Source organism: Falco rusticolus, chromosome 1, assembly GCF_015220075.1.
Source record: "Falco rusticolus isolate bFalRus1 chromosome 1, bFalRus1.pri, whole genome shotgun sequence".
NCBI classification, from domain to species: Eukaryota; Metazoa; Chordata; class Aves; order Falconiformes; family Falconidae; genus Falco; species Falco rusticolus.
Window position 1 is genome coordinate 91025122 of NC_051187.1, and position 118330 is coordinate 91143451.

General features: G+C 41.6%; 2 protein-coding genes across 4 annotated transcripts; one reads left to right on the plus strand and one right to left on the minus strand.

The window, feature by feature from the left end:
• The first annotated feature begins 17208 nt into the window (after positions 1-17208).
• On the plus strand, positions 17209-92542 carry GALNT7 (polypeptide N-acetylgalactosaminyltransferase 7). 2 transcript variants are annotated; one of them, XM_037389769.1, is made up of 12 exons: positions 17209-17399; positions 48958-49415; positions 66767-66933; positions 72946-73076; positions 73324-73403; positions 75637-75819; positions 78929-79046; positions 81575-81697; positions 83742-83960; positions 86132-86230; positions 87563-87691; positions 90323-92542. In XM_037389769.1, the coding sequence occupies exons 1-12, from the start codon at positions 17274-17276 to the stop codon at positions 90458-90460; spliced, it is 1971 nt and encodes a 656-aa protein (XP_037245666.1). In that variant the 5' UTR covers positions 17209-17273; the 3' UTR covers positions 90461-92542. The 2 variants fall into 2 exon arrangements, with proteins under 2 accessions (XP_037245666.1, XP_037245658.1); XM_037389761.1 differs by lacking the exon at positions 75637-75819 and adding an exon at positions 75289-75471 and having other exon boundaries at positions 17210-17399.
• A 10610-nt stretch (positions 92543-103152) lies between these two features.
• HMGB2 (high mobility group box 2) lies at positions 103153-105548 on the minus strand. Of its 2 annotated transcripts, none has more exons than XM_037389779.1 (5): positions 105417-105548; positions 104775-104945; positions 104454-104599; positions 104195-104369; positions 103153-103714 (listed from the first exon to the last, which is right to left on the minus strand). In XM_037389779.1, the coding sequence occupies exons 2-5, from the start codon at positions 104922-104924 to the stop codon at positions 103559-103561; spliced, it is 627 nt and encodes a 208-aa protein (XP_037245676.1). In that variant the 5' UTR covers positions 104925-104945; positions 105417-105548; the 3' UTR covers positions 103153-103558. The 2 variants fall into 2 exon arrangements, with proteins under 2 accessions (XP_037245676.1, XP_037245682.1); XM_037389785.1 differs by having other exon boundaries at positions 105504-105530.
• Between the last annotated feature and the right edge of the window lie 12782 nt (positions 105549-118330).

The window sequence follows — 118330 nt, forward strand, 5'->3', positions numbered from 1 at the left end:
ACAGGATGTGTTTATCACAAAATATTTACCCAAAAGAGCAGAATTAACAGACAATTTAACAGCCGTTTAAGACCTTCTTTTTTTTTTTGGTCAGTATGTGTCTAACTATAAAGCTTACAGCTTTGTTTTTGACTAAAGTTTTCATTTGTTGCTAAGTAATTTTCTTGAAGTAAAAGGATTAGATTTTGACTGGCTAGTATCTTTGAATTTATATTCTTCCAAAAGCAGTGGCAATTTAGATCTGAGTCTTTATAGCATGTAGCATGTAAGTTGTGTTTAGCTTCTTGTGGAGCTTTTTAGATTATTATTTTTTTTTAATAGAACATATTCTTTAGTTGTTTTTCTGGAGAAGGTTAACATAAGCTCAAAAATGTTCTCCTTTTAGGCAAGGCAGAAAACCTAACCTTTATTGGTTTAATGGTCTTAGACCATTCACCAAACAGGAACATTTTCACTGAGAATGCATCTTAGTCCTTCTCTTTCTCTCTGTCTCAAAAAGAAGAAGAAATAAAAAAACCAGCAAAATCTAAACAATGATCTTATGGATCAGCCTGAGGAAAAAACCTTCCCATAGCATCTATTTTCCCAAAGTTCATGTAGAGGTAATGACAACTGAGGGGAGGAAGTGGCAGGGAGTAAGAAAGGATAGTATGAGCCCAGCCAACGCATAGCCCTTGGGCAGACTCTTGCAGGCTCTTGGTCTGGCTGTGTCATGTGAGCAGAGTGAACCGGCACAAGGGAGTTTTGTTCTGCCATCATTAGAGCACGTCTGGTCCCAAAACTGTATTGCAGACCTCCAAGTTTTATTGATTGCAATGGCAACAGCTGTTTGCAAGAGCCAAATATGAGCTTGGTTGCACGGAGATGTTCCCATCAGCAAAGCTAAACCCCAGCAAAGGCGCTTGGGTTCCGTAGTGCCAGACGGTTTGTGAATCTGACTGTGAACCGCAGGTGGTGGGGGCAAGGAGTCCACTAGTTCTTAATGAAATACAGTTTACAAAGACAATACCTATTGGCACTTGCCTTATCTCCAACAAGATGGAGCTCATGGAGCTGCCGTAAATCCCCTTGCAGGGTACACCACCACCCACCATGCTGAAGCACAGGCTCTTAGGCCACAGTGAAAGTAATTAAGTAGAGAAGAGCTTCCAAAACGGACCTTTTGTTACCAAATTCACAAAAAAAGTAATTTGCTCCATAAATCACATAGCTACCTATCTGGAGCAAAGAATGCCATGTCAGATAACCCAGGCAGCATATAATATATATACATCTCCTTGCGATACTTGAACGCTTCCCCTAATTGCTGTCTGTCTTGTGGCAGCAATGCCTCAAAAGAAAGTCCCCAAATCTTTTGACTGGAGCAGGGGCCCTGGCTCCCACTGCATAGCAACAGGAGTGCTCCCTGCTGACAAAGCCATCCAAGTCCAGAAAAGGCCACCAGAGACCTTTAGAAACCCCAGGAAACTTTATCCTGAAAGAAAGAGGAAGGCACAGAAGTCTGAAGCTGGAAAGACAGAATGGTTTGCCAATGGCAAGCATCCAAGATTCACCAGTTTACTTCACAGAATATATTTTTAATGCATTTGTATTGACTTTAGAGCTTTTTGAGCTCTCAGCAGGTTTGGGGGGGAGTGAAGGATGATAGGTCTCGGGGAGCAAGGATGGGAAGATTGTATTTTTCTTAAGTAGTCATGGCTAGAAGTTATTCATAAAACTGCAGAGGCTGAGGCCTTATGGAAAAAGCCCTAGAATTGCAAGAGCTGGCATCAAAAATGAGAAAGATACCTTTCCTTTGACTTTTCTGCACTCTCATGCTCCAGTGCTTGGCAGAGCAGGTGTAAAATGCAGCACACTGCTTTTGGGAATGCTGGTTACAGTACCAGATCTGGCATCATCAGAGACACCTTAGTCCTACCGCTTATGACAGGCTGAATTTGTTGGAACTGTTGCATCCACTTACTGGATCCAGGCAGGATCACCCTCTGATTGCAAAGCTTTTTAAAGAATTAAAATACTTCATGCACTCAGTCATGCTTAAGGCTGTATACGATTGTAGGAGTTCACTCTTGCATGCTTAAAGCACTTGTGTAACACTTCCTTAAACTTCTATAAACTGTATCTGATGATAACTGTTTTGAGAAAAAAAAAGCATTCCCCCCCCCCAAAGGTGTATTAAGGCTGCTGGGGTTAATACAGGGAAGAGGATGAATGCACAGCAGCAAATGCAGCCTGGCTTACTGACCTGAAACGCTGCACTAGCCAAGGAACAAAAGCCTGACTCTGGTCTCCTTTTCTTCACCTCTCCTGAAGCGGCTATTCCAAGTAACATCACTGGGCAGCAAAATGAAGCAAAAAAAGACACCCTCCACCCCTCCATCCCCATCCATCTGTATTTAAAGAGGATAAACTACAAGGTGCTGAATGGGAACGTGTACTGAGGACTCAGCCATATCCTTGGTGCTGCAGCCTCCTCTACTCCCAGTGCATGCTAAGCAAGTAGGTGATTTTGACTGCAGGAAACCTTTTCTTCAAAACAAAACCAATTTAAAATACCTACAGACCACGCCTGATGTTAAAGTTGTATTACTAAGAAGTTAAGGTTTTAAAAAATAATTACAAAAGCATAGTCTTCACCAGGAAGAAATAGAGCATAGACAAGAATGAAGCCTTCTAAACACCTTAACGTGTGGAAATACTCAACAGTCTTCATTATTCTTTATTTATATATATATATATATCTCTTCATTATGCTTTATTTTTCTACTTGTTTAGCTTTTCATGCCTATCTGTAGTGCATGTTATTCCTGTAACCCTAACATTTTCTAGGGTCTGTAAGAAGTCTGCAGCTAACAGTTTATTGTTTTTTCTTCAGAGAACAGTTAAATCCAGTCAGTGGGTATCGCCTTCTTAATTATGGAAAAGCCAATGCAGTTACACAGCTTCAGGCAGCACGAAGAACAGAGCCAGCACAAGCCTAAGTACCTTGGTTATCAAACAAGGACGTAGGCATGTGTTACTTCATGATATGAGGGTCATCATAAAGTCACTATCCCATAATCCCTGAGGAAGGAGAGGGCAAGTGAAGCCCTGTGTGAAAACCTAGACATGTACTAAATAGCTTTGCTTTTTTTTAATCTTCCCTCCCTCCTCTCCCTCCCTTAGCATTCTTATTCTGCAATTACTTGTAATTATGTTTCACGGAGCTCATCATTAATGGAATCAGTCAGTTAACCAAAAAGCTGCCAAATGAGGCAAAAGTTTGGAACTCAAAATGTGGTATATGGAGGAAGCAGTAGAATAATATGGTTTTGGGGGATGCAAAGTACCTCAGCACATGCTTTGATTAGCTCTGAAGAAAAGCAAGATTAGAGGCGGTTTAGTTGTGTCGGGGGAGGCATGTGAAGGAGGCAAAAAAGCAACAATACATGACTGTGCCCTGGTTCACATCAGGGAGTGCTAACCTTGGGTTTCAGATTGATGGCTGTCCTGCAGCACCCGTGGAGAGCATACCCAGCAGCAGGTGTGGATGGAGGAGTGCCAGGCTTACCTCACACAATGCAAATACTCCGGGACCAAGCAGTGCAATCATTGAAGCCAACCTGTTTCTTTGGCACTGCTAGCCTGCCACATGGCACACACATACCTGTGTCACAGCATCAGTGCCCAAGTGAACGACGGCATCCAAGCTTAGGCGCAGCAAACCCAACCAAAATTGCCAGGTCAGCCTTACTGCAGAAATCATTAGATCCTAGGTAGGCTTACTTGGCATTAAACTTGATGTGAAATAATAATACAAAGTATAACAGATTATGAAATGTCAAGAATAATTGCAGCAACCAAGCCAGCCTGCAAAACCCAGCCATTTCAGATTAATGTTTTAGGCATTGCTAACCTGAAAAATGTGGCATGTGTCTACCGTTTTGGATTGGACTGAAACTTTACATAAGGTATCTACAAGTTGCTGCTGCTGATCAGTGGAAATGTTAGTCAGGCAAAGACAATGAGTTGCCTGTTAAAGGAATGCGTAGTGCAAATATTTTATGCATACAAATGCTAAGTGCAGACTGGAAGCAAATGGGACAAAAACTGCAGAGCGTATCAGCTGCTGCTAAGTTTGACACACTCTTAGGTTATAGTTGTATGTTAAGGGTAGATGTTCACAAGCTCCTCAAGCACAATGAGTAACTTGGAAGAGAAAAGGGTAACTGCACTTTAAAGGATGCATGCTCTGAGCACAGTGTTTACAAGCCAGCAGCACAAAGAAACTGATTTTTTTGAAAATCTTTTAACTCTAAAGAGCAAATCTTTAAAGCAGCGCAAGGGCGTCATGCACACAAATCTCATTATTCTGAAAGCTGCTTAGAAACTTTAGCCCTTAGAGTCAACATACCACGATGCATTCAGAAGTGCAATTTCAAACAGTTACAAATGCTTCTAACAATTATCTAATTTAAAGAAAAAAATGAAGAAGAAAAAAATAGGATTTAAAAGGATTTAGAAAGAAAGAATTATGGAGGGTATATATGTTAAGAAGGAGGTAATTGAAAGGGATTGAGAGGGGTACAGTAGGAAGTGGATGTGGTTAAGGCATTTGCAAGATTAGTTGAAGAAAAGTCTGGTAAAACTGGAAGTAGGAAGCCAAATCTTAGGACAAATGAATACAGTTTCTTTGATGTATTTGGAGCTGCACAGTTTTTACATACTCAGCATCTTGCCTGTGGGCCTTAACAATGATTGGGTAAAAATACTGAAGAAAGGCTATCATAATATAACCAGACAAAGTAGTGTATATACTACTTGATGCACAAAAAGTACTTATATTTTCAGAGATTAAATATGCAGTCAATGGTACTGAACAGCTGCAGGTATTTCAGCCTCAGGTGTCTTCGGGAATTAAGCAACTTAACAGAAATGGAATCTGTGACTTGCTATGCAAGCTGGTTTATTGAAAACAAAAATTGTAACAGGATTTATTACTGCTTTAGAGATGGAGTATGAGTTTGAAACTCATTTTCAAATGTGTCCTCAAAGGAACAGGAGAATATGACTGGTAAAATGGGGGGAGGGGGGTGGGGTGGAGGGAAGCGGGACAGTTGGAGGGGATGAGGAAAACTCTGGCATGCAAATGACACTGTCTCCAATTAGTACAGATACACCTCTGGAAATTCCTGCAAGTGTTTTATCTCTCTAGAAAATGTATTGAAACCCCCGGGCATGTAGGTTGTGTTTGTGCATGCTTGAGGTCTCAACTTCTTCCAGGATTAAAAGACTGTAAGTACATGCACCATTCTGTTGGTGCTGTAGTAACAGACTGCACTAGTCTGTGCTAGGCACTGAGCAAACACAGGACAAAGATACACAACAGGCAGTGTATGGAAGCAAAAAAGACAGCAGAGAAAGATAAATAAAGAGCTGAACCAGGTCAGGATGACAGTACCCAAGTTTTGTATTCCCTTGCTGAGCCTGCAGAACTCCTAGGATATTTCTGCATTTCGCATTCTAAAACTTCAAAATTTATCAAAATCCCAGAAAGTAAGGGACTCTCCATCCTGATGTTAAGCAGGCTCATTTCTAAGATGACTCTTACTTCATTTTCATTGTTTCAATGAGCCAGTCCATGTTCAGAGCACTGTCAGTGCTGAGGAAGAATAGACAAGCACTGGGAGTTCCATGGCCATAAAAATAAACACTGTCAGCAGGATACATAAAGTAATGTATTGAATTTGAAACACAACATCACAGGAGCATGAAGAAAACCAGATGCATCTGCTAAGCATTTCTGGACAGATTGATTTACACAATGCTGTTCTTTAATTATGTGACTTTATTTAAGAAGTCGGACAGGACAGTGCTTCAGATCTGGGACAACCAGCAATGGACACCAGATCTTTATTATGTCAGAAGAAACAAAAAAAGCACCATCTTTTTTACCTTGGTACAAAAATTATCAGGATGATCACCCCCAGAACCCCTAAGCTTATACTTGGTGGTTCAGATAACTGTGTCAAAATTTGTCTGCTTGATTTCAGCCACTTCTTCAGAGTCCAGGTGTCTGCACATCTAATGCAAGGACTGTTATAACACAAGCATGTGCTGCTGGGCGGAGGTGAGGAACCCCAAAGTCAGAAACTTGGGCAGCATGCGGGTGTTTGTTCGGGGCTTTGCCTGTCAGAAGTTCTTGAATGGTTAGAGCCATTTACTGAATGCATCTGCCTATTCTTTGCCTTCTATACCAGGTCTCAGGATTCATCTGAATGGTATTACCCTAAGGTGCTGGAGGCATGTTTGATCACTGTAAGAAGCTTCTCCCATGGCTGCAAGTAGCAAGGAGAAGGCTGCCACACCAGAAGCTTTAAAAAGGTCTGGGGTTTTCTTCATCTATGTAGTAAGTGTAGATGCTGATGTTATTGTTGGTCCTCTCCATGCACTGTGGGACAGGGTGAAACACTTGGCTTCATAATGGAGATTATTGTGGATAAGTGAACAGAGAGAATCATTTAACTGCACCCAGATAATTAACCAGGAAACTGGAAATCCTTGTATCAAGGTTGGAGCCTGATCAGGAATTTATACTGTATAAAACAATCTTTTTCTTTCTCTGTTCTCTCTCTCTCTCTTTTTTTTTTTTTTTTTTTTTTTTTTTTGGAAAGAATGACAGACTAACAAAAGGGTAGTAGCAAGAAAGGAAGGATTTGGTGAAAGCTTTGAATCATCAGAGAGGACACCATTATCAGATGAAGCAGTTTCTGGGAGGCATACAATAAACTATTCTATTTTTTCAACAACAATTCAAGTTGTGCAGCCACTCAAAAATTTAAAAGCCCTTTTTAAGATAATTGTATGCATTTTACATGTACTGTATGCACTTACTCTTTCAGGGAGCGCATGTTATTGATCACTCCTGCCTAAATTAATAGTGCATCTCTGTCTGGATTGCAAAGCAATAATGAGTTGTTTAATTAACTTCTGTAGGTATTACAAGGAAAATTATGCCTAACACAGTCTAAAATCCAGATTCTTGAATGTAGGGGATTTTTAAGTTAACCTGACTCATACACTTTTTGCATAACAACTTTGTGGGTTTTCTGCTGTGTACAGGGCAATAACACTCCAAGTTTACAGCCTGTATAATCCACACGAATTATACTCTCTAGTGCCCATCTATCTCTGTCTTATGAAGCTGATATCATGAAGACACAGATAACACCAAAGACTGTAACTTTTACTAATAGTCTACAACCTGCTTAGCTACTTGAGGCTGATGAATTTGAGGAGCTGGTCAGAAAAACATGAAAATTTAGTAGCTTAGTGGGCATTGTACATGATGGGGAATGACGAGGTTAGAGAGCATTTTGGTGTCTTCATGTTGCTACCACCACCAAACCTCAGTCTGTACAGTGTTTGAACTGAATGATGAAGCACAAGAAGGGGTAACAACCCTAAAGCAAAAGGACAAATATGCTGTAATCTCTCCGTAACTGTACTCTGTCCCCACACCATCAAGATTATTTGGGTATCTTACTTAACACAGAGTGTCAATGGGAAGCCCATCAATGTTAGAAATACTTGCACAAATCTAGTTCATCCATCAGCTTTGAATTGAACTGCATGCCCAAAATCCAGGCAGAGCCTACCTGCCTTAATGCACCGTTGCTGCATGTGCTTATAGGACTCTCAGGTACAGCCACAAACACGGGCCACGATGAAAGAGTCCTTCCCCCATGGTCAAGTCCAGTATCATGGGAGGGAACCTGGTGGAAGAGCAATGTAAATTGTGAGGGCTCACAGTAACTTGGGAGTATTATTAATATCACATCACCAGCCTGTGTGCATTTTTTACATGTCACAATGAAATTATTTTATTACCTGTCTGTGAGTTCATCCTAAAACATTAAGTGCAAGACAGTGGGATTTGGCACTTCCACAGCATTGGCTATGGCATACAGTACATCTACATACACTTTTGCTGCAGGTGCACTCATCCCACATCTAAGAAAATCTGTTTTCAAACACAAGATGACTTAAACACAGTGTTTAGATGTGAGGCATGTTAATGCAGGTATCAGCTGACCCACAACTGCACATTTGAAGGGCAGGTAAATCTTAACTCAGGCAAAACTCATGGTTGATACTGACTTGACTGTTTCTCAAATGAAATTTTAAAAGGAAGTTTCTCAATATGGGGTTTTTTAATGTGCTGGTATCAAGCATTTATGAATAGCATTTCCTACTCTAGTAATCAACTCACCCAGGAAAACAAGTGTGTGAAAAATCTGCATCTTATTTACATTTGTAATATTACATAATTTTGAAGGTATCAGCAGAAGCATTTAAATGAGAGTTTTGACAACAGTGCCATTCCAAATGCAGTGAAAATCCTTTTGATGTTTAATTAGAGGAGACTGCAAGGACATAATTTGAAAAGCTGAAGGTGGAGTTAAAAAACATACCTCGCCCACTACAAAAATGTCTCTGCTGTCTTGGCCTGTGTTTTAAGTGCATACTAACAGATCTCCAATAACTGGTATTTCTTGCTCTATGGGTAGTAAGTTATCTTGTCATCTAGTACTTTATCATCAAGTATAAAAAAAAAAAATCATCTGGCTTTGTGCGCAGTAGATGAACGCATGTTTATAGAGCACTGATTTTAAAAGTCACAATACTTTGCCCTCAGGATGCAAACGTCGTACTGCTTGAGACACCCAGCACCTTGCATAACTGCATATAAATTTAGCATTGCTAATTAATGCTCTATTTTTAGTACCAGGATTCTGTGCATCACTATTGTGATACACAGAACATGGATGCAGTGGATCCTTAGTTCAGAAAGTGTGCTGGGTTGTTTTTTTGTGGTCACAAGTTGCGTATCCACTGCTCCACAGTGGCAGCTGATCTTGATTTAAGCACCTCCCCAAGCTGACGAGTGTCTTTGCAAACTGTTTATGTAATTCTAGTAATGACCATGGAAGACTGTAGGCTGCAGTTTAAAGTGCACAGATACAATTTAGCCCCTTCACTTCTCCAGATCTGCAACAGGCTTTTAGGTGGAGTTCTTGTTTTATTTTTCAGATCTCCTTGTATTTTCTGATCTTGGCTTGATTAAACACCTTGTATTCACATCTGGCTTAGAAAAAGAAAAAAAATGTGACTCTTTGGAATAGTAGGATTGAATTTAGAGTTGAGAAGGCCATAGCTGGTAAATTTTATCCTAAAAAGAATCAAGGGTGAAATCTTGGCTCTATTTAAATCAGTGGCAATGTTTCACTAATTTCAGGTGAAGGTATTCACCCCTACTAAATACTTTATATCCTAAGGGCTCTATAAATTGTTGCATAAACATTACATAGTTAGATGATGGGAAAAAAACCACTCCCATTTTCCTCACCTAAGGTAAAAATCTTTGCTGCCAGGTTTCCATGGAAGAAGCTGACAGAGGTAATCCAGCAGTGATGGAATATTCAGGGATTAATTAGACGTGGCCTAGATACATGCCAGAGAGTATCAGAGCTGACCTAAATGTTGGGAGGAATAGTGCCTGTGTCTCCTCCTCTCTGTTAATCAGCCCTGACACCAAAGGCTTAGCAGGGCAAGTTTGAAGAGAGCATTTGGATGTAAGCCTGAAAGAGGCAAATTGTTAGGTTATTTTTTATTCATATGATGAGTCTGCTTATTTAAATTTAAAATGTACTGAAAACATAGCTTCTTGTATCTTGTAGATTGGTAGGAAGTCAACCAGGTTTTTCAAACAGTGAGCCAAGAGTCTACAGAAGCCTGGCTGTGGATCACCATGCTTTGACAGAGTATGAAGTCTTCCTGTCTCTTCTACTTTGTTCTAAAGCACCATTCCAGGGGGAAAAAATCAATTAACTACACAGATGCTATGTTAATTTTTAAATATATACAAATATGTCAGAGTTGTTTACAGTAAATGAGCAATGGAATAAACCTCACTTTGGCCTAAGGTTTACAGGAGCAGCTTTCATCACTCAAAGGGTCAATGAATGGGAATAAGAATAAATCAGTGTTTCTTCAGTTTAATTTGAAATAATGTTAATTGGAATAGCCTTCTGCTCTACAAGCATGCTTTTCAAGTTGCAGCCAGCAAAATAAATTGTGGGGTTTTTAAGGACAAAAATCTAAACTAAACTTTTTCCACTTACTCTGTAAACTCCAACTTCTAAAGGATGTCCCTGAGTTGATCAAACTACTCAGGACAAAGATCTATTTAAGCCAGTATTAAAATAAAAGTACAGTCCAGAGACCTGCTTCCTGCTAATTGCATGCATCTGGGAATTTTAGAAAAATTTTGGCTTAATTGGAATACTCAGCCATCAAGTTTTCATGTCATTGCAGTTATATTTCAAGAAAAGGGGTTGAATGGCAGTGAACTGAGAGATCTGGAAACCCGCAGTATTTGAAGATGTATGAGATCCTGCCATTGTCACTATTACTTGTCACAGGTGACTAAAAAGCAGTGGAGTTCAGCTTGCCAAGATGATGACTTTATTACAGTTCTTCACCTTTATTTCAAAGTATTTTTGAGAGGTCTAGGAATTTTTTATCTTAACTTGGGGGGAGGCAGGGGGCAGGGCGGGGGGTGTTTAGCTTCCAGTTTGGGAAAATGATGGAAAGCATACTAAAAAAAAAAAAATAGTAATTGAAAGAAGTGTCTATATTGATATCTGAGCTAAAACTGTACAAGTTGAAAATCAGTTAATTCATATCAAGTAGGGATATTTGTCTGTAACTTTGGACCTGAGAAAAGGGAGAAACTTCCACAAAATTATGCATCTGCATGTTGTACTGAAGCCCTTATGAAATCTATTTCATTGTGATTATACTCAGTAAAAGACTTGATGTGTGCAGTGTTATGATCCAACAGCTGCTATTGCCTGCAATTCCACAAGCAATTCCCACAAAACATGCCTTTTATAACAGAATAATTTCATTGAATTACTAATCAATACAACCAGGTGTCAGGTATAGACATATAGTCATAACAGAAATAATCTACTGTTTAAGCATTTGTCTCCAAATGGCAGCTCGGTAAGAAAAGAGGCTGCTCAACACCCTGGCGCTGGTTCCCAACCACTGGAAGTATCACACTTACAGCTTACGAAATCTGCAAAGAAGTAAGAAAGCTCGGAGCTGCCTAGCAATGCTTTTATCAGTCATTGCTACCAAGAGTCTCAGCTTCCCCTTAGCGCTTTGTGGTGGAGGTCTGTACCACAAACTCTAAATGACTAATGGCAATAGTCTTGCTGTCGTTTTGTGTTGCAGACACCTTCCCCATTCCCTGGGCATCCAGGGACCCCAGTTCGAAAATCAGAGTCCAGCTGATCTCTTGTTATTCAGCTTCTATTATTTCATTGTTAATGTATAAACCTATCTACTGGACTGAACTTTTCCAGTAATTATTAATTGACCTTTTTGTATTTAGGTAAATTGAGACAGATGACACTTTTTGAAATAGTACTTTGCTCACTTACCCTATGACTTAAGTTAAGGAGCAACAAAAGATACTCATTTTAGGGACTAGTAACTGTTTCACATCCACACTTTTCTATATAGCAACTTTAGAGTGTTTTTTTTTCATTTTTCTGTAAAGCTTCATAGGACTTTATCTTGTTCAGATTTGACACATTGGCTTTATTGAATTTATCCAATGCTTTACAAATGTCTGTTATCTCCAGTAGTTAGATTTTGTTTAATTTTGAACAGCATAACAGAATATATCCTGAAGAAAAAGCTGTCAAACTTATTGAAGATTTATAGCTGATACAGCAGTTATGATAGTGAATCGATAATAACCAAGTTACCAGTTATTTGTTAGACTATCAACAGTTTATCACTAAAGAGTAAAATCCACAGAAATATTAACATTCATTTATAATTGCAAAATGGTCCATTTTGTACTTCAAATGCACTGTGGATCTTGTTCAGACTGACAATTTCATTCAATTCACTCCACCAATTTACAGTATTTTAACATTTTTTTGGAAAAGTAAACCAGCATCTGATATGTGGGCCTTTACACTATTCATTTTTTCAGCATAACAGAAATTGCAGCAACCTATTTCAGTTTTCTCTGCCCTAGATTCAGGAAATGATGCAAGCTAATTTCTATTCAAAGTGCTCAGAAATACACCACCTTGGAAAAGGATATTTTTGGGACCTGAGATATATGACTATTTATGTCTGGCTCAAAATACAGGTAAGAGTTCCTAAAAAAGTCATTTAAAGTATATTTTTTACTTTTAAAACGGCAAAACCATGCTTAGAATCAATTCTCTTCAAACTTAAATGAAACACCCACATATCAGACTATCCCATCCACTATCTCAATAAGATCTAAATCTGTCAAGGATTGTTAACACCCATCACAGTGTGGATATTTTGAGGACTTGTAAATCCAGAAGAATTTAAATTTCTTTAGTCAAAAGCAGTATTAACAATACAACATCATTCATAAACATTGATTAGTACTCAACACCAGAAAGGGCAACTGGGAAAAAAAAATACAGATTTTTTTTTTTTTTAATATTCCAGTATTCAGGACATAGGCAGAATCCAGACGAGTAAAAAATAATAAGCTCACTTACTGTTGTTGTGTGGGGAAAAAAGGAGAGGAGCTAGAGGTGATATTGCAGGAGGAAAGCCGACTAAGTAGGCATGACAGGAGCATGGGGGCTAAATGTAATGACAGGAACTTCATAGCATGTTCTTCATAAAAGTGACAGGAAAAGCAAAGGAGGCAAACTGCACTCTGCCAAAAGCATCCATTCAAATCCTGAAATACTGAAGGATAATTTTTGGTAGGGCACGCATTGCTAAACCCCTGGCTTGAAAAAAAGAAGGATAAATGAGAATTACAGGAAGAATGGTACTAAAGACTAGAGATCGTGACCAGAAAACAATGAAGATGAAGCACATTACAGTCTAATTTGCAAAAGCATGTATTAAATATTACAGAGAGCCACTTTTTTGATTGCTTTTCAAACGATCACAGAACTTAAGAATAATTTAAAATCCTGTGCTTTCGTTCCTTTTTATCAACCCTGAGGTTAAATATATACACATTCCAAATATTTAGGGCACAGCTATATCTCCATCATAATATATGCCAAACTCTTCCTTTCTGAATTATTCCAAGCAGCAACCACCTCATTATTCCAGAATCTCACTGCAAGTCCTTCAATGCTGGGGACCGTCAGAAGGGAGTATAAGCCTGTTTTAACATCTGTTAAGGTAGATCTGGCCAGGCTTCTCCAGCCACACATTGAGTTTCTACCTTCTCAGATGCAAACTAGGGAAGGAATGTCTTGGATTCCACCTGGACACCCCAGGACCTCAATATGCAGTGCTAATAGATCTGACATAGTGCTAATACACTGCACAAGTTTTCTGTAAGTGTCAATGGCCAGCTTGCCTTACAACCGAAGTAGCGATATGGAAAACTGCATAAGCAGAAACAAGGAATTTCATTCAGCACTTCCCGTGGGCAGGCAAGTGCTCAGCCATCTCCAGTAAAGCAGGACTCCATCACATGTAACGGTTACTTGGGAAGACAAATGCCATCACCTTGAATGTCCCCTATTCCTTCTCCTTCCCTCAGCTTTATATGCTGAGTGTGATGCCACATGGTCTGGAACATCCCTTGGGTCAGCTGGGGCCAGCTGTCCCGGCTGTGTCCCCCCCCAGCTCCTTGTGCCCCCCAGCCTGCTCGCTGCTGGGTGGGTGAGAGGCAGGAGAGGCCTCGGCTCTGTGCCAGCGCTGCTCAGCAGCTACTGAAACATCCCTGTGTTACCAGCACTGGTTCCAGCACAAATCCAAAGCATAGCTCCATGCTCGCTATTATGAAAAAAATTAACTCTATCCCAGCCAAAACCAGTACACCATTGCTGATTTCAAAGAACTTATTTACATTTAAAAAACCACTCATTTTTTGTGCCTACTGCTCTCAGTAGAAAGAGAAGTTTGTCTCTGACTTGCAGATTTTGCAAAGGAGACCTGTGTGTTGCCAGAAAATATCCCACAGATGAGCAAAATTGGGTGGGAGGAAGCCGTGGGGTTGGGTACAGCCAGCCCTCTACAGCATGTTGTATTACAGAACTTTGTACTATATGACTTTCATCTTGTCAGGTACAAAAGTCTATAGGAATTTCCTTTCAAACATTGCATTAATGAACAAACAGAGTGCTTTATTGTGGCCAAATATTCAGGACAAGAATTAAGAAGCATATCCAGATCCTGATGCTTCTCCAGTGCAAGCAACTGCATGAGATTTTGACATTTGCTAGTGACCCTGCTCCAGACACCATCCCCCAAATCCCCAGCAATAAGGCAACTGCCTGGCTTAGGGGATTGGTAATCGGATACTTCACCTCCAGGTCACCGTAGGTCTCTGGTTCAAGAGCAGCAAGGCTTTGTAATGACTTAAACACCAACAGATATTTATTTAGAGGCATATGGAGAAGGGAACATATGATTTCCATGCAGCAAGCAGTAGACACGTCCACATATAGGCACAAACATTATGACAGTTGCCAGTCTGTTAGAAACATTTGAATGACAGAATACCAGTCTAGCAGAGGTTGATTAACTCCCTAAGTCAGGATTATGTCTTGTTTTAGTGCTGGCTGGGTAGTAAAAGCATCATGGTTTATACAGTATTTTACAACTGAGAGAGGCAAAAATTCATGTTTAACTCTCTCTCCCTCTTCAAAGTCAAAGACTTTGAAAAGTGGTTTTGAATGTTACTGGAGGTAATCCAAAGCCAACTTTAATTTGAATTTTCTGTCTTAGCCGGTACAAATTCAGCAAGAGCAAAAATGTGTTCTGCAGGTCTTTTTAGGCACTTTACTACATAGGAAAAACTTTGAGTGCAAAATTTGGAAATTCAGTGCATCCTTAATGAGGATAAAACTGAAAAAAAACCTACTTCCAAGGTCAGTATTACCCTGATACTTCTGAATCAGACTGTATGGCCGGTGTGTGAGAAAAAAGGTAGGTGATGCTCCCTGTTGTGGAGGGACCACGGCAGGCAGGTGTAATAGTAAAACAGAAACGTGATGTCTTCAACCTCCAGTCAGTGGCAGTTCCAGAAGTCAGAGGGGCTGGCTGGCATCAACACCCTGTCCATTGGCCCGTACTGCCTCCCAGTGGGCATCAACTGCTCTTTTGGGGGAAAAGACGGGTTTTTAAAATGCCCAGTACAGAAACCAGTCCTCAGACAATTCATGGGGGAATTCATTGATGGTGAGATTTGTGGTATCTAAAACCAAAACCCAACAAAAGTCTTGGTCACCTTCCAGTGTGCGGCTCTCTGTGTTAATCACGGCTGCATGGTTCACCCACGGGTTTCTGCAGAATGTAAGCCTCCATTTAAATTTTTTAAAAAAAAAAAGCTTTGGCGGGCAGCCTTACGAATGTGAATGCACTTAGTATCAACTGGCACACAGAGGGCTCTGTCCCTGTCACTCTCAGCTTTGACAAGCAGCAGCAGAGCAGTATCACATCACATGGCTGTGACCAGTTTTACAGCATCCCTCCGTGCAGTGCTAACAGTAACTTACTTTTTTTCTTTTCACTCTTCTTGAGTGTGCTCAGAGCACCAGCACGGGATAGTAAGAAGGGATCCCAAAACTGCAGAATAAAACAACAGGAGGAAAAAGCACCTTTTGCTGCGGTAAGGTCTCCAGAAAGCTGTGAAAGAAGAGCTGGGGGGAATATTTTCATACCTCTTTGACAACCTACAGAGCTTCACTTTGTAGCCCCAACCTGCTTTTTCCTACCGGGCTCAGCGAGCCAAGGATCTGTTCAGAGCCGGACAACTCAACTCTATGCCTTTCCCACAAAAAAAAACAAGACCTCCCAGCCCTGTGCTGTTACTGACCTGGGAACAGTCACAGCAACCTTCATGTTGGGACATTTGTGTGGTTACTGCAACCACCAACAGTGAGGGGGCTTTGGGGAAAACACCTCTGGGGACCTGTGGAAGTCACAGGGCTGTGCAAGCTCTTGCAAGGGTTAGAGCTGTTGCCCGTGCTTGAAACATTGCATTTGTCTATATCTTGTACCGTGATCTTATGGAATGGGGAGGAAAAAAATCACACAGTGGTATATCACAAGTTGTGTGAATAAACAAAAGACTTCTGTGTCTAGGTGTGTCCAGCTACAAAGGTCACTTAGGTGTGGGATGTTTATTTTTTTCCTCCAAAGCGATCCTGTTCAGGTTGCAATATCCTGTTTTATTTCTACGGTGCTTATCATTGAAAGTTAATGTTCAGGATCCTTGGATCTGATATCCTCCCAGCGCACACAAGAAATAGAACTGAAAAACATCAAAGCAAGCAGTACTGAACACAGAGAAAAGGCAGAAGTGCTGCATTGGAAGTGCTCTTCTTGCATCACGCTGCTTTGTGGAGAGCTCACATCATCAGGTTTGCATGTGTGCATGCACGTGTGAGACTCCTTCAAAGGAGGAAATAGGATGCCTAACTTTTAGTGCAGAAAATTAGTAACAAAATACACGCTAGCTGAGGGCCGATAACATCGCTGTAATCTCGTACTTAATCTGCTATCCTCAAGAAAAATCTGTTGGCTTTTCCGTGCTAACTGCCCAGGCTGCGCACGCTAACTAATGGCCCGGCGCTGCCCTGCTCCTGCAGCAGTGACTGAGGTCACGCGTGTGCACCTTCATTTCTGCGCGTCGGTGCCCCCGGCGGAGCTGCCCCCCCCCCCCCCCCGCTGACAAACGCCGCAGCCCCGCCGGGCGCTCGCCCCTCTCCCTGGCGGGCCGCGGTCGGGCTGCAGCAGGTGCAGCGGGAGCACGCGCGCGGCGGGGCGGGGGCGGCGGCGGCCGGGGCCGAGCGGCCGCGCGGTGCGAGGCGCCCCCGCCCCGGTGCGGGGCGGCCACGTGGAACCGCGGCTCCCGCGGCGGCGACTTCCTGCTCCGCATCGCCCGGCCGCTGCGCGCAGCGGGGAGGCAGGCGCGGCAGCCCGCAGCGGGGACGTCGACCGGGCGGGGGGGACAAGGGGTAAAGGGGGGAGGAAGGAAAAAAAAAAAAAGAGAGAAACTTTGTACGTGCGGCGGCGGCGGGAGGAACGCGTCCGCAGGCGGGCGGCGGCTGGGGGAGGAGGGGGAGAGGCGGCGGCGGCGGGGCCGTGCCGTGCCGTGCCGTGCCGGGCGGGGGGCGGAAGCCCGCCGGTGCGCGGGGCCGGGCGCTGCGTGCGCGGCGGCAGGAGGGAGAGGGCGGGCGGGAGGGAGGATGCGGCTGAAGCTGGGCTTCCTGCTGCGCGCCGTGCTGCTGGCGGGCAGCTTCTTGGGGCTGCTGCTGCTCTGGTCCTCGCTGTCGCCCCGCACCGAGGAGCCGGCTCCCCCGGGACGGACGCGGGTGAGTGTGCGGCCGCGCCGGGCGGCAGGGCGGCCGGGACGGAGCGGGTGGTGGAGCCGCTGCCCGGGATGTGACCGGCGGCGGCTGTGGGCGGGCGGGGGGCGGCTGCCCGGGCTGCGGCCTGCGGCGCCTGCAGGCCCGAGAGGGGAGAGCGGAGCGGCGGGGCCGGCCCCAACCGGCCCCCGGATCCGGCGTCCCTGCCCGGGCGGCGCCGCGCCTTGGCCCGCCGCCGCCGCGGGACGGGCCGCGCCGAGGCCCGGGGGCGCCGCGCTCCGATGGGCCCCGGCGGCCGCGCCCGGCGGGTGTAGGGTCCGGTCCGCGCCGCCCCGCCCGGCGTGGGGCCGCCGCAGCCCCCCCAGCCCGCCGGGGGCCGCCGCTGGCGGGGCGGGGCGGGCAGTGCCCCGACGGGGCCCTTCCCCGAGACCTGCCCGCCGGCGATGCCCCGGGCACCCAAAAGGCGTGGGTCCGTGGATGCCTCCTCCAGGGGCTTTGCCATCCCTGGAGCAGCGGCGCCGGTGCAGACTGCCGGAGCGTCCCGCAGAGGTGTCCCCCGGGGGTTCGACAAAGGGCGCAGGTGCTCCCGCACACACTCCGCTGCGGGTCAGCTTCCCCGGCCGTCAGCGACCCCAGGGCAGGCCCCGCCGAGGACAGGCGGCCGGCTGGGGGCCGGGGAACAGCGCAGGAGAGCCAGCAGGCCTTGGGCTGGTGGCGCTGGCAGTGCGCGTCCCGCACCCCGAAACGGCGGGGCGGCCCGTGGGGCGGGCAGCGCCTCAGCGGAGGGGCAGGGACCCCGGCAGGGCTGCGGGAGCCGCGCGGGGAGCCCTGGCCTGGCCTTGTGTCAGGCGGGAATAAGCCGTGCCCTCAACGCCAGGGTCTGGGAAGGCGTCAAGGTGCTTTTTCCATTTTCGCCACAGGTTTTAGAGCTGTCAAACATAGCTGGACTTAAGGAGATCTGCTTGAAGTAAGATTAGTCAAGATTATTTTAATCTTGGTGAAGTCATAAAATTTTGCAGTGATTATCTTAAAAAGTGATCTGTTGTGATATGTTCGCTAATGATCTTGGGCCTCACTTGCTAGTGGGCTGCTTTGAATAATTGCGGAAGGCAAGCGAGCTGACAGGTTTCGTGCTTTTGAAACCTGGCAATGACTTTGGACTCCTTCAGCAGATGCTCTGTCTTCTGAAGCTGTTACAGTTTTCTGTGTCTTGGCAGTTACTGCTGAGATAATAGGCCACAGCGGTTCTCTTGGAGATACACAGTTTATTAAGTGGTAAAGTTTCTGTAATCTGTTCTTCGGGATACAGCATAGGCTTTTCTGTGTACAGAAAAATCTTCAGGAATTTTATTTGCGTGCCTCCCAAGAAAATGTCAGGCAGTAAACGTTTTACGTCAAAACCAGTTGAATTACTTTTCCTGTTTAGGGAAGGGTAACAGACCTGTCAAGTGAAATCTTCTTAAAAAAAAAACAACATATATATATGGTTATGGTTGCAATGCTGTGTAGGGCAGTGACCGTCATCAGATGACTATTCTGGGGTGAGAACTGAAATACTGCAGTCCTACAGTGTGCATGCTGTATCAGCCTATTCAGGTGCTGTAATGAATCACGCTGTCTTCTCTGACAAGCCTGAAGGCTTTTTCTCGGAGGCTTTTGAGCTGAACCTTTGTATCCACCTCCATTCGCACGTGAGGTCTGATTCGGAAATCTGTTCTAGCTGGTGCACATGGCAATATTGGAGTGGGAAGAGTCCTTACAGTCTAGCCCTTGATAAAACAGCATTCTGTCTTGATCACCCCTGCCTTGACTGGAGGAAATACTCATGACAGCCACCTCAGGAAATAATTCAGTCTTTGTTGGGAACAAATATAATGGTATTAAGTAAACACTGTCAAAGATGACATCTAAACAGAATATCTGGTTCATTAGCGAGATCAGCTGTTTACTTGTCATTGTGATATATATGAGAGAGGGTAACACGTGCTTCTTCATTTTCTGGGAAACAGTATCGTTGTTACTAAATTTGTGTTTTGGTTTGGACTGCTTTCCTCCTCAGAAGCTGCTCAGGTGAAGAATGCTAGTGAAACAGTAGTGAGCGGGCTCACTCCTAGCAGTGCTCCATCGTATTTCTGGGGGGTTGGCAGAGCCCAGGAGTATGTCCTGAGGTTAGGGTCTGTGCATCCTGCATCCTGCTAGGTGAGGCGACACTGACCCCATGAGGTGGGCGTGTACCTCAGGGTATGCTTCCCGCAACACCTGGAGACAGACTGCGTTGGTGCAGTTTCAGCATGCTGGAACTAGGAGTTTAATCATAACTGCTGCTCTGGGTGTGCACACTTTGTTCAGTCATACAAATGTATGTGTTTGCTCTGTTGTTAGTTGCCGGAAAGTTTGTTAAGCTAAAGATAACAGAATAATTATTCTTCTTCCCGTACAACGCCCTCCTCCTTTTGCTCGTGCTGAAAACTCTGGCCAACAAATGTAAAATTCCTGATCAGAGAGTACCAGCTTAAAATAGAATTAAACTTTTTATAGCTAACCTCAGGCAGTAACCTTTCCCTCTCTGCGCTGTAACCCTGGGCGCTTCTTAATAACACCGACACATTAAAGAAGCAAAGATGAAAAGTTCTGCTTTGTTGTTCTCTTTATGTTTATAACCTTGAATATTTTCCTGCTTACAGCAGCAAAGGATACTGAAGATCTTGTAGTAATGTTGTAACTATGGACCTTAAAATGAAAAAAAAGTATATTCTCCCTTCAAATATTGTGTTATGTTTTTTCTACTCATTTTAAAAGATTTCAGAGATCTTTTGGAGAGGCAAGGTGATTAAGCTATGGAGAGTTTTCAAAGAAAAAGTGAAAGTGGAGAAGTAGCTTGTTTAGGAAGGAAATGAGAGAACACAGAGGTAGTAACAGAAACACAGACAGCTGGGAGACAAGACCTTTGTTTCTGGTAGAATTCTGACTACCACAGGGAGTGTATGTTCACTGAAAGCATATCAGCCGATCTCCAGGCAACCCAACAGTGAAACTTTGTTTCTGCAAGACATCATTTAAGGAAAAAGTGCTTGGAGTAATCAGAGAAAGAGGTTAAGTATTTCTTTCTTTGCATTATCGGAAATATCCAAACAGAATAAAATATCCTCATCCTAAAGAGCTTTTAGTTTTCAATGTAAACCAAATTAAAATAATGAAAATATATTAAGGTCTGTCCTCAGAGTCTTTAAAAGCGTGTCTGCCCTTTGTGTATGTAAGGACATCTACTATCTGATAGTAAGGATTACAAGAGTACCAAAGATTTAGGCAGGGATGTGCTTGTTTATGACTGTGAGAAAAGATCAGGTAGAATCACTGATTCCATTATTATTTGCATGTTGTGGGTTCTTTTGGATGTTTTCCGATACCTTCTGCTCTTCTGGGTCAAGGGATCATGGTTTTGGGGCTATCAGGAAACGACTGAGGCTATTCATTGTACGAAGATTGCTGTAGGCATCCCAGTTGTTGGGGATATAGTACTTGTTGGTCTCCAGCGAGATGTGGCTAATCGGCCACAGAGGTACAGCCTTAAAAGCTGGTGTCATCAAGAAGTGGGTAATACTGCAGGCAGAACCAATGGACTGAAACGGTAAAGAAAGATTCATTACTGAAAAGCTGAAAACAGTGTATTGGGGGAGTAAATGTAATATAGGTCAACTTTAACTCTCCAAATCTGACCAACTACAAAGTGTTAAAGTGACCAAATTAGTATTCAGAAGCATGAAAAGTTATGTAAAATTGAGATTGGTGGGTTTGGGTTGTGTGTTTTGGGGGTTTTTTTTTGAAAGATCAGTTTAGCCTACCTGAGACAAAGCTTGAAGTACAATTTTGCAGGCTCATAGTCTGTGTGGTAGTAGTATGATCAGTGGTTTCATACTTCCTCTAATCTTCACTGGAGTACTCCAAGAAGCTGGTAGAAATGACCCTATTCATTTTTCCTTGTGAAGAACAGTAAGAAGGTGTCCGCTGTGTTACTAATCCCCTTCTGGAGCCTAGGAAAGTAGTAAAAGATTTGCTGGCCACGTGTGGCTGACCTTGCACAAGTCAGAAATGTGGTGAGATTGCAAACCCCACAAAATTCCCTGTTCTGCCCTTTTCTCGTGTGCAGTGAGAACTTCCCAAAATCTTGGCATGGGCTGCCTGGCCTCGTATCTGGGAACCTGCTGCTTCAGATTTGAAGCATTACAATACTTGTGGGATTTCCCAACTTGAGCTAGCCCGTAGCCACTGCACCTGAGCCACCAGTGGGCTGCCATTAACTTGCCTTGCTGTGTGTTGAAGGCATTTAATTTTCTGTGTCTGTAAGTGACATGTTCTTAAGGGGCTTTTGGGAGTATTTGTTTATCAACAGTTCCCAGACTTTCCAGGCTGGCTTTTTTGTGTAAGTAATTGGGCAGCTGTCCCCTTCCTCCTGCCATCCCTGAAAGCATGCACGTCTCCTACTCCAGGTGTGCTCTCAGTGCTCTATAACTTAGCAGGAGCTTTTGAGGTCACAGTCTCCCACCCTTAGACATGTATACCCTCATCTCCCTGCCAGGACATTAGCTGTCCTTATTGCCAGACATCACAGCAGCTGTGCCATAGCCAGGGAAGAGCGGTTGCCCGTGGATCAGGAAGCAGGGCTCTGCCGAGGGTCCTGGTGCAGATGGTGATCTGGCATGTCCCTCTGGTTCAGGAGCCTGGATGATGGGCCTGTAGCTAGGGCTGTGGGCCCTCACCAGCCACCAAGTTTAAACAGTACGATTCCCGTGCAGCCACTAGAAGGTAGAGAATTTATGAAGTGGAGGTGGAGGAGCTGGAAAAAAAGAAAAGCTGAATGGACATTTTCTGAGCTTTCTGGTGACACGCCCCCTTCTCTCCCACTTTAAGGACCGCTAATATCCTGTATGTCTTGGCTGGGTTGTCACTGGGAACTTAATGAAAAGTTGCAGACTGAAGTTGAAATGTTATTGTGGTTTAAATTAGATTCTTGGCAGTGGAAGTCCCAGCGGAAATTCTCCACTTTCCCTTAAGGAGTAACGGCACATGTGCTTAGAGAAACTGAGATGCAGGAATTTTAAGTTTATATCATTACTGGAGGAAAGGGCAGGAATCAGAGTAAAATAATAAATCTGATGTCACAGGGAGAGTGGTGTTCTGTAGTGCAGGGATTCAGGTTCGAGTTTGGTAAAAACGTGATGCATTGTGGCACACGGGTGATCTAGTTGCAAAACAGTATCTCTCTCTCCAATTGCTGTGTATAGTTATCTATACATTGATCACTGTTGGTTTTTTTTACTGGTTTGCCTTTCTGTAATTGGGTGAGACCTAACACAAGGAGCACCACATCAGGTCTGCCACTCCAGCATTATCTGAAAACTCAACACCATCATTCATCATCTGGGTGTGACAAGGTCCCTGCAGGTGCAGGGCTAGGCATTGGCACACCGCCTTCTACAATCAAAGCCTTAATCAGTCACTACTTCTGGTGTGACACTCGGCAGAAATGAACACCTTGGCAGATATTTTGTGTTCAACAAGTTTAGTTTGAGATTTGTGCGCAGGGAGGCAGTGAGCTTGCCATAGCCAAAGTATCACTGTTGTAGGAAGTAAACATCACTTTCTTTTTCCCCTCTGTCTATTACAGTAATCTTTAGTGTTGCTGGTGACAGTAATAGGCAAAATGTTTTGAGATATTAAATGCTAATTTTTTTTTAATTTGTGCTTTCATCTAAATTGGCTTTGAAAAAGCTTGTAAAAATCTGTCACCCTTGGGAGAGTGTAAAAACCCCAATCACTATCATATTAAAAGTGAAATCTTTCTACAAACGTTTCCAGTTATGTTGCAGAATCAATGACCACAAAGCAAATAAAGTGAAGAAATGGGGGGGAAAAAAGCCTTCATAATTCCTACAGTTCATGTATACATACATAGATTGTATTAAAACTTTCTTGAACTCTTTTTATCTATAAGATCCCTTGTAATAAGTTGGAGAAAGAACTCATTATTATCTTCAGACTATTATTTATGTAAATGTCTGCTCCTCTAGAGTAGTTTTGCACCATTTTATGTGTGTGACAAGTTTCCTTTTATTGTGTTCTAGCACACACCCCCACCCCCCATTACCATTCATGAGTAATGTAAAAGAACTGAACAGTCAAAAAAACCAATCAAAGATCTTAAGGCCAGCATTTGCTTTTCAAGAATCCCACTGTAGGAGAAGAGGATCTAGAGCATCCAGGGCACCTTTGGCAGGATCCTTAGCATAGGATGAAAGGTGGCTGTGCACTCTTAGGTAAGATTGTGCAACAAAAAACTTAGTAATTGTGTCTGATTTGGGGATCACACAGGTAAAACTATTCCTGTCTTTAAGTACCTCACAGAGAAACTCTGGAGTAAGACCACAGAAGTCAGGAATCATCAACACAATGGGTTACGTAGGTTGTCATTTGTTTTAAAAAAAATGAATAAGTAAATAACAGAAGTGGTAACTTGTGCTCCTTAGTGACCAAGTAATGGGGCATTAAAAATAGCATGTAATAAAGTCCTTTTTAAAATAAAAATCTAGGTGATAGTTAAGTCTTTATTTTAAAGATGATGAATTAGGATATGATAGCCAAGCTGAAGTAGTAGAAATTCTGGAGCTAGTAAATTTAGATACTGGAAAAGGCCCAGTGGGTCATCAGAATGCCAGCTTTGAGAGAAGGCCTGTCATATCTAGGAGTGTATACATGGGGTTTTCATCACATGGCCAAATAGCGTGTACCTTCCTTCACCCGAGCTCAGCAGAGTTAAAATTGCTTGTATTGAGCTGATGCTCCCTAATGAAAAATGACAGTGCCTTTGTCCTATTTTTTTCAGATATTAAATCAGCATTATGGGAGACAGCCAAGTGGAAATAAGGCAGGATAAGCTGTTACATTAATAGGTTTGACTTCTACCTTGGGGGGGCAGGGGGGGGGGGTGTTTTTACAGAAAGTAGGCCATATAATCTGAGAGAAGGATTCCAAGTCTGGTAACAGTTACATTTAATTACTAAATCTGTTCTGTAAGTATGGAAAACAAACGTCTACTGTGAACGATTAGTTTAAAAATAGCAACACGCTGCTTAAAAGGCTGCCTCCTCCATCAGTTTGCTTTCATCTTTTTGTGAATTAAAGGGAATTTATTCGCTTGATTGTGCCTTTAGCAGTCCACCTCTGCCCCACAGTGCTCTAGATTTAGACACTGTTTTGGTGAGTGAGGTGTGTCCTGTCCCATCCTGCGTGCCCCCCCCCCAAGTAGTAGCAGTGCCAAGGTAATGTGTTCAGTAAGGAAAGTGTTGCCAGAATGGCCCAGCAAAGGGGAGCAGTAAGCAGCCAGCAGCATGCACGTCTTTGCAATCTCTGATACTTGTAGGCATGGATTTGGGGGTATTCTGGCCTTTCACAAAATGCAGATTTGAAGAGGGGAAAATTTTAAACTTGGTAGATTTCTGTAAACTTAAACCAAAGGTTAAGTTTGTGCTTTATAGCAGATTTCAGGACTGGGATTTATCAGTTTAATTGTAGCCTCTTTCTTGAAGGGGCTTGCTGGGAAGGTATGTGGTTTTGTGGAAAAGGGGTGTTTTGTTGTTAACAATCATAAAAAGATATAGAGGAGAAGGCTAATACTTGATTTCTACCTTTGTTTTTCAAATAAACATCCTTATTGTGTTCTCCCTGCTTGGGACCGAGCAGTTTTGAAACATTTGCGTACTCATTGGAATATTATTTGAACTGGTAGGTCTGAAATTTGAAAAAACAAGTTTTTTCTTAGTGCAAACTGTTTTTGAAATAGGTTGCTGCTTTCCTAGTGATGCATTTTATAGCACAGAATTCCTATTTTCTGAAGACCCATTAACTTCCCATTTGGGAATAAAAATGCTACTCTTACCAGGCTACATACATACATTATGACTAAAACAAAAAATGGCTACTTTTAGTAATGAAGAGATGATGCTTAAAAAAAGGATTGTTTTAAGCAGGAATTAAGTGTGCTTCTCCATGCATAAGCATGCTTTCTTGCAGCTCACAGATACTTATTTTTTTTTCTCCCCTCTCTGTTACAGTAAACTAATTGTTTGCTGCTCTGTGGTGGTCTGTATTTCTTTTACGTTTCTGTCTTACCATGTCCTCTTGAATCCTTCATTCTAATTGCCGGCTCCAGTAACATTTTTTTAGTATTGCTCTGGCTTTCTGAAGCTACAACTTACTTTCCTTTGATTTCCTTGTGGAGTGTTCAGTTGCAAATAGCAGCAGTCGGCACTGATGTGTGGTAAACCCCTGAGCAGCAGGAGAGAACTGCAGGAAGGTATAATGTAAAAAGAGTATACTGGTTTATATGCTGTTTACATTTGGAAAACTTTCTTTACAGTTGAAAGTCTCAAAATATAACTGTTAATGAAATTAAAGCATAAGCAGATGGTGCTCAGCCCACAAAGTTTCTTACTTATTTTGTTGTCTTAAAAAATTGGCAATGAAAATGGCTCAGCAGGAACTGTTCTGACTTTGAATACAGTTGATTATTTTTTTTAATAAGGCAGAAAGTATTATGTTAAATAGTGTGCTTTAGAAAAAAAATATCTTTAATGAAATTGAATATAGTGGTTTTATTCATATTTGAACATTTTTGTCACAACTTGGGGATTAAAATTTGCTTTGGTTTTAACCTGTAGTAAAAGATTTCCTTTTTAAGTAGGACTATAAAAGGAATAGCATTTCAGTAGGGCTGAAGCCTAGCAGCACCCCATTTTATTTCTCAATTCCTATCTTTATGGATTTGAGATATTTAAGCAATGTCTTTATTTTGAGCTAGTAGAATTCTAGGTATGTCAAAGAAAAAGGTATTTATTTTTTTTAAATTGGCTGTAGAAAATGCCTCATCTGTAATAACATCTTGATCCAAAACCAAAAAGAGTAACCAAGCTACCTCTTAAAAGCATCTGGGATGGTAATGTCATGAGTTTTCTATCCTTCCTATTGAGGAAGGAAGATCAAGAAAGACAATATTGACATAATGTGTTCTTCAGAGAAAATAAATTGTTCTCTACATGCTCTAGTCTTGAAATAAGATTTGCTACACTTTCACTTAAATGAGGCCTTGAAGTCAGCTCTTCAAGGCTCATAATATATGTCTTTTATAAGCCATGCATGTGTCAATGATGCATTTATCATGCACCTTAGACTGCTTCACCTGCTCTGGCTTGGATAATCCATCTCCCACAGTGATTCTAACACGCCAAAGCCTCTGATAAGCTTTAAACAGCAGCTATGAAATATCTTGGGTTTTTCTCACCTCTTCTGCGTTTTACACCCTTATTTCCCTTCCCTCTATGAAGTATGTTCCTCCTGCACAGAACCGAGACCTTCACTAGTGATTAGCTTAAAAATGGTATCTGTAATCTGCAGAGGTGGAAAAGGGTGGGAGGTGGAGGGGTTTTGTTATTTACTTCTTTTGATGGAATATGAGCTTTTAGTGATTATGTCTAAGTATACCACCTGCCTCTGATCAGAGAGTTCTTAGCCAGCAGCTCTCAAGTCCAGAAGGATGGTGTGTGGGTTTCCTGTGCCTCAGCTCCTGCTGGTGAGGGAGAAGAATCTCCTGTTGCCTCTTGTGTCACTTTTTGAAGATTCTCAGCTCCAAATGCTAATATTTCACTCAATATAAGATACTTACATGGCATGAGACTCACTTTGTAAAGTGGTCTTGAGTACTCTCTGTGGAGGTATTCCAGCCCTGGATATGTGAAGTAAGACTGCAGATTAGTTTCTGGGATACATTTGTGTGATCTCGGCATCTAAGTCCTTGTGTCTTCTATCCCTCTCTGTTTTCCAATACCGATCTAAAATATTGGCCTTGAACACTTGCTTATTTTTATGTGAATAGTAGAAGAAGTGTTGACTTGACAGGGAGGCTGTGGAGCTCTTTGGGCAGGTCCAGGTGTGAGCTTCTCCTTCAGGCATCCTCAAGGGGAGCAGCTGTCCATGGCACTGGAATCCAGACTGGGGCAAACAGTTACTCTGGTCCAGCTTTGGCAATGTATGTGTTCATACACAGGGCAGTGAGTAGGTGTCCTAAGCGTCAATACCGTTCCCATTATTTCATGTAGAGAAACGGAGGTGGGGGAATCTCTCTAAGACAGGGTCCCCATATTAGAAAGCAGACTTACCTTTTCTATGAATAGTCAAGTCAGTCACTTCTGGGGGAGTTAACAAGTTTTGCTCCTGTTATTATCTTCTACTAAGCCTGGTGATGACAGGGGAGTTGTCAAGCTCTTGTGATAAAAGGGAGCAGACTGCCAGGATAGTTCATGTAGCCTTTAATCTTTGTGTATGCCTGAGGGGCCCTGGGAAAAGAGGATGGCAGGGAGCAGGCTGGATTAATTTTTCTGGATGAAATGGATATGTCCTGGGGGGTGGCCTACTTTAAAAATAATTAAAATTCTTTGAAATCTGCTGTCCTTGAGCACGCTTCATCTGTCCTACGTCCCCTTTCTCCGATTCGCATATAGATCTTGTGGTTGAGAGAGGCCTTGTGCCTCTTTGGGAGGTGTTTGTTTTGGCGATATTTCCCAGGGGCACGTAATTTCTAAACCCAGGCTGACTTGCGTGCCTGTGTGTGGCGAAATGCACACAGGGGCTGCCGGTAATCAGAGGTACCTAGTTATGTTTTTGCTGTTAAGCTGAGAACAGAGAGGCTGCTGGGCTTACAGTAAGGCATGCAAGACACTGATTTTCAGATCAGATCTTAACATAGTTTTATATTTACTCAAAACAGTAAGGTATATTTTTTAATAAAACTAACTTTTTCTAAACAGTCCTTATGTTTGCATGGGGTGATGAAGGTATGATTGGATCCTTACAAGGAAGCTTGATGGTGATTATTGATTGACTGCAGCCAGCCCAAGTCCATGTTACTGTAATGAGGTTCATTGATCTTTGTTTTTCCAGGTTCTTATTCTATGTCTCACCCTCAGCTGAAGTATGAATACTTACATTTGTTTCTTTTTTTTTCCCCGGTCAGTTTTTTTTTCCTTGTTTGTTCTTTGTGGGAATTTGGGGAGTTCATTAGGCTTATTCTCACAACCCACTGTTCAATAGCTTAAGAGTTTTCTTGCACTGCAGTAAGATATTAAGTGATACAGATAATCTGGAAGTAAGGAAGAACAATAAATGATCAGACTACTTGTCTTGACTTTATCCTTTGTAATAGCTTGGGCAATCTATCTTCTAACAAGTTTGTCACAGGCTATAAAATGCTAAGACCTGTTTCATTTTAAACTCTACAATTCATGTCTACAATTAAAGAAGTCTTCGCAGCCTTAAATGCTAAGCACCAATTTTTTTACTGACTTAAAGCCTGTTAGCGTCGCTGCAGAGGAGAGGCAGCTTGAGCAGGTTTTTGAGCTGGTTTTATCTTGCACGGTATTTGCAAGAATTTAGTATGTACTGATATCTTGTCAAAATACAGTCTACTGTCTAATCCCAGCAATCCTAATTTTCAGGAATGGTTCACAGCTGTTAATTTCTAAGAAACAAGCAGAACTTATATCTGTTAATTTGGTTTATCTAACAACCATAATGTACTACTTAATGTTGCCAACGTCATAATGTTGCAAGCAGAATTTGTTATACTTTTTAGGTTGATGCTTTAAAAATACATTTTAATAGCTTAACTGAATAATCTTGACTCTGATGCCTTAAAATGTACGTCAGTGAGAATGTTTTCACATATGAGAAATAATTGTATTTTATCATCTTTTTTCATTCTCAAACTTGAGATTTTCTAAGTCTGGAGCTATGTATTTTTTACATATTTACTAAAATGCATGGGAATTTATATTTAAGCTCAGTTTTACTGATAAGGAAGTTGAGATTTCAGATACAGTATCAGTGTCTTAGAGCTGAACCCATAAAATATTCTTGTATGTAAGTAACTGCATGTAGCTGATTTTCTGTATATCACTTTGGCTTTACAAATGGAAACCTTCCAGCAGAGTGTATTTAGGAGATCTATTAATAGCCTAACACCAAACCCCAACTTTCCTGTACAAAGTCCATTTTGTCCCCCACATACATTTGTTAATTTTGTCAGACCTTGATGTTGCTTAAGTGGTTTTACACTGTATTGGCTATAGGACTCAAAGAAACTTTAAACTGTATTAAAAAGACCAGTTATGGCAACTGTAATGTTTTATAACCAGTGCTGGTTTTATCCCAATGCATGTTAAGCTCTGCAGCGTTCCTTTCTCTTCATACATTTTTGCTTTTAAAGTTTTGGTTTCTTTACTTATCTTGATTTATTTTGTCTGTAGACTGAAGAAATGTGGCCAGCACTAGAGTGGCACATTTCCTGATACCCTTTCTTATCTAGCCATAGTGGCATAAAGCATTGGATCCAAGAGTGAGAAAATACTTAATGTGAAAGGGAGTGCTGCCTGACATCTGGGTGCATTTGCTGAGGAAAAGGTAGTACTGGAGATCTAGAAATACTTGTTCAATTCATCGTGCGGTGAAAAGTCACCATTTATATATATATATTAAGGAGACCTCTGTTGAGGCTTGGAGCTTTCCTGAAAAGGGAGAAGTGCAGGGCAACCACCAGTTATGCACGTCTTCCCTCTCCTCCCACAATTTAAGAACATGCAGCTGCCTCCATAATTCTGTAGTACAAGTGAAAATAATCTTTTTTGTAGCTTTGCTTTAGAAGAAGAAAGGGAGGTTCATACTGCCAAGAACATTAAACAGAAGCATCCTTTTGTTCAGAGCATAGCGGTGTTCCTGCATTACCATTAACATTTGCCACAGGAAACACCTTAAGAACAGTCCTGGGTGCCTTGGGAAGGGGAAGAGCAGCTATTGCCCAGCCCACCCGAAATAGTGTGTTTTACTGCTACAGGCTTGCCCTGCATAGGAACATTTGGATTATTTCTGAGATGGGATCTGGGCATGGTGACTCAGAAAACCACACGACTGGGCAAGCCTGCGCATTTTTTTCTGATGCTCTTAGCATGCCGTGAGCGTCTGGCCCGAAGGCCAGTGGGGACAGAAGTGCGTGCTGCCTGTATGCCTCTGCTTCCTCTGCACAGCAAGGGGCTCCTCCGAGGGAGGGGAAAGGTCTAGAGAGGCATGCTGAGTTTTGGGGGTGGTTTTGTGAGGGTTTTTTGTTTGGTTGGGTTGTGTTGTTTAGTTTTAAAGGTACAAAAGAAGCAAAACCCTCTCTGGAGTCGGGCAGCTGCTTGAGTACCTGCCAGCCCGCAGGTACCTCTTCATTCCCAGTGCCCCGCAGAGGTCCCGAGGAGGGCTCTGAGGAGGGCTGGAAGTCACTTGGGAGGAGCAGGGCTCTGCAGCCCTTGTCTCTCTGCTTGATGCCTATGTCCTATGTGCAGGCAGTGGTTTTAAACAGCCGGGGGAGGCAGCTGTGTTCTGTGCGTTTTGCTACTAGGGCACTCTCCTCAATCGTTTTTCAGCTACCCCTCACTTCAAGCAGCTTTTTCTTTTTTTTTTTCTTTTTTTTTTTTTTTTTTTTTTCCTCCACACTCCTGTTTTGAACTAGCTCAGCACTGGTGTTCACCCTCCTTATGGATGCCAAATTCATTTGGCTTGCCTGCACAGCTGGCTGTGGGGAGTCCTTGATCCAGCTCAGCATGTAGTTCTAAAGGTGCTTGTGTTGACACACAGGCAAGACAAAAATGCTTAGTGGAGAAGTAAACTGGTTGTAGAAATGTAGCCATCCTGCTCTGGAACAACAGCTTGACAAATCTGGCACCTAGCAGACAGAAGTTTAAATCCAAAATAAATTAGCAAAACCAAAAAATGTAAAGGCAGCTCATCTGCAGCAGCTAAAAAATACAGGTTTTATTAATTTTCTGCAAGAGCTAGGTGCTTCTTGAAATTCATATTCCACAGTTCACCTCGCAGCAGAGATGAAAAATAAAACCTTCAGGTTTTACTGTATATCTGCAATCTTCAGAAGATAAACATCAATGTAATGCATCATAGTATTGACATTCAGAAGTCTTCCAAACTTTGCTTTTTAAATAAAATAGGAAATTCAACCTTGAGTCCCTTTACTCAGTAGGAAGAGTAGGCAAGTGGCTTTTTTTTTTTTTGCCACATCTTACCTAAATCTGACTTCCTTTACAAATCTACAGTTGTCATACTGTCAAGAATTATAGACCTGGAAATGCCATACTAAACAAAAGGGAAATACGCTGTTTCCAGGTAAAATACTATGCCTAAAGTGACTTTTATTACTTGCGGCTTTCAGCTGCTCTCTGCTAAAGGGATGCACAGAGTTTCTGCTGTTCACGTTCTGTTGAAATAATTAAAAATGGAAGGCTGAATAGTAGCTTATTCTTAAGCTTTTACATTTTTTAAGTGATTTGAAAAGTCAAAAATTTCAACTTTAATGATGTCAGAAACGCTATCCAAATTTCTTGCGTAAGGTCATAGGATTATTCAAGCTGGAAGGGACCTGAGGAGGTCCCTAGTCCAACATCCTGCTCAAAGCAGGGTCAGCTGTGTGGTCACACAGGCTGCCCGGGGCTTTGCTCAGCTGGGCCTTGAAAACCTCGAGGGAGGGAGACAGCACAACCGCTCTGCCTAACTTGTCCCACTGTTTGGCCATTCTCATGGTGCAAGTTTGTTGGGGTTTTTTATATCTAGTTGGATATTTCTGTCAATTTCACCAAAGAGCACACTGACACCTCTTCATTGTTGTTCCTGATATTTTTGGTTTGCCATGAGACTTAAAACTGTAGAACTGTTTAATTGTAATTTAAAAAAATAAAGAGTGGGTTTCTTGGGGTTTTTTACATTGGGTTTCTTTTGTTTGTTTTGCTTTTTTGTTTGTTTCAGTTTACTGGAACTGTCTAGTGGGTTGGTGACTCAGTCTGATTTTCTGTGTCTGAACTTAAGAGGATTTGTCCGAGTCTACATTGTATGATAATGTATTGAGAAAATGTTGATTTGGGTAACTCACATATGAGGGTTCTAAACAGAGCATATCCCTCTTATGTTGTGCTGTTGTCACTTGTGTGTGAGAACTTTTAAAAAAGAAATCACCTCATCCCGAAAGGTGACTGATTAATGACAGTAGTAAGATTGGCTTGATTGACAACCGTGTGAATGTATTGTCTCTTACAGAAGAGGCTCTTCTATATTGCTTTTCCTTATCCTTTTCAATGTAATAGCTTTGCAGGTTATTGAAAGGTAGCAAAATACAGTGGATTTTATTTATTTTGTATTTTTATTAGATACATGTGGATTTTTGGGCTTCTTTTGCTGATTCTGTTTTGATGTATAGCAAACAAAACTATATTGTTTACTGTCCTGTCCTGGTACATCTGCCACTTCACCCTTCTTTGGTATTTGATGGCTTATGCGTGTAGCTTCTCTTTCATACTGAAGATCGAAATACTGACATCTTTCTTCTTTTGCAGTTCTTCCCCTTGGGAGGCACTGCCTCCCCAGCCAGACATAAGTATGGACTGCCTTACTGACTTTTCTTTCTGCAGCTGCTGGCCAGCTTTTTACCCTGTTAGAGAAAACAGGCTCTCTTTCATGGGGACCGCAGAGGCCTTTAGAAGCTAGTTTCCTGACAGGCTTTTACAAAATTTTCTTTGTTAGCAGTTAAAGTGCAAGACTAGCACATAAAGGTCTTGACTTAGCAAACTGCATTCCGATTTAAACACCCATTTAATGAACTGGATAGATCACAAGTATTGTTTGCTAATATTTTTTTCTGTGTTAGATGCAGTAAGTTAAGGGCACAGTTTTCGTAAATGCAGTTATTAGCAGCTCTGTTTGAAGCCTACCAGGAGCATGCATACTTAGGGCTTGTAGAAATAGCTCCAGCTGGGAACAGCATTACTGGGGCAAGTATAACCCGAGGAAAGACTCGCCATCATTTTGAGATCAATTTTTAACAAAAATTCCATTCTTGTTACTTACATGGAGAGTCTGAATTGCCAAGACTTCTGATTTCATACCAAAAATGTTTAAAAGGACTGGACAAGTTTTGACAAGATTACAGTGCTTCAGAGAAATGCCTCTTTGCTATGCACTTTTGATGGTGGGGATGTCCTGCAGTTAGACACGGTGCTGAAGACACTGACTTCCATTCATTGCAAACAAGAAGGATCCTCATGTATCTTTCTTTGTGTGTGTTGTATGCCAAACGATTTAAACGGTAGAATGCTACAGTCCAATGGCAAGGGTATCAGTGCATACAGAAGGGTAATGTTCCTTCTCCAGACATGTGGTCAGAAATACTGGCCGGAGTGTACCTGAGCTGGAAATGGAAAGGTCACATGAAAACTCTCTTCAGGATCTGACAGGTCTAGGCAGGTCCTTTGGAAGGTGTTCAGGACTATGGAGGCTGATCCTTGGTGCCACATTAAGAGAAAGCAGTAGGATGTCAGTTCCCAAAGTCGTCTTTGAGAGTAATGTTTTGAATGTTAGTCTCAGACAGTTTCTAGGTTGCTGGCAGCACTGTGGATCATCTGCACTAACAAAGTAAATGCCAAGGCAGTCCATTTCTTGGAGTCCAGGTGCGGCGTGTCTGCCCCTCCACTAGGTCTTGTGGTCTCGGCATGAGCGTGGTGACTTCCATACTCAAATGATACTGCGTGGAGAGTGCGGAGCTAAGTGCAAGGCTGGTAAGCATAGTGGAGAGCAGACAGGTTCAGTGGAGTCTGTTCGAAGAAATTTGTGGATTATATTATAGTATTCTTGCTGGGTATTTAAAAGATGCAAAGAACCTGGCTGTACTCACGTGTGATGTGGTTTCTAGAGCGAAGCTATGAAAACAGGTTTTGATTTTCGTCATGTTTACTTCACAGCAAAACAAGTAATGTCACTAGCTGTCACAGAAAGAGTAGTCAATTTAACTAAGATTGATTTATCTGTTCAATAAATTGGTTCTTAATAATTATTGTTTCAGATCTTTTTTCCTTCTTACACCTCAGATATATGTATTGTGTTGTTATTTTTTTTAAGCATTTAGGACACATAAGAACTTACCTCACCTCAACAATTCAGTAAAATATAACTCATTATTGGCAAATACCACACAGATTTTATTTAATATCCTGCGTAGAAAAGATACGGGAATGAAGGGTCAGGGAAAGATGGGATGGAGAACACAATTGATCATAACAAATGATTTCTCCCCCACTTACCTAGTCAGGCATTGACATAAGGTACTTACGTAAATACTCTGGATTTCTGAAATCTTTTGGGAGATCAGTTGAAACTTTCAGAAACAGGTTTTAGACTGTATATGTCATTTTCATACAATGCAGCTTTTTATTACAGCTGGCTGTATCTTTGAAAAAGCTTTCAAAATGGTAGGGTTGATCAAATTGTGAAATGCAGTTTAAAAAAAGAAGACAGAAATAGGCTGTTGTAAAGCTTGAGAATGGTAATATTTCAAAATAAATGAAAATCTAATGATGGAATTTGCTTCTTAATAGCAAGAAATATGAAATGAGATTGACGTATGTGTCTTTAAAAATTGAGGCAGACAAAATATAGCACAGAAACCTGCATCCCTTATCAAGTGTGTCCATCAGCGATGGATTTATTGTGTTGTAAATGTCATTTACTTGCTGGGCTATATAAAACAAATATATGATTTTTAAATATCCATCTGTCTCGGATGATTGAAAAACAAGGATGAAGTTCCTCTGCGGGCTTTAACGAGCACACTGTTCATAGCTGATGCCTGGAGGGCCAGAAAAGCTGTCCTCAGCTGCTTAGAACATGAGGATTGATGGTAGTTTTTGTTTCTTTCTGAGGCTTTTTCCCTCTGGAGGGAACAGTAATAGAAGTTGGATATTTTCAATAGCAAAGTTATGGATTATAAATTGTAAATTTTTGGTCTCTTACTTTTTTAATTCAAAGCATATGCTTGTTTTTACCTGCTTATCTCTACAGCTTAAAATTTGACTACTTTAAATTTTGATTGTTTAAGTCCAAAAGAAACAGCTTCATCTTTCTTTCCTTAGTCAACAGAGAACATTCCTAAAAGGAGTTTGGTCTTCGTAGAATGAAAACCCTTGCCCCCTCATAGTCCTCTGTGTAACACCACTACACAGGAAAAGGAGAATAATCCTTCCTTTATGGAAGGAAATGAAGCTGGACAGAGGACATCTTAGAAGTCCTTAGGATTCTTTAATGTCCATATGAATAAACATGAGTTCTATTTTTAAGATCTCATTCAAACATATGCATAAAATGAAGGATATTCCTGGCGTGAGACAGAATGTGAAAGGAGCAATGACTCAACTAGAAAGGTCACAAGCTTCATTTAATGTTGAAATGTAGTGACAAGAACAAATCTTGTACTAAACCTTTTCAGTGATGCTGTGTTTTAAGCCTTTCACCTTGGAGGGCACAACTTCTCTGCGGGGAAAAAGATGAAAGAGGTTTTGGGGATGGGAAAGAGATAGCTTGTTATTGCTGAACCATTAGGGGCTGTGGAAGAAGGTTCTTGGTGATTGTGGCAATGCGTTGAGTGTAGGTGTAACAGGACTGGATGAGACCAGCACGCTGGACACAAAAGACAAGGCGATGCAGCTGAAGATCACAGAGTGCGCAGGTGAGATGAGAAAGTACCAGAGGGAAGGTCTTAGTGATCGAAGTGACAGCGTTCTGGATTATGGCAATATTGCAGTGAAATAATTCATCCTCATGGCTGTTTCTGGTTTTCTTCCATTTGATTGCAGTAACTATTGGAATTGTTTGCCAAGCACTTGAAAGCATGTGCATGTGGCAGTAGTAGAATACTAGTGTATAAATAGTTAAACTACATGCATCAGCATATAGTAAATTGGCACGGTATCAATACAATATTGGATTTATTTTCAGGTATTCAGGATAGTTTGCTCTTAATTTTTATTAATTGTTAAAGTTGCATAGTCTTAGAGATCTACAAGGGAAGGAGGTCATTTAAGCTAAAAAGCAGGACCTGCTCTCCTGTGTGAATACCGTTTTACTAATCTAATACCAGTGTCTGCTATCCTGCTAGCCTCTAATTGGCAATACAGAGAAAGGTAGAAAACTCAGATGAAAAATCGATGCATCTTTTTCTCTGAAGAAGGGAAGAAATAGTCCAGGAGTCATAGACAAAGACCTGATATCTGGAGGCCCTTTTACATCTTGCAGTCAGTTCCAAAGGAGATGAAGTCTTAAGGAATTGTGCAATTTGTTCTTAATACTCATAATTTTCCAGTCAGTCATTTATAAAATCCCTTTAGAGAGAAAAATTGTGAACAGTTGTATAACTATGGTATGCTCCACTTTTTCCATGTATCCTGGGGAGAAAGCTCATAGGCCAGCAAGGTCGTGGTTACTCGATTATTATGAAGCAATTTATTATAGCCTAAGTATGCTTCTGATTAATTTTATTGTAAGTGTGTGATAATAAAAGCCTTTATCTTCACTGTGGTTTGCTGTTCTTCACTTGAAAGTCTCTTCTATTAAAAAATCACAGATTTCAATTTATCAGGCTACATTAGAAAAATCTATCTTATGGTTGTGGAATGTTCTGTATTACATGTCCAAAGGCATGTCTCTTAGGAAAAGCTTAGAGAAAATGGGGGAAAGCATCTGATACTTGACTCAGAAGCCCTTGTGTGCAAGTTCAAGGGCAGACTTAGGGGTGGTTTTTTTGTTGTTGTTGATTATTTTACTGTTTTCTAGATGTGTTATGTGAGCCGTTAAGCACCGTTTTCAAAATCTGATTGAATGCGTAGCATTGCTCCAAACCACATAGCTGTGTGCAGATGTACTCCTAATCACCTGGAGGGAGACAGGGAAAAAAATCCTGCATTTTCTGCCATCCATTTCTGCAATCCATTTTTCAGAAGGGATTTCCTGATATTCAGCTTTTGTCTAGAAGAAAGAGTTAGAAAAAATCTTGCCTCCACCTTCTGCCCCTCTAAAATAGGGTAAGCACTGGCACCATCGTAACCAAAGCACTGTAAACAAAACTGGAAATTTGAGGGAATTTAAAAGGAGAACAGAAGGTTGCATTTGAACAAAATACATAACAAGAAATGTTTACAGAAATGAGAGATGGTAATATTGATTAGAGCCAGCCAGAATTCTGAGCATTTGGAGACTTCCCACAGCCTTCATCTGCTTAAATGTTTTTCTGGGGTTGGCTGTGTCCCTAGAAGACAGTTTGTTGCACTTCTTATTTAGAATATGTCAGTTCATCTAAAGCTTTGCTCCTCCTGCAATACTTATAGCAGCTGGTGCGTTTGCTTAAGGAACGAGTCACCTTGCTGAACCTCTTGCACAGCAAGGCATCCCATGGATTGCCTCCAGTTTAAGTTGAAAAAAGGATTATTTTAATGAAGGTTTTAAGAGAAAACAAGTTTTACCTTTCTAGGCAGTAAGTGTTCTTTGTGTGAGTAGATGCAACTTGATATCTAAGATTTCAGGTGGAGAGTTGCTTCAGGAAGAAGAGGAAAACTGAAAGCAGTTGGGTCCTTTAGAGTCTCCACTCACAAGACTGGACAAGATGCTGGTCTTTTTTTCAGAAAGATAGGGGTCAGTGTCTGGTGGGCTTTGCTTACCTGGGATAGTTTTTTCTCCCTGATGCTGCAGTAGAATGATAACTGTGCCCCAGGGCTTGGTGCTTTACTTGCTCTTTGGCCTCTTCATGGGTCTTTGCTGTTATCATAACAGTGTTCTGAACAACTAAATCACAATAAAATATTTTAAATGGCTGAGTTTAACATGAAGTGAGTCAACCAGCATACAAATCAGTTATATTTTCTTTCTTTTTAAATTTGTGTGGAGTCTCATTTATGATATAGCAACCCATATGGTACATTTGAAGATAAACACACTGAACAGGTGCTTTTTTGTTGGCTTGGAGGTCTGTGTCACTGCAGTCTTTGTTTGAGAATGAATTACTGTGGATAATGCTCTACAGTTGAAATACCATGCTAAATACATGCTAATGACAATACAGGCTGCAGTATGTAGAAATGTGTCTGTTGTGCAGAGAAAGAATGAAAGTTACGGGCATTTGAAAGCAGTTGATGGCAGCTTCTTGGAGTTGAAGCAGGGTCTCGGAGTCAGCTGGTCATTGATTAGACCAGTCTTAAGTACTTGACCTAAACTGACTACCCTGTATGATGTACAATATTTGTCTTTTCTGGATTTGTTGTTACATTCCGTTAAGAAGGGCAGGCCAGGATCCGTGCAGGCAAGGAAAGCGTGTGGTCTCTTGTGGTTTCTGGTTTCCTGGGAACTAGAGAAATTGCACTTTGATGCCAACAGAGAAAGCCACTTAATTAACAAGCAGCAGAAACTCCTGAAAAGATGCAGTGGAGATAGTTGCTTTTATGTTCTTCTGTTTATGTTCTGTCCCTGCTTGATCGCTTTGGCTTTCTTCTACGGAAAATGTTGATTATTCTAGTTGTAATAAGCTTGTAATTGATTCTTGCTGTTCTAAGTTTAAAAGCCTTTCTGTCATCTTTGGTGTAAGGTGTAAGGAGAGGATCTAGGAGGCTCTGGATCATACTTCTGTCTTATCCAGGGTCCTCTAGCAAGTTTTTTATTATTCTGCAGCAAGCAGCTACAAATGTGGTTTGGTGTTTTGTTTTAATTGCACAGGCTATTAGTGCCTACATATTTCTGTTTCTGCAGCATGGGAGACACTAAAATATAACATCACCTGAGGTAATACAGCAGCTTCATTTATGATTCAGTGTAGGAATATTTGCGTTACTTGAAAATTACTGCAATCTTAACGATAAGAGGCTATTTTGCCTGCTTTTAAACTAGCCTTAAGTTACAAAGTTAGGCAGCCTCTACTTAATACCATAAATACTGGAATAAACAGATATTAATCTGAGCCTTTCTATTTTAGATCTCCTTAATTACTATCCCAGATTACGTGTTCCTCTCCAGAGCTGCAAGAAGAGGTGCATTGCTTGTGGCTACCTCCACAAAGCTCTTGGGCATCTCTTAAGTGGGGGTTTTGAGTGATGTGGATCTCTGACAAGACTACTTTCACACAGCATGACTGTTGGACTACAAGTGGGACTTGTATGGAATGTAGCAGTATGGAATGGATGGAGGGGATGTGTAAAAACTGAGTAAGGGTTGAATCTCAGGCAACAACAAAGGCAAGTTGGAATTGATTTGATACTCCACACACACTGAGTACCGGTAAAAATGAGGACAATAAAAGACTGCTGGTTTTGACAGTAATTTGTTCCGAAGCACTCAGTGTCTTTATTTTTACTTGCTTCCAGTCAGGTAGAATCTAACTGTGAAATTGCCTGTCATGCAGGAATTTGAGAAGTACTGCACCTCTCCTAAGGAAGCACCATGTAAGACAGACCATGTTCCCACTGTCCTTCTTATACTCTTAAATCTCACTGAAGGTGAGAGAGACAGAGAAGTTTGCAAGTTTTGGGTGGCCAGTGGCATCCCCGATAAGAGAGTGGATCTGGCACAAAGCACACTGGCCCAGGTCTCCTGGTAGTCTCTGCTGTTGATGAAGGTAACTGAACTTTGCTAAGCAAAGTTGCTTAGTCTGGACCAGATGCATATGAGTGTGACCATTACATTTATAGAAGATCCAGACTCCTCCAGGAGGAGGAACATATACAGCAGTAGGTTGTGGGAGAGTGGGGACATCAGAAAAGGGAGCGTAGGAGCAAGGGCGGGGGGTAAAGCAGAAGCAGCACCTGCAGCAGGATTGTGTTGCTCTGCAGGAGCTGAAGTGATAAGTGCATAGCAAGGCCGAAGAGGGTGACAGAAGCATCATTAGTTCAGACAAATTGCCCTTGCAAGTGAAAGCTAATATCGCAACAGAATAATTTCATTTAAATGGGATACTTAGGTGGGTATCATACTGGCTAACCTAAATATGGATATGTATCTTTAAACAAGGTACTCTGCAGGTAAACAGGTAAAACTTGGGATTTATGGCATTCCCCTGTTAGGTAAATAGCTGGGCAATCAAGTTATTTCAACTGAAAATAAGTATTCTCACATTGTTAAAAATTTGAATATTGGAGTGACTTACTTACATTTACAGATACACCACCAAAAAAAAAAGGGAAGGACAAGGGGTGGAAGCGGTCTCCATGTGATTTATTACCTGAGGGCTTCCATAGCTTAATACAGCTTTATATGCGATGACCTTGTGAGCTGCTGGCTGCAGACCATGGCAGTTGCAGCAATAGCCTGAAGTCACTGTCCTAGATGAATGCTACTGCTGTGACAAAGTAGACAGTATCTTTACAAAAATCAGAGGACAGGAAGAGCTAGTTGGTCTCTTTGCCCAAGGAACTCTTACAGCAACAGTAACTATTTAAAAAATAAAGTTGAGAAACAGAGCCTTGCCTTCCTCAGTGTCTTTCTTCTACTCACCAGTTCAAACACCAGCAGAGATGACCTCAGATGCTTGTGAATATTGTTACCTAGTCATGAGTCTAAAAATTAACAATTTGTTTTTATAATGTTCTTGAATCAGCGATAGACTCGTGTAGATTAATGCAAATCACTCAGAACTTTAATGCTAAATTGACAAACTCCTTCATAACAGCAGAACATCAAGCTGTTGCCAGATTCACATTTTTGCAAACAGTTCCTCTCCTTTGTTATGTGCCCTTTGTAATTTTAAACATGCCACTTGCTTTTCTATAAGCAACACATTCAAACTCCAGAATGTCAACCCTAAAATAGAAGAAAATTGTTGATCTTAGTCCCCCAAGTTGTTTTACCTCAGCTAACTCAGGTAATTTTGGGGCTCAGAGATACTGCTACATTATTATTTGTTTTCAGTGGGCTGAGTTGATATGAATGACTGTGGTCTGCTGGTATCTATTGAAAACTAAGTTACTTCTGTAATTGTAGAAGTGTAACTACTAGTGTTTGTCCTGTTTTGCCTTACCAGAGAGGACGTAAGGAATCAGTGGGAATAAGGATTTTCTTGAGAGCTGGTGACTAGTACTTTTATTACGGGTATCTATCTCTGACAGAACAGTTCCCTTAGCTACTTGGGAACTGAGAGAAATCGGACAAGAAAAAGCAAGCTGGATAAAGGATGGTGCAGGGTAGTGACTAGTGCATCGCATATCTGTCAGCTTGACAGCTGCTGTGAAATCTAGGAAACAAGTGAAGGGGGAAGTTGCCTTGCTTTGTTTTATTTTAAAAAAATATATTTTTTTTTCATTCTTCAGGTGTAGGTGGGAATACATTACACAGCAATATAAAACTATGCTGAACGTGCATTCCTCCAAAGCTGCCTGTGGCCCTTGCACCTTGGTTAAACTTCAGTTATGTATTTTTTTTATGAATAGAATATATACACAAACACACACACATATATATATATAAATTAAGCATATAGTGTAATGCTTGCTTGTTTTGATCACCAAAGTTCTTTTTAATTGTTTGGGGGTTTCTTTGTGGCTCATAAGTGGCTTCTGACTAAGTTTTGTGTTGAACATTCCAAAAAGTAGACTGATGTTGTCAGGTAGGATTACTTGCTTGTTGGAGATGAAATCACAGTAATGTGTGTGTGGTACAAAACTGTAGTCAAGTTAGTTCTGTCTACCAAAACTTATCCCAGGTTGGCATAACACAACTTACACATCTTTAGCCCTAATAGGTATGATGTAGGTCTTGTTTAAGTATGTTTAGTTTCCCCTAGAACATTTACTGGAGCAAAAATCTGCTACGGAGTGAAGGCATTGGTTGCATAATGGACTTTCATGTTGTCAGTGTATCTGTCAAAACTGAGGGCAACTATGAACATAAGAACTTAACTTAAAGATATGTTTTCTTGGAAATGCTAGTGACAAATATACCATCAACAGGATGTTTTTTCACTTGAGTTGCACAAAGCATGCAATTACAGTGATTTAGCAGTCTGTTATTTTTACAAACTTATTTATAAACTTCAAATTTTCTCTACAATTTAGTGTGAAATTCTGTTTCTCTCTGTGTTTCTACAGTTCCTGTAAATGCTCTGTTCTAAGTTACACAAGTTTTAAAAGTCACTGTAGGAGCTACAGAGCACAGAAGTATGCACTCCATCACCTTTGGAGTGCCTCTGAAATACACTGAGAGACAAAGCCAAAGCAAGAGAGAGGCACTGTGACAGCAAATGCCCCTTTCGAGCCAGGTGGCTTGAATGCCACTGCTCATGTACGATAAAAGAATTTTCCTGCTCCAACTTCTGCCTTAATTTGAATCAATGCAGTTGCCTTGTGATGAAATTGTTTGATGAAAGGTTTTGTAAAACATGACTTGAAGACAGTGCTGCATGTGGAGCTCAAAACAGACTTCTTGTGCAAGGTTTACAAGGGCTTTTTAATTCTTTTCTGAAGCGATGGAATGTTTATCCTTGTTTGAGAAGCTGTGTTTTTCCATCTCTGTGTGCTTTTGGTCTTGCTTTTCCCTCTGTGGCTGGGCCTGCAGCAGCTGCAACTTCTGATTGCTTGGATGGAGGTTACCACAGGTGGTGAAAGTGAAAGGTGTGCAATCTTACAGAGTCCCTTTGACCGTCACCCAACTGTGCTGTGGGAATCATTGCTTATTTTATTTGTTCTGGAGTTAGTGGGTATCCAGGGTGATATTTATTCAGAAATGCATTGTTGGATGAATTATTTTTCTTTTTTGTCTGTGTTTGATCTTTATACTGAAGTTTTCCAGGTTTTTAGTCGTAAAAGTGTTGTGGAGTCTTTTTCTATCATATGGCACAAAAATAGTTTCAGGACTAAGTAATTCAGTGTGGCACTTTGGTTTTTTCCATCTATGCCCTGAACTGTAACCTGGTAAGTAAGACCCACACATAATGATTCAAAGTAAGCCAAAACATACTACATGTTGAGGGTTATTAGATAGTAGAGCAGAATCATGCTAGAAGCATGCTGAGAACAGACATTATTTTAGTATCTTCCCTGCATGAGTCTAGTCAAAAAGGAAATCTGTGAATCCAGCTTGTAGTCCTTTTTCTTTGTTGGTTATTTTTTTTAAACAAGGTAACTGAGTAAATTAAAATGATCCCCTCCTGTTTACTTCGATAATTGAAAATACTAGGCTGTGTATCGTTCCTCTTGAGTGGCTTTTTTCTCTGATAAACTAGGAGTGTGGCTGCACTAAGTTGAGGCAAACAAAGCAAAATAAATATGTTGAAATCCTTGCTAAACTGATAGCTGTGTGGTCTCTGTTGGAGTGTCTGTGACAGGTTCTATTCCAAATGATTCTGTTTTGCATAGAAGAGGAACTTGCATCAGGGGAGCTCTGAGAGCTATTGATTGATCCTTAGTTAAAAGTCCTTGAACTCTTCCTTGTGGCAGAAGAACATACATTGTATTTGCCTTTCATGGTAAGTGCAGTGGGGTAGATGCAGCCAAGAGTTAAGAAAGGTAAAAGCTGGACTGGATAAAAATAGAACTACCTAGGGTTTGGACTCCTAGGTTACTAAAACATTAAATTGTATCAGGTTTTATAGGTGTTTTTTTTCATGAGGAATACCACAATATTACAATGCTGAGTATCTCTTTAATCAGGTGGGTATGAACGTGTATATTCTGAGTGTGTGAGGGGTTTTTTTAACTTCCTTTTGCATCCTTGGGTAATGAAAATACTACTGGATTCTACTTTATTGTTCCCCTTTTCATTTTTTGCGCTTCATTGATTTTTTTTGTCTAGATGAGCAAGTCGCTTTCATGGACGTTGCTTTGAATTAGCAAATGTTTTTCAGTGTGCTGGTCTTCCATTTTAGAAATGAAGCAAATTCACTTTTTTAATATCAATTTGTACTTCAGACATTATTTCATAGGGAGTTTTAGGGAGTTGCCAGTCTCAAACTGGTTGACTAAAGAAAAGCAGATCATGCAACTTTCATATTTGCAGGGGTTTTGCCACCTACAACTCCAGTCCTCCTACTGGTTGACCAATCTTGCAGCCCTATGAAGACCTCTTCCAGTTTTTCCTTTCACTTTATATAATTTAGAAACATGTTTCAAAAGAGATACGGTTATGTTCTCTATACCTTTAATTGCATTCCTCTCTTTTGCAAAAAGGAACAACCTAATTTGCAAAAAGGATACCAAATACCACCTCATTTTTTTCTTTTTTTTTTTTTTTTTTTTATATGTCAGGGATTGACTGTATTTATATCATCTCACTGTTTCCGATACACCCATTGCAGTGACTCATACATAATACGCTAAGGAGTGAGAAGAACATTAAAAAAATAAAGCAGCATGCACTGAACTTGAGCTAGAAAAGCTGACAGGAAATCCTAGATCTAGCCCTATAGAAAAATAGAAATAATCTGTGGAGAAAACATCTTTTTTATATTACTCTATGTAAACGTCTTAGTGTCTGTCCTTTATAAAGATGTAGTGAGATTTTGTTCTTTGTCTTCAGATGTGAGAGAATTTGCAGATTAGTTGGATTTTTTTGCTCCTGTCCCCTCATTTTTGGACAACCTAGAAGTGCAGTGTGCAGATGTATGTCATGCTTACTTCTTCCAAGCTCTCCCTTTACCTTGTTGTCATTGAATTATCTCTTCCAAAGTTTTTCAGATAATTTTAAGATTATCTTGTTTTTCCACTTTAGAAAGGTTGTTGTGGTTTTATTTTTTTATTTCATATGCACGCCTTCCAGTTTGACTGTTAATGTGGTATGAAATTTGATACTACATTTTTAGCTGAGTCAAATTTTTAATGTGAGGCACACTGATTTAAAATTACTTCAATTTTTTTGGTATGTCATTAAATTTATTTTTTAAAAAAGGGGGGGTGGTTATAATTCATAGATGAGAAGCAGCTCTGGAAATACCCAGCTAAGGCATTGTGGCTTATATGATGACCAAAATAGGTCTTTGATTGTGGTTTGACTTTGCTTTTTTTACAGAGAGTATTTGAAAAAACCTTTGTCTCTGTTATCTCTGGAGAAATTAATAATGTCCAGAAGCTGTATTCTGCACCACACACTTAAACACTGCTAGTTCTTTTTGTAAAAATGCACATAAAGTGCTGAGATGGACTTAATTTTCTTCATAGCATCCCATATGATGCTGTGTTGTAGATTTGTGACCAGGGTGGGGAGGGAGGAGTGAGCAGCCGTGTGGTGCTGAGCTGCCTGCAGGGGTTAACCCACAACTAATGCCTTCTATCATATTGGTCCTAGGTACATAAAAATTGGAGGAAAGTGGTGAATGAGTGTGTCTGTGAGTTTGTGTATAATTTTCTTGGTTTTTTGCAATATTTTCCAAGGCCTGCAAAACAGAATAGATTTAATATCTGGAAGGGAACAGCAAATAAATGCATTATAAGGCAAATCGTACATAACAGTTATATTGGGGCTAAATGTAATGCAAGGTAAGTCATAGCTCTGACATTACTTTGAAAACTGTTACGTTTCAGTGCAAGAACTAAGTGGAAGCTCGTAACTGTTTTATAGGCGGTGGAAGTGGAATGAAAGGGTATTTAATTTCATACAGATCAGGGGCATAAGAAGTTCCTGCCTGATTGAGACTAGTGATCCAGGATGGTGTCTGAGAGTGACAGCATGTAAACCTGGCTGTTTTATACACTCCCTTCCCTTTGGACTCTTCCAATCCACAGCTGTTGAATTAGAGTTTTCAGAAGGTACCTCCCTGCCCAGTCCTTTTATGTCATCCGTCACGCTGTTTCATGCATTGTGCAACTGTTTGTACCATTCTCTCCACAGCCTCCTGTTGAGCATATTCCAGGAGATCACTGTGTAAAGAATATTTTTTTGGTTGATTTATCAATTTTGTCAAGTGCCTCCAGTTCTTGTATTTAGGGTAAACAGTGGGTTTCCATTCAATTTATCCATCACCTTCACGATTTTCTCAACATCAATTGTATACCGCTCAGCCATCACATCTCCCAGCTGCAGAGCCTTAAAATGAAAGGCCAGCCATGCTGGTCTCTTATCTCAAAGCATCTGTCTACCTTCTCTTTCAGTCCAGTTGCCCTACTCTGTGCCGCCTTCAACTCCTTTTTGAGATGGCACTTACTGAAGACATGAATGCCTCAAAATTTTATGCAGTCAAAATGATGCTCTCTTTAAACATCCTTCCTGATGATGCCCACCATTTTGTTGGCTTTTATAGCTGCCTCCACACTTTGAGCAGGAATTAGATGCGAGTTGGTAAGAGCTGAGTCCTCAGCACTGTTCTGACAGTTGAGTGATAAAGCATTCCTTTTGATTTCCAGGGTAAGTGTGAGATGATGCTGCTCTCAAAAGTCCTCTCAGGGCTTAATTTAGATCCATGGCAGCCTTCTACCTCCTTGCAAAATGTGACTTTTCACATGCTCTTATCCTTCCCTTTCTCACTCTGGCTCAAACTCTAGTTCCTCAAAAAATGGTGATGGAGGAACAAAATAATGTAATGCTTCTGCATTTTGTACATCTTCCCTATTTAAACAAGAACAAGCAGAAAGGTCAGAAAGTTTCTTGAATAAACTCTTATTATTTTGAATTGGAGCCAGTCTGACTCCCATGTTAACGTAGACATATTTTATATTGGATTTTTCTTTATTTCTGAAGTTTTATTATGTAGAATTATATGTGAGGAAAATACTGTAATGCATTAGTAAGTAATGTGTGGTTTAGTTAAACGCTGACATGGGTCAGCGTTGCGCCCTTGCCACAGTAAAGGCAAACTGCATGATGGGTTACACTAGGGAGAGCTTAGCCACCAGGCAAAGAGATGCGGTTTCTTTCCAGACACACAGCATTAACAAGCCTGTGTCTGGTTTCTCCTCCTGCACTGCCCAGTACAGGAGAGATGTTAACAAATGGGGAGGACCTAGCAAAGACCTGCTAGGGAAGTTACAGGGCTGCAGGACATGACACGGTCATGGAAAGGGTAGAGGAGCTCGGCTTCCTTTGGCTGGAGAAAAGTCTAACAGGGAATCTAATTGCATCTTTTCACACTCAAAAGAGAGATTAGAGAGAAGATGGAAATAAAGTCTTCTGAGGGGTGCACGCTGAAAGGGCAAGAGGCAGTCATCACTAGGTATGACATGAGAAACTTCTACTGAGGTATGAGGAAAAATACCTTCACTGTGAGACGGATTGAACAACTGGAACAAGTTGTTCAGAAAAACTGGAGGTTTTCAGGGTGTGACTAGATGAACCTCTGAGAAACCGGGTATAACTGTGAAGCTATCCCAGCCTCCTCTAGGTTTGAATAGGTGACACCCTTCCGATGTCAATTTTTTGTTTGATTCTGTATTTGTGACTAGGTAGTGAGGTGTTGCTAAAATGTGTGCATTGTTCTCTTCAGATTTTGGTGTGATCTAACATCTGGCCTGTTCACAAATAGATAATTTTAGCAGGAGATCTTTCCCTGTTGTCCTCTTGGAGAGTAGTATTGGAAAAAGCAGTGACTGTATGTTTTGGGGAGCGTTCATGGGTGGGGCTGTTGTACTCTGGAGACTTCACACTTGGACTCTTCAGAGCCTTTCTGTCCAAAAAGTTTGTTCCAAAATCACCCACCCTTGTTCTAACTCCACCAATGTCACTCATTGCTGAAAACACCAAGCAGTTTTCAAAATCCTAGCCTTTCTTCTCAGGGAGAACTTCAGACCTCTTGATGGGGAGGCAGGGAGGAGTGTTGTCAAACGGTATAAGTTGTTTTAAACAAGGATGCAGGAGGTATCGGTGCCAGTGCCTGTGGCAGCTCTCTTCAGCCCCAGCACAGCTTCCCAGGCGGGTCTGTCTGCGTGGCCATGTAGCAGATCGGATCAGGGCTGCATCTCATTTTTGCCTGCTGTCCCCAGTGCCTTCAGCTTACCTCATGGCTCTAAGTAAACAGTGCTGCTGTTGCGGCAAAGGGAGCAAAGCTTGGTGGGAGCAAGTCGGGGGAGGGGGGTTCGGGGGGGGTGAAGGGTAGGGATTAGACGTGGCTTGAGACTGCTGCAGATGTCCATGCCAGATTACACGTAGTCACGGCATGCTTTCCCAGTGCAGAAACATGTTGAGGCTGTATCTAGCAACCACTGAGACCCTACAGAAGTCTCAGCAGCCGGTACACATAGCCTCAGAAACACCCTGTGTCCAGGAGTGGCCCCAAGGAGACTGTGCTCTGTGTTGCGGTGTTGGCTGCCTCTGCACCACCCTGTCCTTCATGAGTGCTTCATCAGTGCTCCCTGCATGTTAGTTTGGTGTGCAGCCTGAACTATGTTCAAGTTAACATGTCCTACGTGGGTATTTGGTCTTTGGGAACGCTTTGGGCATTAGGCCATTTCCAGGACCTGCTCATCAAGGTAAGTGTGGTCAATGGCTGGTGATGCTCTCCAGCAGCCAGTTGCTTTTGTTAAAAGTGTGCGTTGAGCCCCTTAACAGAGACTTCTCCCTTCTTGCTTAACATATACTTAGTACCAACTAAATATGCATTAGTACCAACTAAATATGCATTAACGTTCTGGATTTAAATAAATAAAGGGTCATCAATTTGTATGATCTACTGCTGTTTCTCTCTGTGTGTATATAGGATGAACAAGAAGCCAACAGACCCATGCCAAACAAAGGAGACCATGGACTAGGAAATGAGAAGTTCAAACCTGTGGTACCTTGGCCTCATGTTGAAGGTGTGGAAGTGGACTTGGAATCCATTCGAAGGAAAAATAAGGCCAAAAATGAACTAAATCATCATGGTGGTGGTAATAACAAACAGCAAAACATCATCCAGAGGCAGTATCTCACATTTAAGCCTCAGACATTTGTTTACCGAGATCCTGTTTTACGACCTGGAGTCCTTGGTAATTTTGAACCCAAAGAGCCTGAGCCTCATGGAGTTGTTGGTGGTCCTGGAGAGGAAGCGAAGCCATACGTTTTAGGACCAGATTACAAAGAATCCATTCAAGCCAGCATTAAAGAGTTTGGGTTTAATATGGTTGCAAGTGATATGATCTCACTAGATCGGAGCGTTAATGACTTGCGTCAAGAAGAGTAAGCAAACTTTTTGTTTTCTTTTAGTTCTCTTTTTATGGGATTTAGTTATTTTCTTTCCATATATCTTAATAGATGCTTAAAATAATACTAATTAGGGCAAATACTTAAAGCTTCTTGTCCTGACAGGCAAGAGTACTGTACTATGCCATATGGTTCCATATATTATTCTTAATGCTGTTGCCATTATTACTTTCATGAATACTTAATCTATATTGATTTATCTCTGAAATCATCTGTTTTAGTGTCTAATTGCATGCATTTGTAATTTCCAGGTCCAGCCACAGTCTTCATTGTCATACCTTCTTTTCTTAATCCATAACTTCTTAAGATACGTCTTTAAGAAAGAATTCTTTTCTTTCTTAGAAATTCCTATACTAGTTATTCAGTTTTGGTTTCGCGCCAGTGCTTTAAAAATTAAAACTAACTAACTAAACAGAGAACAGAAACAAAGAAATATTGTTCCCTTTACATAACTCTGCTTAATTACCTGTATTAAGAGAAATACAGATCTGCCATAGTGATGTTTGGGGTTTGGAGCTGACAGGAGAGTAGTCTTTTGTCATCAAGAAGGAAGCAATCTTAGAAAAAACATTTTTTATTTCCTGGGAGGGTGTCTACTTTGGTGTGGGGAAATTCTGGGAAGTTACTAACATTTGCTCAATGATTACTAATAAGTTTACATAGTCTGTTCTGATCTTTGGTATATGCTGGAGCCAAATTTGCTCTCAGGCTAATCTGCATTTGATATAATTTTCCTTGTTAAATCTCAGCTAAGGACATGTCTCTGAGCAAACTGATTGATTGGCAAGTTTTTTTGGGGTTGTTTTTTTGTTGCTGTTGAGGTGGGGAGGGGTGGTTCTTGGTGGGTGGGTTTTTTTGTTTCTTTGGTTTTTTTGCATTTGGAGGGGGAGGGTATATGAATTTAGATATGGAACGTGGTATGTGCCAGTTTTCACTTCCCCATCATCCCTAGCAATGGAGCATGCCAGTCCCTGGATTGGGTGCCAACCTCTGGGTTGTATGTTTCCAGCTGTGGCAGCTGATCTGTTTGGTTGGTCACTGGCTGGTTACTGAGGCTTTGCTGTGGTCTTTCATAGTGAGTGTTTTTCCATTTTGCAAGGTAGGAGAGAACTGGCCAGCTGTGAGTGATTCATGCCTGTGCATGTACAGCTGCTTGAATTTACTACCCAGTTGTGTACTCACTGAAAGTGAACAAAGTGCACGGAGAACAGCATTTCCCTTCCTGCGTGCCGTATTCCTCGGGTGACTTACTAAAGATTTCCACTTGCTGGCCGTTGGAGGAGAGGACCATGCCTGTCTGCTGCTGGTGGCAAGGAAGCATCGGCTGTCCTGGGGTTCACTTCAGTTTTCTTTCTTCACTGTGGTCAGCAGTTGGACCTCTGTGCTAATGAGACTTTTCTGAAGGGGAAGAAACAATCTGGGTAACCTGTGTAGGTCAGAGTTTTCTTTGTTATAGGAGGTTATTTCCTAGCCATTGCTGCTTCTGCTGAGGCATTTGCAGCCACTGTGGGTGGCCTGTTTTGTAGGAGGCAATGGGACTGAGGACACTCACAAAGAAAATCAATTTCCCTGTCGGATGTCGTGATGAACTGAGTAGAGGGGAGCTGATGCCAGGAGTTCATGTGAGCAGAGCTCACTTTGGCCCTGCCTTCCCTAGAGGGAGGGGGGGAAGGAGGTGGGAGCACACTCCCCTCCTTGCTGTCTGCTCCGTGAGGACAGCAAAGCAGAAATGGCAGCACTGCTGCATGCAGGTGAGACTGGGCTGCTTCTGCCCAGGCCGGTAGCCATATCTTCGGCAGCAGAGCTCAAGTACTCTCTCTCCCCCTCCATTCTTCCCAAGGTGGAGTGCATCAGAGGGCATACGTATCTGCCAAATGGTTCTGTACCTATGGCTTCCTGAAGTATTTTTAGCATAATCTCAGTTTGTCTTTACATCTGTTCTGAAGAAGAGTAATAAATAGAAATTCCCAAACAAGAATTAAATATTTTGCATACTTTGAGGAATAGGAGGGGCAGCCATGTGACTGATCAGAGTAGAAAATATTAATTTTAAAAACATTTCCTCCAAACACATTTGCAGGTAAGTCTTCTGTGGAGGTCTTCTGTGGAGGTCAAAGCCAGGTGCTCAAATCAAACTTAGGTTTTATTATTTCATTTTTTAAGCAAGCAAACAAAACTGCATAAAAACCAATGTGAACAAAAGGCATCTTTCAGACAACTTTATATCAAATATTTTATGTGTTGAATACTTGGGATGCTTACAATTGCCCTGGATGGGTTAAAGGTTTATAGCTTCCATGTGTCTCCTGGGAGCAGCAGACAAGGGAGGAAGCAAGGTCAGACTGGCTGATACTTCAGCATACTCAACTTCCCTGCTCATTCCCTGATACTGGTGAGAAATGCAGCAAAAGGTAGCAGATTGCCTGTTGGACGTGCTGTTTATTTTCCTCCTGCTGATCTGTTTATAAAGTCCAGAAACCATTTTGGTTGATAAGGCTGATCAACTTTCAGTTTTATCCTGCCAAAGAGCAATATGATAATCTTTTTTTGGTTAACAGCATCTTGGCATTGCTAATTGAGGAAGATCATTCAATTAAAGACCGGGTTATTCATTCATAGACATTTAAATCCGGGTAGACCTCACCTCAGCCTTCTCTTCCTTTAAGCGTCAAAATCTTTAAGCGTCACTGTAAGCAGTCAGGTTTGTTCAGTGAAGTATGCCAAATGCTTTCCCAGACAGTCGTAGCTGGAATGAAATAGTGCTGCAAGAACTGTCTCATTCAGCTTAAAAGCCATGTAGCCTTAGAGCTTGTCCCTGCTGCAGGGGAAAGAGGGAAGAAATTGTCAACAAAGGGGGATTCAGTCCTGCTATTAGATTTGACTTTGGAGGTGGACATGTTGCCAAGATGACTTGCCAGCTGCCTTTATTGATTCGGTAGGAACTTTGTTGGTGATTCTGGGCAGTCTCGGCTGCCTTAAAAAGCCTTAATTCCTGCTGTGCCCTGTAGCGAAGAGTAACATTGGATGGCATGTCGAAGTTGTTTGCTGGGTACATCAGAATATTTACGTTTTGCCAGTACTGCATATTCCTGCCTTATGGATTTTAACCAATCTATTTTGAGGCTGAAGCCAAGCACTTCTGGCAGCATACAGCAAGTCATAGGTTTGGTTAAACAAAATCAAGAATGTATGGGGATACATAAAAGTCACTGTGCAAAATGTCAGATATGGCATCATCTCACTGCAGCCTTTCAGCGCTGTGCAGGAGGGCCAGGAGAGCCATAAACTGGGTGTAGGTGAAGCAATACCTGTTTTCCACTTTATTTCTAGTGGCAAAGAAGTAGAGCAGGCTTAGCAGGCCCTGTCCAGAACCTCAGTATACAGTTGCTGGAAGAAGACTTTTACTTAAAACTTGGTTATTTTTACCATTTTTTGATAGTTTTTTATTATCCTGGTAGGTGGCAGCCTTTTAAGAGCAATCATTCATACTGAATTTTACATGTTGTCCCTGCCTCCTAGCGGACCTGTGATAAAACTGATGTTAGCTTTAGGGAAGAAGGATATTAATTTGATTGCTCCCTGGATTTTTTATTAATCTTTTGTGATCAGGAGTCTACACAGAGGTAGAGCTGAAGTAAAAATAGAGTAGTCTCTGGGTGCTTTTGAATTCAAGATAAACACACCGTGCTGGGGAAATAAAAACTGGACCTAGGTTTGAAGATACATGCTGTCACCTAACAAGGTGTGTCCTCTCCAAAAAAAAATCTTAACTGAAGAGAATTTCTGCTAGGGACAACAAGAACTGAATTGTTTTTCCAGAATAATGAACCACTTGTCCAGAGTATTTTAAAATAAAGTGGAATTTTAAAAATACAGCTGTAGTCTGACCAGAGATCATTCTTCTTTACAATCTTGTCTCTAGCTCTGGCCAATAGCATATGCTTGGGAGAAAACATACAAGAACAGACTAAGTTTCATTCCTGGCAACCAGTGGGCTGGGAAACTTGAGCAAAAACTTGCAACAGGATTGTCATGCTTCATGGACCTTTTTCAGTGCACAGGCTTGTTTTTTAAATGCTTTTATACTCCTGGCATTAATGACATCCAGAGTCAGTAACTTTTTCCAGGCTGAAGAACATGGTGTGTATTTCAAGCTCTTCTCCCAGATACTGTCACGTACCACCCTGTGATACAGGAGTATTGGAGAGATCTACATGAAGCTAATACAGAAATGTTTCATATTCCTTCCTTATTATTCCTACCGTTCTATTTGTCCTTTCATTAACCCTGAGCTAAAATGCTTAAAGACCTGTCCATGTTTGACTAAGATTTTTTTTTTTTTTTGAGTGGTAATGTCAAGTGTAGGGTCTATCACAGAGTATACACACTAAGAGGCGTCTCGTACTGCATATACCTTTACTTGCACTTGCAATGAACTCTTCTGCCAGCTCATTTCCTCCGTAGTGTCCCTGAATTATTCTGCAGCTGTTTATAGTCATTTTAATTGCAACTACCAAAAACAGTTTTCATTGTTCAGTAATGACCTGGAAGAGCAGGTGAACAGCTTGGCTTCCAGCACAAAACACTTATGCTGCTACAGTCACAAACTTGCTTAAAAAATTGGAATGAATAGATAGCTTTTACATTTTAGCAGTTGTTATTAGAAGAGATCTTCCATCTTGCCCTGCCATACCCAGCAAAGAACCTTATCAAAGGCTTTGGAATTTCAGTTACTGTATTAATAGGCTCACCCGTGTCCACATACCTTTGGATTTCTTCAAAAGATATGTTTCTGTGGCATGGCTTTCTGGCACAAAAAGCTGTTTTTATGGTTTACTAATTTTGTTATTTATTACTAGCTTCTTTTCAACACAGAAGTCAGACTTAGTGATCTGCAATTCTTTAGCTACCCAGGGCCCTTTTATAAAAATTGGTGTTGTGTTTTCCTCCGTCTATTTGTTTGATAACAAGGCTGGTGTCAGCAACAGCTACAGAACACAATAGTTTGTCAGTTCCTGTTGCATTCTTTTGGAAATACTGGGTTTATTTAAAATTCATGGCAGAAGAATCCATTAGAAGCTATCGTGCAGATGCGTCTGAATTACAAAGTCCCTAAGCTTCAGGTAGCTGAAGATAGGAGCATATAGTGGGAAGTATCGCTATGTGCTTGCCTTGCTTTTGTTCTCTTCCCTGGGTGTCTGGCTAAGAGTTTGACGGAAATTATTTAGCTTTTCTGCTTATGAAGTGGTCTCTTTTCATTTTGATCTCTCATCTGTCATCCCAACAGACTTTCTGGCAGGCATCCTACTTGCGGTGTTTGAAAAAAATATTTCAATAGCAGCTTTTATACTTAAGTAAGCTATTTCTCAAACTTCTTTTTTAACTCTATCTTATTATTTACATTCAGTTTGTCTGAATTGGTGCTTATTTCTGTTTTCTGTGTTTGGATACCACCCTATGCACTTAAAGAATATCTGTCTTACTGCTAACAGCATCTGATTTTTAATCATGCTGGCTTTCCCTGGTTCCTCTGTAGGTTGTTTTTTTTAATAGTTAATGGTAAACATTCTCAGCTTCTCATACAGTGTCTTTGAAAAAGCTCCATTCTACCTGAAAGCATTTTACCCTTAGTTTCTTTTCAATAAGCCAACTCATGTCTTTATAATTCCCCTTTTCAGAAGGAGGCGTCACTAGGCCATCTGTCTTCTAGCACTGGAATTTCAGTGCGTTGTGGCAACAATTAGAGTATGGTTCCTACACAGGTATGTCTTCAGCGGAGCTCCACGCTGTGCTGAGTACTCAAAATGTGCTGCTTCTCTTGTGGGTGCTCTGGTGTTTTGTCCCCTGGGAACACTAACTGCTGATGCCTGAAACAGTAGTCTCTGGAGCATGGTTGGTATTTACTGTGTCCTCTGAGGTGGTGGAAGTTTCCTGCCTGTGTTTTCTGTCTTCTCAGGTGCTTCAGTTCCTCCTACATGTCACAGGTGCTGTCTGAGTCCTGCTTGGGCAGCCACTACTGCTGTGTGGTGGTATCGATGGCTTCCCCTTGTCTTCATGCTAGAAGATCCCTGGCACATTTAAGCTGTAGTAATTTGGTTCTGGTTTATTTTAGAGAAGGCAGTCCCTGGATGAAGTTAATCAATTCCAAAAATTTCACCAGGTACTAATGAATTCAGAACATGCTGCTCTATACCATTTTCTCATCCAGGCACTGAAGCACTGCTGCTTTTTTTTCTTTTTCTTTATTTTTCTTGCCATTGCCTGGAAATTTGGTAAATCCAGGTATTTTCTCCCTCTTTCCATCTGGAAAAAATAAAGACATAAACTGTCCATGTCCATACCCTCTCAGCCCCATGACGGAGGAGAGTATGAGGTGCTGAATCAGTCCTTGGGCCAGACCTCTGTTGTGCTTCTTTCAACCTGTTTTATTACTTCCCATGGTGTAGCTAAAGATAGCCACGGCAAAGCAGGCACAGTGCTGGCTGGAGGGGCTCTGGCATTTGGAGCTGTGGGTAAAAGCCTGACTGGAAAGACCTGCTGCAAAATCAGGCCTCCAGTTCAATGGGTTTAAAATAGAGACGTAAGTGAAATGATTGTCACTCTTAGAAGTCCAGCTGCATGAAATCTGTGGTCAATTGTCATATCACATCAATGAAAAATGCTCTTTCTTATGTTCTCATGGAAGACTCTAGTTCTGCTGCATGACTATCTGAGCAGATATATAAGTTGTATAATAATCTCAGTATGTTTTAAAAAATTAATATAAAACCCAGTGTTAAATGTTGTCATTGTGTGTTGGCCTCCTTCTGACAAGTCAGAGTCAAACTGCATTTTGCTTTTTAAGTCATTATCCTAAATGGATCCTTGCAGGACATAGTCTTATGATTTTTATTCCCAGTGGCTGTTGTTAATAGCTGGTTTGATGCAGGGAAAGATAGTAATTTGGAGTTGGAAGCTTTTTCAGGGTCAGGATGAAGGATGTGCCCTTGGTAAAACCATGTTGGCTCTTCCCAGACACCTTCTTTGTGCACTTAGAAATGGCTTTCACCTTCTGTCAATTTTGCAGGGGCAGAGATTAGGCTGGCTGGCCATAGTTCCCTGGATCTTCCTGCTTGACGGTGGGCATGGCATTTGTCTTTGTCAGTCCTCAGGAACCACGATCAGGTGCCACGACCTTGTAAAAATGGTTGAGCATGACCTCATAATGTCATCACAAGCTCCCTCAGCACCCTCCGGTGTGGCCCATTCAGTCCCATGGACTTGTGTTGTGTTTACTGCGTTTGCTGTGATGTGTCCAGTGATGTGGTCCCTGACCCAACCTTCCTTTATGGTGGATATTCCTTCATTCTGCAAACTTTGCCACTACACACCCAGACGGGGGAGGTATGACAGCAAACCTTGCAAGTGAAGACTGAGGGAAATCAGGTGTTGGGTGTCTCACTTTTTTCAGTGTCCTTTGACACCAAATTGCATCTCATTCAGCAGTAAACCTGTGTTTTCTTTAGTGTTCCTTTTGCCTACAAGCTCTTCTCATTGCCCTTCCCATCTCATGGTTCTCAACTTCACTGGAGCTTTGCCTTTATTTGTCTCTGCAAGTGCTCAGGCAGTATTTCTGTACTCCTTCTAGGTAGCCAGTCCATGCATCTACCTTCCCTACTCTTCCCTTTTGCATTGGAGCTCCTTCAGGAGTTCTTGGTGCAGCCAGCTGGGCTTTCTGCTGTGCCTGTTTGACTTACTGCATGTGGGGATGGGCTGTTCATGCATTTTGGGGAGGTTGTGCTCAAAGAAGCCATTCCTGGGACACTTTTAGCAAAGTAACACCTGAAATCTTGAACTTCTCATGGCAGATGTTAGCAAACATTTAAGTAATGGTTCCTCTGTTGGAAGAAATCAAAAAGAGACAGAAAACTGTCTGACGGACAAAACGGCTGATGACTATGGGTGTTGAGCTGTGACAGTAAGCTGTCTGGTGTATGGCTCATTTCAAGAGCTACATCTGGTTATACAAGACCAAAGCAATGTGAGTTGTTCCAAAGAAACTGTGTTCAGTATTTCTAAAAAATACATATCTACAATGCATTAGTTGCAGAATCTTTGTAGTGTCTTTTATCTCAAAACCACTAAGCAGCAATGCAGGTTTTCCTTTATGAAGTTTGCTTTCTTAGTAGAAGACTCCAGTCTGCCTCTGCCATTTCCATTGGTATATTTTGTTGGGCTCGAGTCATGCTGATTGCCTTTGGGTTGGAATTTAAGTCGACTTGGGATTGAAATTTAAGTCAAGAAGCATTTTCTTGAAGTATGTTGTAAGAGATCTCTGTGAAACTCCTTATCTGTCCTATTTACTAACTTATATTACGGTAGAGCCCTTAAGCCAGGGATGTTCACACAGTTGATCAGATTTCATGCCAGGGTAATTAACTGTTGGCTGCAAGAAAGGATCAGTGCTCAACATGCCTTGGTCAGGCTTGATACGCTGCTGTTATCCAACCCACACACGACTTGCTTACAAATTGTTCTCACTGACCCAGAGGGTTTTAGTCTTATGACTATTTAAGCTACTTTTTTTTTTTTGACAGCTTCTTTTGACAAATGTTGCAGGAATTTTATTCTGAGTAGTTTGACAGGGAGAGGAAGCATCATGACTCTCTGTGAATGTTTATGGCATGAGACAAATAAATCTCTTAGTGGATTTTTTTTTCAATATGTCATTAGATAACTGCTGTCTGATCACCAGCGTGAGCCAGAATTTCAGCTGCATCGCCCACACACATCTATCAGTCTGATCATGGCAAAATAAATATTTTTAAGTGTTTTTTCCTTCCACGGATTATCCAGTTTGACTTTTCCTTTTTAATGACATTATTGCTGTTACAAGGCATGTCCCCTGGGCCATGCAAATTTGTACTTGAATAATTGGATCTGTTATCATGGGTCACCTTTTTACTTCAAACAGAACAACTGGCAATTAGCTTTTGTTGAAAAACCTGGAAGAGTAACTCTTCCTTGCTTGAGTACAATGCTCCTTGTGTATAGAAATGTATTTTTGGACAACTGTTTTTGCAGTTTGCAACATTTTATAAAACAAATCAAAAGGGAATGAGAAAGGGAATTAAAAATTGTACATTGTTTTGAAGGGTGTTTTATTTATTTATTTATTTTTAGTTTTAGAACAAGCAGAGGAGGGATTTCTTGCCGAAAATAAAGACTTCTGACTTGACTTAAAAATACACACATGCAGAGCTGTTAGTAAAGGTATTGTTCCTGTCATAGTTTGGTGGTGACAGCTTGGACTCTTTGGTTGGTCCAAGTGCTATTTAAAAATATCAAACTGTATAGAAAAATTTTGGTGCTGGACTTGAGTCAAAAAAATGCAGAAATCTTTAATTGTAAACAGTTACTCAGGGTATAAATTAAGGCAGTTGAATTTTGGCTATGCATTAGAAATGGATGGTTTTCTTGCTCTGGACAAATAATGTGATTTTAATATATTTTCTTACAGTAAGTAGTTGGTTGTCTGGTCAGTCTTGTTGTAGCTAAGGAGAATTGAATAGAAAAGCTCTAGAGTGGAGCCTTATTTCTTCAGGAATGTGATTAGTTCCTTAATTATAGCACTGTGCAAATTACATATTTGATACTGTTATATGAAGAATTTCAGTAATTACTGTTGGTATCTGTGTCATCGGAAATGGAGCATTAGGGACTTGGTTTCATTTCACATGGCACCTTGGGAAAATCTTTTATTCAAGTGTCACATAGTACACTGGAACTGTAACCAAGAAAACTAATTTTATAGTATGCGCATAAATCTTTGTGCACCCCTATGAGAGCTGGGGTTGAGAATCAGGTGAATTATAGTCGTCACACTGAATCAGGAAGGCTGGCTTTCTACTGCAGCTTATCAGCTGCCTTACTGCTGGCAAGACTCCTGGAGGAAAAAAAATGTGTTTAAAGTGGAATTAGCCATGTATTGTCAGAGCATCTCCTTGTGGTCAGGAAAGATTTGAATTCCAGGCATTGGCCTTAAAGCAAAACCAAGCATTTTCTGTTAATGTTTCAGGTCCCAGTAGTGAAAACTATAGTGAAGATGGATCCTGTGTCTCTTTAGTGTTGGATGCTAGCATTTCAGATTTTAAGTCTCAACAAAGAAAAAGTTCACCCAAAGAGTACAAAGAAGTTGACAGAGGCACCAGGTGTGTTACTTGTAGTTGGATTTAATTACCTCAGTGTGTGTGCACATCTGAAATAAGAAGATCAAGCTCTGAACAGGACATCTTACCCAGCAAAAATGTATAGTGCAGTGTCTCAAGTATATTTAAATTCTGCCTTGACTTCAGACGAACAGGCAGAGAAAAGTCTGAGAGGTTTCCTGCAGCTGCTTGTGTAACCCTCCAGCTGCTGTCTTGCATCATAGAAATTTTGGGGCAAATAGAGGAAGAATTCTGTCAAATAAGTTGTAATCTGAATGTGAGACTAAAAAATTAAATAAACTTCTTATGCTCTGTCTTGTTCCTGTTAACCAGAACTTACTGTGGTAAAGCATTTAAATAAACTTGGATGATGTAATTCAGTCCAGCTCAGCATGGGCAGGAACTTCAAGGTTTAGTATCTGATGAGGAAGGCATGGTAGAAACGAAGTATTTCTGTGGGACTAAGCCCACTGCTCCAAGCTTCTTTCTAGCCTTTTGTTTATCAGGTAAAACCTATCGGTGTTTGATAAATGCAAAATTATGCACAGCCTAGACTTCTCTGAGCTGTATATAAGCAAAGGGATCAAGCCGTCACTTCCTAAACTAGTGCCCACCTCAACAGAGAAATGACGAGACCTGCTGCATGCAGCGTGTTGTAGCTTCTTATCAGTGTTTTCTGAGGACACAGCTGACGCACAGCGATGTCCCATGCTGGTGCTGAGTGATCCGCTTGCCCCATCTCCTCCCTGCAGTAGTGCACAGTGTGCCGTGGTGCTGCAGAAGGACTGGAGGTGTGCTGGGAGGTAGGTACTGCCCACTTGAAACCAAAACAGGAAAGAAGAGGGCTTTGGCTCCATCTCTCTGTAAGGTGGCTTCCCCATCCCCAAGGAAGGGGATTTACTGTAGCCACCTAGCTGCCCCAGCTCTCCTGCCCTATGGTGTTTATTGCTTCAACTTTTTCAGTATTGGGCAAGTGATAACTGTGGGCAAGCATCTTGTGATTAAAAGAAAAATGCAAAGTTTATTCCTTTAGTTTTCCTATTAGCCAGGTCTCTGTGCAAACCTTGCCCAGAGTTTGGATTGTGGCCCTTTCAGAGGTATGATAGGGTATGTATAATAGGAGATGTAGCTTGTGCTTCCAGGGGCACTAATAACAAAATTATAATTATATAATATATTTTCATATTATATATACTATTATAATTATGTAATCAGTCATATAGGCTACTACAGGAATGGAAACTAACATAGCTTTTAGGTATTGTAAAAATAGAAAATGCTGTTTCAGCATAGGTTTAAGCTGTTAGGTAGTGTGTAGTAGAGATTTTACTGCTGTCTGCTGAAGGCAAATAAAAAAAAATTACTCTGCTTATCAAACTGTCCTTTTTGGTTTGTCATTTCACTTCTCTTCCAGAACCCCTGTTTTGTAAGTTGACTACTTTAATCTTATATTGATGTTGATGATGCATGAAAATACCCTAAAAGGCTTCATAGGTAGCAAATCCAGTATTAACATTAGATTTAGTTAGTCTTACCTTAACAACAAAATGCCCAGTTCTCTGTCTACTCTGGGCTTAGGCAATGTTCCCTCTGGCTTGCAGGCACCAGGCAACCGCTCTCAGCTAGGACTTTGGTGGTCTCAATCACACAGATGAGCAAACTATTGAAGATGTTTTGTGAGAGAAACTCATCCATCTTCCTAGGGGGTAGATGCAGTTTACTACAGTAATCATTATAAATTTATGATTTAAAATAACGAGCAGCCCTGAACTCAGTATCAAAGTATGTAAACAGCACGCTGTGTGCTGAACCACTGTCTCCTCCTAAGGTAAGAACAGGGATTACTGGAAAAGGAAGCTGCAAATGGAAACAGAGCCCCTGATATTTTTGGGCTTTGCTGGTGCTAGACTTTCTCAAAGAGTGAGAAAAATTCATACGCTATAAAGCAATTATCAGTAGTGATAATTGATTTCACTATGAATGTCATACCAATTTAAATAAACATGAAATAAGATACAATTTAGAATAGTGAACAGTTTTATTAATGGAGAGGAGAGATTCCATTATTTTTATGTCATTTACAATTTCAGGGTAAGTGCTAAATTGAGACCTTCAGCTTTGTAGTGATTCAGAGCTCTCAGCTTGAAACTGCTGGAGCTGTTACAAGAATGCGACGGCAGCTGCTTGTCTCGAAGGAATCTGTGCTGCTACATTTTGGTCTGTGCTCACAAGTACAGTGCTTTAAAATGCAGAGAGGGGACTGAATGTGCCTTTGGTAAGCACAGGTGCTGGTTAGATAGTCCCATTACGGGCCCAATACCGCTCACTTTTTTCTGGAGCTTAGCTGCTGGTATGCTGGGGAAGTAGGAATTCAGGGTGACGTGAGAAGTACTTCTGCTGGCTCCAAATCTTGCCCTCTTAAGTATTTATCTGATTGGGGTTTACCATTAAATTGTCTTCGAGGTGCTGTCTTGTTCCCTTCTTGCATTTTTGCTTGATGGCTGAATCACTCTTTCAAGAGAAGCAGCCTCTAGCCTTGACTTATTTTAGCCTAAGGAGACTTCAGCCTACATCTGCAACTGCAGTGCTTGCTAACGGGGAGACTGTAAGGGTCATCCAGTCCTTGGAGCATGTATAGACGATCACGTTTGTGGGGCCGTGGGATATCAGTAAGAGCAAGCCAATGAATAAAGTACAAAGCTGTAAAGCTAAAAGCAGAATTTCCCCAAGCGAAGGAGTGCTGCAGCCCAGATGTCTAGCTTCTTCTGCAGAGGGGTCCCCTGTAAAAAGGTTCCTCTCCTGCTGTGGCTGGTGCTCAACTTTGTGATCGAGGGACAGGGATGTTGGTGTGGCGTGGTCTCCAACAGTACTGTGCCTTCTCAGGGGTGGAGAAGGGCGTAGGACTAACTCACATCTCAAGTGTGCACACTAATAGAAGAAATGTTACTCACCGTGTTTCTCCATTAGATCATTACTGTGTCTTCGGAAAGCTTTCTTCACGCTCCAGTGATGCATCACTCCATGGTTCTGCTCCATAATACCAGTGCTGATTCGGAGACAGGGAGTTTTTATTCATGGACTAAAGGTGTTGATTCCTTTCACCTATTTGCTCCCTGAGGAAAAGAAGCAAAGAGCTGCTTTTCCTGCAGCACTGCCCTGGGAGGGTGTTGCCAGCCCTTCACAGATCTGTGGGCGCCTGCTCCTCTGCTCCTTGCCCCATACAATAACGCTTTACAGGGGCCAGGAAAAGTCATGTGAAGCACCTAGAGGCAAGACTAGCTTAAGGGTGCTACCCTCTCATTCCTGCGTATCTTCTGCAGTGTACCATCCTCTCAGCTGTACAGGTAAGCAAAATAATTGGAAGTGAGCCTGTTTACTCATTTGGTTCACAGCATATTAGCACAGCTGGCCGGCAGGCTACACCCAAAAGGGCACCATGCTACCGTATGTGGGCAGGATAGCACCCAGGGGATGAAGCTAGAGGTTCAAACATATTTAAATCCTCTTTGTCACAGCCCCTTTTGTGCTTTGAATCTGCCTGTGCCAGTTTTCAACAGCTTGCAGATTTTGCCTGGACGCCCATATCTACTTGACCCTGTCTTTTAAAACTGAAGCGCGAGTCTGGAAATTCAGGCTTTTTATTTACCTTTTCTGGTGCCTAAAACTTACAGGGAAACGAGTACTGTAAAATTCAGCTTCAAACACAAGGGAAATGCTTTTATGGTTTTTTGGTATTTGGTTTGCCAACCACTGGATGTCAGTGCTGCTCCACTGAAGAAGGGCTTTTGCCTGGTTCCTTCCCTGTGGATATGAAGGAAATGAGAGTGGAGATTCCTGATTTTTGTCTCTCAAATACTTGAGTACATTTCTTGGGGAAAATTGCCACAGATGTTAAAATATTTATTAATTCCACATCTAAAACAACTACCATGTTTCAAACCTCTAATTCTCAATGCAAGATGAGAGACAAGATTGTGCATAGGAGTTACTGCAGTCTCTTGGAGCTTATGGGCTTGATGAGTCAGTCTGTGGACTGTCCAATAAGTGAAATAAAGCCTCTGGAAAAAGCTAAAAGTATAATCTTACTAGAGGTATAAATGTAGTGCTTTTATGGCTTGCAAATGGCACATTTAGCAACACGTGATTTTTCAAGTTTAAAAGGTGAAATGTGCTGACAGATTTGAGGAGATTAAGTTGGATATGTAGCAAAAAGCCTGTCTAGACCTCTGGTTTTATGTTTTAAAAATGTATTAAATACAGATCAAAAAATGCTTATAAATTGCTCACAGATGTGTTGTTCAGTTCAGGCTCTTGTAATACATTTGGCTTTTTTGAATTATGTTAAGTTACTTGCTGTCTTTCATTCTTACGCTCTTCACCATTTTGTTCTTAAATGTGACTTGGTGATACTGCAGCAAGTGGGAGAAATAAGCAACCAAAAGATCTGGGGATTTTTGCAGGGTTTGCTTTGTTTCTCTTGTTGAAGGCAGTCTGAAATGTTTTAGCTGTCTGTCTTTTTAATTGGAGAGCAAAAAACTTCCGAGCTAAACTGCTGAAAGTACAGGTCAGCGGCATGGTGCAACCTGCATCAGATACTGCCTTCTCCTTTGAGGCAAAAGGTGCTATTAATTTTCACTACATTTTACATGGAGCTATTGAATGGCATTCAGCTGGCACACCGATTTTGAACGTGTAACACCCCGTTTTCATCCATTTTAACATAATTCTATCACCAGAATTTATCCAGCTGTATATATGTGTAAAGCAACATGGTTCTGTTATTAATCTGTTGTTAAACACACGATGGAAAATCTTCCACACAGCCAACTTTACACCTAAGTAGCATATCCATTTTATATCTGCAAATCACTAAGTAAGTTGTCGACAGCTTAAGCCTTAAATGCTTGTGCTACAAATGAAAGTATTGCATTCTGTAATCGGCTGAAGCCTTTTGAGAGGTATCTATGGAAGGAAGGCAGCAGTGGCCCGAACTATGCATTTTAAACAGTCTAGCACTTGTATATTGGCAGTTTATAAATATGAGTAGCTGCAGCTACTTCAGGCATAGAAACATTGGAGCTGGAGGATTTTAGTTAGTAAACCATACTAGTAGAGATCGTGCCATTTCAGAGGTTGCTTACAGCATGCCTGACTAAGAGAAGAAATGCCTTATTAGATCAGGCTTAGTTATAGACTGGTTTGATTCTCTAATTTTCTTTTCCCACAGGACCAAAATTAATAGTATGTTTCTACCAATTTCTTTTTTTTCTGGTGGGTGAGAAATACATATTTATTGATGCTGTTCCCTGACAATAAGTGAAATATGGCCCATTTCACCAAAGAAATGTTCTTTGAATGCCTGTAGATCTGCTGCGTGAGTTCTTTCCATGTTTAATTTTCACAGACTTGAGATTTCTGGTGATTAAGGTAATACTTTTCAAACACAGGAATGCTTTTCCGTATTTAAACTTTTTATTGTATATAGAGAAATATAACTACGGAAGTTTGCGTGTCTGCAAGTTTAAAATCATAGAATCATTTAGGTTGGAAAAGACCTCTAAGATCATCAAGTCCAACCATTAACATAGCACTGCCAAGTCCACCACTAAACCGTGCCTCTGAGCACCACATCTACACGGTTTTGAACACTTCTAAGGATGGTGATCCCACCACCTCCCTGGGCAGCCTGTTCCAAGCTTGACCACCCTTGCAGTGAAAACATTTTTCCTAATATCTGATCTAAACTTCCCCTGGCACAACTCGAGGCCGCTTCTTCTTGTCCTGTCGCTTGTTACCTGGGAGATGAGACCGACCCCCACCTGCCTACAGCCTCTGTCAGGCAGCTGTAGAGAGCAATAAGGTCCCCCCTGAGCATCCTTTTCTCCAGGCTGAACAGCCCCCGTTCCCTCAGCTGCTCCTCATAGGACTTGTGCTCCAGACCCTTCACCAGCCCCGTTGCCCATCTCTGGACAAGCTCCAGCACCTCAGTGTCTTCCTTGCAGCGAGGGGCCCAAAGCTGAACACAGGATTTTAAGTGCAGCCCCACCAGTGCCCAGTACAGGGGAACAATCACTCCCCCAGTCCTGCTGGCCACACTGTTTCTGACACAGGCCAGCATGCTGCTGGCCTCCTCGGCCACCTGGGCACAGAGCTGGCTCCTGCCCAGCCGGCCGTCACCCAGCACCCCCAGGCCCTTTCCCACCAGGCCCTTCCCAGCTGCTCTGCCCCAGCCTGCAGCGCTGCGTGGGGCTGGTGTGACCCAGGTGCAGGACCCGGCACTGAGCCTTGTTCAGCCTCATACAGAAGTTTCTGTTTGTCATGAATAATTTTTTAATGCATGACGGTTGTCTTTGAAAAGTCAGATTCTCTCTAGTAGTGACTCCACTTGATGAAAGATGAAAAAAGGAAGTCTTGGCCCATTGAAATCAAAAGTGCAATGTCTCTGGGTTTGGTGGTTTCCAACTGTATTACCACAGTTGGAAAAGGGGCTAGTGATCACGTAGGGAGACTTCCAGGTAAGGAAATACCTGGAATGGTTGTAATTAGGGAGACGGTGAACAGTCTCATTTAGGGATGCAGATGGGAAAATAGATGTTACAATTGCAAATTAAATCTATTGTTGATAAATGTGATTAATAAATATTAACCTGGTCTAGTGGATGGTGTTCCTGCCCAGGGAGGTTGGAACTGGATGATCTTTAAGGTCCCTTCCAAACCAAGCCGTTCCATGATTCTGTGGTCTCAACAGTTGCAGTTTGGGGCTTTTCTTCCAGTGTTCTCTCCTGGCTGCACAAACAGCAAGGTGGCAGCTGTGGTGCTGTGGTAGGGATGTGTCTCAGCAGGGTCCATGCAATGCCATCCAGCTACATAGGAGGAAGCAGGTAGCTGTTGAAGCAGGAGTCATTCTTCACCAGCTGCATCCTACCTCCTTCAGGAGGAAAAAAGGCTCGCTGGCTGGAAGCAAGCTCCTCTGAGGGCCTCATATCTCTGTGATACACTTAAGCTATATTACCTTTCATATCCTGTTTCTCTTCAATCCGAAGGAGAGCCATCAGTGAAGATTTAATTTACATAAAGGTGGTGTTAAGCAATTCTGTAAATTATGATGTGAAAACTAATAAAATCGTTATCTTTTTACAGATGCAAATACTGGCATTATGATGATAACCTGCTCACCTCCAGCGTTGTCATTGTCTTCCATAATGAAGGATGGTCCACGCTCATGAGGACAGTCCACAGTGTCATTAAGAGAACACCAAGGAAATACTTGGCAGAAATTGTGCTGATTGATGATTTTAGCAACAAAGGTATACTTGGAATATTAACACACTACTTGTAAAAAAGGAAACTTTTTTTTTTCCCTTTAAAAAGTTTCCTTTTAGTTTATTACCTGCCATGGATTGAGTTGACTCTGCAAGAAAAGTAAGTTGTTTCTTCACAGTCCTTTCAGTTTTCAGTGATGGGAAAGCTCTTCTCCAATGAATAGCTTTCACAAAACTGGCAATCCTTTGTGTGTATTCAGCTGTTTGAAATACAGGGTTTGTGGTGGGCTCTCTACCACAGCTGTGGAGTAGTATATAGTAGAAAGCTGGGGTAGCTAGTACCTTTCTTAGCTCTTGTGAAAACAAGTAGTTTTAAGAGTATTGAAGGAGTTTGAATTAAGCCTGTTGGGAATAATTTCTTTCCTTATTCCATATAGGAATCCAGTTTCCTTTCTTCTTTATTTCTTTTTTTATTATTATTTTATTATAATGAAAATGTGTCTTAGGCTGTTGCACTATTCTGATTCACTTTCAATGTCTTTTTAATTTCCAATATTCTTTAATTTAACATCACATTAAGGTGTTTATTATTTCTTATTGGGGAGAGGGGCTTTTAAGAATTTAAGTATGTGTTAATTTCTGCCTTTCTTTGAGTCCTGCATATCAACATTTTCAGAAGTCCAGAGATTTTCCTCTTCGTTTGTAATATACATTCTGGTCTTGGTTTATAGTCAGAATGTATGTATTTATGTGTGATTCTTATAAATATAAACATACACTGACTTTTTTCCATTAATGGTGATATCTTCAATGTTAATGCAAATCAAGGCTGACTACAGAGAAAAACTGAAAGTGGTATGCTAAGAGATACAAGGTGATTGATGTGCAGGAAATCTGTCTGGTTTTAAAGTTTAAACAAATTTTGGAAAAGTGCACCAAAGCTGCACATTCTGCAACACTTTATTGCAGCATAGTTCTTGAATAGAAGTTGACAGAGAAGAGTAGATGCATAAATAAAAACGTACCTTCAAGTGTGCAGGATGACAGTCTCTTCTAGACAGTGATAATGATGGCTTGTAGAAGCACAGGCAAGTTTGAACTGGTCAGCAGCATAGGGTATGTTCCTTTTACCGTCTTTTTTTTATAATAGCTGAATTGGGTAGTGGCGTGGAAAGCAGATGACTCTGTTTTGAAACTCCCCATTTTATCAAGTGATCTGAGCTTCTCCCAGTTCCCGCCTCATGGGAGGAGTTGTTTTCTTCAGGTATACCCACTATAAAGTCAAAAACTGAACTCACCACATAGTTGAGGTTGCCTTTTTTCAGTACAAATCACTATTAAAAATAGTTACTGTATGTTAATTTTTACATCATGCCTGTAGGTAGGTAGGTATCATTTTCTGTTTGGTTTTACAGAAGAGGAAAAGTTACTTGTATTGTGAACTTGACTATATCTGACTTAGTCTGATAAAGGTACTGAATGCTATTATATAGTCTCCTGTATCCTCTAACAGCTGTTGAGAATTTTGCTTAGATATACATACACACTATAAAACAAAAATATCTTCTGTCCTAAGAGATATAATTTTAATAATTCAGTCAGCAGACATGTGCTGTGTTTTTCCTTTTCAGCTGGGATCACAGCCTTTCTTTAGAGCTATTCAGGGTCTGAGTTAGGTGTATAAAATAACTGTGACACTGATGGTCTCTAGAAAAATTACCAGATTTTACAAATAGTTGGACTCAGTACTTGGGTTTCACATGAGTTGTAGCTGACTCTGTGCTATGTGTATGTAATTCATGGAATGAGTTTGTCTGGCGTAACAACTTGTTCTACAGTTTTCCAATATATGACGATTGTTAAATAAAGGCAGTATTTTTCAAGAAATTTATTTTGAAATACAGAATTTACTTATGCATTCTACTCATATATGAATAATTAGCAGATACAGCTAACCTGGACCTAACGTCCAGCAGACCCTTGTCTCTGTATTTCCCACACTTCTTTTTCCCAAATAACTTTCCTGAATCATAAAATTCAGTGAAGAAAGCTCAAGATGCAATTTTCTCATGTATGAGTGACTGGAAAACAAGCATGGACTGGAATGGCTCTGAACACCTTGCTGCAACTATACGGTTTCGCTATAATAATTCTTCAGACTGCTTTAGGCTATTACTTGGTAAACATAATTAACTTAATTTCAATAATTCAAATTGCATTCTAGATGAAAAATGGCCAAGACAGTAGAATCTTGCTCCACTTCTTTCTCCCCGGAGAGAAGCATGAACTAATACAGGCTGTGAAGCATGCCAAGCCGCCTGAAGAGATTTCCAGTTGTTAGGAGAGCTGCAAAACACAAACACTCTTAATCATGGCAGAGCTGCTGGTGGCTTTTTGCTTTTTCAGCCAGAAGAAAAGCAGTGCTGACAGCACAGATACAGGATTTTCTCCTTCCCCACCTGCTTTCAGACTGCCCACGTCATATCTGCCTTTCTACCCAACAAAGAGGATCTTAACGCTCTTTGAGACCAGTGTTGAGGGACACAGTTGCTGGACTGGGTAGCTGTTTGCTCACACTCAGCAGGGCTGTCTGTATTTCTTAGCTGCACCTTCTCCAGCGATATGAAATTAAAATGGAGCATAGCAGTTGCAAACACTTCTGAAGGCTGGCTCATAAAGAGCCCTGCCTGTCCTTTATAAGAAATGCTCTTTCATCGGAAGGGAGTTAACAGTTGCATAGAAGCCTATATATGTTATGCCTTACAGGGAAGAACAGTTGCAGTGCTTGGAAAATGTTCTTTTCATTGTAATTCTTTGTATAAAGTCAGTTGGGAGCAGTCTTTTTGCTGAATGACGCTCTCCCTTCCTTCCTTAATCTCTTCTGCAAACAGCGAGGTTTGACTGTGAAGAACTGTGTGGAGACATGTGCTGAATTCTGCTCAGGCAAATTTCCTTTGTCAAAACAGAAAGGGAATAGTAACAAGAAGATGTCACCAAGCTAATCAAATGATGCTAGTTCTGATATTTTCAGTGGAGATGTCTGTATTAATGCATGCTAGGAGTCCAAGAAGTGTTGCAGCATCTTCTACCGCAGTGTTAGTGTGGCCGCACTGCTGTACGTGAGGAGGGGGTTTTCATTTTTTCTTGTATTTCTTGTAGAAGCAGTTCATTTTGCTGTGAGTGCTAGCTGTGCGGAGGGTGCAGCTATTCTGGAAGCGCAATGAGAATTCATAACACCAGGTTTTCTGAAGCTCCCTACAAATACAGTTGTGTAGATAGGTCTTCAAGGACTACTTGTTATGTGTGTAGGTACCAGTGTTCCTTCTTTCTGAAGCATAGAGGTCCATATCTCAGTTGGTGCAGCTCACTTTTGTAACCCGTACACCTGTAAAGAGTGAGTGTGAGGCAAATACCAGTGTTCCTAGTAGCATTTAAAAGTTTTTTCCACCTTTTGCATTTACCTATTTTTTCTTGATTGCTGTCTGTATTTCCCACTGATGTAGCATCACATAAGATAACCAAAGGGGAAGTAACAAGCTCAGACAGGTAACATTAATTTTATTAACTTAACAGTGCTTGCAGTGGGGAAACTGAAGCAGTTTGTGCTTGTGAACAGTGCTTGTGTTAAAGCTGAGCACCCCACGTTAGTAGTGTTACAGTACAGGAAACTCGGAGGCAGCTGGGAGGATTTCTGACACCAGTTCTCTAGTTTTCAAACTGACATTCGTGTGTCAAGGGGAAAAAAAGCTTTTTTCTGCCTCCTCGCCTTGTAATCTGCAATGCCTAAGATCTTTTGGAGAAAGGATGTGTTTTTAAAAAACACAAGATTCGTGCTTTAATCATGCACTGAGGCACGAGAGAGCAACCCAAACAACGGGAGACCAGATTGATGGTTATAATATTTTGAAAGGTGAAATATACATTTTTAAGCAAAAAAACAGAGTGCTGTAAAGCTGTTGACAGATACCATAAATAAGTGTTCTAGGTGAACAAAATGTACCGCTGGCCAAACACTGTTTCTTACTGTATCAGGATCAGGATTTTATACACTACTGTCATGCAGGCTTTGTAGTATGAGGGAGAGAGAAAATTCCATTTTCCTGTGGGAAATAGCACTTGCTGCTAACCCTGGCACAGTTTTGGATAATGGACTGTGAAGTCCTGAGACTTGTACTGTAGAAAAGCTTTACACAATCAATATGACAGGTTTTTACAGCTCCCTGTGAGCCTTACATAGTTGAACATTAGATAACTAAAACATTTGGCGTCATAGGCAGGAGAGCTGGAAATAGCTTTAGGTTTTAAATCTTTAAAGCATTCCTGACAGTCCCTTCTGTAACATGTACTTGGAATTTGTAGAATAAATAATGTGTGGTATAAAGATTCTCTTAGTACCACTTCAGCATGACCTCATAACTCTGTTGATTTTATCCTATAAAAATGTATATCACAGCTATCATATCATGTATTCTACATCTATTACATGGCATGTTATTCTGTACAGCAGATGGGATAAAACTGTTTTTTCTCTTGTTTGATATTTATGTACCCTTGAAGTTTTCCTAACGCACAAGTATTTACAAAAGAAATTGTAAATGTGCATGGGAAAGGAGAAGAGGATATGTAGAACTTTTGGTTGAGAAAACTTACAGTAAGAATATTAAAAGATAGTGGTTTCAGAAGATTGTTCTCTGGTAGAATTGCTGAATTTTCAAGTTTGGAAACTTCACTTCCAAAAAATACCATTTCCATCCATTATTTACATGTAGCTTTTGTTTGAACTAGAGTGGTTTTGATACTGTTGGCAAGAATATAAAACATACTGAAATGTAAGTTGCAGCAAGCTCCAGACTTCAATCATTTTCATTCAGGGTGCAGAAAATGTTGCTGGGGAAGCAACCTGATGGCTTGTTGCTGCTGAAAGAGACATCCTTCTCCTTTCACCCTGCACATCCCCTCTTGCTGTTAGATCAGCACAGGCATGGCGTCTCACAGCCCCTTGGAGCGGGTGCAAGCCAGTGCATGACTGCCTCAGCTGTAGCTTAGGTGGCTTATTTTGGTTCCCAACTGAGAGAAACAGAAACTGTAGACAATTCTTTTGAGCCTCTCAGTACAAAAATAGATTTTAAACGAACACCAGTAGCTAAATCAGCATAGCCTCAAACAACAAGCGCCTGACTGCCAGCCCTTCTGCCTTTGTGACTTTTCTCAACAGAATCATCTGTGCAAAAATATTATGCAACGCTAGGATTCTTTTTCAAATTGTGTGGTAGGAATGTGGTTTCCAGATTAGTTTGGCAAAAAACAATGTGCAAATACAAATCTGTAACCATTTAAGCATAGCCCGTCTTGATTCTTATGCGGTTACTCATCCCTTTATTGACCAATTCCCTTTGGCTAAAGGTTTCTTGTCTCATCATTGTGATGAGCCACAGCTCGTTCACTGCAATTCTGGCCCTCCAGTTACTCTTATTTCATTAGAAGATTAGCAAAAGACCACACCAACCCCAAGAGGGAACAGGTCTAGATGAAGGAGGGCAATAATTTGAGTGTGGTGAGTTTCTGTCTCAGGTTTCCAGATTTAATAGACTGACAGAAAGTTTTGCGAGGCAGCAAGTGAGTGAAGAGAAATGTTTAACTGAAAAGTAGTGCCTGCAACTGTGTATGTGGCATTATCTGATGAGGAAAGACCATGTGCTGAAGTGTAAAAACTTCTCTGCCTGGTTGAAATACAGACAAAGACCTGAAAGCCACTATGTGATGTACTGAAGTGGCTGGGAATTGTCCATCCAGGTCCCCTGTGGCGTGGCCAACCAATTCAGCTGCTTTTTCTTCAGATGTGCCAGAGACAAACCCGTGCCATGAAGTCAGAGAGTTCCAAGTCTTGATCTCCTCAGTTTTACTGTTAGTGAGCAGTGGTATGAGCAGTTCAATTAAAGATTCTCTTAATGTCTGTAGACATCTTTAAGTAGAGTTGGATTTGGGTTATATTAAGAGTACAAAACCGTTTATTATTAAACCTCGCCAAAATAATTGTTTTTCTCTGTTACTCAATAGCACACTTACAAGAGAGGCTGGATGAGTATATTAAGCAGTGGAATGGCCTTGTAAAGGTATTTCGAAATGAGAGGAGAGAAGGTTTAATCCAAGCTAGGAGCATTGGAGCCCAGAAGGCTAAACTTGGACAGGTAGGAGCCAGTTCACACACAAGTCTGTCTTTTTCTTTTTTGACGGGGAGAGGCGGTGGTGGTTCTCTGTTCAAAGAGACATGTTAAAACGTAGTATTGTATTATTTACTTTGTTTTAAGAAAAGATTAATTTTACTCATTTAATCTTTTTTTTGCTTATAATATAAAAGTACTTCAATGTAAATATGCTTAATTAAATCATTCTTATCTTGTATACAGAAATATAATTATTTTTTTTCATTTGAAGGTTTTGGTTTACCTTGATGCCCATTGTGAGGTGGGAATTAATTGGTATGCGCCACTTATAGCTCCTATATCTAAGGACAGGTAATGTTCTTTTGTTATTTCCAGTGTCTGGCCTCTTAGGAAGAAAGAGTTACAGTAACTATCTTCACTTTTCAAATATGTTTTACACCCTTATCAATATATATATCTATATCAAACTATATCAATATTTGCTATATGATGATTGTATCTCCCAGCATAAAAGCTATGTAAGGAGGAAGGAAAAGTCAGGCAAAAAAACTCCGGTTAGTGTATTTTAATAGGCATACTGAATATTTTGCTTAGTGTAAATTAAATATAAGACAGCTCTTGTCTTTTGCAGTAATCTGAGGAACTGATAAAAATGTTCTCTTCTGCCTGAATAAGGGGCCTGATTAAACAAAATAAACAAAAATGTGATTATTGGTAGAGCAAAAATAGCAGTAAGTGTTTTGATTTAAGGGGGATTTAAAGACCCTGTGATCGCAAGAGTTTTATAACTTTCTCATATTTGGTCTTGCACTATGGTCTTACTTGTTTCCTCTGAAGTGCTTTGGAGCGTTGTCTGTAGCGAACCAAGGCCAGAGCTTGAGCCTATCTCTGCCACAAGCCCAGGCGCATGCCTAGGAGGCCGTGGTGGAAAAGCCTGCGCTGTGCAGTGGCATCTGCAAGAGGTGACAGAGGGGGGGGATCCCCAGGGCCTTCATTGCTTCCAGCTGTTGAAATGCTGTTGTTGCTGGGTGCCACCACGAGCTTAGCTTGTGTGGTCAGAGAGTATGTGTGTTTAGGAAACCATGTGCTTGTTTATACTCCTCAATCCCATACAATAACTGCTTAGTCCTAAAAACTATTTGTTAACCTGTTATACTACCAGAACCTTCTTGAAGAGCTGGTTTTTGTGTGTTTTAAAGGCTGTAACTCAGCTTCAAGACTCTTATTTGGGCCAGGATTCTAGAGAGATGGAAATGCTTGTGTGCTTCCATCAAGTGTGTGTTACTCTTTTACTTAAGAAAGGCCGGTGAGAGCAGGCAGCTTTAGAGGCGTTCCTCAGCACTGCCCACAGAAGGGGAGATTACAGGAGGACCTCCGATGCCAAGGCACACAATGACAGAGGGCAGCGCTCAGCAGCCTTCTTCCAAGCCCTGGTACCTTGGATGCAGCGTGCTGCTGCTTCTGCCTCTGCCTCAAAGAAGAGCACAGCATGCGCATTTCTTCCATGCGCACGCTTACGTTTCTTTCCACAGGATTTGACTTAAAAAGATGGAAATGCTCCAGGTTTGGTCACTGTGAAACTCATTTGGAAAATCTGGGGAGAATAACAAGATAATGTCTTTTCTTTAGTGAATATTGTATGTGATAGATCACAATAAGGAGCATGTTACAAACCGAACAGGAAAAATTCTACTGAAGACTGCTGCCAGGAGAGCACCAGTAATGTTTTTTTATCTTGTGAGGTTGGATTTGCAGGGCAGTTGAATAGCACAGAATAGTGAAAATCCATGTTTACACTAGTAAAAGCTAAGAGCTTATCGTACATGTTGATAGCTGAGATCTGATATGAATAGAAATTACAGGAAATAGTAATACTGTGAGAACCCTAGCCTTCTAAGAGTTCTTCTGTTGCCTGCAGCAGTGCTTTGTTAGAAGACCAATGTCAAGAAGTACATATAAAGGAAAAAGTACTGATAAACAAGTTGATATATTAGCATTTCAGACCTAAATTCAGACCTGAAAGCATTTCTGCTTTCAGAACCTCTTAAAACAACATAAAGAAAGGACTTTCTCTTTTTTTCTTCTAATGAGGCTTCACTTCTTAATATGTTTACAAGTGACTTTTTATGTACACTGCTCTATGAGCTTAATATTTAATGGTGTAAATTGCAGATTAGAGAGATTACTCTTCTGAAATTGTATTTTGCTCTTTCTTTCCCTTCTATAAATGTTTCAGAACTACATGTACTGTACCTCTAATAGATTACATAGATGGGAATGATTATTCCATTGAGCCACAACAAGGTGGGGATGAAGATGGTTTTGCCAGAGGGGCCTGGGACTGGAGTTTGCTGTGGAAACGAATTCCATTAAGCCACAAGGAAAAGTCCAAACGAAAACATAAAACTGAGCCTTATCGGTAAAAAGAACTGTTTACATACTGTGAATCATAACGAATAATTGTCTAAACCCTTTCGTTTTTCCCTCCCCCCCTCTTTTCCCATGAACTACGGTCGGTGCACGTGTGCCATGCGGGTCCTTGCACATAACTGCATCTTCCCTGTCACCATCCGCCACCCTGCAGAACCACATGCACTGTGCCACTTATAGATGTCATAGATGGCAACACTTATAAAATTGTGCCGCAAGGGGGTGGTGACGAAGATGGGTTTGCTAGAGGAGCGTGGGATTGGAGTATGCTATGGAAGAGGGTTCCCTTGACCAAGCGAGAGAAGGAAAGCAGAAAGACAAAAACTGAACCGTATCGGTAATCACTAAATCACTTACCTGTTTCTTTTTTTTCTGAAGCCAATATTGATCCACTAAAACTTGCATGTACTTCTAGCCTGAAAATCTTATTTCTAACCACGCCAGCTGCTTTGTTTAATCAGACCTGTTTGCCACAGCTGTTTGCTCAAAATACCTTTGCTACCTTGGGTTGCCTCTCCATTCCTGCTCTTGTGTGGTTAATGGGGTGCACATTAGAATGACAGGGTTTTGTTTGCCAAAATAAAATACTGTATGACTTTATTTCCAGGGAAAACTCTGTTTAGCTATGATATTTTTTTAAAAGTAGCGTTGGAAACAACAGTGCTTGTTTAACCATTTGATTTGAAATAACAGGCATGCTGTGAGTATTTATAATAGCCAGTAATGCATAAAATCTGTAGCCTGCTGTCATGGATTGATGCATGCATACAGCTCATGGATTATGCATGTGCACCAAAAAAGTCCCTTTTGTCATACTTCTCCCACTTGCTTCATAATAGTTCACATCTGACAAAGAAGCATACTGTTTTAAGAATCTTGGCTAGATATTTTCTAAGGTTTCAGTATGTTTGGGGATTTTAATGCATAACATTAAAAAAAAAAAAAAAAAGAAAAAAGAAAGAAAGAAAAACCCACCACCTTATTTTCTGGGAAAATTCCAGTAACTTTCATAGAAGTCCCACCTTTTTCTTACGCTTTGTAGTGGGGTATGTTTTCTTCCCAGCAAACAGAAACTGGCTAGAAACCCTAGTTTAGAAACTAGGGTTTCTGGATGCCTTTTCAAGACTGGGAGACTGTGGTTCTGCTGGTTTTTATTACTTTCCCCTTCACACTTAACTAATCGTGTTATTACATTTGAAAGCAATCCTCACATCTTCAGAATCTAATGTCTTCTATTGCTTGTATGTATGATTTAAACATTGTAAGAACTGATGTTGGTAATTCCCTATCCTCACCCATGATTGTTCTCTGCTAAAATAGCAACACATGCGAGGAAGTTATGAAGCTTTGATCTGCTTTGTATACAGTATAAATACTACCATTTTCTGACAAGGCTGTCCACGTTGGAACTTTAATATTTGCTTAGAGAGGGATAAACTATTTCAAACATTGCTGTTGTTTTCTGTGTTTACCATCCAAGCAGGTCTTAAAACCCTTTAAACTGTTCCCAGAAACACAGAACACATGTTCTCAGAGTGGTTTAAAAGATGACTTTACTTTTAATAATACTTTCAGAGTTACAGTGCTTCTTTTAAAAAGAGACATTCCCTGCATCTGTTTATGTCCAGGCTGTATGTGTTTTGTTGCAGCAATACCAAGGCAAGTAAAAGTCTTGCTGAAACCATAGTCAGGATTGCTTAGTTTAGAGAGAAAACAAACAAAAAAACCCTCAGCAGCTTAAAAAGCAGAAACAAACTTTTTGTAATGTGAGCATTGCCCCAGGACTGAATCCTTCTTTCCGTAATACTAGGCTTACCTCTTCATATCCTATAAAATAAACTACTGAGCTTATGCAGATTTTACTGTATTTTTTAACACATTTGACAGCACGTTGGAGACCAAGACTGAAACTTCAGCATCTGAGGCCACTACATTTGCCAGGTCTTTGTGGTGCTGAGGAAAACCAAAAATGCAGGAAAGCCACAGGGCTGTGCTATGCAACATGCTTCTCCCTGCTGTGCTTGCTGGCTTCCTACCCTTTGAACCGCAGCGATGCAAAAGCAGTGTTGGAGGAAAATACAGTGGGTGGACAAGCAGAAGGGGACATTTAGTAGTAACTGCATCTGATCACACGATTTGGAGAGCAGCTAAACTGATAACCATTATATTTAACTCAGCTGATAGACCCAGCAACTCTCTTTTGTTGTTCCCCTGCCCCTGCTATGTGGAGGGGGATATATGTTAACCCTATGGGTTATTTTTTCTTAAGCAGTGCTCCTCCAGACATTTACATGCAGAAGGAAAATATGTAATCATTGCTGTTAAAAGGAGCACCACTAAGTTAAAAATCTATTGAAATGAAGAGACTGAATAGTACTAGAAGTGACCCATCTCTCAATAATTTGGTCATGAAGGAATATTTCAGTTGTGTTTTACTTGGCTCACCAGAGTGAGGTGGACTCTTGGATCTTGCTCCTTTCAGTGCTGCAGATCATCTGAAGTCTGAAATAATGCATTTTTTCCTTTTATTTTTTTTTATTGCCAACTTATAGGGTCTCCAGCTTGTACCCATTATGGTTTTTATATATTTAGTTATCCTCATGTGAAAAATGCTTGGTATGTGTGCTGGAAATGGCTTAACATATCCTACTCTCTATGTCAGTGTGAGCAAGCTACCGAAGAATTTTTGTTAGAGCCATTCTGCAAAAAATGCTCTAATCTAAACCACAACATCTTTTTCATGCATTAAAACTTGCTAATTGAACCTTGGCATACATGGAGGGATTTACAAAGCCATTAAAAAAAAACAAAAACAAAAACAAAACAGACACAAAAAAAAAAAACTAAACCAAAATGGAGACCTTGTACAACTCGATCCAGGCCCTCTTAAAAATTTCATGAGTATAATGAAAAGTGTCTCATATGGCAGCGGTAGAAAAAGAGCCAGAGGGAGCAGATAGAAAGGTATTGTTTAGCTGGAAAAACTCTTGTCACTTGTTTATTGGACAGTGTTTCAATGTGACAGCTCCTCAGATCATAAACCTAAGTCAGCTATGCAGCCTCATCTGTTATCTCAAAAACTTGAGCAACTTTCAAGAAACATCTTGTCACGCTGATTCTTACCTTTTATTTTAATAGAAGCACACTGGCTGGCTAAATGGATAATTCTGACCAAAATTTTGTATAATTAAATTAAAAGACAAACACAAAAGCCTAACAAAAGCAAAAACCAACATAATAAGAACCTGTGACTTCACTAGAAATTATACAGGTTTCATTTCAGAAAATTGCTGGAAGCTGATGACAAAGCTTTATGACTTTTCAGTTATTGCCATGTATCTAATCTTTATTATATGTTAACAGTAAATTGCTTCCTTAATTAATGCTTTCTCTGAGTGTTATCATATCCTTTTGGCAAAAGGAGTTACACTGTCTTCCTCTTCCAGGTCCCCTGCAATGGCTGGTGGATTGTTTGCCATTGAACGCGATTTCTTCTTTGAACTGGGTCTCTATGATCCAGGGCTTCAAATTTGGGGTGGTGAAAATTTTGAAATTTCTTACAAGGTAACACCAAAAATAGAAAAATAATTCAATTTCGTAGATCTTTTTTTTCTCTAAATACTTCTGTTTGGAGTTCAGACAGACCTACTTCTGGTTTGCACCACCTCTGCCTCATGAAGCCCAGAAGGTTTTGTTGTGAGGAGATGTTGCATCAGAGATGTGTATCCTTAATGTTTTCTTGTGGGCATTAGAGTAGTAGTGTTACGGGACGTGGCCAGGTGCTGAGGCTCTTGAATGCTGAGTAATCTAGATTTTGTTAATGGTTTGGGATCACACACACACCCCCTTAAATATCTAACCTGAAACCAGGCTGGCAAATTTGATGAGGCAGAACTGAGTGCTATCGTGGTGAGTATAGAAAAATGTTTTTTCTAATGAAAGTGATTACAGAGAACAAGTAGCATTCAGCTTATGCATAGATGCCTGTAAAGTATATAACGATGCAACAAAAAGTAATCTGCCCAAGTTTCCTTCTCCCTGCCATTTTTGTGGGTGAAAAATGATCTCATATACTTTTCAAAATTTCAAGAACTTCTTTACAAGAGAAGTCTTCATAATTGAAACACTAACTGCATAATTCATAATCACAGCAGATTTTGTTTTCACTCCTAGGCATATGCATGCTCTTCAGTTAGCAGGAAACGTAAGACAATAATCATTAACTTCTTGTAGCTTCGGTATTCATAATGACACAAGTGGCAGGCAGCAGGAATCTGTCCCAATTAACAAACAAAAGTGGAGACATCTAATATCCTCAGCAGCGACCTGTGAAATTGTAGATGAATTTTACTGAAAGTACATTCAGAGCTCCCCTAACTACTCTTGATAATTTTGAGGAAAGCTCTGAGTGCACTTGCTGAGCTGTAAATCCATATGCAAAAGGTGTAGTTACTGAGGATGTTACACAGACAGAGTCTTTATCCTTCTAATTCTCCATCTTGCTTAAAGCTAAACCATGATCAGAATTACATACAGTAGTTTTGTAATTGAAGTGCTGATTATGTAGAGACTTCCAGATTGGTTTCGTGTAGATTACAACCAATCTCCAATCTTCAGAAGAACTCAATAACATGTATCAGTCTTGTGTGCTGACTCCTAGATAGCCTTGCATATCGGGGGGAGGTGGGTGTTGGGATGAAATTTAAGAAGATTAGTATGATGATGCAATGAAGGATGTAAACTATTCTGCCCATCTTTCCTATACTGTTAAGTCATATTTTTAATCTGGAATTTGGACAAATTTGGAACATCCCCAAAGTTAGCTTGAATTTGGATTTGATACTACATTTCAAACTTGTCAAAACTGAACAACTAAATTTAGATTTAGGTATGTTTTCTTTTCCCAATAAATGGATTATCAAAGGATGTGTGGAAGGGAGGGAATTTCAGAATGACAATATGTTTTACCCTTTTTTTTATTTTCAGCTACCTAGTTAAAGAAAAATCTGTTTGTACTTAGAATAATGGATTACCAAAGACATCCTTATCTCCTACTAGTCTTTATTAAGAAAAACTTAGGTGTGATGAGTATCTAACCAAAACCCATCTTAGTGATGGTATGTGAATTGCTGTAATAAAATCAAAATATTATTAATTCTGTCATAATAAAAATTAGTCAGTTCCAGATTTTGTGCATTCATTCATTACTGTTGTTTTAAGATAGTAATAGAATGAGACTGTGTCGTGGTTTCATCTGAGCCAGCAATCAAACCCCACACAGCTGCCCACTCCCTCCCTGCAGAGTGGGATGGGGGAGAGAATCAGAAGAGTAAAAGTGAGAAAACTCGTGGGTTGGGATAAAGACAGTTTAATAGGTAAAGCAAAAGCTGTGTGCACAAGGAAAGCAAAGCAAGGAATTAATTCACCACTTCCCATGGGCAGGCAGGTGCTCAGCCATCCCCAGGAAAGCAGGGCTCCGTCATGTGTTAATGGTTACTTGGGAAGACAAACGCCATAACACCAAACATTTCCCACTTCCTCCTTCTTTCCCCAGTTTATATATTCTCAGCATGACATCAGATGGTTTGGAATATCCCTTTGGCCCATGTGGGTCACCTGTCCTGGCTGTGTCGCCTCCCAATTTCTTGTGCCCCCCCAGCCCTCTGGCTGGCAGGGCCTGAGAAACTGAAAAGTCCTTGACTTAGTGTAAACATCACCCAGCAGCAACCAAAACCATCAGTGTGCTATTGGTGTTGTTCTCGCACCAGATCCAAAACAAGGCACTGCACCAGCTACTGAAAAGAAAATGAACTCTATCCCAGCTGAAACCAGAACAGATGGCAAACTTTTTTTAAAGCTTTTTTAAAAAGTAATTTGAGTAATTTCATGGCTGAGTTGGAGATGTACGCTATGCAAGCCTTTCATTTCAGAGACCTATTATGTTTATACTTACATCTGAAGCAAAAATATTAAAATATATCAGATGTTTGGTATAGTAAGAAAAGTAGTTGGCATTTCTTCCATAATTTATTATCTGTTTGTCTTAAATTCCTGTGCATATATATTAATAATACTTTTGCTTTAACTTGTAGATCTGGCAGTGTGGGGGAAAGCTGTTGTTTGTTCCTTGTTCTCGTGTTGGACACATCTATCGTCTCCAGGGATGGCAAGGAAACCCACCCCCTGTGTACGTTGGGTCTTCTCCTACATTAAAGGTACTGTTTTGCTGCAACCTTGACGGTGTTTTTTTATTTTAGATAACTCTATTTAAATTATTAGTAATAATTTAGAGAGCACTATATCTAAAGCTATGTAGTGTCTAAAGCTAAGGTGGTCATCCCCACAGGAGGGAAATCTATGTGCCAATCCCACTATTACTAAGAGTTGATATTCCTGGAACCCATCTTCTTGCTCCACCCCTCCCCATCTTTGAGGTACAAATCACATTTCCTAATACTTACTCTTAGCACCCCACACCTTTGCTGCAGTGTGCGAGCAACTCTAGTAACTACAGCATGCTCCTGGAGGTGACGATGATGGGTTTGTAATCCCCCTTTGGCTTAATAGGGTTGATCCTAGGCTGAGTTAGCAAATGCCATATTCGAGCATCTCTCAGACCTTTGTGGCTCTATTTGTTAATTAAGAAGCAGTGAATGACACCTGGGAAAATGGCATGCTCTACACTTCATCGTAAAAGTTGGTAATTCCTCAGGCACCTTGCAGGTTCAGAAATGTTGCTCAAGCCATGATATTAAAGGTAGAGACCTCACCTCAAGAAATGAGTGAGCCAGCTGTCTATATCTGAAGAGGTAATTTGAATCAAGACAAATGTTTTTACATAAGTTTGCATCTACCAGCAGAGAGACAACCCTCCTGTTAAGGTTTCCTATTGCCTAGTTTAAGCTTTCACTCGTGCAGTGTTTTGGCATTGGTAAATCCTGTTCCCAAAGACCAAGTTCTTTGTGAATGGCAATCCCAGAGCCATCTTCCTAGACATCACCTGTGACAATGACTGCTGGTAGGGTTTCAGAGTATGACTTGAGCCAAGCAAGGAGTTGGTTCTTCTGAAAAGGGAATGTCCCTAGTTTAATGGTAGCAAACTAACCTGGCACACACACAAACACCACACACACACCAAAAAAGGGCCTCTGTTAGTAATTTGAATTGATTAACATTGTGATCAAACAAGTGCTAGGACTGATACAAGGCAGGGTAGGGGGAAATGGGCATAGCTGAAAGTAGAGACAGAGCAATGGAAGACAGCATTAATGATAGCAAATGATAGCTCTTGCTCAGTGCAGGCAGGATGTTTGTTTGCCTTGTCTGAAATTATAAAAACCATTTCACTCTGCTGAAAAGCTGATCAAAAATGCTTACAGCATATCTAAACACCTTACATGAGTCTGCTCATCTGCTTACTGAAGACAACAAAACACTGCTGAGTGTTCTTAAGTTTCTTCTCTGTACAAGGCAGGATGCAGGTATAGCTTTCTTTCTCTTTGGGTACCCTCCTATGCCCATGGTAAATGTGCTGTTTTATAGCATTGTTCAATTTATACTGCATGTGGATTAAGTAAAACTCACAGTAATTTGTGCCTTTAGTCAGATCTATTTAGACTGTTTAACACCAGGTCATTAATGCTAGAAAAATTGTACAAAGTGAGATGTGCATCTGGAACATGTACAGGTAATCCAGAGATAAGAGCCATCAGAAAGACTGAGAAGAAAGATGAGAGGGAGAGGCTTGTTCACTAGGCAAACTGTTTTTTCCCCTTCTCCAAGCAGCAGTAAACTATTTAACAAGATAAAACCTTCTTGGTGTGTCATAGCTGACCTGTTTAAGACTTAATTTTTTCACCTTTAGTGGACCAATGCATATTTTTAGGTTAAAACTGTAGAAGGTGAATAGAAACTCTGAACTGCAGTACTGGTACACAGCAAATGATTGCAGCATTTTATTGTACCGTAACTGAAAAGTCTTGTATTTTCAAATAAACATTCTCTAAATGTAGGAAAAGACTTTGTACTCTCATTAAGCAAGCCGGTTTATTTTGCTGGCTTCAGTACTAAACTGTCATTTGAAAATAATATGCATGTGTCTTGTATAATCTGCTGAAGGTGACTGATTAGTGCTATATAATACTTTCACGCTGTCATTTTTTAAGTGGAGAAATCCTTAAATTTCTGAAATTAACCTGCAGTTGCATCCAACCTGTCGTGTGTGCTTTGAGGTCTCAGCAGTTTCATTGTTCTTCACAGAACTATGTCAGAGTTGTAGAAGTGTGGTGGGATGAATACAAAGATTACTTTTACGCCAGTCGGCCGGAGACAAAAGCGCTACCCTATGGAGATATATCTGAGCTGAAAAAATTCCGTGAAGATCATAACTGCAAAAGTTTTAAGTGGTTTATGGAAGAAATAGCATATGATATAACTTCATATTATCCCTTACCACCTAAAAATGTGGACTGGGGAGAGGTAAGTACAGCACATAACCTGTATTTATTTTAGGAGCTTTTTTAAAAAAAAATTGGGAATTCAAATGGAAGCAATTGTTAGTTGACATCAGTCTGAGAACAGATTCTGATTACTACTGTACTAAGGTATATGATACTAGCCAGAGACCTATAGAGATAAAACCCTAGGAAAAAGACTTTATATCTACTTCAAGAGGTGTGATTTTTTTTAATTAGTTCCACAGGTCCTTGAAGGATGATTTTGTCTCTAGCCCTGTGTTCAGGTATATCTAAAACTCTTTTTTTCCATAATTGGAATTTAGTTTTTTTTTTTTAAAGAAAAAATGCAAATCCTGTGTGTGTAGCAGTATTGGCAAAGATCAATAGGTGAAAATCATTTTCAGTGAAGGCATAGAGAATAGATCATGAAATCCAGGTGGGGTACATTCTGCCTAAATTTGCTAGCCTGAGATGTACTTACACAGTTACAGCCTCAGTAAATCCCTTACCTGCATGTAATAATTTGATACGATTCCTTAACAGTCATTTCCAGCATTAGTGTACATGAGTATGACTTTGCTAAATAAGAATGTGGTTACAAATTTGGCATTTTCACGTGGCAGACAGAGAGAGAAAGTGTGTTGCCAAGTGAGTGCAGGACACTTTCCTGAACCCTGCCTGTTTCGTTCTGGCATTTAGACCACACCACGAAGAGCTCTTACTGCAGGTCTCCTGCCTGCTTTCAGATTCACTTATTTTTTTGCCCTTTTCAGTTGGTTCCAGCTCTGCCCTATCTGTTCTATTAATTTCACTTTTGCAGGTTGTGGAGGCAAAATCAGGAAGTCGTCTTGCTAGCAGAGGAGACTCTGTGTCCCAACCAAATTTAATAACCTTCTTTCCCAGGTTATGATGGACCCGTTTTTGTAACTTCAGAAAAGCATTAGGAAGTACAGATCTATGCTGTTTACTACAGCCAAGAAATTGTCATCTCTAATTTTTCTGAGGAATTTGTGATACAGAGCATGTGCATGGTGGAAGGGGGTACAGATAGTCTGTCTGAGGGACCAGGTGAACAATGCCACCTCTTTTTCTTACCTAAAAATTAGCACAAAGCATCAGTTACTACGTTAGCCTTAGACCTCGTTTTGAATCCATGTGAAGGGTTAGGAAGGTGCATTATATACTACTACTTATTGAGGTGAAAGTATCTGAAGAGGAAAAAATAATAATGGCCATCCTGCAGGAAACCATCCCTGATAAAAGTAAGTGGCTCTGGTGAAGCAACCGGAAAGTCAGAAGTTCAGAGACTTCTCTGAAGCTTTCTTCAACTCTTCTTCACTGGCTGCTAGTTATCCTACATGTGAGGAATTTCCCCCCCATTTGTAACACCACACTAATGGCATTTCCAAATTATCGGGAATGAAAGTGTGGGGTTCATCCTCCTAAACACTCTCTCTGGAAGTCAGGTCTAAGCTTACTCCTCCAGACTTCCTTCTACCGTCGCAAAGAAGAAAGTGGCTCTGGCAAAGAAAATAGGTCTGGAAAGAATGTTATTTGTGTCATAAAGTCATTGTAAAGCTGTTTGTTGGCCCTTCTGAGAAGGGAATGGGATAATCAGCAGTAGAGGAATGCTTTCTGACGGGACTTTCCATCGTTATCTGTATGCCTGTGCCTACCCCTCACCAATTCTACCTCTTTTTTTTCCATGTAATTGCTGCTGCAGAAGATACATTTGAGCAGCCGGGTCAGTGGGCTGTGCCTGGCTGCAGTTAGTAGCTGCCATGCCTGACTTCTCTGCATCCCGTTTCTCTCATCCGCAAGATGAGAGCAGCTTAGCTGAGCTCCTGCTTTATTTATGAAGACCTGAAGACTGAGCATGCTTTGATAGGAGATTGAATAAATTAAAATACTTGAAAGTCCTACATTTCGGTGTCATTAATTTGGAACTGAAGTTTGCAACTCTAGCTTTATCAGTGTATTCTGACTCACATAAGAGCCTCAAATTATCGTAGGCAGCTTGGAGCTCCATCTCCCAGAACAATTAACACCAGTATATGAATTTCATATGCAGGTTGGACACACGTCTCTGTCAGATACCTGTTTGTGATTTGAAAGATAAGCAGGAATTTTCTGAACTCCTTCACACTTACTTTTTCCTTGAGACTAACTTGGAGTGCAAAACCTCTTTTCCAGATTAGAGGCTTTGAAACCGCTTACTGCATTGATAGCATGGGGCACACCAATGGTGGCTTCGTTGAGCTGGGGCCATGCCATAGGATGGGGGGAAATCAGGTAAGGAGCTTGGAGGCAAGTCTGAAAGAGAATTGCTTGCTGTGGGTGGTTACAGGCTGGTTTTCTGTTAAGCCTGTGCATAGAGTCACTTAGGTGCCAGCTAAAAAGATAGGAGTTAGGGGGTTTCCGTAAGTATACTGACATTGCTAAAATATGGGAACCTGAAAAGATCTTTTCAAACACAAGCGGTACAAACTTGAAGGCAAATTCATAATCTCTTCTTCAGTGAAGCAGGTACGTGAGGAAGCAAGAACTGTGTTTCAAAGCAACCATATCACTGCACTGGAATAACTGCAGCTCTTAGCATTGCTGTGGATCCATCATTTATCTTCACTTAGTAATTAATCCTTCAGGAAACAACCCCCTTACATGCTTTGGCTGAATTTTTTCACAGTTTTTTCACTCTAATGGAAGTATGAAACACTTTTGTGCAGTAACTCAGTTTCCACCACAGGAGACAAGAAATCACATACAAATTTGTCTCTGCTTCATTTACAAATTAATTGGCAAAACATAATTACTAATAGATGGTTGCGATCCAGGCTACTATTGTGTTTGTCCTGTAACTTCACAAACCTATCCACAGTAACACACAGATATGCCGTTCTGTCTTTACATCTCCTCTTTCTGTTGGAAAACATTTCAGAATGTGAGGTCCTTATTTGTGATGATGTAGATTTGAATCAAGCAAGTTGTTGTCATGGCATTCATGAAATCGCGTGCAGGATTAGGCTTTTAAAAATCATGTTTGGATCTCAGTAGCCTCTGGAAATGTCTCTCTAATTTTGATACTTAATGAAAATGTTCCCTACTTCTATATATGTTACCCCAAAAAAACCCAATAACAGCTATTTCATAAGAAGTAGCTAGGGTAATCTTTTTGTGCCTGGATGCGTTAGTTTGATTTCCTCCATGGGTAAAATCCCAAAGTTTTAGTGTCTTCACATGAAATTACTATCTGGGGCCAAAGCCTTGGTGCCAGACCTTTAGAAAAATAGTGGAATTTTTGGCCATCAAATCATACAAAGGCTTTTAAACACTTTCAGAAATCTTCCGAGTAGGAATCCCTTTATTTTTATTGGGGTTTTTTCTGGCTGGGTAGGTTTCTTAGCCTTCTAAATCCTACAGGAAAGTTATCCATGAAATTGAGTGTCGTGATAGTAAAAGTGTGTTACATCATGTAAAATAAAGAACCCTCCTGAAAGATAGGTGTAATAACACCAGAGAATGTTTTGAACGATGCAGTTACATTGGTATTTTCAGTGTTTCTGAAATACTCATTATTTTAATGAGTCAGCTGTTAAAAAGATGACTTTTCTTTTTTTCTGTTAGCTTTTCCGAATCAATGAAGCGAATCAACTCATGCAGTATGATCAGTGCTTAACGAAAGGACCGGATGGATCCAAAATTATGATTACACACTGTAATCAGAATGAATACAAGGACTGGCAGTACTTCAAGGTATGCAACACATATATAGCAGAAAATAAATTATAGTTGCATCCTATGGTTTTTGCACCTTTTTTAAAATATTTTATGTATATCTGAAAATAAAGGTTACGACAAAGTTAACTGAACCAAGTAGAGTAAATTGCTAATTACACACTCTCGTAAATACGTGCTTGCTGGGAAAACTTCCTGCAGGGAAAGATGCTTTTGTTACTAGTCACTGTCTTCTGTAGCAAAATCGTTACAGCAAATCTCATGAGGCTACATATGCTGCCACAGGTATGTTAGGGGTTAGCACTTGTCTCGGAGGAAGCAAAAATTATGTCCACTACCAGTGACAAGAGTTATCAAAGCTTTTAGTGCCATCACCCTCTCTGCTTGCCTGCTTTCTATCAAGAAAGTTTCTTTGTCTAATGTACGCTATGAGGTTACTTAAACACTGGGGTGCATTTAGCAGCTAGGGTCAATATTAGATCTAATTTTGAGAGGTCTGAATTGAAGTGTTGCTTTGTTTAAAGGCAGAAGATCTTTTTAAGCCTATATAGGAATAGGTAAACACAGCATTATTCTGCCTGTCTGTGTTGTCTTTGCCGCCCTCAGTATTTCTTTTCCTGTTCTTGAGCTGTTCTCTAATAACATGCTGTATTGTGAATTCTGGGTGTGGCGCCATTATAATGCTATTGCAAAATCTGTGAATTTTTAATAAAGACTTGGAATGTTGGCTGATACACAAGGGCTGCTACAGTCTATTTAGTCACTACATCTGTAAGTCCTCTAATAATACTAGTTTTGAAAGTGTTGCTTCAAAAAAAGTCAGGTTCTATTTCTTTTTCTGTTAAAAAATGAGACTGAATAGTCTGAGGGTGACATTATCTTTGGATATAGCCACACATAACTTGGTTCTGTATCTAAGAAACTATTGCATGTCAATTTTTCTTCAGTTGGTCTAGCATGTTGAGTATTTATTAATTCATTAGCTGGTTATCTGGCTTGTGTTTGTCTGAAAGACATAGGCAGTGTTGAGTGCAGTGAGATCTGTTTGTTATCCCTTAAGCCACTCCACTTTTTCTGGTATTTGCATAGAGCTAGGAAATATCAAGCACCGTAATGCCATTTCCACCCAGCTTTCTTGTGCTGTATAGACACAAAAATTCTTTAAACCTGACATTTAAGTCCTGATGACTTCTGCTTTAATATTGAAATAATATATAGCACTTCTTAATTCTCCAGCCATTCTAGTGTGTCCCAGCATGTTACTTGGCTCTTCTTTAAGCATTTATTTTATGCAAGAAGATCCGTTTCCTCCACAGTGGTACCAAGTTGCATAGTTGTTTGCTTATCACCACAAGTTATAAGGAAGCCCAGTAGTCACGGTCCAGGCTGTAGAGCAAAACATTGACTGGTTTCCAGAATTGTAAAAAAAAGGAAGGGGGGAGCAGGGGGAGCGAAAGGACCACCAGGGGTGTGTAACTAAGCAAATACTAGAAATTTGGCATGCTGTGCAGTACAGAGGGTATGACCGTTTCTTCTAATGAGGAGGGTGTAGGGAATGAAATGCTTATGAACTGCTGAAAAATGTTGTGGCCTCGTGTAAATGAAAGCTGCCAGGAGATTTTATCTGGTTGGCTGGTTGGTTGTTTCTGGAATTAACATGTGTGCCGGTTTGGTGAGCGTAAGATCTGTGCTGCTTCAGCATTGAGCAGTAGCAGGGCTTCAGTGCCTGTAAGCAAACATCCAGAACAGGGCTGGCGGTGGCCTGCCTGCTGCTTTAGTTCAGACATCTGTTTGCCTCTCCAGGTGGAGGACCCCCATGCCCAGCCACATGGCAGGAGCTGAGCACTCGCTCGGACATGCACACGCGTGTGGAGTGACAGGGTGATGGAGGGGGGAGCTGGGTGCACGGGGCAGGTGAGGCGCCCCAGCCCAGCCACAGTGTTGGGGTTTGCCTCTGCTCTGTTGCTCTCCACGCTAGATGCAACTGGTCAGCAAGTCAGAGCTGCCTCTGGCACAGGGGCTCAGCAAGCAGGACAGGAGCCACAGGCCGCTTAGCAAATGCGTGAGACTCGAGCGTGGCAGCACAGGGGTGTGGAAGGAACCAAGCGTGCAAGTCTCCACCTGAATGTGCTAGGTACAGTAGGTGTGCAGTTGATCAGGCAGCCAGTTGCTTCGGAGGCCGGGCTTGCCCCCATACCTTCTTCTTTTCCTTCTACCAGCCAAACCAGGACAAAGTTGGTGCTTTTTTTCCCGTAGTGTGGTTAATGTTGGTATTGTGCAGTTGCTTTATGTGAGGGCTAACTGAAGGAGGATCTGCCCGGTGAAGCCAGTTCTCATAGAGCTGTCCTCAAGGGTTAATCTTTTGGTTCGGTTACGGGATGGATGAAAAGGCTGGAAGCATTTTAGACACAATTTTGCTCATTCTCTTAGTAGTTTGTTGCCTAAGAGAAATGGGAGGCGTCTCATATCGAACATTTAATAATATGAAGGCTGTGGAAGGTCTAGGTTTAACAAATAGTAAAATGAGTATAGAACTGATCTGTTCTGGGATCCTGAAACCTGGTTTTGTAAATACCTATATTGCAGTTGTGAAGAAAATGTTAAAAGGAAAAAAAACAAATGCATGTTCCTGATGGTTTTGTTTTCCAGAATCTGCACAGATTTACTCACATTCCATCAGGGAAGTGCTTGGATCGCTCCGAAGTCCTCCATCAAGTTTTTATTTCTGAGTGTGACTCCAGTAAGGCAACACAAAAATGGGAAATGAACAACATCCTTAGTGTGTAGACAGACAAAACCTACCTACTGACACATTAATTTGTAAAGGACTGAAAATAGCCTGAAAACTGCTGCAATTATTAACTTTGTACAGCTGCAAGCCTCCTGGCTTGGATGAAGGACGTAGAGGAACTGTGATTATTACAATAACATTATCATCCGCAGTTAATGTTTACAAAACTGCTTTACCTTAAACTCTGTAGATGTTTACATCTTTTTGTTTTAAGATGTTGGTAAATTAATGTGCTGTTAGCTATGTTTCAAAGGAACATAGCTAAAAGCGTTGTCGTCTTCTTTGGGATTACACTCAGGGGTCTGAAGGCAGTTTTTTTACACACACTTGAAAAGGTTGGAGTAACCAGATTTTCATAGAACTTGGTGATTATCAACCTGTTGTATATTTTTATTTAATTTTACATCTTACTAAGCACTGCCACAGGTTATTAGCCAGGGTGGCCTTCTCTCACAGTCATGCTGCTTTTTTGGAAGGTGAATTTCAACATATTTAGTGCCTCTTTCATTTCTCTCTTTCACAAGAAGAGCATTTGTTGGAAATTATGCAGTGGATTTTTCTGAGCTGTCACCAGGGGTAGGGACCAACCATACCACCCCATGTAATTATTGTGTTACCGAAGACAATTTTCTATTGCCAGTTTGGCTGCTCTACTTTGACTGGACGCTTTGTTTGGTGCAAGGAGCAGCTTAGTGTCTAGTGATGTGGTACATTTTGATGGAAGTAAGCACCCTCGCGATTCCAGCTAAGAATTTATAAGCACTAACTTGCTTGTTTAAACCATGCCTTACATAAAAATTATTAAAAAAAAAAAGAAATAAAGCTGCACAATTATGTAAAACTTAGAATCCAATGCTTCATTTATATTGTTATTTAAAATGGCAATCATTTAGAGGTTGGACTAAAACTTTTAATTAGGAAAAATCATCCGGCTTCTTAACACAGCTGCGCAATTCTCTACAAGGACATGTGTCAACTAGTTTGGATGCCAGATTTAGATTTGAAAAGATAAATGGAAATTCTGAAACTGCATTTATTCATACTAATTTTATTCTTATTTTTGTCATTGGAAACTTCTCCTGAGGGATTACAAACACAAAATACAACTGCTTGGTGCTATAGTGTAGGGAATAGAATGTGAAGAAGTAGTTTCTGAAAACATTCTGGAAAGGAGTTAATGCAAACTCCCTTAGGAGCATAAATAATTACTCTGAATGAACAGGGGTGGGGGAGAAATGACTTATCCTCCCTTCCTTATTCCAGATTTTGTGACTGTTAAATGTTGACATCAGTGTACTGATTTCATAAAGAGTTATGCCTATAACATGTCACACTATTAAATATGACTAAATACTTCCCCAAAATCTAGAATAGCATTGCATGCAGCTTCCATTGATGTTAACAAGGGTTATGTATCATATTTGGTGGCAGAGTTTGATCTTTATAGGGCTGTCTGCACTGATCTATTGGGATCTTTCCTAGTTTCTTTAAACTTCTCATCTATCCTTTCGGAGCTAAGAAAAATAGAAAATAAAGGAGGGAGAACTGGAAAAAAGGAAAATAAGAGTGTGTGCCGGTACTCGTTCCTTGTGTGTATGAAAACTGACTCCATTTTTGTGTGTTGGGTAGATTAATTTAATCATACAACTATGCATAAGAGAAAGAATGGTGGCACATAAATTGTGCGGGTATGCATTGTAAATGGGTATTTTGTGCAATTCATTGAAAGCTGATGCTGTATGTGAATATGAATCTGTACGTGAGACTGAAACCTCACAGAACATGAGGTCGTAAGAAGCTGTTGCTGTAATGACTTTTTCCTACTATAGCCGGCTTGGAAAAAAATAATTCCCATATTCTTGCTTTGTAAGTTGATGATAATATCACTATGCATTTCTACATATTTTATAAATTTGATTTATGCAGATTTTGATACACTGTACGTTTCTGTAGAAATTGTATAAATCTTTTAAAAATTTATTAGGGATAAATCTGGGAAACCTATGTATATCTTACTTATGGGTTGCTTATTTTTTAGGTGAAGTAAATAAAATATTTGAATTTTTGGGTTTACTATACTTTTACAGAGTAAAAATGGATTATTACCTTTATAGAAACCCCATATCTCAAAATCTAGACAACCTCACTGTTACAAACTTACAAATATTAAAATTGTTTTGTTTTACTTTTTATCTAGGTACCTTTTGTTGCATCTGTAGGGCCTCAGGTTTCTTTCAAGTGAAATGAAAAATGAAATTCCCACTGAGAGTTGCCACATGGACACCATTTGGATTTTTGTATCACCTGCCCTGATCTAGTTAGGTAGATGTAATATGTGCATAGAAAATGAACTTGAGAATGATTTCTAAAGAGACCCGAAGGTCTAGTTGGTAGTGTTTTGACTCTGTATTTTATCTTAGTCTGTGTTTCCACCAACAAACATGTTTCAATCAAACTTTTTTTTTATTTTCCCTGAGAAGGTTTCTTAGAAAAAAAGAGCATGGCACTAAATCGGGACACGGAAGACACAAGTTCTGGCCTGAGGGCAAACTTAAGTGCTGAAACCTAAAGCGCTTTTTTACAGATGGGATTCTTGTTTCCCAGCCATGTCTGTGAGTGCTCTTTTCTGTATTCAGATTTCAAAAGGCTCCTTTGGCAAAATCCTGGGGGTATTTCATGTAGAGAGAATACCCTTTTATGGATGGAAACAGGGACTGATAGGCAGGAGGGGATATCTTTCTGCATTACCAGAGATCCAAGCACCAGGAGAACCAACAGGACCTTTTGGGCAGTACTAGAGATGCTGGACCCCTTGATGGCATCCTAGAATCAATTCATTCTCTCTCCCTAATGTCAGTCAACCTCCTTTACTACTGTCTGCTTCTTCCATACCATCTGCCTCCAGATTGCAGTCCCTAAAGCCAAAATGTAACAGCTTACTGCTCTGAAACTAGACCAAGAAGCTCAAGATCCATTACACTATACAAGGGGTGTAAAGATGTTATGCTTACCTCTGATCTGTGAGACTTCTCATAAGAAGAAAAAAAAAAAAAAAGCCTGTAAAAACACAAAAGATGCTTTGGTAGATTTTGCTGTATATCAAGCCAAATTTTCCCTTTGGCTTAAAAAAGAACAAATTGTGCAAGAGCCATGGAGGCATAGGAATAAGGAGAGGAAATTTCAGAACATGCAGAAGAAATTGTCTATACCATTGAACACAAACTAGGGTTTTTGTAAAAGCATTTATTGTTTTTTCCCTACTGGTGAGCTTAGATCTGTCAGTTGTAATAGGTGAAAAGTAACAACTCAGGGGGAAAAACAGATTTGCAGTTTCTGTTTCTGGTTGTTGTTCTTGCTATAAAATGCATGGCAGGAGCACATCTTTGCTGTGTACTGAAGTCTTATCTTGCTTACGTTTATGAGAGTAATCCTTGAGAAGTGTCAGTGGTTATCTTCCAGGGTACTTTACTTACCCTGCAAGCCTCCTCTGAACCCCTGCAGTGTTCGAATAGTAAGTTGTGTAGCTTGGCTAGCACTGTATAGGAGGACTATAGGAGTCTAGGTAGAAAAAATGATAGGCTATCAAAAAATGTAGGTAAGTTTGCCTCCGTTTGCATTTTTTAAAAAAGAAGTACATAAACTGTGAGTGACCCCTGAAGACTGAAGCCGCTTTGGCCCTCCTTTCACTGTGGGGAGCCCTCTGGTCACCCTCTGTCACAGGCTGCTGCCACAAGTGTGTGCATTGGTGCGCGCTGCCTCGCTCGTCATGCCCTCAGCTGCGTTAACTAATACGAAGCACAGCAAAAGTGGGAAGAGGTGTTTGTGTGGATTGTACGTCTTCATAACCCAGTTAACGGTTAAAAACCTTTATTTTTTAAAATATTAATACCTAGTCCGTTCTTTACACTGAGAAACGAATATTCTCCATTACCACGTAACGTGTCCTTGTGTCGCAGTTTAAGAGCAGCTGGCAACTAAGTACCACGCAGCTGCTCGCTCACTCTCCCCTGCAGTGGGACCGGGAGGAGGATCGGGGGAAAAGGTAAAAGTCATGCGTTGAGATAAGAACACTTTAATAATTGAAATAAAATAAAATATAATAATAACAATTGTCATGAAAAAGAGAGAGAGGGAGAGAGGAATAAAATCCAAAAGGAAAAAATCAAAGGTGATACACAGTCCGGCTGCTCACCACCCGCTGACCGATGACCAGCCAGTCCATGAGCAGCCATCAGCACCTCCTGGCCAACACATCCCCTGCCCCAACCCCCAGTTTATATACTGAGCATGACGTGCCATGGCATGGAATACCTCTTTGGCTAGTTGGGTCACCTGTCCTGGCTGTGTCCGCTCCCAATTTCTTGTGCCCCTCCAGCCCTCTGGCTGGCAGGGCCTGAGAAACTGAAAAGTCCTTGACTTAGTATGAACATTACTTAGCAACAACTAAAACCATCAGTGTGCTGTCAGCATTGTTCTCATCCTAAATCCAAAACACAGCACTGCACCAGCTACTGAAAAGAAAATTAACTCTGCCCCAGCTGAAACAAGGACACCTGGTAAAAAAAAACAAAAAAACAAAAAAACAAAAACAACGCACAACCAAGCTGTCTGCACAACCCCTGAGGATTTTACCACGTTGCATGGCTCTGTGGCTGTTCAGAACAACAGTGGGGATGGAGACTCTTCAGCAAGGTAGTGACATAGCTTATGGCCTGATGGATCTTAACTGACTGGTGAAAAACAGACGTTCCTTCAGGTAACAGGTCGACAGAGGTGACAAGGGTCAAAGCCTGTAAGGAGGAGTTAGAGCTGTTCAAACACCCAGATGAAAAGGTATGTTTGCGTGTTACATCCCTTCTTTTTCTAACATACTTCACTGAGAAGAAATACGATGGCTACAGGGACAAGACTGGTGCCCTCCCCAGAGCGGCGTGCAGGTGAAGCAGGGCGGGGGGCTGGGTGGGTTCCCGTGTGAAACCGGGCTGCCTCCGGCGGGCTGGGAGGTCAAACAGCTCGGCCACGCGTGTGCCAGAGTAATGCCTCCTGCACCAGAAAGGAGCAGGAGGGTGGGAGAAGCAGCATAGCACTAACTTTTATTAAAAACAGAACAAACTCTAATGCCTGAGATGCATATGGTGGCAACAGCAGCCCTCTGGCTGAGCATCCTCGGGGATCCTGAAAGGGGAAGGGAAAATGAATGAGAGATGCTATTTTACTTTCCTGGAAAGGGCTGCTGGTGGCAGCGTGTGTCAGTCAAGAAGGCAACATGCCCAGACAGTTGTTAAAGCACTGTCTTCAGATGAAGAAGTCCTGCTTGTAATAGGCTTTTGAATCACTCGAAGACACTGGATGGAAACAGGAATTAAAATACAGCCTTTTCCCTTGAGATTTGTGGGAAGGATTTCCCCAGGAGCATAGTGGGGTTTAGTATCTTTGAACAAGCCCTGACATTAAACAGTGGTGGATCTTTGAGTATGAAGTCCTCTGGACCTTCTGTGTGCAGGCGTGTGTTCTCCAAGCAAGTTCAGCTTGTCACAAGGTACAGTGTTAGTGCTTACGGGGGACAGCTGGCCCAGAGCCGCGAAGGCCGGTACCTGCATTTCTGAGGGCTGTTGGCTGAAAACGCACCCTCTGCAAGCTGTGCTTCCACACAGCCGGGGATCTCACCCACGGGGAAGCACCGTGTCGCTCTGTGGCATGCTCAGGGGACCCCGAGCCCTGCCTGGAAGCGGGTGCCTTGCTATCCTGAGCCCGCCGGATGGCTACACCTCTTGACAGAGTCCTCAAGGCCATCACAGCTGCCCAACAGGCAGCTACAATTGCTATTTTTATTTTTTTACTTTTGAGGCAGCAGAAACAATGCACAAAATTAGAACTGGATGAAAGTAGAAGCCTTCTGGAGGGTTCTTGTGGGTTCATAGGAAGGGGGATTTGTCAACCTGTTGAGTGAGATAAAGCACTCCAAGCTCTGGAAGTGCTTCTAGTCATGCTGCTCTTTCAGTCGCACAGAGGAATGCCCTGAAGACCTCCCTGTCCTGAGGATACCGAGGAACCTCTAAGGCAGAGCTGATCAAGCCGGCAATGAAAGGGAAAGCTGCCTGTGCTGCCATCCGGGAGCGAAGGTAAGATGGTGTGGGGCGTTACCGCAGAAAACAATTCTGCAACCCTATAGCAGAGTGGGGTCTGGTTACTACTGATACTACAGCTACTGGGGATAAAGTACTGTTGAACTGGACTGTTCCCAGTTAGAGATAGGAAACACTCCTGCTTTTTTTTTTTTAATTTGCCTGTTACAGTATCCCATTTTTTTCCACGTGATGATTATGAAAGGAATGGAGTCCACACTCCAGAAATACCAGGACCCTTTGTCTCTGATGGACAAAGTTCAAGCGTGCTTTGACTTAGGAACTGAGCTTAACATGAGAACTTAGAAAAGTACATGCAAGATCAGACACAAAGTCCAGCTACCACAGCAGCCTGTCTCCCCTCCATGGTCAGCAGGATCAGTGTGGTCAAGGAGCACAGGGCGGAGTGGAGATGGGGCAAGGGTACTTGTCCAGCGTTGCCTCTACTCTGGCAATATACAGCTCAAGCACTTTCTGAGCTAGAAATGGCATTTCCTATTTAATAGTACAGAATTTGTCCAACTGCTGTTTGAATCTAGGCAGACTTTGGTCATCCGTTACATCTGATTATGCAAAAGGTTTCAAGATTTCTGAAGGGGAACACTGGCTCTGCAGCTCACTCCTCTGAGGAGGCAAATCAGTGAGAGGTAGAAGAATTATGAAAGCTTGTTAAATATCTTAATTCCCAAAGGGGTAACTAGTGCTAGGTCAATGCTGGGTCCAGCCAGCCAGCAGCTGGCTTCAGGGTGGCATCAGCACATTTTTCAAAGGGCCTTTTAGAAGGATATGATCTTGTCCACACAAACATCCCTTCAGCTCTGCTGGGGAACTGATTTATGGGTACAAATGTTACCATCAGGTGTTTGGGCCAGGAAACATGGCCATACATAGCCGTACAACTTGCAGGTGGAGCACCAGATTTGCTGGCTGTAAAGATTTTTCTGGTGGTCAACTCCATATTCAGTCCTGGAACATCAAGAGCCTCTCCGGCACTGAGGCTGGGGGGGGGGGGTAGTTGATCTCAGGATATCGGGATAGTTGGAGCAACGTACAGGTTCACTCACTAACTGGTGCTGGGCTGTGACAATTACTTAATTGCACTGATGAAGAGAAATTAGCGTAGGCAGTCAACTTTTTTAGTGGGTAGGTCTGAATCTCATGCACTTGTGCACATCCCCCAGTTAGCAGAGTTAATGTGTCCCTCAAGGGCTACGAGCATTGCAGAATGCAGCAGGGAGCTAGACATCTGGGCTCTGTTACAGGATTCTTGACACCGGATTCAAATGGAATCACAGAAAAGCAGGCAGGGCTGTGATGCAGCACATACGAGAGGCCCAGCAATTTTGGAAATGGCAGGGGCTGCTGGCAAAACACTTACATATTTCAAGATGTGGAAAGAAATACAAGCCAAAATGAGAAAACAAACAGGAAAATACATGCTACGGATGGTAAGGCAAGTGAAGCAGGATCAGCAACAGCCACCACCACAGCAAATAATCCATCACTGAGCAACACCTACTAGGTTATGTACCAGTGTTATATACAAGACGCCTGCGATACACTGTTACGAAACAGTTCGATAGGTTGTTAGCTAATCAAAGGTAAACCTCCTATTCCATTTTTTCTGATTTTCTCTCCACACCCATGTGCAATTTCTTTGTGTTATGTGAGTTCTAAAGCCTGTATATACTGCAGTCAGTTCCCAGGTCTGTAGCTGTTCTAATCAAGTTTTTCCTTTTGAAAACACACCCAAAAACCCAAACCAAACCCAAAAGCAACAACCAAAAGAGGCATGTTTACATTTCTTCAGACCATAGGTTTTGCTTTGGAAAAGTAGTAACAACTTTGTAAACAGGCTTTGTTCTAAGCTGATCTAAGAAAAAGGAAACTTTATTTTTCCTTTAGGAAGACAGTAAGGAAATCCTATGCGTTTGTTTTGTTCTTAACTCTTTACCTAATAATGCCTAACATGCTGTTTGCTTTTCTAGCAAACATCTATTACATCTTCACGGAATTATCTATTACAGCTCCAGCATCTCCTCCAGACTAATGTAATGTAGTTTATTATCCACCCACACGACCCATGACATAAACATTAGGCCTGCTTTTGCTCCTTCACATGCGTTAGGGGAGCACATACTAACATGATACGCTTTGTATTCACACCATATTTCACCTTGGTTTATTATCCTGTCACTACAGGCTGGCCCGGCAGTCCTTTGCTGTTAGCTCTCATCTTCCTTGAGGCACCATTCACCACTTTTTTCCAAGTCCTATACGTATATATTAAACAATCACTAGTCGTTAACCCCATCTCCAGCAATAACCTATGGGTTTTCATGGTGATTTTCCTCCACTGGTGAAACTGATGACTAATTCCTGTTTTGTTCCTGTATTGTTAACCAGCTATTTATTCATGCAAGGCCTTCAGTGACAACTTGGTTCTTTTATGAGTAGACCAGCCCGAACTCAAGTAAACCAGAACTACCTGATCTCCTTTGCCCTCATGTTCACTCATTTCTTGGAAGAATATTTACAGGTCTCTAAAGCAGGATTTCCTCTTGTGAAACTGCAAGTCCTATTTAGCCACTTGTCCAACAACTCTCAGTTGTACTATGGCTCCTACCAACTTGCAATATGGGCATTACTGGTCCAAAGTTCCCTGGATCTCCACTAAATGCTTTCTAAAAACTGGTGTCATACTTGTGACCTTCCATTCCTCTAGCACTAAGGCAGTTTTGAGTGAAAAAATATAAAGTATGGTTCACAGTTCAGCCATTTCATCCTCGAGTTTCCTTAGAACTCCTTGGATGAATACCATCTGTCCTGTCATTTGTTTCAAAACCTTTTGCACTTGGATTTGAGGCAGATGATCCACCATGCCTCTCCCATTAAGAAGCTCTATAATGAAAACTTCCTGAAGCTCCTCTACAAGGTTATTTTGGGGTTGTTTTTTTTTTAAAAAAAAAAAAAAAAAAGGTGTTTTCCTGAAATCTTGTCTAGGCATTGCTACTACATCTTAAGCATCTGTTGTCCCTAGGACAGCTTGGCAGGGCTCCTGGTTCTGATGTCCTGGTTTCGGCTGAGATAAGAGTTAATTTTTTTCCTAGTGGTGAGTGCAGTGCCGTGTTTTGAAAGAAGGATGAGAATAATGTTGGTAACACGCTGATGTGTTAGTTCTTGCTGAGCAGCGTTTACACTAAGTCAAGGACTCCTCAGCTTCTTATGCTGCCCTGCCAGCCAGGAGGCTGGGGGGATGCTCGAGGAGCTGGGACACAGCGGGGACAACTGACCCCAGCTGGCCAAAGGGATATTCCAGACCATATGGCATCATGCTCAGGATATAAACTAGAGGGAAAGCTGGCCGGGGGCTGCTGCTTGGGAGCAGGCTGGGCAGTGGTCTGCAGGCAGTGAGCAATTGTTTTTCATTTGAATCACCTGTTTTTCTTGGGTTCTATTTGGTTTTGTTATTTTCCTTTTCTTTACGATTTTTTTATTATGATTTTATTTTATGTTATTTCAATTATTAAACTGTTCCTATCTGAACCCACGGGTTTTCTTACTTTTACCCTTCCAATTCTCTCCCCCATTGGGCAGCGAGCTGCTGTGTGGGGCTTAGCAGCCGGCTGGGGTTAAACCATGACAGATGTGTTTGAAAGTTGTTATTAATCTGTCTGTTTTCTCAAACGCGCTGATGCTCTTTTTTTCCCTGCCACACGTTGCTGTGTCTGGCATATCAAGGTGCAGGTTTCTTCTGCTTTACTGGTTTAGAAATGACTTCAACTTTTCAAAGACTGCTGTCCTGTGTTTGTTGTTCTTTCATACCTTCTCTTTACCCACCTCAGTCTTATTTTTGGTGGTCTTTTGGTCTGCTTTACTGGGTGGTATGCCTTTGTGCTGGATGCCTAATGCAATGTGAGCAGTCTCCCTGATGCCTGCAACCATTTTGGGCGTCCCTTTTAGTTTTGATTTGAGACAGACCTCCCAGTTCACCTCCAGTGAAAAGTTTCCAGTGATTCATTTCATAAGATTGTCCATATTGAACACGGATGTGAAAAACTAATTTAGCTTTTCTTCTGTGGCCTTATCTTTTCTGAACATTCCTGTTATACTTTGATCACTTACTACTCTTTTCCAGTGCTAGTTCTTGCAGTGCTCACAGATGGGCATTATCTGAACGCCATGACCTGACATACCGTACTTTTTAAAGCTTAATTTGAAAGTAGTAATTTCCACATGCACTTCTCCATTTGTCTTTAATCTATACTCAACATCCTTCTTATCGAAAAGACAAAATGTTATTTTGTTTAAATTACTGATTATCTTTAGACCTGACAGCGTTCTGGGTTGATAGATGAGCCTGACGCAGAGCTTCGCCATGGCCTGCTGCAGCCCCCGCTGACACGGCGTGCACACGCGGTGATCTGTGTGCTGATGTGGGTCAGGCTAGTCAAGCAGTGCAATAGGATATTTGGCAAGAAAGAGCTCTGCAGCAGTCGGGATGTAGTTGCAAATGAGATCGTAAACAGAAGTAACCCACAGGTGGCTTTTCATAGAGCATCATTAGCACGTGGGACAACAGAGTGGCAACATTCGGCAGTTCTGCACCGATTTGTGCAGCAGTTGTGCTGAAGCTAAATTAGCCAATTACTGCTAAATGAAATAGAACCCAAAAGCCATTTTACCTCACTGAGGGAAAATAGTAGAAGAGCTCCTTTACTCTGAATTACCTCAAGATATGCTCTTATTCTGACAGATATTTAAAATTCTGTAACCCATGCACCTGTCTAGGACACCTGAAGCATTGTATTTCTTTCCAGTTCTGAAGCACCTGAAGTAAAAAAAAAAAATCAAATAATCAAATTAGTCAATCTACTCTGATGCTACTGCTGCACTGCAGATTATTTAAATCTAATCAGAAAGACTTCTTGAAGCATCACTGCTCCGTTCAGGGAGCCTGAGAACTGAGGGGAAGTAGGTGATGGTGCATTTCTACAGAGAAATCTGAACAGAGTATGCTGAAAAATGACTGCGACCAGCATTGTCTCGGCTACACGCCGTGGCCGGGAATTGCCTCTAGTTGGAAGAATTTTTGAGCTGAGGATAAAGGTGCTGTAGGACGGCAGACTCTCTAGAGGAGAAAATGTTCCTGAGCACTGCATGTACTGCACACAGAACAACTGCTTCTCACTTCCAGTTTACGCCTGTGGCTTCCCAAAATCTGAGCTTGCAAAATGGAGCCACTGATCCTGCCTGCACCGAGTATCTCCAGCAGGTCCAACGTGAAACAGCAGCTGATCCTTCTGATGCTACTTTTAAGTGTCTCTGGGCACGGTGGGGAGCAAAAATCTCTGGGTTTCTAAGGCCTTCAAAGATTAGTACCTACTTTAGTATAAAAAATGTTTGAATTGTCTTTAGAGTACCTTACTTCCATACTTTCAGGAATACAGGAGTGTTTTTATCGAGGCTCTGTTTCAGAAAGTGCTATGTTGTCATTAACCCACCACCGTGATGTTTCCCACGGTTATAGTGCTGAAATCACTTTTTATCTTACACACAGACAGTGATTGTACACAAGTTTATTTCAGAAGTTAATGGACAACCAAGAGACAGTTTAAAAAAACCAAAAAATAATTAAAAGTTGGAAGCCTGCCCTTTATAGCACTTAGTATTTCAGATATTAAACGTTCTCCAGTGCTGGGCTTTTAAAGGCTAGTAAAAGCTATTGCCTAGTACTTTACCTCAACAAAGTAAACTTGTTAGTTTAGCTGTGGGATCTCCAGTTTCTCACTTGCAAATATTTTAGATAGCTAGATTTAACTTTTAAATACACAAAAGGTTGAGTAAAAAAAACCCAAAAACCAAGAAAGAGTGTAACTGGCAATACTGTTGCCACGACAAACAGGGATATATCAGGAGCACACGTTCTCTGCAAATGCCTCCCCCCTTTTCTGCGGGAATCTATTGGCACGTGCAGAGATAACATTCCAACATTTTTCATGCTGTTCTGCAAGCTGTGTATTTTATGAGCAGCCACTAATAATGGGGGCCAGGGGAAGAGGGAAGGAGTAGGGAACATCTGGGAAGACATACCTCTAACCACATCTGTCTTGTAGCCAGCTTTCCTGTCCTGATACAGACAGCAGAAAAGGCCAGTAACCCTGAGCTCTGGGAGAGAAAGTTCCCACGATTCACTCATTATCAGCTAATACTTCTAAGACCTGTGCTTCAGTAGTTTGGGGAAAGAAAACAATCCAGGAATAATTATCAGCAACTTCAGTACTTAAAAAGATTATTCTTTGTTTTTCCCCCTCACAAGGTGGTAAAAGCAAATGCTAGCATAAGGAAAACATCAATTGCAACTAACGGTAATATATATGGGAGCGAGAATTGTGGTTAAAGAAGTTGAAGCTTCTGGATAAACTCCATGAGACAATGCGTTAAGAGACTCGCCATAGTTGCAGCAACAGTGATAGCTGAAGAACAACACGAAGCGCTATCCTGCACAGGGCTTCAGCATTCTGGGAGTACCCAGCCTCTCAGAAACGTCAATACAACAGCAATCATGTACAACATTTTATTACAAAATTGTTAAAAAAAGTAATACAATGCAATATACTACAAAATATAAGATCAGCTATTAGGCTACCGCCTTTGTTTTACTTAGCTATAAAGAAACACCTGGCTATCAGTCACTGAATTTCAACAAAACCATTAAATATGCAGAAACATTCCACAACTTTTTCTTCCTTTTTTTTTTTTTTTTTTTCTTTTTTAGTTAAACTGAACTGTAGCAGCCCTTGGCTACTACTTACATTAAAAATAGAGGTCTCCCTACAAAGAACCACATTACCTATACACAATTCTGTACAGATTTTTATACTGAAGCTAACAATGAGCTGCACTTGAGTTCACATTCTTAGCAAAATATTGGATTTTGAGCATAAATCTTTACAGCAGGACGTTCATTTATTCTTCATCCTCCTCTTCTTCCTCCTCTTCATCATCCTCCTCCTCCTCCTCCTCCTCCTCTTCTGGTTCTGCTTTCTTCTTAGATCCTGCAGGCCTACCTGGGCCCTTTTTCCCTGCATCACTCTTGCTCTTGGCACGATATGCTGCAATATCCTGCAAGAAAAATGCTGTTTAGTTACCACCAACAGAACTCTGAAGACCAATTTGTACTGTCTTCAGTAATTTAACAGTACTATACTGTGCGGATCAAATACAGTGTGTGCAGAAAAGTGAGCTTTCAACCTTGGGACTTTCGTGCTTACACCTCTTGACCAAGTAACACGCGATCTGGACAGGCATAATTTTATGCCTGCAGTGCTTTGGAGTATTGACTATGTATTTTACCAAGCAGGTGACCCATTTTCTGGAAGTATCTTACTGGTAAAACATCTAGACATGTAAAAACCACATCCAGGTTGACTGTAAGGGTTCCAGATACCTCCCCCACACCACACCTTTCCCTGCATTCTGAAGTCTGATGAAGGCTGACAAACATTTAGAATTACAAACCATGTGGTTTTGGTGCAAAACAGAAGTCGCATATTATCACTGACCTGTACAGCTTTAGCCATCCTTAGATCACTTTCACCGTACCTTTTCATATTTCTCCTTTAGTTTTGCAGCCTTCTGTTCATATGGCTGTTTATCTTTGGCTGACTGTTCAGACCACATTTCACCTAATTTCTTTGCTGTATCTCCAATAGACAAGCCAGGATGATCATTCTTGATTTTTGGACGGTGTTCAGAACAGAAAAGGAAGAAAGCAGATCTAAAATGAGAGACAGTGATTAAGTGTCAGACTATTAAACCTAGTACTTTCCGCACCCCCCCTTCTGGTCATAGAAATACTCACGGTGGTCTTTTAGGAGCATTGGGGTCCTTTTTCTTTCCCTTCTTCTCGCCTTTGGGAGGAACATAGTTTTTCATCTCCCTGTCATAACGAGCTTTGTCCCCTTTAGCCATTTCTTCAAACTTCCCTTTTTCCTTGCTAGACATTGTCTGCGAACACGCGGAGGGGAAAGAAGAGTCTGGATCAGATAAAGCACCCGGTGACCCACTAACGTGCGAGCAGCAGCTGCCACCAGGATCCTTCCCCAGCTGCCCGCAGCGGGGCGGGGGCCGGCTCGGCACGGCACGGCACGGCGGGGGCTCGGCCCGGCCCGGCCCCACTCACCTTCCACCGCTCCGAGCACTTCCGCGAGAACTCGGCGAAGTTGACGGACGAGTCCGGGTGCTTCTTTTTGTGCTCCTCACGGCAGGTCTGCACGAAGTAGGCGTACGAGGACATCTTGCCCCGCGGCTTGTTGGGGTCGCCTTTGCCCATGGCGAGGTCGGCGGCGGGTCCCTGCGGGGAGGGCGGCAGCGTGAGGGGGGCGGGCGGCGCGGAGCCACGGCCGGGCGGGGCCGCGCCTCAGGCCGCTCCCGCCTCCCGCCCGCCGGCGCCTTCCCGCCCCAGCACGCCCCCTGCGGCCGCCGACCCCGCCCCGCCGCGGCCCCTCGCCCGCCCGCCCCGCGGCCCCTCCCGCGCCGCCGCCGGGCGCCACCACCCGCCCCCCGCGGCGGCCCGAGCGGGCGGCCCCAACCCGCCCCGGCGGGGCCGCCCGCCTCCCGCCCCGCGCGGCCAGCCGCCCCCGCCCCGCCCGGCGGGAATCCCCTCCTCAGCCCCGGGCGCGCCGCCCGCCCGCCCGCCGCGGCCACCCCGCGCCCCCGCCGCGCCCCGGGCCGCTGCCGGCGGCACCCCCTCCTTCCCGCTCTCCCTCCCAGCGCCCTACCCGCCACCGCCGGCGGCGGCGAGAGGGGCTTCGCGGGGCCTTGCCTGGCTGGGTGGGGCGGCGGTGGCGGCTCGGGGCGCTGCTCCCTGCGCTGCTGCTGCAGCTGAATGGTGCCCCGGCAGCGCACTTACAGCCTCTTGTTTTCCACAGCCCTACCCGCCACAGCAACTTGACCCGCGGCGCCCGGGAACCCACCCCCCGCCACCGCGGATTGGCTGCCGCGCCGGTTCAAACTGCCTGTGGCCCCGCCCCCCGAGGCCGGCGCCGCCGGGGATTGGCCAGCCGCTGCTGTGGCGTCAGCGGCCGAGCAGCTCCTCGGCTAGGTCGAGCGCGAGGGGGTCGCTAGCGCTTATACTCGTTGGAACCGGTTGGGGTGAAGATAGCGGAGGGGTGGAACTAAGAGAGCTGGGCGGTGATTGGGGGAGGGGGACGGTTTTAAAAAACCGCGGGGGCCCCCGCCATTGGCCGCCGGGGGCTGTGCACGTTTTGATTGGGCAGAGCGGGATGCTGTAGCGTGGTTTAAAAATACAAAGGGAGCGAGGGCGGCCGGCGGGGCGGGCACAGCGAGAGGAGCCGCGGAAGGGGTCGGGCGGGGCGCGGGATCGGGGACCGGTCTGTGCTGGCGGCCTCGCGGGGCACGGCGGCGGGCGGCTGCCCTGGCCGCGGCCCGGCCGCCGGCAGAGCGTCGGTCCCCCTCCGGCGCTACCTTCCTCCTGCCCGGGGTGGGCCGCGGCGGCGAGCGCCACCGTCTCTCCCGGGCTAGGCGGGCCGTGGCTTCCCGCGTCCGGCGGGCGGCAGCTGTACAAACCGGGCTTTAGCCGCGCCGCCCGAGCGAGGCCCGCTCCCGAGGCGTAACGGCCGCCCCCGGCTGCCTGCCGCGGGGCTGGGGAGGGCCCAGGGCGCGGCGCCCCTCGGGCAGGGGGAGGCCTGGCTGCCGGCGGGGAGCGCCGCTCCCCGCTCTGGGGCCGGCGGGGTGCCGAGCAGGGCCGGGGCCGGCTGCGAGGGTTCCCCTTCCCACGCCGCGAAGGGGAAGCGCCGCCGCTCCCCGTGTGTCGCCCCCTGGGCAGGCGGCGCCGCGGGTCGGTGGAGGCGGGGGCTGCGGCTGGCCCTGCCGCTCTGCCCAGCCGCTGCAGCGCGCCTGGCGCCTTTGGCCTGGGCAGAAACCCGAAGCTTCTGTACGGTCGTTTTGTCTCTGCTTACGATTTGACACTAGTCTGCACGATGTGGGTTTTCGGCTGTCTGGTTACTTTCATCCAGTTCTTTAATTAACATCAGTTTAAGCGAATATTCTTAGTAATTGAAGCGGTTTCTAACGCTCTTGCTTTTTCAGGTGTAGCTTACAGCACTGGTGAAAAGCGGTTACCAAAGATGCTGTGCCTTCGGCAGAGTCTTAATCATATTAACCTAGCTCAATGGTAAAAAAAAAAAAATAACCTTTAAAAGACAGCAGCAAGAACCCCTAAGTTGTCTGAGGATATTGAGTAGCTGCAGGTGTGAGAAGGGTCAGTGTAGATATCCAGAGTCTCCCCCATTCCAGATTTGCTCAAGTATAAGAAACACTAGGTCTGGTCTGTCAAGCTTTTTTTTTTTTCTCTTTTTTTTCCTTCCAATGAGGATGTGTTCACGCAGAACTGTTCACTAATATGGAGGTAAATGCTTCCTCGTTTTAAGCTTTATGTATTTGCCCAACTGCAGCCCTAAGAGACACAATGTAAACTGGAAAAAGTTGGTCAAAACTTGTCAAGAGGGAGGTATGCAGAGACAGATATGCCCTTTGCAGGTGCTAAAGCCTGTCAGATGCCAGTTATCTGAACTCTTATATCCACTAACTTCTGTGGCTATTCCTAACCTACAAACGAACCTTACACTTCCCTTCTAAAATCAATGTATACACAAGGGATATTCCACATTTCAGTTTTGGCTCTTAATTTCTGTAAACCATTTCACCACTACTCAGTAGCAAATTAATGTTCTCAGTTTCTATCGGCATTGAACAAAGCGGAGGCCTAGACACTTTGCAAGTTGTTTTAATTTGTTACGTAGCTTTAAAAAATGCCTTTACTTCATATGGTACTGGAAAGCACTATTTGTTTGGTGAATTAAGCTGCCAGATGGGTTACTCATTCACTTTGTGGTAAACCACCTGTATGTGACAGTTTCTTGCAGAATGTTTTCTAGTTAATAAAGCAGTTTTGTAGCAGATGGTAGAATCTTACAATACTAGTCTGTACTGAAAGAATCATAGCACAGCCATTAGTATCTCTGGTGTAAAACCACTCTTTGTCCACCAGTTTTACCTACAGTTCTCAATATCACACCCTTCAAACAAATTCATAGATAACCTTCTGTGTAGTTTACGAGCCATATGGGAATGTAGGTTAACTCCATCAAGATCAGTTTTACTTGAGTCCACACCGATGCAGTTGAAAGAACAACGAAGCAATCCGCTAGGTTTCAGGAAACTGAGTTTTCTCGGTGTCAGCACTTCTAAAATAGTCATGACCTCTTGGGAGTTTGTCACTGAAAAGTTATAATGATGGCTACAGGCACCAGAAATTATTTTAAACAGTTGAAAGGAGAGAAGATTTTTCCTCATCTTAATCATCCAAATCCATTCTCTGTCAGTTCTTGAGCAACAACAACAAAAGCTTTATGTAAGTTTACTGTGAACATGTTTTTACTCTTCCTTTTAACATTAATATAGCAAGTTCATGGAAAAAATTACTTTGGAACAGTCTTCGGAATTTATAGCATATAATTGCAGTGAGGCTTCCTCTGTTGCATCTGTTTTTGTATCTGCTCTAAGAGTATGAAGAAAATTCTTGTGGAAAAGCAGGTACGGTGAGAAAGTGTAATTACTTCCATGGGAAAAAATGAGACCTGCCTTTCAAATTATTTAATCGATTGTTTTAAGAAAGAAATTAGGTTCTTTGTGCTTTTAAAGATACTCTTTTCTAGATTATCTTCACTGAAAAAAAGCTTGGTACAATTAAATATGTACATAGAGTGTTATGTCATGCAACATAGGGCAGCGTAAGAAACCAAACAGTTGTACTCTAACATCTGTCTGTGTTCCAACAAGGAAGGCAGTATTGAAAATTTTCCACGCTTGAACATGATACTGGAAGCTTTCCACAGCAGTGCCGATACTGAAAGCTCCACGCAAGAATGCCGATCTTAGCCTGTCAGTCCCAAAGCTGTGCCTTCCTCCCAGCACTCTCATGCATGGTAAAGTGCTTCTCTCTGTGCCTGGTTCCACAATAAGCTGTTGCTGTTTTCTCATTACACCACACTGTTTCTTTTCAGACAAAACCACAAATTTTGTCTCAAGAGATTCAGTCACTGTTGCTCTTCTAAAGCAGTGATCTATGCAGTATTGACTTCGGCTGGTCCGCGTGGTTAATTTATTAACCACATGTGGATGACAGTTGTGGGGAAGAAGCATAAACTCCAGGACTTGAAGCTTACTTCTGCCTGAATAATTCAGCTCATGAAATGACTGTTAAGTTTTATAGCTCCCTGGCTTCGAGCCCTTTTGAGTCTTTAATCTCCTCCACAATTACAATTTTGGGCACTATTGTTAACTTCACTTAATCTTCAGTAAACTGCGTGTGAAGAGACATGAGCAATGTAGTGACTAGAAAGGCTGGATAGAAAGAAGAGAAAAGACCAGGCGGATGGTTACAGAGCTGAGAAATGGATTTAAAGAAAAGTATGTCACAGAAACAAAAATGTGTGATTGGAGTGATAATACTTTACATCATACTGTACCTCTTGGCTTCTGTGGGAGGCTTCTACAGCTTTTCTGGATGCTCATGTCAGTGTGGACAAAGCAAGGAAACATAACAAAGACCTTTTATTTGAATTAACATTTTCATCAGTGGATCCATTGCAACAGATACCATTCAGCTGAGGAAGCTGCAAACTACAGTTGCATGACCTTAACTCTGACCAAACTTTCATTCTGATGTGTGTTATATGGTGACACTGTCAGCTGGATAAAGAAGCTCTCCCCTGTAGCAGAGACTCTGCTATTACCCAAATTCCTGTATGGGGTATGCTTTAATGTAGCCTTAATGGCAATAAAATTCTGCTTTGGAAAGTGATCATTCTTGCTAGATTACTGCTGAAGAAGTCTTGCTTATGGGACCTCAGAAGTCGGTGTTTACCAGATGAATAATGAAAGCGAGTTACAGCTGCTCTCAATTTTAATGTCACCCAACTTCACTAACAGTAATGCAATATGTTGAAAGAAAAAGCAAATTTAGCTTTAATCAGCTTTTTTGTTGTTGTTGTTCTAGAAAAAGATTAAAATCCCAGACACATAAAGCATTTAAATAGGTCACTGCTTTAAAACTCACTTTTTAATGTGAGTTACAAAGTCTACAGAGAGCAGCTATGTCTTTTAGCCTATTTCATGTGAGCATCTCATACTAGGTAGATGGTAGGAGCTTTAGGATGAGAAGCAAAAAACAGAACTACCTAGTCTACTGCTTACCTAAATTCAAAACTCACTTTACTGTAGTGTTTTGGTTATAAGCAGCTACTTTCTTTGTACTGTGATAAAAAACATACATAACTGCAGCTGCCCAAAAATTAAAAAACCTGGTATTTCGGTCAATATCTTAAAGAACTGCGTTTAAGCTAATACATTAGAACTTTTCCCATTTTTCTGTTGTTGTGTAATATGCAAATAATAATTATTTATAGAAATGAAATCTATTTACCCTTTAAACATTACAGTTTTATTATACGGGCTATGGCAAAGCCTGCATAACCAGTTAAGCAGCTCATAGGTGAACGGCGGCTGTGTTACACAGGGCTGGTTTAGTCTGAAAGCTCAGGAACTTGTTTTGAGTTTGTGCTGTGTACCCACCTAAAACAAAGGCAGCCTACATTAGACACTACCCAGGGCAGCTGCCCAGTAGGGACTGAAACTGCAGTGGTCATATGTTAGGAAGTAAAACAAATCTCTCCTGGTACTAATGCAGATAATATTAGGAACATGGGCAGTCATGGTCACAGTAATTATTAACTGAACTTTTTCAGTCTTAATTTGGCAAGAAATTTTCTTGCATTGGGTTTACAAGCTTTAATTTTTTTATATTTTTACTTTTCCTAAACCTCACTTTCACTGACTTTCTTATTTACATTTAAAGTAACACTCATGCAACATTTTCCCCTTGAGATCTTAATAAGCCTCCTTCATATCTTGCTACACTGTTGGTCCCTTTTTGCAGGTATGAGAAGAAAGCAGTAATTTGCCTTTGCTCATCCATTAGATAGTTTCACAGGCAGTTTAAAGGGGCTTTGAAATGTGGATAGCTGTAATTCACACTATGAAATCAGTTTATAATCGGTAAAAAAAAGTTTTGATCCTTCTGTCCCCACCCTGTAAACTCTTCCAGCCTTGGTAAGCATTGGTACTTCACCTGAAGTGTATACATGACTCACTCTTAAGAAATAAAATGTCATTACTAATAAAAATGTGATGTTGTTTGGGAATTGGAGAACATCATTCTAGGCTTGGGGGGGTGCTTTTTTTTTTTTTTTCTCCTTCTAAGCAGTAAGACAAAGGGTTGGACTGCGTCTGGCCCGGGAGGTGTGACATCCAGCTAGCAGATCCAAAAAGGCTGTAGTTACAGTCCAGTTCCCCAATATCCCAAGCACCCACCATGCAAAGCTAGCTGCTGGTGCTCACTGCTGCCAAAATGAAGTACCAGTCCACCCACGGTGACTTACAAATGTGGAAACCTCTACAGAACAAACCAGACCATTTTGTTTGTACCTTGTCCAATCTAAGAGACTGTTTTATTCTGCAGTTTTGAGGGCTAGAAATTTAAAAGCAAGCTGAACCTGGCAGTGGAAGCTGTTTCCTATGTAATTGCAGCTCTAAAATTTCTTAGGAAAGAGAAATAAATGAGTGGGTTAACAAGGCTGCATGCCATGGGCCACAAGAGGAAGGAGGAATCGTGCTGTCCTGTCTCCCAGAGCCAGAAGAGAGAAGCAGGTTTGTCTGGTATCTGCCTGGTTCCTTGTGAGCACTGCGATACTCGTCAACACATTGGTCTTGTATCCAGGTAGTGGAAAAACTTGAATGAACATTAACAAGTCTCGTTAAACTTAAATGGGTCTCAAGTTTTGGTTGTGTGGAGTACATCCTCTGCTGTTGCTAATCAGACACCGTCTTGGTAGAATAATCTATTCTGTTATTTCTGGCAAATAGCGCTGTCATATGTGTCATAGAAATGATCATAGGATACACAGGTAATCTGAGACTAGAAAGAAAATGCTCAGGAAATTTTGAAGTTGTTGATTCAATCATCAGCCTCATTTTTAGTCATGGATCCTGGGGGATTTTCCAGCAATCGATGATATAAAAGTATAGTTTCTCTGGAGGATCCCATTGTATACCCTACTCTATACTGTTAAGTGTTTTACAGGAACAAGGAAGGTTGTTTCAGTGATCTTATGCTACTGGAAAACGCGTATGTTTATAACACTAGCCAAAAGCTAATGCTTCTACTCCACAGCCCTGACTCTTGTGGGAAGGAAAAAAAATAATCTTTAGGAAGTTTGATAGTAAACCCTTGCGCCTATGATTAATCCTCATCATTTTCATTTAGTGTGACCATGTGTGAAGTTAAGCAGAAGCTCTTCCTAGGTACTGGCAGGGATCAATGCCTAGTACATATGAAAAAGAAATAGGGAGCGGTACAGTCACGCATCTGGAGAACAAACAAGGGTATCTCAAATGAAGTCGTTCTGTGTCAAAGAAAGGCCAGCTTATTCAGAGCTACCAAGACACTAAATTGCAGCCCAAAACATGTCTTTTCCAGGTTTTGAAAGTTGAAAAAAAGAATCCTTGAAAGCTGTGAACTCCCAGCTTCAGTGTAAACCTTTAAGAGAGAAACCATCTTGATGAATACACTCTGGTTTGTAGGCTCGATCATGTGTGATTTTTATGTCACTACATTTTATACTAATAATTAGCATTTATGTTGTTATATTATTGTTATATGTACAAATCTTAAAAGCATAAAATCCCCGTTCTCCTTTTCCAGTCGTTAAAAATTACTTTGTATACAAAGATATGATTTGTTTTGGAACGGACTTTCATGATATAACTAGAAAAACAGATAATAACAGAACAAAGAATTTAAAGTTGCTGAAGAGGTAAGAGATCTGTGTTATTTTCCTGATTTTGACATAATTTACAAGATCATGTAAAATCCAGCTCAAGCAGTCACTTCTGGAGAGAGGTAAGGGTCTGTCTGTGGATAGCTGTAATAGCAGAATCAGGTCTCAGCTGTGGTGTTTATAAATATTAACAACCAAACACTTGGATTAAAAAAAACTTATAAACCATATCTGTTTAAATGCTGAAACTGGAGCATGGGGTTCTCTTTTTGTGTTTTGTGCTTTAGGATATGTCCTTGACCAGGTTTCAAACTTACCTTTGCGACTATAAAAGCTAGCAGCTTTATCAGTATGTAAACTGAGGCTCTTAACGTTATCTTTCAAGTACAGGAGTTGAAGTTTGAGGAGCATTAGAGATGAACGGCAATACCTAATGGAGAAGCAATGCTTTTGATCAGCTGCTGTATGTTAAATGAATGATAGCAGTAGGTACTAGCCAAACATAGGAAATCTGGTACATTCTGCCTAGTGGCCATTTTTGTGAAAAAAAATTGCAGAACATTTTATCTGATCCATTTCCCATAATATTTCTCAGCTAAGGGTTTATTGTCAAGTAACAATAGCAAAAAACAACTACAGTTCAAAACTATTGTTTCACTTGAGTTTGTGGGAGTATAAGCCTGTATCTTTTACGGAGAACGAGCTCTGCAGGAAGTCAGGAAAACATTTAAACTCCAAGCCCACACGCAATTTTACTCGTTTTAATTTTATAAAAATATCTGTGCTAGCATCGGACTCTATTTTGGTTTTACTGACAAATTACAAATACCTTCTAAAGACCTTCTAAAGCATGCATTCTGGACTCTGGTGGAAGAAGTGCTCACCCGCTCCCAAGGGGCACTTAAAACCTGCTGTTAACTTCAACAAGAGCTAAGTCAGACCTACAGATGCTTATGACTGTACTGCAAAGACAAGGGCACTGGAAGAGGCTTGAGGGCTACAGAATTTTCCCATTTTCCTTTCTGTAAAATGAGTCTGTATCAGAAGATGACATAATGGTGTAAAGGGGCACTGTAGTTTCTAGGACCCTCTGACAAAACTGCGAAGATGGTGTAAGATGCATTATTGAAGGCAAAAAGCAAGTAATTAAAGACAGCGTTGAATCTGAATTTCTGTAAGCAGAAAACAGTGGCTCACAAAATGTAAGACTGTAGGAAAGAGTATACAGGGCTTTTTGTGGTATCAAGATTGCATTACAGACCAGTAAAATTTGCTGAAAAGACACGGCAGTTTCTCTTACAGGCAAAAAAAAAACCCAAAACAGCTGAGCAAGCCCTTTATTTCTTTTCAAGGGATTAAAAAATAACTCTTAAGCAATATACTACATCAGCCTATTACTCATAGCTAAATTTTTGTTGCATTATTACACCTCTGGGGGTGATACTTTTCCACTATGCATTCCAGATAGTTGCATTACATTTCAGGAAAGCACTAACAATGATTTTGTTGGGTTCCTTTCTGACTGCGAGATCTCACATAATGTGAAACAAAATGTTGATCAAAGCTACCTGGACGGACAAGTGATCAGTGACTCTGAAACAAGCAGATGGATGTACACCTTTAACTTGGCCGAAAGGGAGCTTGTGAGGAGGAGGGGTGTTGAAACCCTGGGGGTACCTCAGTGCAAAGCTGGAGGTTGGCTTCTCTGCTTTCTGTGCAGTTGTTGTGTTTGAAGTATCACACTTAACTCATACTGCATCATTTAAGTCCCCCAGCAAACAATTTGCCACGTACATTTGACAAAGAACATCCAAAGTTTCTGCACCAACGTTTCTGTATCTCTGCACGTAAGAACAAAGCCTTCTAACAGAAGTTTCTTTGATGCCTCCTGTAACTAATGGCTTATTGCGAAAGTGAATTGGCACAAACCATTAAGGGGCATGTATAACAAATCTTTAAAGCTTTTACAGTACGCAGGCTTATCAGTTTTAATCCCGTAACACCTAGATTATTCTTAAAATAATGTTTAGTTTTGGACCCTGTTTACTGCTTTGAATCTTGTAATAAAAGCCTGTGTTATGTAAATTCTTTCATATACCCTTAGTTTCTATTGAACAAGGCAGAACGCTTAAAAAAGGAACATTGGCTTCAAGTGGGTTACTCGAAGACCTAGAAATGCCCATTTCGCACCAATATCACTATTTTGGTTAAAGGTATGATTTTTTTCTCTTACTGTATTACTTGAGTCATATACAATAAGTTCTATGTGTGCTAATACAGATTGTTTTGTTAGACAATTAACTACCTGAAACTACATTTTAATTATCCTAGTGTAAAACATAAAGAAGTAAACCAGACAAACAAACAAAAATACAGTCTGTAGGTGAGTCCCAATACTCCTGTGCTTTAGGGGTCTATGCTTTAACAGATTTGGACAATAAATTGGAGGCAGCGCAACAGGCAGTAGCACAGCGAGTTGGTGCCAGAGTGGGAAGGGAAAATCAGAGATTCAAAAACCAGAAAAAAGAGAGAAAAATAAAAATAATAGGACTTGTTTCTGATAAGGAAGGAGAGATTTGCTCACTGTTCTTTATCACAGCCCGTGACTGCCCATTGAGTAGGTTGCTTTTTTATCAAAAGTGCCAGGGTGTGTAGTGGAATTTGCAGAATTTTCAGTGTTTTAAAGCTGTTTTTCATTGAAATACTTGCAATCCGAAACAAAGAAAATGTATATTTGCTGTGGAAAATGTATACCAATAGTTTTGCTTATTATTCCATTTGCTAACAGGATAATTTCAGGTGCTGCACACTTAGACTTCAGCTGAATGGTACCTGTTGGGGAAGAGAATAGTCATCCCCAGTTGAACCTTATCATGTGAAGATGTATACACAGTTACAAGCCACATTTCCTTTCCAAGATTTAATTACTAATAATACATTTGCAGTGAGCTTCCAATATATCCAAAGCGATACGTCCGACTATTATTCTTCTCTCTCAAATTACAAAACACATCAGTCAAAAGCTAACAGGAGCTGGGACATACGGCATCTCGGAGAGACACAAGCTGCTCAGCTTCCACCTGTGCCTAGACCACCTTGGTGCCAGGAGGAGCCACTGAGTCCCACTGACTTCAGAGCCTGGCAGCTGTGAATTCAGGCACACTTTTCAAGATGCCATAGCTCCTGCTCTTTCTGCATGCCACTTAAAAGTCATCTGTGCTATGTTTTTGACACCCACGAGGGATGTAGATTACTGCTGCCTTCCGTACAATTCCGCTCTGCTTTGCACGTGGCCCATAAGTGCTAGTGAAATCTCATGTACAGAGGAGTTGCTGGTTTGGAGCTGCTGTTTCCTTTGAGCTGGTTTGATTTTTGAAGTTTTACCCTAATCAGTATATTGGTGCAATACTGCAGGTTTTTATGTTTATGTTAAATCTCTCCCTATATATGCTTTAGTTATACCTGAATATTTCTACTAACCACTACTAAAGCTTATGTTGTAAAATCATAATTTCAGATTACATACCCTATGAATGATTTTTTTTTTTATTTCACAGGCCCCGAACTACACGAAAGTTTGCAAATCCATCCTGTAGTAAGCTTCCTACTGCCTGATAAGCCCATCTAGCTGCAGCTCTCTGTATTTTTTGATCCCACATATGATGCAAGATTGAAAGTGACATGATTTCTTTGTTACTGTAAGCAGGCTTTCATAGCAAACAGCGTAGTCATCCCCCTGCACCAGTTGCACGGTCCTGCCCTTCCACTGGACCTTGTGTGTGCTGGGACATCATGCAACCAAGCGGTAAAGCAGATCGGGGTTAAACTTAACTGATTTTCTTGTTGCTGGTCTAGTTGTAACCCTATCCAGTTTGCAGTGCAGCCACAAGAAATGCTTTTACAGGCACAAAGGATGGGGCACAGGTGTCAAAACGAGCAGCTTACAGCAGAAGCAGAACCATCTTTCTCAGCTCCACTACTCTCTTATCGTGATCTAATCATGAAACTATAATACTACTCTACTTGAAATTCAGCTTATAAATTAACACATTGGCAAGCATCACCGGGTAACATAATCAGTCTTTTAATTGCTCACAAACTGTACAAAGAGGATCAGAAACGTTTAAAATGCACAAGTGATTGTTCCGTTATACCAAATCACAGCAGACAGATCCGGATTGACATATTTTACGCTCAGAGTAAGGTCAAATGCATCTAAAGAAATAAAAGGCACCTCAAAGTACATAGCCTAAGAGCTGAGAAATTGCTATTCATGACCCAGATTTCCACTGAAGAATTCCTGGAACTCACCCTTGTCCCACTTTTCCCAGCTCATGCTTCCTATGTTTTTCTTTAAGGTCTGCTGTTATTGTTATTGGTGGTGGTGGTTTTTTGGTTTTTTTTAATTTTAACATCATTGTATTTTTTGAAAGCGTGAAATCGCAAGGAACTCAAAACGTGAGTTAAACAGTTGTTGCCTTAGATTGCACAGCAGCAGAGCCTGGAATTAAACCCAAGCACTCCACATAGTCTTCAGCTCTGCCAGTAACAAAACAGGGTTTGGTAGTTTTTCAAAGTCTTACCCAGTTCCTCCTCTAATCACCAAAACGTGCCTTCTAGGTAACTGCTGTCTCTGACGTTTTGCTCAGTTTTGCTTCAGTTACTGTATCCTTCATTCAATTGCAACTGTGGGAAGGCTGAAGTGGGACCTACCCTTGCTCTCTAATGCCAGGTTATGCAACCAGATCAAGCAGCCATCTGCAGCGCAAACCGAAACTGCACTATAATCGTGTTCCCGGCTCACGCAGAACTTCGGCTTACGCAGGATCTGTGTCTCCTCGAATCATTCACCGGCCTCCTCGCTACTCCCTCTCCTCCTTCTGCAAGCTGGAAGCGCACTTTGCAGCAAGCAATACGGTCAAATATTTCAGTGATGAAATCATTGCGCTTTGAATACGGTCAGCTCGGATGCTGTTTCCGAGATTTAAAGGAATATTTGCAGCAGTTCAAAAGGAAAGCAAAACCTCACCCTTCACTGCGTGTGCTTTGAATGCGCTTGAAGAAAGATAGTAGGTCAAAGCTCGCTGCTTCTGCAGCTCTGCTGTCAGCAGCTGAACCGTTAGGTGGTTTAGTGCCAACGCATCTCTTCTGTAGTTTTCCAAACTCTCAAAAGTAAAAGCACTTAAGCTTTTATCAAGCACTTTCACAGAATCTATTTTAGTTAGTCATGCGCGCAGCAAGGCAGCAAGGTCTTGGTTCAACACCAGTGAAAACAATTCTGCATTCTCAGTCTTTTATTGTCGTTAAAGTCACCTTTATTAAACAAAAAGTCCTTTTAAATGACAAAACTGGGAACTCGCGCTGCAAGCCTTCTTTGTCTTCAGAGATCTTCACTGCAGGAACGCAAGGCGGACCCCGGATTACAGGCGTTTTGTAAGCGGCTTTAACAAAGGCCGGGGGTCCAGAGAGGCGCAGTCGGTGGCTGCGCTGCGGGTCCCGGGGAGCTGCCTCCTGCCAGCGGGGCCGCAGCGCCCGGCACCGACACCGGCGGGGCCGGCTCTGCAGCCATGGCCGGCAGCGGGAGGAAGGACCGGGACGGAAGATAGAAAAGAGAAAAATGGGGGGGTGGTAAAGTCGTGGAAAACCCTAAACAAGCATCCCGAGAAGCAAGACGCAGATGAAAACATTAGAGCCGCAGAAGCCACGGGGGCAGACCCACGCCAAAGCGGAGCAGGGAGAAGCGGGGGCGCCCGAACCCCTTTAGGCACGCTGAGAGGCAGCACCGGCCTCCCCCGCTCTGCCCCTCGCCTTCCCGCCT

Bases quoted from the DNA above. Each gene is read 5' to 3' on its own strand.
- GALNT7 (XM_037389769.1), top strand. From the start codon at position 17,274: ATGCGGCTGAAGCTGGGCTTCCTGCTGCGCGCCGTGCTGCTGGCGGGC. The intron at 66,934-72,945 runs GTATACTTGGAA...GTTACTCAATAG, and splicing joins TGATGATTTTAGCAACAAAG to CACACTTACAAGAGAGGCTG. The intron at 73,404-75,636 runs GTAATGTTCTTT...GCCACCCTGCAG, and splicing joins GCTCCTATATCTAAGGACAG to AACCACATGCACTGTGCCAC.
- HMGB2 (XM_037389779.1), bottom strand. From the start codon at position 104,924: ATGGGCAAAGGCGACCCCAACAAGCCGCGGGGCAAGATGTCCTCGTAC. The intron at 104,370-104,453 runs GTGAGTATTTCT...CTCTCATTTTAG, and splicing joins AATGCTCCTAAAAGACCACC to ATCTGCTTTCTTCCTTTTCT. The intron at 103,715-104,194 runs GTACGGTGAAAG...TTTTTCTTGCAG, and splicing joins TAAAGGAGAAATATGAAAAG to GATATTGCAGCATATCGTGC.